General features: G+C 40.2%; 1 protein-coding gene across 1 annotated transcript; it reads left to right on the forward strand.

The window, feature by feature from the left end:
* Positions 1–9,977: 9,977 nt before the first annotated feature.
* On the forward strand, positions 9,978–97,626 carry LOC142177031 (uncharacterized). Its single transcript, XM_075245490.1, has 8 exons — positions 9,978–10,154; positions 93,333–94,157; positions 94,782–95,126; positions 95,221–95,313; positions 95,879–96,254; positions 96,359–96,500; positions 96,975–97,038; positions 97,300–97,626. The coding sequence occupies exons 1-8, from the start codon at positions 9,978–9,980 to the stop codon at positions 97,624–97,626; spliced, it is 2,349 nt and encodes a 782-aa protein (XP_075101591.1).
* The last annotated feature ends 46,553 nt before the right edge of the window (positions 97,627–144,179 follow it).

Consider the following 144,179-nt stretch of genomic DNA (forward strand, 5'->3'; position numbering starts at 1 on the left):
TTGTATCATGTAGAGGAGAAGTTAAGAGTATTACTGTTGGACAGGTGAAGATTCTACCGCAGTGGGTTTGAATCTCCTTTAAGAGAACGAGATATCCGCGCCTCAGCTTGAGGAATATTTATTTATTTTTCTTCATCTTATTTTCAACTGTAATTACTTATAAATTCACTAACAATTGTAAGGAGAATCAAGTTTTTATGCAGTTAAAAAATAGCGGAGATCAAGGTAGAAGTTCACTCTTTTTATGAGATGGAAAAGTAAAAGCTTTTCTACTTGCATAACTCGAGCGGAGGAAAAGTAAAAAAATATTTACCTTGTAGTTTCTTGACTATGTGATTATATTATTTATGATTATGAATTCTTATAATTCTAGAAATAGTGGGGGTAAAAGTAATAAAAAAGTCTTGCATGAAAATTTTGAATATTCATGCATGAGCTAAAATTGATTAAATCAAAAGAGTATGATAAGTGCATCTATCATAAGTCTTGAAATAATTCACATGTTATTATTTGCCTCTATGTTGATGATTTATTAATTTTTGGCGCTAACATAAATGTCATTGGAGAACCGTGATCCTCCCCCGACCTGAGATGTAGCAGGAGCAAGTGGAATCAACTCCGCCTAAGCTAGAGTGCCAAACATACTCAAAAACTGGGCGAGAGTCTTCTGAAGTTCAGGAGTAGTAACAGGCATCTCAGGTGCCTACCCTCCAACAAGAGCTACTGATGGCTCCTCTATAGCAGCTTGGGCAGGTGCTCTGGCTACACCACGTGTCCATCCTCAGCCTCTATCCCGGCCCCGGGCTCTCGTGGCTCTAGCAGGGGCGAGAGTGTCTGATCATCAGATTCAGCTGTGTATGTCCTCACCATCTGTGAGAGAATAGAAAGACAAAGATTTAGAATTTCAAAATCAACAAATTCGCACAATAATGAATCAAAGAAGTGAAATTTTTCTAACAATTCCATACCCTCCCAAAGATAAGTACATACATTTTCGTACCAATCCGCGAGACTCTACTAAATCTGCTTGTGACTCATAACACCTATGAATCTAGAGTTTTGATACCTACTTGTCACGACCCCAATTTTCTTCCATAGGATATCGTGATGGCACCTAGTCTCTAAGACTAGGCAAGCCTAACAAACATGCGGAAATAACAAGTGAACTCTCAAATACTCAATAATTTAGTAAAGAAAACTCCACAACTCGCATATATAATTTTCCTAAAACCTAGTGATATCGAGTCACAAGATCTATAACGGTGTCATAATCATCCATATACAACTATATTTAATAAAATAAGGAAGATATAGAAATATATAGAGGGTCACTCCGAGGCCTGCGGATGCTGGCAGGTGTACCATGAAGTCTCCAAGTACGAATTCAACTCACCGGTGCCTGGACTAGTAGGAGGTACCTGGATTTTTATAAAAGATGTGTGGAAGCGTAGCATGAGTACACCACAACGGTACCTAGTAAGTACCAAGCCTAAACTCGATAGAGTAGTGACGAGGTCAGGTCAAGGCCCTACTGGAATAAATACGAGACAAAATGAGTAATTTAACGGTGCAATAATAGTAATAATGGAAATGAAACAAGTAAAGAATATACCAAAATTTACTACACAGAACTAAGGTAAATAATGCATCACGGAAGGAAATAAGGAATGTTATGCCAACGAAATAAAACAACCAAACACAAGTGAAGTAATAGAGAAATACCAACAAGAGTCACTATCAAGGTATCGCCTCGTAATCTCAAATCACAAGAATAATTCACAATCTTTTTTTATATCACCGCGGGAGCCTTATATTTAGTTTTGAAAATCCAACGTTTTAGCCCACCTTATCACACCGCGTGGCTTCAAGTAGTTCTCATACTAGCAATACGGGTATCAAGCCCACCTTATCATAATCTGTTTGGATACTGATGTTGCTGTGTATGGCGGAAGCTAGCATTGAAGATGTACCTACGTTCTGGTCATAGCTGCCTCTTGTCCTTGATAGCTTTAGAATTTTTAATATGTTCATGTATATTTCAAACAGATGATGTATTTATTTCATACCAGCTTTGTAAACTTTAAATCTTAGAAGCTTATGAATTGTACTATCAGTCATTGGGAAATGTATAAAGGTTAAGTTATTTTATCATTTACTTATTTCAATAAATCTCATTAAATTGAATAATTGTTAATTGGCTTACCTAACGGGTTGGGTTAGGTGCCATCATGACTAGTTAGATTTTGGATAATGTTAAGATGGTATCAGAGCTCTAGGTTTATAGGTTCTACGAGTCATGAGTAAGTGTCTAGTAGAGTCTTGCGGATCGGTATGGTGACGTCCATACCTATCTTTGAGAGGCTACAGGGCATTTAGGATAACCTTCCTATCTTTCTTTCCTTATCGTGCGCCATTGATTCATCTTGAAGCGTATCTCTTTGAATTTCTTCCACTCACACATATGCGTATGTGAGCACTTGGTATCGGCTGTGCATCGACGACTTGTGATTCTATGGATAAGGTACGAGATGTGTTTCTGGTGTTTGGTGATGGGCCAGTCTGGAGGACTTGAGGCCAAATTTAGACCGTAGCTTAGGCTCGGCAGTTCCAGTTATGTGAATATATGCTTTTGGACCTATATATCTGGTAGTGTCCCTATGTGTGTGATTTGTGGCTCGATGAGTGGTTGGATGGCTATATGATGAGTATCATGTGACTGCGGGATGTGTTCAGATGGTCTGAATGTGACGAGGGGAGTTTTCCTGAGATGTAAAAGGACTATTGGGGTGCTTGATTTCTATATTGATGTAATGTACAGACTCGAGTTATGAGTGTGTTGAAGGATCTTTCATGATGTTTGATTGTGGAATGAATCAGATTCTCATGTCTTGTTGATGAGTTTAGAATCAGGAAGATTAAGTGATTGCATAGTAGTTGTGGCTGTAAAAGGGTATAGGGAGATGTCAGTTTGAGGCAAAGCAGGTGGGTTATCATATGCGGGGTAATTTACAGATATGTGATCCTTATGATGTTGTGTGGATGCTTTATTTTCTACCAGTGGGTATAAGTGTTGCGATTTGAGTTTAGATTGGTTGAGAAAGTTGACTTGTCCGCCATAAGGATGAATGCGAGATTAGTAGATGATTTGAGGTATTGTGTGGTTTGTGTTACATAAATTTATGAAGGATTTAGTTGAATCTCACTGCGGTAATATGGCAGTAATGAGGTATTATTATTGTAAGTTATCAGATCTTTTATTCCATGGCTTTGAGCCAAGTGGGGGAGTCTGCTATCGACGAGTTGATTGCACGGTTATGTGTTGTATCGGTTTCGGTTTGAGGCATACTTGTGAATCGGTTATGACTTGTAGATGTTGGTTTTGAGGATGACTTAAGCAAGAAAATTTCTAGATGCATGATGTATTATACTTTATGGGTATATGGGAATCATGGAATAATTTAGATGTTATTCGTCAAGGATGTAGTGCGCATGGAGTAGGAATTTGCGCGGTTGCTTAGAGGTAGGGATTACTTCTTTGGGTGTCGTCGTACTAATGGGGCACATGTCGTTCAGCCCGTTTGGGCGGTGCAATTGAGATTTGAGTAGAGTGGATGACTCTCGAGAAGGTTCTAATGGATCCGTGATTTATACATAGCAATTGAGAATTTTCAGGATTTGTATATGGCTAAAATCTGGGATTTACATTGGGTGGTATCGAGACTCGCAGTATTTCTATATCATTATGGATAATACATTTCAGTATCAGAAAGGTGAAGGAAACGACTTTAGATTCACAGAAGGTCTCTTTAGAGTGGGTGTCTTGGTTGTGGTGCTTTTGGGGTGCTTAAGAGAGAATACAACGACTCATGGGCCTTGAGTGACTGTGAGGACTGAGTGACTATGAGGATTAAGTTATTGGGAGGACTGAGCGCATTGATACTCCAAGAGTATACACATGGTTTTATTACCGCATTGCATTACAATTGGCGTGCATACTTGACATATAGGCATAGAGATGCATTTCCTCTTACTGTACGGTATAGTGACACTCATGATATTCACATGCGAATTGACATGTATGCATATAGATGTACTTTCCTTATGCCATTTGATAATGAGACTTCTTAACTGTTGTTGAAAGTTTTTGGGAAAAATTACGATTTTCAAACTTACTCATATTTTGGTGATTTCGGTAAAAGATTTGGGTTTTACTGTTATACTTGAAAAGCATGACTATTTTCCTTAACTGTGAATGAGATGAGCATCATATCTCTGAGCTATTTGTTGTACCATTGTTATTATATTGTTATGAACTATTGTTGGTTATTGGAGTTAGACTCTGTCCCTTGTCCCAGCCCGTCACTACTTTCAACCTAAGGTTAGGTTTGTTACTTATTGAGTATATGGGGTCGGTTGTACTCATACTACACTTTTGCAACTTACGTGCAGATTTTGGATTCTGATGTTGCTGTGTATGGCGGGAGCTGGTATTGAAGATGTACATGCGTTCCAGTCATAACAGCCTCTTGTCCTTAGTAGCTTTAGAATTTTTAATCTGTTCATGTTTATTTCAAACAGATGATGTATTTATGTCATACCAGCTTTGTAAACTCTAAATCTTAGAAGCTCATGATTTGTACTACCAGTCCTTGGAAAATGTATAAATGTTCAGTTATTTTATCATTTACTTGTCTCAATAAATCTCATTAAATTAAATAGTTGTTTATGGCTTACCTAGCGGGTTGGGTTAGGTGCAATCACGACTAGTTGGATTTTGGGTCGTGACAAGTTGGTATCAGAGCTCTAGGTCCATAGGTTCTATAAGTCACGAACGAGTCTAGTAGAGTTTTGCGGATCGGTATGATGACATCAGAGCTCTAGGTCCATAGGTTCATTTAGGATACATTTCCCATCTTACTTTCCTTATCGTGTGGCATTGATTCAGCTTGAAGCGTATCTCTTTGAATTTTTTCCATTCACACGTATGCGTATGTGAGCACTTGGTATCAGATGTACATAGACGGTTTGTAATTCTATGGATGAAGTACTATATGTGTTCCCGTTATTTGCTGATGGGCCAGTCTGGAGGACTTGAGTCCAGGTTTAGATCGCACCATAGGCTCGGTAGTTCCAGTTGTGTGAGTATATGCTTTTGGACCTATATATCCGGTAGTGTCCCTATGAGTGTGATTTGTGGCTTGATGAGTGGTTGGATGGCTATATGATGAGTATCATGTGACTGCGGGATGTGTTCAGATGGTCTGAATGTGACGAGGGGAGTTTTCCTGAGATGTAAAAGGACTATTGGGTGCTTGATTTCTATATTGATGTGACGTACAGTCTCGAGTTATGAGTGTGTTGAAGGATCTTTCATGATGTTTAATTGTGGAATGAATTAGATTCTCATGTCTTGTTGATGAGTTCAGAATCAGGAAGATTAAGTGATTGCGTAGTAGTTGTGATTGTAAAAGGGTATAGGGAGATGTCAGTTTAAGGCAAAGTAGGTGGGTTATCATCTGCGGGGTAATTTATGGATGTGTGATCCTTATGATGTTGTGTGGATGCTTTATTTTTTACCAGTGGGTATAGGTGTTGCGATTTGAGTTTAGATTTGTTGAGAAAGTTGACTTGTCCGCCAGAAGGATGACTGCGAGCTTAGTAGATGATTTGAGGTATTGTGTGGTTTGTGTTACATGAATTTATGAAAGATTTAGTTGAATCTCACTGCAGTATTATGGCAGTAATGAGGTATGGTTATTATAAGTTATCAGATGTTTTATTCCATGGCTTTGAGCCAAGTGTGGGAGTCTGCTATCGACGAGTTGATTACACGGTTATGTGTTATATTGGTTTCGGTCTGAGGCATATTTGTTGATCGATTATGACTTGTAGATGTTGGTTTTGAGGATGACTTAGGCAAGTAAATTTCTGGATGCATGATGTATTACACTTTATGGGTATATGGGAATCATGAAATGATTGAGATGTTATTCGTCAAGGATATAGTGCGCATGGAGTAGGAATTTGTGCGGTTGCTTAGAGGTGTGGATTACTTCTTTGGGTGTCATAATACTAATGAGGCACATGAATTTTGGCCCGTTTGGGCAGTGCAATTGAGATTTGAGTAGAGTGGATGACTCTCGAGAAGGTTTTAATGGATTCAGGAGTTATATGTATCAATTAGGAATTTTCAGGATTTAATATGGCTAAAATCTAGGATTTACATTGGGTGGTGTCGAGACTCGCGATATTTCTATATCATTATGGATGATATATTTCAGTATCAGGAAGGTGAAGGAAACGACTTTAGATTTACAGAAGGTCTCTTCAGAGTGGGTGTCTTAGTTGTGGTACTTTTGGGATGCTTAAGAGGGAATTCAACGACTTATGGGTCTTGACTGACTGTGAGGATTGAGTGATTGGGAAGACTGAGTGCATTGATACTCCGAGAGTATGCACATGGTTTTATCACCGCATTTCATTACAGTTGGCATGCATACTTGACATACATGCATAGAGATACATTTCCTCTTGCTGTACGGTATAGTGACACTCATGACATTCACATGCGCATTGACATGTAGGCATAGAGATGTACTTTCCTCATGCCATTTAATAATGAGACTTCTTAAATATTGTTGAAAGTTTATGGAAAAAATCACGGTTTTCAAACTTACTCATATTTTAGTTATTTCGGTAAAAGATTTTGGTTTTACTGTTATACATGAAAAGTATGACTATTTTTCGTAACTGTGAACAAGTTGAGCATCATATCTCTGAGTTATTTGTTGTACCATTGCTATTATATTGTTATGAACTGTTGATGGTTATTGGAGTTGGACTCTGACCCTTGTCCCAACTCATCACTACTTTCAACCTAAGGTTAGGTTTGTTACTTATTAAGTACATGGGGTCGGTTGTACTCATACTACACTTCTGTATCTTACGTGTAGATTTTGAATGCTGATGTTGCTGTGTATGACGGGAGCTGGCATTGAAGATGTACCTGCGTTCCGGTCATAACTGCCTCTTGTCCTTGGTAGGTTTAGAATTTTTAATCTGTTCATGTATATTTCAAACATATGATATATTTATTTCATAGCAGCTTTGTAAACTCTAAATCTTAGAAGCTTGTGATTTGTACTACCAGTCCTTGGGAAATGTATAAATGTTCAGTTATTTTATTATTTACTTGTCTCATTAAATTGGATAGTTGTTAATTGGCTTACCTAGCGGGTTGGGTTAGGTGCCATCACGACTAGTTGGATTTTGTTTCGCGACAATCACATAAATCACATTTTGTTAAAAATTAATTTAAGTCGGGTATAAGTCAATAAAGCGACCGTGCTAGAACCACGGGACTCGGGGAATTCCTTACACATTCTTCCCAGTCAACAGAATTCCTTACCTGGACTTTATTTTTGCAAACCAATAAAATAGAGTCAAACCTTCCTTTAACTAGTGATTCAAATAAAAGGTGACTTGGAACACCCAAAAATTAATTCCAAATGGCAACTCTGTAAATAAAGTAATCCCTATTCAAATTTGTCACTTTAATTGGAAAAATTCTTTAACCCACAATCCATAACATATATATCTTTTTTTTTTTGGATAGAAAAGGGGTGTGACAGCTCTGGCGACTCTGCTGGGGACCTAATAAGAATTCGAGCTTGTACATGTTGACTTTTGTTTGGCTTTATTAATTTTAAATATATTGTTATTTATTTAGGACTAATGTGCTACTTGTCTGCTTTTTACCGCTTTTATATTGTTGAACTGTACATATAAATTATCTTCTCATGCACCCCTCTAATTGGGCATTTCTTGATTAATTAAAATTGGGCATTTCTTGACATAGCCCGCTTTCTTCGAGATAGCCGAGGTGCTTGCCAACCGGTGAAGGATTTTAGTCACACATATTTTAGGCGGGGAGCACCACCAGCTAAGCCGAAAAGTAATGCTACCGGTACATTGACCCTCCTTGGTTTGAGTTGTCCGCTCTAGTAAGCTAGTCTAGATACCTTCTCCATCAGGATTTAAATCTAGAAAAATATAACCTCATGCTGAATATCCCTAGTAGGTTTGCTTTATTTGCATCACATGCATTTGACTTAGCAGGGCTCGGCACAGGGGTCGGGTTCTTTTTTTTAGGACAGGTACCTTGTTGAGACCATTATATTCATGTTATGTGCTACCTCTTACATTATTTGGGAGACTTTCATGTTGACTGACTTTAGGGTGGATAGGTTGATTGAGCAGAGAGAAATAAAGAAACTGCTCCCGATTTTTGTACAAATGTTCATTTTTTTAAAAAAGAAAAGAATCCGATGTGGTCTAGTGCGTATGTTTTTAAGGATTAATTTTCATAAAAATCAAAAAGAGAAAAATAGTCGGTTTTATCGAACTACTCGGTTCTCACTACCCGATGAGATACGTAGGCAACCTCTATCGGTTTCGGCCCCCATTTTAAAAAGAATAAAAAGCATAAAAAGATTACGTGTGTGCATAAACAATTTTGGAAAAAATATAGTTATTTTTGTTCACCTTTTACCGTTTGTCCTCGTATTTAGCCCTTTTTGTCGAGACAGCCTTAAAATCTTCCTCAGAATTGCTAGAGGGCTTTTTAAAAAAAAAAGGTACTTCGTCCATTTTTGTTAATTTTTTTCATTTCGCCCTTCTGTCCGGCTATCTTTGCCAAGACAAATGTAAACCTTCCTCGGAAGTGCCGAAAGGCTGTTTTGTAAAAAATAGTCATTTCGTCCATTTTTTGTTTACCTTGTATCATTTTGTCCCTATATTCGGCCATTCTTGCTAGACAACCTTTAAACCATCTATGGAAGTACCGAATGACTGTTTTTGCAAAATAGCCATCTCATCTAGTTTTGTCCACTTTACATTGTGTCTGGCCGTATTTGCCGTGACAACATTTAAACCTCTCTCGGGAGTACCGAGGGACCGTTTTCATAAAAATAGCCATTTTATCCATTTTGTCTATATTTTATCATTTTGTCCCAATGTTCGGATATTTTGTCGGGATTGTCCCAAAACTTTCTTTGGACGTGCCAAATGGCCGTTTTCATAAGAATGACCTTGTAGTCTAGTTTTGTCTCTTGTACGAACTACACGCACTTGATTCTTGACCCTATGAAGCATACCTATGCAACCCTCCGGTGCCCCATTCAAATTGGACAATAGGTCAATTCTTACCATTTGGGTCACGATTGACTGATCTTTCAAATTTGTATTATACTCCAACCAGGGTGTCTGCTCTATTTCAGTAAGCACTCACATACTTAGGGTCGGTTATTTAAGTCCCACATTGCCATTTCTAACTTTCATTAGTCAAATCCTAGGGTATCAGATATTTTTTGTATTATCCAAGTATTGCATAGGTCCTAACTTCACATTCTGCCACTTAGGTTCGATATGGACAAAATGAGAAGAAGGTCTGACAAAAAGCCAAAATATGATGAGCCCCCACAGATTTGGCTTGTGCATAAAACAGCCGGTTGTTGAGGCAATGGTGAAAAAATATGGCTGTTTGTGAGCAGCAAAAGATAAATGACCATCTGGGTCACTTTGTGAACATTATAGAGATCAACCCAATGAGGGACTTACTCGAGGCGTTGGTACATTTCTGGGATCCTAATAACAATGTATTCTGTTTTAATAGTTTCGAAATGACTCCTACTTTGGAGGAGTTAGCTGGATACACAAGGTTAGGCGATGAACTTCGGAAGAAGAGACCCTTGGCCCCAAGGGATGTCACTGGCAGTAAGTTCCTTGAGCGGATGACAATCAACAAAAATAAAATAGCAAGTGTGGAAAGGGGGCATGTTCAATTGGATTTCTTGTACGATAAGTATGGATGTCTAGGTGGATTCTCAAAGCATGTAAAAGAGCTCGATAACAAAATTGGATAAAAAGCTTGGTAAAGCCATAGACGGAGAGCATTCTTAGTAGCATTTCTAGGGATAATGGTTTTCTCGGGGCATGAAAGAAATATTGATATTCGATTATCTGGCATAGTCACCACTTTATTGCGCAGAAAGGACGCCATTATCATTCCTATGATATTGTCAGATATTTACAGTGCCTTGACCCAGTGTCAGGAAGGAGAAAATTTCTTTGAGGGCTGTAACATCATACTGCAAGTATGGTTTTTAGATCACCTTCTCCGTCATCCCATACGGGTAAACATTAACATCCATTGGATCAACAATAAGCTTGAAGATAAGTTTAATGATTTGTCAAAAGATAGTATCTTCCCCAACATCATTGAAGCATGCAGAGGGCATCTTCATAAGTTGACTGATTCTGAAATTACATCAAAATACCATTGGTTCTGTAAGGCCCCGTAAAACTTTTACCTAAAACTAGGGGTTTCGTGCATCAGGGCTATAAAGAAGGTTAAGATTATTACAGAATGGTTGAGAACTTCCCAGAGTCGTCAGAAGTCTTATTCGGATATACGTCATAGGGATTTGAAGTTCCAAGAAGATGATTGGGTATTCTTGAAGGTTTCCCCCATGAAGGGGTTAATGCGGTTTGGTAAGAAGGGAAAATTGAGTCCAAGGTATGTTGGGCCGTACAGAATTATTCAGAGGATCGGTCAGGTGGCTTACAGGCTAGAACTACCTCCAGAGATGTCTTTAGTGCACCCGGTGTTCCACGTATCTATATTGAAGAAGGTGGTTGGAGATCCATCGCTTATTGTTCCAGTTGAGACTATCGAGGTTAATGAAGAATTGACTTATGAAGAAATTCCAGTTACCATTCTTGATAGTCAAGTTCGAAAGTTAAAGAATAAAGAGATTGCCTCCGTGAAAGTGTTATGGCAAAACCAACAAGTCGAAGAGGCCACGTGGGAGGCCGAGGAAGAAATGAAGAAGAAATACCCTCATTTGTTTGAATAGTCATGTATTTATAAAGTTGTGTTCTATGAAAATGTTAAGAGTTTACCTTCTATGAATTATGTATCATTTGTACAATTGATGTTAAGGGTGTTCCTTTTTGGTGATATACTGCTCGTGAGGCCACGGTTGCCGTTGTTTTTATGTTATGTTACGTCACTAGTTCATGTATATGTTGTTAGGGCTGGTTTCTGGGATTGTCTGACAGGTGGTTAGGCCTAGTTACATGGGAAACTCTGGCAAAAATTTTGGAAATTTGGGGAGTTAGTGAAAAGTTGGAATTGTTGGTGTGTTATAGTAGCTGAGTTATATTGGTTTCTAATGGCGGATTTTTGCCTTCATTCGAAGACGAATGATCTTAAGCGGGGGAGGATGTAAGGCCCCGTAAATGTTTTACCTAAAACTCGGGGTTTCATGGTGCCGAAGTAGGCTTATGTGTTGACGACCGCGGTTTAGACATTTTGGGTTGAATAGTGCATTGGGGAGTTGAAGAAAATTTTTGGAAATACAGGGCGTTTCTGCGGTCCATTCTACGGTCACAGAACTAATTTGCGGACCGCATATCTTCCGCATACCAACGCAGAAATTTGGGCAAAACTTTTGGACCATTATGAGGCCGCATAATCATTTTGCCGGCCGCATAACCCCTCGCAGATCCAGCAAAAACAAATCTCGGAGGAAAGTTTTGCTGCGCATTATGCGACCGCAGAATAGATCTGCGAACCGCAGACCGGTCACAGAGTAAGGCAGGGGTGCCCAGTTCCGGAGGTCCATTATGCGGCCCATTTTGCTGACCACAGATCTGCATCGGGGCTTCATTTTTTCTAATTTTTGAACCCGACCCCATTCTTATAAAACAACCTTGGGGATCATTTTAAAAGGTTAAAACTTATATTTTTAGAGAGAGAGAGTGCCATAGAGTGAGAGGGGAAGTTCCTAAGCTCATCATTCATCAATTCTTGCTCAAAGTTGAAGAATTTACAATAAGAATTCACTAGGTATTCATCTTAGAGGTAAGGTTCTACTCCATAGCCCTCAATTTTGTGATTTTAACTGAAAATAGGTAATACGCCAAGCAATTCTTGGGTGTAGGAGTTGTTTATTTTTAATGCATGTATCATCAAGGGTAGTGAGAAGATTGTTGAGCTCATATGGGTAAGCTTTGGGTAGTGGGATGAAAGAATCCACCATATGAGGACCTTGAAACATTAATGCACACCTAGTGTTTGATAAAATGCTCAAGTGAGCTGGAACTATGAACTCCTTCATAATGTATGTTCAATTTTTCTATATCTATAAATAGATCGAAATGGATAAGATTTCTGCAACATTGTATTAATTTAAAAAGCTCGAGGTAAGGTATGTTGGCTAAACTTCTCTCTTAGAATTGAATTCCCACGATGTTCTTGTAAGTCCCGAGTTGTCCATTATGAATTGACTTTTCTGAATACATTTGGTGTCGGAAGATGTATATATATGAATATGTTCAAAATATGTTCCGAAATATTCTTATCATATTGTGTTATTCTACTGGAGCGTGTTCGAAGTATGAGTATGTAGTAAAATGTTGTGACTCCAAGTCAAGCCCAAATGAAAGTGATCACATCAAATTATGTAAGAAATCACATGTGCCTAAGACCTAAATTGCTTAAATGTGTGTTTAAAGTCTTGAATAGAAATGTTTGGTTTTGACAATCCGCGTTAATGTTTGAAAGTGGAATAATGAGCATGAATTATGAAGTACGGCCAACGTGCCAGGAATGATATTGTGTTATGGCCAATGGTTCCAATAAAACGGCTGACATGTAAAATAATATGAATTGAGTGGTAAATCCTTTTAATAATAAATGCCTTGGAGTATCGTTTAGCCACCGAGGAAGGGTAGGTCGGAATAACCTAACCCCGAAACTACACGTGCCGGTGTAGGAGTGATTGAGGGGTAAATCCCCGTGTTAATGTGATGAGACTATTTTCCCTTATATGGGATGAGATTACTGTGTTGAGATGTTTCCCCTTAAATGGGATGAGATTATTTCTAGCGAGATGTGATGTGATGTCGACCGACATGGCATTGTGGTGAGACGGCTTAGCCGATCGGGCTGAGATCGGATGCCATGCCGCCCACATGGTGGTATTGTGAGTGTATGTCTCGGGGTGAGACGACTTAGCCGATTGGGCTGAGATCGGACTCCGTGCTAAAATACGGTGGTGTATTGGTGCTAAAGATCTCCCATATTAAATTACTAAAACTTACTTGAAATTTACCTTTCCCCTAACTTGACACCTTGATACTGTTTGAGTCTCTTATTGATTTCATGTTTTATTCTCCATTTATTGTTACTCGTTTTATTGAGAGGGTGTGTAGTTTTACATACTAGTACTATTCCATATGTACTAACATCCTTTTTGCCGAGGGTGCTGCATCTTTAATGGATGCAGGTGGTTCCATAGTAGGTAGTATTGATCAGTGATAGCAGCACACCCTCTCCTCAGCTGACTTGGTGAGCGCCATATCATTTCGGGGTCCTGTATCCCTTATCCTTTGTACATAGCATTTTGAGTTATAGCCGGGGTCTGATTGCCGGCATTGTCATAACACTCTTTTATTTATGTTAGAGGCTCCGTAGACATAGTGTGGGTTGTATCTGTTCTTGAGAAGGTTAAACTAATAATGTTGTAATCGTATCATCTGTTCCACTTTAACTATGATTGTACACGCACTATTTTGGAGATTTGTTAATGAGGTAACTAATGGAAATGAACGGGTGTCATTCACATGAACTCTTACTGTCTAATTAATGAAATATGTTCTTCTATTTATTCATGGGTGAGTTGGGTAGAAGGTATTGTAAAAGCTTTCTTGACCGGAGTATCTCGGTTGAGCGTCGGTCGCGCTCCCCGAGGTCAGGGCATGACAAACTTGGTATCAGAGCCTAAGGTTTTAAAGTGTCCTAGGATGTCTCGGAGCCGTGTCTAGTAGATGCCTTCTTATCGGTGTGCTGTCGACTACATCTACAATTTGGAGGCTACTTGGGCCTTTAGGAACAATACCCATCTTTGATGTTCTAGATCATGCGATACAGCTAATTGTAAGATTGTTCCTCCTTTAACTCGTGCATTGCTCTAATTTTCAATATATGGCACCTAGGAAGAAAGCAAGAACTGGCCAAGGAGCCAATGCCACCCCAGGAGTGGCAGTTGATCCTTCACTTGATGATGTGGGTGAACACCGGAGGGGTGAGAACATTCCCCCGAATACTACGCTGCCTTATTCCACTACACCTGATCAGACCGCACCAGTTCCTGCACCTACTGAGGGTGCAACAATCCCTCCAATTGATATTCTAGTTCCACCTCCATCCGCAGCTTTCGATCCCGGTATATCTGATGGGGATATTAGGGGAGCCATATAGATGTTGCCTCAGATAGTGTCTTCCCAGGCCCAGAGATCAAATATTGCACCCACTTCTTCTAGTCAGCCATGGGATTTTGCTAGTTCCAGGGTGAACAGATTTCTCCAGTTGGACCCTCCAGTGTTCACAGGTACTGATCCTGAGGAGGACCCCCAGGATTTATTGACGAGATGCACAAGACCATCCGAGTTATGCATGCTACTGAGATGGAGGGAGTAGAGTTGGCCTCCTACCACCTGAAAGGAGTGGCCTATTCTTGGTTTGAAATGTGGGAGGACTCCCGTGAGGAGGGGAGCCCTCCGGCGAGGTGGAGTGAGTTTGCCGATGCTTTCATTGATCATTTCTTGCCTGCCGAGACTAAGGTAGCCCGTGCCACGGAGTTTGAGGGCCTGAAACAAGGTAGCATGAGTGTGTGAGAGTATCATATGAGATTCGCGCACCTGTCCAAATATTCCATTTACATGTTTTCCTTTATGGAGGCTAGAGTGCACCGGTTTATGCACGACCTTAGCCCCTTAGTTTTTAATGAGGCCTCTACAACTGCCTTGAATTCTGATATGAACTATAGTTAGATGGTGGCATTTTCTCAAGCAACAGAGACCCGTAAATGGAAGAATAGAATGGAGCGTGAGAGCAGCAGCAAAGCCCGGTCTGCGGGCAACTTTGGTGGTTCTTCTGGTGCTGGTGGTGGTGGTGGTAGGTCAGCATTCAGGGGAGGGTCATCCGGGCCATCCCAGTCTTTTGCTCAATCTTCAGTCTTTGCACCGCCATCGGGGCCTAGTCAGTAGCAAGGGAGCCATTTTAGGCCCGGCCAGGGCAACAGGGGATCCTACCAGCAAGGTCGATCTGGTGGGTGATTTTAGTAGCAGCGGAGGCCCCCATGCTCTAGGTGCGGGAAGATGCATTTTAGTGCCTGCTACATGGACCAGCCCATATGCTACGGGTGTGGAATGAGGGGTCTTATTCATAGCGATTTTTGTTCGTCTCACCAGAGCATGGGCAGGGGTACAACACAGTCAGCCAGTTCTGCAGCTACTACATCTATAACACTTCCTCCAGCTTGAGGCACCCCAGCAACTGCAGGGCGTGGTGCAGCTAGGGGTGGCGCACAGAGTTCGGGAGGACCCAACTGTTCTCCAGATGTTGTCACAGGTATATTGACTGTCCAATCTCATGATGTGTATGCTCTTATTGATCCCGATTCTACTTTGTCCTAAGTGAACCTTTCATAAATCTTTGGATTGAGTGCTAAAATTCTTAAGTGAGCCAGGAAAACGGAGAGTAGAGGAGGAAGAGTTTGGAATCCACAATGACCTACATGATAGAGAAAGAGTCCTTGATGAGTAAAGTCAACTTTTGATGCTCAAATGTCACTTTAGAGATAGAGAAAGAGTCCTTGATCATGATCCTCTCTTAGCACCCGAGCTTTTCGTAACACTCTTGTGAAATAATTGGCTAAAAACGTATGTTTGGGGGAGAAACGAGGAACTTGAAAAAGGTATCAAGGCACAAAAAGAGAATAAATAATGAGAAGAAAAGAGCAAGAAAAGAAAAGAGCAAAAAAAGGAGAATACAAAACAGTGAATAAGTGGAAGAGTTGAAGGAATTCAAAGAGAGGTAATAATCCCAAGCATGAAGAAATCAAAGAGGGAGAAAATGAATGTAATGATCAAGAAAGAGTGATGTTAAGTCTCTCTGGTTCCCCAAGAATAAGAAAGTGCCTCAAAGAATTAGCAAAGTGTGAGCCGAGAATAAAAAAAATGGAGTCCTTAAGGAAATGTGTAACCACTCAACCATATTGTATCCAACCCTAATACAAAAGCCTTCATTACTTCCCGAAAGAAGTCCTATTTGATCTCGATCCGAGTGAGCTTGCATTAGTGGCAATCTACATGAGGGGCAAGCCTATGGTATTTGAAGCCGTACTTGCGACATTCTCTTGAGAGAGATGAGTGAACCTTTCATAAATCTTTGGATTGAGTGCTAAAATTCTTAAGTGAGCCAAGCAAACGGAGAGTAGAGGAGGAAGAGTTTGAAATCCACAATGACCTACATGATAGAGAAAGAATCCTTGATGAGTAAAGTCAACTTTTGATGCTCAAATGTCACTTTAGAACTATATGTGCATAAATGTTTAACTTGTCACCTTGTTGATAATACATAAGTAGCGTGGGTAATTGTTGGTCCCGAATGATGTGTGGATGGCTCACCTTTGGCTCGCTGAAATGACCCTTAACTTTTGGAGGTGAGAACTAAATTGTTTGCTTGAGGACAAGCAAAGACTTAAGTTTGGGAGAGTTGATAAATGGGAATTTTGACTACTTATTAGCGCCTTTTAACTTTTGTTTTAGTCTAAAAGCATTGAATTTTGTGCCTGAAACAAATGAAATTGTGCAAAATTGCAGGAATGCTGGAAGTTGGGCTCCCGAGATGAAATCCGACTAAAAAGGAGCAGTCTAAGAACAAGGTAATAAAGGGCACAAAAGCACAAAATGTGCGGTCCGCAGAAGAAATTACGGACCGCAGAATTCCATCTGCGGTCACAAGCATAGAAGGAAAAATCTGCAGACAATTGTTCAAATTGCGGACCGCACATGAATTGTGTGGCCGCAAAAGCTAGGCTAGGAGTCAAGATTAGAGAGTATGAAAATTACCAAGTCCAGAACCTCTGCGGACCGCAACCCTAACATTGCGGACCACAGAAGATTATCTTGCGGCCGCAGTTCTAAATCTGCGGACCGCAGAAAAGTTGTTTTGCGACCGCATTTCAGAATTGTGCGAACGCAGAACTCCAGCTCCTATCAAATAGAAATCTACGGACCGCACATGGAATTGTGCGGCCGAAGAACCTCCCGAGGGGTATGTTTGTCCGAGATTTTCAGCCTTGTATAAATAGAGGAGTTTCACAAAATTAGGTCATGTTTAAGCATATGCAATTACTGTAGCCATTTTTCTTTGCCATTTTTGGAAGTTTACTTTGCTTTGGTGTATTTTACAATAGATTTAATCATTTTAAGCTTTCATTATGAGTTTAATTAGCCTTTCTTCTCTATTTTTTTCAAACCCAAGTATGAGTAGCTAGATTTTCACTAGGGTTGTGACCCAACCCTAGAGTGTAAACCTTACGAGTATCTAATTTAGTGCTTGTTTATCATTAGGTATTTATTATTTATCTTAGTTAATGCTTTAATTGTGGAATTAATGGTTGAAAACATTAGTTCATGTCTATTTGACTTTGTCTCTTCTAGAGAAAGAGAGACTTAGTCTAGGACAACTTATCTAACAAGGAATTGGGTCAATTGAGAGATTGATTAACCCAATTAAAGAGTTCAACCTAGAGATAGTAATAACCCGACTTGAGCTTTTATCAACTGTTTTGTGTGATACCCATTTGGTCTTGAGAAAGCCAAATTGGGCAAAATCACTCTCTGACAGAGAGGTATTGAGTGGGTAACATGGAGTTGAGAGCTATAATACACCCTAATCAACAGAACAAGCATTAAAGTCTTTATCCCATTAGGCAAACACCTAGGTAATGTCCACAACCCTAGGCTTTTTATCAATCTGGAAAATCTCAAAAATAATTATCTCTAGTCTTCTTTCTTTATTTTGTAATCAATAGAGTAAAATTAGAAATAGAAAATCAATCTTTTTGTGGAAGTGCAATTTAGATAATTCAATCGCACACATTGAAATATATACCCCTAACTCCCATCTTAGCTCCCTGTGGATTCGACTCTGACTCTTAGTTGGATTTTATTATTGCAAACGATTGTTACATATCTCTATTGAGATATGCATTTGGACGCGATCACTCCCTATGATGCTATGGGATTTGGGATAGAACCGAAACAGCTCCATGAGTCGTTCTCTGTATCTACTCCAGTTGGTGAGTCAATTGTGGTTGCGCGGGTTTATATGGATTCTGTTGTCACGGTGCGTGGTCGGGACACCATGGCCGATCTCGGGATGGTTTATTTTGATGTAATTATGGGAATGGATTAGTGTCACGACCCAAACTAACCTCTGTCGTGATGGCGCCTATTGTGGAGCTAGGCAAGCCGACTCATTTCCAAAACAAACCAATATTTTCATTTCAAAGATAATTTCAAGGTCATTTAACGTAAAATATCTATTTAAAGAGTTCAAATTAAAGAAAAATAGAAGTCCGGAAAAGAAAAGCCCGGCATCGGGGTGTCACTAGTCATAAGCATATACTACAATCTGTCTAACAATATCAAGGCTAACTCAGCCCGGAAAATAGCTAAATACAACTAGAGGAAGATAAGAGGGAGAAGAGTAGGGGCTGCGATCGCCAAACAACTACCTTGCTATCTCCAAGAAGATTTGCAACCATAACACTCAATAACCGCTACCGTGTCCAGCTACACCTGAATCGGCACACAAGGTGCAGGGAGTAACGTGAGTAAGCCAACTCAGTAAGTAACAACAATAAATAAAGACTGAGCAGGAGTGACGAGCAATAAAGCATATAACGTTCATATCAGGAAATCTCAGTAAAATACCACATGGTTTTAAAAAAAAAATCAGGATTTGAATCAAATTATCTAGTTTAAACCCAGTTCCAATAAAAATATTTAAAGACATTTTTCCTACAGTTTTTCAAACAAAGGCTCAATGCAAAGGTGAGCAAAAATGATAAAATCATAAACAGCCCCTCGGGAAAAACATCACTCATATACAGCCCTTCGGGCAAACCTCACAGTAACTCGTGCCACTCGAGCATACCTCACAATCACTCTTGCCACTCAGGAATACCTCACAATCTCTCATGCCTCCCAGTCACTCAGCACTCGGCACTCGACACTCACACTCAGTAGGTACCTGCGCTCACTAGGGGTGTGTACAGACTCCGGAGGGGCTCCTTCAGCCCAAGCGCTATAATCTGCACGGACAAGTCACGTGCCAAAATAATAAAGTATGTTGCAGGCGGGCAGCCCCGATCCACACTCATCCTCACAAATCAGGCCCTTGGCCTCACTCAATCATAAATATGCTGCAGGCGGTCAGACCCGATCCACACTTATCCTCACAAATCAGTCCCTCGGCCTCACTCAGTCATAAACCTCTCAAGCCTCTCGGGCATTTCAATAAAATAGGGCATTCGGCCCAAAACATTTATATGCATCAAAATAGAGTCATAAAACTGAGTTATGCGGTAAACAAGTATAAACATGACTGAGTATAGATTTTCAATCGAAAACAATGAGAGGATGGTAAGAAACAGCCCCTAAGGGTCCAAACAGCTTTGGCGCAAGGCCCAAACATGGCATTCAGCCCAATTTACAGAAATTCTTTCTAAAACATAAAAGTATCATATGGTTTCAACAAAGTATGCAACTTTACAGTTGCTACGGGACGGACCAAGTAACAAATCCCCAATAGTGCATGCCCACACGCCCGTCACCTAGCATGTGTGTCACCTCAAAATAGTAGAATGATACGAAATCCGGGGTTTCATACCCTCAGGACTAGATTTACAATCATTACTTACCTCAAAACGTGAAACTCTTTACTCTGCTATGCCTTTGCCTAGCAAATCGGCCTCCGAATGCCTCGAATCTAGTCACAAATAATTCATTGATAATTCAATATTATGGAGTAGAAATGATCACAAGGGACTTACCTCAAGTTTTCCTTGAAAATATATCAAAAAGCGCCTATCCTCAAGCTCCAATTTGTCAAAAATGGCAAATGGGACGAAGTCCTTGTTTTTATAATTCTGCCCAGACAACCTCGATTCTGCCTCGATCTTGGCCTTCGATCATGTCTTCGATCCGTCCTTCGACCGTGACCCTCGACCCTGGGCTCGATCATGGCTTCGATCGTGGCCCTCGACTCTGGGCTCGATCATGGCTTCGATCGTGGCCCTCGACTCTGGGCTCGATCATGGCCCTCAACTCTGGGCTCGATCATGGCTTCGATCGTGGCCCTCGACTTTGGGCTCGATCTGGGCTCGATTTCTGGGCTCGAATCAGGTAGAAGATATTTCTAACAGAAGGAAATTGCAGCAGCTGTTGTAGTTCAATTTTTGATCCGTTAACCATCCGAAACTCACCCGAGACCCTCGGGACCTCAACCAAATATATCAAAAAGTCCTAAAATATCATACGAACTTAGTCGAATCCTCAAATCACCTCAAACAACGCTAAAACCATGAATTACGCCCCAATTCAAGCCTAATGAACTTTGGAATTTCTAATTTCTACAAACAACTTTGGAACCTATCAAATCACGTCCGATTGACCTCAAATTTTGCACACAAGTCCTAAATGACATAACAGAGGTATTCTAATTTTCAGAATCGGATTCCGACCCCGATATCAAAAAGTCAACCCCCCGGTCAAACTTCTCAAAAATAAAACTTTCGGTATTTCAAGCCTAATTCCTCTACGGACTTCTAAATAATATTCCGGGCACGCTCCTAAGCCCAAAATCACCATACGGAGCTATTGGAATCATCAAAATTCAAATCCGAGGTCGTTTATACATAGGTCCACATCTGGTCCATTTTTCTAACTTAAAATTTTCAATTATGAGACTAAGTATCTCATTTCACTCCGAGTTCCTTCCGGACTCGAACCAACTTACCCGATATAACATAATATAGCTGAATAACACAAAAAGAAGTAGGAATGGGGGAAAACACGGTTATAACTCTCGAAACAACTGGCCGGGTCGTTACATCCTCCCCCTCTTAAACATTCGTTCGTCCTCGACCGGGTCTAGAAACATACATGGAGTCTCGAATAGGCATGGATATCTGCTCCGCATCTCCCGCTCGGTGTCCCAGGTGGCATCCTCCACAGGCTGACCTCTCCATTGCACCTTCACTGAAGCTATATCCTTTGACCTCAACCTTCGAACCTACCGATCTAAAATAGCCACCGGCTCCACATTATAAGTCATATCACCCTCCAACTGAACTGTGCTGAAATCCAAAACATGGGACAGATCTCCAATATACTTCCGGAGCATGGAAACATGAAACACTGGATACACACTCGACAAGCTGGGTGGCAAGGCAAGCTTATAAGCCACCTCTCCTATCCTCTGAAGCACCTCAAAAGGCCCAATGAACCGAGGGCTCAACTTGCCCCTCTTCCCAAACCTCATAACACCCTTCACGGGTGATACCTTTCAGCAAAACCTTCTCCCCAACCATAAAAGACACATCATGGACCTTCCTATCCGCGTAGCTCTTCTGCCTAGACTGCGCCGTGCGAAGCCGCTCCTGAATCAATTTCACCTTATCTAATACGTCCTGGACCAAGTCTGTACCTAAGAGCCTAGCCTCACCTGGCTCAAACCATCCAACCGGAGATCTACACTTCCTCCCATACAAAGCCTCATACAGAGCCATCTGAATACTCGACTGATAACTATTGTAATATGCAAATGCCGTGAGTGGCAGAAACGGGTCCCATGAACTCCCAAAGTCAATGACACAAGCACGCAACATGTCCTCCAATATCTGAATAGTGTGCTCGGACTGCCCGTCCGTCTGAGGGTGAAAAGTTGTGCTTAACTCAACCTAAGTACCCAACTCTCGCTGCACGGCCCTTCAAAACTGCGATGTGAACTGAGTACCCCTATTTGAAATGATGGAAACTGGGACACCATGCAGGCGAACGATCTCTCAGATGTAAATTTCAGCCAACCGCTCTGAAGGATAAGTAGTACCAACTGGAATGAAGTGCGTGGACTTGGTCAACCGATCCACAATAACCCAAATAGCTTCGAACTTCCTCGAAGTCCATGGGAGCCCAACTACAAAGTCCATAGTGATCCGCTCCCACTTCCACTCTGGGATCTCTAACCTCTGAAGCAAGCCACCCGGTCTATGATGCTCATACTTAACCCGTTGACAGCTTAGACACCGAGCCACAAACCCAACTATATCCTTCTTCATCCGCCTCCACCAATAGTGCTGCCTCAAATCCTAGTACATCTTTGCGGCACCTGGATGGATGGAATACCGCGAGCCGTGGGCCTCCTCAAGAATCAGCTTTCGAAGCCCATCTACATTAGGCACACATATCTGGCCCTGCATTCTCAGCACCCCGTCATCACCAATAGTCACATCCCTAGCATCACCTCTCCCAACCCTGTCCTGAAGAACGAGCAAGTGAGGGTCATCATACTAACGCTCCCTGATACGGTCATAAAGAGAAGACCTGGAGACCATACAAGCCAATACCCGACTAGGCTCCGAAATATCCAATATGACAAGCTGGCCTGCTAAGGTATGAATATCTAAAGCCAAAGGTCTCTCTGCTGCTGGAAGATATGCTAAACTCCCCAAACTCTCTGCCCGGCGACCCAAAGCATCGACCACCACATTGGCCTTCCCCGGATGGTACAAAATAGTGATATCATAGTCCTTAAGAAGCTCCAACCATCTTCGCTGACGCATATTAAGATCCTTATATTTTAACAGATACTGCAGACTCCTGTGATCAGTATAGATCTCATAATGAACCCCATACAAATAATGACGCCAAATCTTCAAGGCGTGTACAATGGCTGCTAACTCAAGAGATAGTTCTTCTCATGGGTCTTCAACTGGCGCGAGGCATAGGCTATCACCCTACCCTCCTGCATCAACACACAACCAATGCCTATCCTCGAGGCATCACAATACACGGTGTAAGAACCTGAAGCTGATGGCAGAACTAACACTGGAGCTGTGGTCAAAGCAGCCTTGAGCTTCTGAAAGCTCTCCTCACATTTATCCGACCACCTGAATAGAGCCCCCCTTTGGGTCAATTTGGTCAAGGGCGACGGTAGTAACCCGCCAAACCAAGAAAGCACCTAATCTCCATGGCTGAGGATGGTCTGGGCTAACTCTGCACCGCCTCTATCTTCTTCGGATCCACCTGAATACCCTCACTGGACACCACGTGCCCCAAGAATGCTACTGAACTGAGCCAAAACTCGCATTTGGAGAACTTTGCATAAAGCTTCTCCTCCCTCAATCTCTGTAATACAATCTTCAAATGTTGAGCGTGCTCCTCCTGGCTACGAGAGTACATCAAGATGTCATCAATGAATACAACAATGAATGAGTCCAAATAGGGCTGAAATACACTGTTCATCAAATGCATGAACGCTGCAGGGGCATTGGTCATCCCAAAAGACATCACCAAGAACTCATAATGGCCATATTGGGTTCTGAAAGCTATTTTAAGAATATCTGAATCCCGAATCTTCAATTGGTGATAACCGGACCTCAAATCAATCTTGGAGAACACCCTCACTCCCTGAAGCTGGTTGAATAAATCATCAATGCGAGGCAAAGGATACTTATTCTTGACTGTGACCTTGTTCAACTGCCTGTAATCAATACATATTCTTATGGAACTATCCTTCTTCTTCACAAATAGAACCGGTGTACCCCAAGGTGACACACTAGGCCGAATAAACCCCTTATCAAGGAGTTCCTGAAGTTGTTCTTTCAATTCCTTCAACTCCTCCGGTGCCATACGATACGGTGGAATAGAAATGGGCTGAGTGTCCGGCACCAAATCAATACCAAAGTCAATATCCCTGTCAGGCGGCATGCCCGGTAGGTCTGCAGGAAACACATCCGGAAAATCACGTACCACCGAAACAGAATAAATGACAGGAGTCTGTGCACTAACATCCCTCACAAAATCCAAATAAGATAGGCAACCCTTCTCAACCATGCGCTGAGCCTTCAAATATGAAATCACTCTACTTGGTACATAATCTACAGAACCGCTCCACTCAACCCTTAGAATTCCCGGCATAGCCAACGTCACCGTCTTAGCGTGACAATCTAGAATAGCATGACATGGAGATAACCAATCCATACCCAATATCACATCAAAGTCAACCATACTGAGCAACAATAGATCTACTCGGGTCTCCAGACCCCCAATAATCACCACACATGACCGATATACGTGGTCCACAATAATAGTATCACCCATAGGAGTAGATATATGTATAGATGAAACTAAGGACACACGGGGCATATCCATAAAATGGGCGAAATACGAGGAAACATATGAATACATGAAACCATGGTCAAATAATACTGAGGCATCTCTGTGGCAAACTGAGACAATACCTGTAATCACAGCATCTGAAGCAATAGCATCTGGTCTGGCAGGGAGAGCATAGAAATGGGCCTGACCACCCCCTGATCTGTCTCCCCCTCTAGGGCGACCCCTAGCTGACTGACCTCCACCCCGAGCTGACTGGGCGGGTGGTGAGGTAGTTGGTGCTGTAGTCGGAGGCTGACTCCTCTGCTGAGATAGACCTCCATGATGACGAGGACACTGCCTCCACATATGCCCAAGCTCCCCACACTCAAAATAACTCCCTGGTGCTGGCGGTGGAAACTGAAGGGAACCCCTAGTACCGGGATGACTGGTAGAAGAACCTGACATGGAAGAGCCCTGAACAGGTGGAGCACGAGACGAACTCTGAACTGGAAGGGCACTAAGTGATGAGTAGCCCTGATGAGAACTGTGAGAACCATGGCTAGATGATGCACCCCGATAAAATGGCCGAGCTGACTGAGCCTGTCTGAAATGACGACCTCTACCGTGCTGGAACTGACCCCCAAAAGGAGCACCGCTGAATCCACCCTAACCATGAGGACTCTTGGCCTCCCGCTCTACCCTCTCCTGACCGCGAACCATCTCAATCTGCCGAGCAATGTCGACAACCTCATCAAAGGTAGCACCCGAAACCCTCTCCCTGGTCATGAGCAACTGTAGCTGATAAGTGAGGCCATCAATAAACCTCGTGATCCTCTCTCTATCCGTGGGAACCAACCAGATAGCATGATGGGCCAACTCAGCGAACTGCATCTCATACTGCGTCACAGACATATCACCCTGGCGGAGCCGCTCAATTGTCTACGCAGCTTCTCTCTGCGGGATCGAGGCACGAACTTCTCTAAAAAGACCACGGAGAACTGCTGCCAAGTAAGGGGTGCTATGCCAACTGGCCTACGCCTCTCGTAAGTCTCCCACCATCTGATTGCGGCCCTAGAAAACTGAATGGTAGTGAATGAGACCCCACAAGTCTTCAAAATACCACCAGTACGGAGTATCCTCCGACACCTTTCCAAAAAGTCTTGAGCATCCTCTCTCTCTGTGCCACTGAAAGGCGGTGGATGAAGTTTCCCAAACCTCTCCAACCTTCACTGATCATCCTCAGGCATAGCAAGAACTACATAATCCTGAGCAACAGCAACCGGCTGGGCTGGTGGTAGCTCTGGTGTCTGAAGTCCCTGAATAACCTGCTCGGGTGTGCGAGCGGCGGGAGTCTGGGTGCCTCCCCTGTCCTGAGAAGTGGTTGTGGCCGTCAAAATAGAGATCGCCTGAGCAAGGCTAGTACACACTGTCAGAATCTAAGCTAGGGCCTCCTGAAGGCCTAGAATCACAATAGGCACAGGTGGTGCCTGAGCTGGTGCATCAACAACCGGAACTTGGTCCTGATATGGGACAACCGGTGGATCTGTAGGTACTCCCCCAACTTTTGTACGGGCTGCACTTCTGCCCCTACCACGGCCTCTACCGTGGCCTCGGCCTATCGCGGCCCTGGCTGGTGGTACTGGTAGCTGGCCCTCCTAACCGGTAGCACGAGTCCTCACCATTTGTGAGAGAATGAAATAACAGATGTTTAGTTACTAGAATCAACAGATTCGCACGACAAGAATTCAAGAATGTGGAGTTTCCTAAAGGTTCTGTAGCCTCCTGAAGATAAGTATAGATGTCTCCGTACCGATCCGCAAGACTCTACTAAACCCACTCATGACTCGTGAGACCTATGTAACCTAGGCTCTGATACCAATCTGTCACGACCCAAAATAACCTTTGTCGTGATGGAGCCTATTGTAGAGCTAGGCAAGCCGACTTATTTCCAAAACAAACCGATATTTTCATTTCAAAGATAATTTCAAGGTTATTTAACAAAAAACCTCCATTTAAAGAGTTCAAATTAAAAAAAAATAGAAGTGCGGAAAAGAAAAGCCCGACATCGGAGTGTCACTAGTCATGAGCATGTACTACAATCTGTCTAACAATATCAAGGCTAACTCAGACCGAAAAATAGCTAAATACAACTAGAGGAAGATAAGAGGGAGAAGAGCAGGGGCTGCAATCGCCAAACAGCTACCTTGCTATCTCCAAGAAAATCTGCAACCAGAACACTCAATAACCACTATCGTGTCCAGCTACACCTGAATCTGCACACAAGATGCAGGGAGTAACGTGAGTACGCCAACTTAGTAAGTAACAACAATAAATAAAGACTGAGCAGGAGTGACGAGCAATAAAGCATATAACGTTCATATCAGGAAATCTTAGTAAAATACCACATGCATTTTAAAAAAAATCAGGATTTGAATCAAATTATCTAGTTTAAACCCAGTTCCAGTAAAAATTATTTAAAGACATTTTTCCAATAGTTTTTCAAAGAAAGGCTCAATGCAAAGGTGAGAAAAAATGATGAAATCATAAGCAGCCCCTCAGGCAAAACATCACTCATATACAGCCCCTCGGGCAAACCTCACAGTCACTCGTGCTACTCGGGAATACCTCACAATCACTCTTGCCACTCGGGCATACCTCACAATCGCTCATGCCTCCCAGTCACTCAGCACTCGGCACTCGCACTCAATAGGTACATGCGCTCACTAGGGGTGTGTACAGACTCCGGAGGGGATCCTTCAGCCCAAGCGCTATAATCTGCATGGACAACTCACCAAAATAATAAAGTATGCTGCAAACGGGCATCCCCGATCCATACTCATCCTTACAAATCCGGCCTTCGGCCTCACTCAATCATAAATATGCTGCAGGCGGGCAGCCCCGATCCACACTCATCCTCACAAATCAGGCCCTCGACCTCACTCAGTCATAAACCTCTCAAGCCTCTCGGGCATTTCAATAAAATAGGGCACTCTGCCCAAAACATTTATATGCATCAAAATAGAGTCATAAAACTGAGTTATGCGGTAAACAAATATAAACATGACTGAGTATAGATTTTCAATTGAAAATAATGAGAGGATGGTAAGAAACAGCCCCTAAAGGTCATTCAGCCCAATTTACAGAAATTCTTTCTAAAACATATAAGTATCATATGGTTTCAACAAAGTATGCAACTTTATAGTTGCTACGAGACGGACCAAGTCACAAATCCCCAACAGTGCACGCCCATACGCCCATCACCTAGCATGTGTGTCACTTAAAAATAGTAGAATCATACGAAATCCAGGGTTTCATACCCTCAGGACTAGATTTACAATCGTTACTTACCTCAAAACGTGAAACTTTTTACTCTGCTATGCCTTTGCCTCGCAAATTGGCCTCCGAATATCTCAAATCTAGTCACAAATAATTCATTGATAATTCAATATTATTGAGTAGAAATGATCACAAGGGACTTACCTCAAGTTTTCCTTGAAAATATATCAAAAATCGCCTCTCCTCAAGCTCCAATGTATCAAAAAAGGGCAAATGGGACGAAGTCCTTATTTTTATAATTCTGCCCAGACAACCTCGGTTCTACCTCGATCTTGGCCTTCGATCATGTTTTCGACCTGTCCTTCGATCGTGACCCTCGACCCTGGGCTCGATCATGGCTTCGATCGTGGCCATCGACTCTGGGTTCGATCATGGATTCGATCGTGGCCTTCGACTCTGGGCTCGATCATGGCTTCGATCGTGGCCCTCGACTCTAGGCTTGATCATGGCTTCGATCGTGCCCCTCGAATCTGGGCTCGATCATGGCTTCGATCGTGGCCCTCGACCCTGGGCTTGATCTGGGATCGATTTCTAGGCTCGAATCAGGCAGAAGAAATTTCCAACAGAAGGAAATTGCAGCAGCTGTTGTAGTTCAAGTTTTGATCCGTTAACCATCCGAAACTCATCCGAGGCCCTCGGGACATCAACCAAATATACCAATAAGTCCTAAAACATCATACGAACTTAGTCGAATCCTCAAATCACCTCAAACAATGCTGAAACCATGAATTACGCCCCAATTCAATCCTAATGAACTTTGAAATTTCTAATTTCTACAAACAACTCCGGAACCTATCAAATCATGTATGATTGACCTCAAATTTTGCACACAAGTCCTAAATGACATAACAGAGGTATTCCAATTTTCAGAATCGGATTCCGACCCCGATATCAAAAAGTCAACCCCCCGGTCAAACTTCTCAAAAATAAAACTTTCGGCATTTCAAGCCTAATTCCTCTACGGACTTCCAAATAATATTCCGGACATGCTCCTAAGCCCAAAATCACCATACGGAGCTATTGGAATCATCAAATTTCAAATCCGAGGTCATTTACACATAGGTCCATATCCGATCCACTTTTCTAACTTAAAATTTTTAATTATGAGACTAAGTATCTCATTTCACTCCGAGTTCCTTCCGGACTCGAACCAACTAACCCGATATAACATAATATAGCTGAATAACATAAAAAGAAGTAGGAATGGGGAAAAAAGGGTTATAACTCTCGAAACGACTGGCCAGGTCATTACAATTGGCTTTATTCATGTTTTGCAAAACTTAATTGTTGAACCAGAACCATTAGGTTTGAATTTCCAAACGAGTCATTGATTGAATGGAAGGGGGATGATGTGGTGCCGAAGGGTAGGTTTATTTCTTACCTTAAGGCCATGAAGATGATTAATAATAGGTGTATCTACCATTGGTCTGGGTTACGAACACCGATGCTGAGGTCCCTACACTTGAGTCTGTGCCGGTTGTGAATGAATTTCCTGAGATCTTTCCGGATGAGCTCCCTAGGATCCCACCAAACAGGGAGATGGATTTTGGGATTGATGTGATGCCAAGCACACAACCTCTATCTACTCCACCCTACAGAATATCACCGAAATAACTGAAGGAGTTAAAGTAATAATTGAAGGATTTGTTAGAGAAGAGTTTCATCCGGCCGAATGTGTCACATTGGGGCACACCTGTTCTATTTGTAAGAAAGATGGATGGGTCGCTAAGAATGTACATTGACTATCGGCAGCTCAACATAGTTATAATAAAAAATAAGTACCCACTACCAAGGATAGATGACTTGTTTGATCAATTGCAGGGTGCTAAGTACTTCTCCAAGATCGATGTATGATCCAGGTATCACCAGTTGAAGATTAGGGAGCATGATATTCTGAAAACAACTTCCAGGACCCGGTATGGGAACTTTGAGTTCCTGGTAATGTCTTTTGGGCTAACAAATGCCCCCGCAACTTTCATGGATCTTATGAACCGTATTTTCAAGACTTTTCTTGACTTATTCGTGATAGTGTTTATTGACGATATCCGTGTATATTCGCAAAGTCGAGAGGACCATGCCGGTCATCTCAGGGCAGTTCTATAGACCCTATATCAACACAAGTTGTATGCGAAGTTTTTGAAATGTGAATTTTGGCTTGAATCTGTCACGTTCTTGGTTCATGTCATCTCTAGAGAAGGAATAGAGGTGGATCCTTAGAAGATTGCAGTTGTGAAGAATTGGCCTAGACCTACTACCGCAACAGAGATTCGTAGTTTCTTAGGCCTAGCAGGGTATTACAGGAAGTATGTAGAGGGGTTCTCTACTCTTGCCTCTCCGTTGACTAAAATGACACAGAAGACGATTAAGTTCCAATGGTCAGATTCTTATGAAAGAAGCTTCCAGGAGTTGAAATCAAGATTGACTATGGCACCTGTGTTGACCCTACCAGGGGGTATGGATAGGTTTGTGGTATATTGTGATGCTTTAAGAATTGGACTTGGGTGTGTATTAATGCAACATGGCAAGGTGATAGCGTATGCTTCTAGGCAAATCAAGAATAATGAAAAGAACTATCCAACATATGGCTTAGAGCTTGCAGCAGTGGTCTTTGCGTTGAAAATTTGGCATCATTATTTGTATGGGGTCCATGTGGATATACTCACGGACCATAAGAGCCTTTAATATATTTTCTAACAGAAGGAATTGAATCTGAGGCATAGAAAATGGCTTGAGTTACTCAATGATTATGAAATCGATATCCTATATCATCCGGGGAAGGCTAATGTTGTGGCGGATGCTCTTAGCCGTAAATCTATGGGTAGTTTGGCTCACTTGGAGGCATATCAAATGCCGTTGGACAAGGAGGTTCATCGAGTGGCTAGTTTGGGAGTTCGTCTTGCGGACTCTAGTGAAGAAGGGGTGATTATGCAAAATAGGGCTGAATCGTCGCTTGTGATGGAAGTCAAGGAGAAGCAATACAACGATCCATTGTTGGTACAATTGAAGGAGGGGATTCATAAAAATAAGACCATGGCCTTTTCCCTTGGCATGGATGATGGCACACTAAGGTACCAAGGGTGATTATGTGTCCTAAATGTGGATGGTCTCCGGGAAAGAATCATGATCGAGGCTCACAGTTCTTGGTATTCCTTGCACCCGAGCTCTACAAAGATGTACCATGATCTTAAGTAAGTCTATTGGTGGAATGATATGAAGAGGAATGTAGCGGAATTTGTGGTAAGATGTCCAAATTGTCAGCAAGTGAAGGTCGAACACCAAAGGGTCGATGGGTTGGCACAGAACAAAGAAATTCCAATGTGGAAATGGGAGATGATCAATATGGACTTTGTGGTAGGACTACTTCGCACTCCTTGCAAGTTCGACTCGATTTGGGTGATTGTGGACCGACTCACGAAATCAGCTCACTTCTTACCTGTTAAGGCTACCGACACAGCGGAAAAGTATACTTAATTATATATCAAGGAAATCGTTGGGCTGCATGGCACTCCAGTTTCCATCATTTTAGATCGGGGGGCACAGTTCACAGCTAACTTTGGAAAACATTTTAGCAAGGGTTGGGTACTCACGTAAAACTTAGTACAACTTTCCATCTACAGACAGACTGGCAAGTAGAGCGGACTACTCAAACGCTCGAGGATATGTTGTGCGCTTGTGTTCTCGACTTCAAGGGTAGCTGGGATGATCATTTACCGCTCATAGAGTTTGACTATAACAACAGTTATCATGCTAGCATTCAAATGGCACCATTCGAGGCTTTATATGGTAGGAGATGTAGCTCTCCCATTGGGTGGTTCGAGATTGGGGAAGCTGAGTTGATAGGGCTAGACCTCGTGCATCCGACTATAGAGAAGGTTAAGATTATTAAAGAATGGTTGAGAACTGCCCAGAGTCATCAAAAGTCCTATTCAGATATACATCGTAGGGATTTGGATTTCCAAGAGGATGATTGGGTATTCTTGAAGGTTTCCCCCATGAAGGGGGTAATGCGGTTTGGTAAGAAGGGGAAATTGAATCCAAGGTATGTTGGGCCGTACACAATTATTCAAAGGATCGGTCAGGTGGCTTACAGGCTAGAACTACCTCCATAGATATCTTTAGTGCACCCGGTTCCCCACGTATCCATGTTGAAGTAGGTGGTTGCAGATCCGTCGCTTATTGTTGCGGTTGAGACTATCGAGGTTAATGAAGAATTGACTTACGAAGAAATTCCTGTTGCCATTCTTGATTAGACAAGTTTGAAAGTTGAGGAATAAAGAGATTGCCTCTGTGAAAGTGTTATGGCGAAACCAAGTCGAAGAGCCACCTGGGAGGCCGAGGAAGAAATGAAGAAGAAATACCCTCATTTGTTTGAATAGTCATGTATTTATAAAGTTGTATTCTATGAAAATGTTAAGAGTTTACCTTCTATGAATTATGTATTATTTGTACACTTGATGTTAAGGGTGTTCCTTTTTGGTGATATACTGCTCGTGAGGCGATAATTGCCGTTGTTTTTATGTTATACTACGTCACTGGTTCATGTATATGTTGTTAGGGTTGGTTTCTGGGATTCTCTGACAGGTGGATAGGCCCAGTTATAGGGGAAACTCTGGCAAAAGTTTAAGAAATTTGGGGAGTTAGTGAAATGTTGGAACTGTTGGTGTGTTATAGCAACTAAGTTAAATTGGTTTCTAATGGCGGATTTTTGCCTTCATTCAAGGACGAATGATCTTAATCGGGGAAGGATGTAAGGCCCCATAAAATGTTTACCTAAAGCCCAGGGTTTCGTGGAGCCAAAGTAGGCTTATGTGTTGACGACGATGGTTCGGACCTTTTGGGTTGAACAGTGTGTTAGGGAGTTGAAGAAAATATTTGGAAATACAGGGTGTTTTTGCGATCCATTCTGCGGTCGCATAACTGATTTGTGGACCGCATATCTGCCACAGGCCGAGGCAGAAATTTGGGCAAACTTTCAGACCATTATGCGGCAGCATAATCATTTTGCGGGCCGCATAACCCCTCGCAGATCCAGCACAAAAACATTCCTGGAGGAAAGTTCAGCGGCGCATTATGCAACCGCAGATCGGTCGCATAGTGAGGCGGGGGTGCCCAGTTCCGGAGGGCCATTATGCAGCCCATTTTGCGGACCATAGAAGCGTTATCTGTATCGGGGCTTCATGTTTTCTAATTTTTGAACCCGACCCCATTCTTATAAAACAAACTTGGGGATCTTTTTATAAAGTTAAAACTTATATTTCTAGAGAGAGGAAGTGCCATAGAGTGAGAGGGGAAGTTCCTAAGCTCATCATTCATCAATTCTTGCTCAAAGTTGAAGCATTTACAAGAATAATTCACTAGGTCTTCATCTTAGAGGTAAGGTTCTACTCCACAACCCTCAATTTCGTGATTTTAAATGAAAATAGGTAATAGCCCAATCAATTCTTGGGTGTGCGAGTTATTTATTTTATATGCATGTACCATCAAGGGTTGTGGGAAGAATTTGGAGCTCATTTGGGTATGCTTTGGGTAGTGGGATGAAATAATCCACCATAGGAGGACCTTGAAACCTTAATGCACACCTAGTATTTGATAAAATGTTCAAGTGAGATGGAACTATGAACTCCTTTCTAATTTGTTTTTAATTTTGCTATATCTCTAAATAGATCGAAGAGACTAAGATTTTCGGAACATTGTAGTAATTTAAAAAGCTCGAGGCAAGGTATGTTGGCTAAATTTCTACCTTAGAATTGAATTCCCACGATGTTCTTGTAAGTCCCGAGTTGTCCTTTATGAATTGACTTTTTTGAATACGTTTGGTGTCGGAAGATGTATATATATGAATATGTTTAAAATGTATTCCAGAATATTATTATCATATTGTGTTATTCTTCGGGAGCGTGTTCGAAGTATGAGTATGCAGTAAAATGTTGTGACTTCAAGTCAAGCCCAAATTAAAGTGATCACATCAAATTCTGTAAGAAATCACATGTGCCTAAGTCCCTAAATTGATCAAATGTGTGCCTGAGTCTTCTTTTAGTTGGCAGTCCCTCTTGATCATTCCTTTGTTGTCATCAAATCTGTAAGAGTCTTTTGGTTTTTTAAGTCTTGTTGTTTTGCCTTTTATTTTTAAAAGTCTATTTGAGTCGAGTCCGGTCTTGTTTAAATATTTGTCTTTTTAAGTTGTATCTTTATGTAATTTTTGCTTTTGAGTCTTGTGTCAAAAAGAAAAAAAAGAGAAGAAAAAAATTCAAAAATCAATGAAAATGATTTTATTTTAGAAAAATTCGAAAATGAACCAAAATGATATTATTTTTTGTAAATAAAAACAAAACAAAACAAATGGTCATGTCCCTGTACTACGTAATAATCTGATTCATGCAGCGATATGATACGTAGGGAACCCCTAAAAGGTTCGATCGAAATATCTTCAAAGACTCTAAAATAAGGGATCAAAATGAGGTGAGTGAAAAGAAAATCCAAAAAAAGAGGAAAAAATAAGAGCGTCAATAAGCAGCAACCTTATAAGCCAGAATTAAATATAAAGCCTTCCAAAAGCATGTTAGAAGTGGTGATAATGTTAGGAGCATGGTTTATTACGTGTGATTCATATCTGTAAAATGCTTAACCCTAACACATTTATTGTCTCTTAATCAATAAGCTTAAGGTAGTTGGTTTGTGGTGAAACTAGCAACATATCACTACTTCCCCAGATCTAAAGGAAAGGTACATATGGCTAACAATGTTGAAATCGAGTTGGTCAGTGATGACCCCCAGGGTCGGTCAGTTGAAAAAGAGTCGGAGCAAGTAAGAAGATTGAAATAGCAGCTATCTCATGTGTATCAGGCTTGGGTCTCCGGTCAGCCTCCCCCTCAGGGTCCCTTAGAGGGAACTTTCACCGTACCTCTGGCTACTCAACCACCACTCCCCGCAATAAGCGATCATATTTTACCTCCGGGGTATGTGCTAAACTAAAGCTTCCCTGCTGCCCTTGGTACCTCTAACGTGTGACCTCTAGCCGCACCGGTTAAGAACACCCCTCTCGTCTTGTCTGGCGCGCCAGTGTATAAAACTCTACCACCAAATCCTGTGATGAGGCCAAACATCGAGCAACCATCTCATGCTTATGATGGCCAATACTATTATCTAGATATGGCTTTCAAGGTCTCGGCTACACACAATCCGACTCCACACTACGAGTCATTGTAGAAAATGAAAAGGCTGTCAAGACTGGAGAGCCAGATGAGATGGCCAGAAAAATGAAAAGTCTTGAGCAGAATATAAAGAACGTACAAGGACTAGGTGGTCACAAAAATGTCTTATTCAATGATTTGTACATGTTTCCTCACATCCATTTACCCCCAGGGTTCAAGACACTAAAATTTGAGAAATATGATAGACACGACGACCCTATCGCCCACTTGAAAAGGTATTGCAACCATGTGAGGGGTGTAGGAGGAAAAGAAGAGTTGCTGATGGTTTATTTTGGGGAGTCTAGTAGGAGTAGCTTCTGAATGGTTCATTGACCAAGATATTTCTCACTGACATGTTTGGGACGACATGGCCCAAGCCTTCGTTAAACAATTTCAGTACAATATTGATATTGCGCCAGATCGCAGTTCCCTGTCCAATATGAAGAAAAGCTGATTGAAAGCTTTAGGGAGTATGCCATTAAATGGAGAGAGAAAGCGGGTAGAGTTAAACCACCCATGGATAATCACGAGTTCATCATTGTTTTTTAGAGACTCAAGAGCATGATCACTTTCAAAACATGATGTCCGCAACGGGTAGACCTTTTGCAGAAGCAATCAAGATAGGGGAAATGGTCGAAAATGGCCTCAAGACTGGCCGAATTATAAGTCAAGCAGCTCTCAAAGCCACCACCCAAGCAATCGGTCGGCATGCCTTGCAAATCGAAAGAAGAAAGATGAGGAGGCCATGATGGCATCAGGGTCAAAAAGAGGTCAAAGGGGAGCATCTCAACAATATGGGCAGTCTCATCAGGTTTCCTATGGCTCCCCACAGCACTACCACCCATCCCCGGATCCTCGATACTCAGTTGCTCCACAGTATGCAACATTCAATGCTCAGTCTTATGCCAAACCATCCAATCTCCAATAGATGTGGGCCCCAGCTTTAATAGACCTTCTTCCGCGACAAAATAAATCTTAATCACCCTACAACCCTCATTCAAAACAAGAGTATGAAAGGGAACATAAGCAGAGGGATAATTTCATGCCAATCGTAGAATCCTACACAAGTATGTTTGAAAGGTTGAAACATTGTGGTATGATTGAGCTGACTCAAGGGTATGTTCCTAATCTATATGCAAAAGGTTTTAACCCTGTTGTACGGTGCATGTACCATTCTAATGTTTAGGGAAATAGCACTGAGGATTGTCAGACTTTGTAAAAGGGAATAGAAATGATGATTCAAGAAGGGATTATCATGGTCCAAGATAATGAGACCCTAAACGTTATGACAAAACACACAATGTTTGGATGATTTACAATGATAAAGAATATGGGGATAGTTTGTTGAAATGATCAAGGACATGACCACTGAATGCAAGGCGATCAAAATTGTTAAAGGTCCTATTTGATGTTGATGTGCAAATTCGTAGCTAAGATATCGAGCTTGGTAATTGGAAAGCCAATCCCCTCTTTGCCTGGAAGGAGTCTTGGTAACTTATTTTATCATAATTTCTATCATCTGTATTATTCCGAGGTTGTGATCCAGATGTTGTTCGTTTGTCCTATAATAATCTCTATCCTTTAATCAATGAAATGCAACTTTTAACTTTGTGTCATTTTAATCCATGGTGTTTAGTTCTTCTTGCATATATAGTTCTTTTCATGCGAACTTTAGTGACATGACATGCATGCGGAGTTTTCGGCTAGATTTCAGAAAGCTTGCTCAATCTTGAATCGAATCGAGGAAAAACACTTAGAGGATAAGTAAGAGGTTGAAAACATTGATGATAAGCCTGTTTCAAGATCACATGGAACCAAAACAGTCATATTCGTAGAGGTTAAAGATGTTTATCTCAAACTTATCATGAATACCGGCTTAAGGATAATTGGGCTAATTGAATTTTTATTGAAAATGGGCCAAAAATCGGACCAAACCAGTAGTCCATATGCTTTCGACTAGCCCAGATCAAGACCCTAACCAGACGAGCCGAAACGACATCATTTTGGTTAAGTGACTGAGATTTTAATCTCAGCCACCCATCTTGACTTGATCTAACCGTCATAATTTTATCTTCATTCTAGTTATTTAAGACCTAAAGAGGCCGAATTTTGCCCACATTTTCCCCTATTCTTTCTTTCCCCTCTCTCTCAACTCTCTCTTTGCTCTCTTCTCTCTCCGCCACCCCATGGTGGCTCCGCCATCCGGAAGTCGCCACCACCAGCTGGCCACCTCCAGTCACCCCCAAAATTTTACCATACATTCTCCACAACCTCCTCTTTCCATATCTCCAAACCAAATCCTTAAAACCCGCCCTCAAAATCCACGAATAGTAGATCAAAGAAACATACTCATCATTTGTTTTTTAAAATTCGTGAGATTTAAACTATATTTTCCACCCAACACCTATATAAATAGACATAGCTCGACGAGGACTATTGTTTAACGTTGGTATCAAGCCAAAAATCTGATAACCATTTTTCGGTAAAGCTGCTGCTACTCCCACTGCCGGCAACCACTACCAGGCCCACTGACCCCCCATGTTTTAGCCTACTCGACCCAAAGACCTATGTTTCCTTCTAGTATGATGCCGAAACTAATTTGTTTACGCATCTCCTAAAAGGAAACTTGTGTTTCAGGGTCGGACAGCCACCACTTGACATCCTCGGCATCATCTCGTTGATCGATTTGACGTCAAATGTCCCCGAGCTTGGTATAAACTCAAATCCTAATCCTTTCCTCCGAGTTTTTAATTTTCTGTTTCCCTGTCGTTTGTTTGTAGTTTTGATTATAATTCTATTTAGTGATCATTTCAGTTAACTCTCTATCTAATTTCTATTTTTTTTTTATTTTTTAACTTAACTGGTTATGTTAGTTTGTATCACTGTTGACATATTTTCGCTTTGCTTTATGTCTTTACGTTTTGATTCTAAGTTGGTGTTTCTGATATTCGTTTTGGTTTAAGCGTATTAGTTTTAAGTATTTCATGGATTAATACATGTTTCTTGTTTGGTTTCAATCTTGAAGTTCTGGTTCTCCTTATTGGTTAATAGTTCGATAAATCAGTTATGTTTTAGTCATTTGTTTTTGAGTAAGTGGTTAGTACTGCTTTTGTAAAAGATGAAGAGTAGTTATGTTAATAATGAGATTAGGGTACACATTAGTTTATTTTCACTATTTGAAGCATGCCAACAGTACAATTAGTTTCTTTGTGTCTAAACTTGGTGAAAAAGGGACTGTCTTTTCTCCTATTTGGACAGTCCTTTGGGCAGGTTTTGGTAAATAAATATCAGTCCTTTTGGACAGATATTTAGTGAACAAAAAGCTGTCCAAAAAAGTACTTTTCACTTCCTACTTAAGGGCTACTCTTTCTTCACTTTACACACACTCTGACACCCTTAGAGGTCATCCTTTGCACTCTAAAAAGACACATGTATTTGAGAAAAATCAGCAGCTGAATACTTCTAGTAAGCGGAAATTTCGGAGCTTTATGAGTATTCTTTGAGTGTAAATTCTTTCACAAAAATAAAACGACCTTTTGGGTAATTTGTGGAGTTATTAGCTTCTAGTTTAAAGTGTCTTTGCTGGGTATTTTCTGCATCATTTCGTGGGTTATAAGCTACTGATTTGTTGTTGATAGTGCTGAGGTTGTTGGTCACTTTAAACCAAAGTTCTTCACTGTTGGTTAACTTCTGCTTCTAGGTACTCTTCAAGTTCTCTTTCTTAATGCAATTTTATTCAGTTGGAGTAAAATTATGAATGTGTTAATTATATTTTAAAACTGCCTCATCATATTTGTCTGACGTTTTGTTCATAAGTGGGTGAATAGACTGCTTAACTTCACGAATCATGACCCAATTATCCCTCCGTAGGATGTCATGATGGAACCTAGTTTCTACGACTAGGTAAGCCTAACAATAATGAAAACTGAACAGATATGAATTAACAAATTACGGAAAATAACTGAACAATAGAACAACTAGCAGGAATCTCTATCTATCGGCATGAGCAGACGCATCTGGATCTGCACAAAATGATGTACAAAAGCATAATATGGGTATACCACAATGATATCCAGCAAGTATCAAGCCTAAATTCAGTGGAGTAGTGACAAGGCCAAGTCAAGACACCTATTACAATATGAAATAGATAGTATAAAATGTACAGATATAAAATGGGAAGTAAGAAAGCAACTGATACGGAAGAAGATGATAGCATGATCTAATATCGGAAAAATCAACAGTAGAAATAGCATGAATGAAGCAACTGAAGTGATACAAAGATCATGTACGGACTACAACTACTAGAATGATCACGAATGGAACAAGAAGAAATATTCCTTCCACGACACTTTGCAATGTGAAATAATAGCAAGAAACACAACGAGGTACTGGCTCGTGTATAATGAAATCAAATCGAGGTATCGCCTCGTGTATAATGAAATCAAACCGAGGTACCGCCTCGTATAATCAAGAATAACAACCGAGGTACCGCCTCACATTCACATTTCTCAATTTCAATCACAATCCTTCCTTATGCCGTCGCGTGAGCCTTACATTTGAAAATAGATTTTGAAAATAGTTTTTCCGAAATAGCTACATGCACTTTAGCCCACCTTATGACGCCGCATGGCTTCACGTAGTTTCCCTACAAGCAATCGTGCACATAAATCCCACCTTATACCGCCACATGCACCTTAACCCAGCATTATACCGCCGCATGCGCATCAATATCACATCACAATAAAAACTCGCACCACAATATCATATCACAAATTGCCAACAACAACAATATCAATGTATCCACAACAATAGCCCATGGTTCCAACAAAACGTATACGAGAATATCAATAACAATAATGGATGGAAATTGCTCAATAGGTTAGATATTTCAATAATAACCAACATTGCCTCAATGTATTAACAACTTCCACAACCTTAATAGCAAATAACTCAAGAATGAGAAAATAACGTGTAACCATGATATTAGATAAGACTAACTCACAATAAAGGAAATAATCTTCAACAATGAGTATCAAATAACGGAAGTCAACAAATAAAGGGGAAACATGATCAATTAATTCAACGATGATAATTTAACAATGAAGAGATAACATGTGACACTAAAGGGGACAACAAGTTCAACTAAAGCATGGGAGCAATTTAGCAAGTAGGATGTAGAACAATTACTAAACAAGTCAACTAAGGCAATTTAGGGTAGTATAACACAATTAAGGATGATTTAACTATGAGAATTTAGAATATAATATGGCATTTCAATTAAAGCTGGGAAATAGTCTAAGTAGTCTAAACCGATCAAATACTACATACAACCCGTATACCTACTCGTCACCTTTCGTATGTGGATTTCACTTAGCACAATTGAATCAAACTATACCAATCCTAAGGGGTAGTTCCCCCACACAAAGTTAGACAAGACACCTACCTCAATTAGGCCAATTCAATACTCAAAAATAACTTTTCCCTTACAATCTGCTTCCACACGGCTAAATATCTAAACAAAATCAACTCAATAACCACGAACATTGCTAGGGAATTCACATGCAATAGATAAAGTTAAGATATTTTATACTTTTCCCAAAACGTCAACAAAAGTCAACTCGGGGCTTGCCCGGTCAAAATCCGGGTCCAATGGTAGATTTTGTCTATCCATGACCTCGCAAGTTCATATATGTGATTAGTTTCAAAATCCGAGTCCAGATCTGCTCTCAAAACTCAATTTTCTTATTTTTCAAAAACATGACAACGTTTCATAAATTTCTACTTTGATTCTCATGATTTTGATGTTAAAATATAAGATATGTTGATGGAATATGATTAGAACTAGATTAGAATCCCTTAGTCTAGGTTTGTAGGTGAAACTCCCGTCTCCAAATCGCCTCCTACCGAGTCTAGGGTTCAAAAATGAGAGAATGAACTCAAAAATCCCGTCCCTTAGCTATTTGATTAGTCACAAATGTCTTAAATGTGACCTAGGGTTCGCAATTGCGAACTCCGCAAATGCGAAGAATCTCTCGTAAATGCGAAGACCCTCCCATCTCTGTTATCATCACAATTGCGATGAAAAGTTCGCAATTGCGAACCCTGGACCTTCGCAATTGCGACCAAAGAGATCGCAAATGCGAACTAGCTCATTCTCAACACATTTTGCAAATGCGAACCCTAGGTTCGCAAATGCGAACCCAGCAGGTTTGGCTAAACTTTGCATATGCGAACTCAGACCTCGCAATTGCGAGATCTGAGGCTTGTGTAGAAACCAACTTCTTAAAAATTCCAAAAACACACCGCTAAGCGTCCGAAACTCACCCGAGCCCTCGGGGCTCCAAACCAATCATCCACATAAGTCTAAATACATCATACAAACTCGCTCGCGCGATCAAAACAAAAAAAAAAAATCTAAAACTATGAATTGAACTCTAAAAAGCATGATTTTCAAAGAGAATTTTAAGAACTTCTACAATTACAACTAAGCGTCTGATTCCTATCAATTCAACTCCGAATGACGCCAAATTTTGTAGAAAAGTTCTAAATGCCATAACTGACCTATTTCACGTCCCGAAAATCAAATTCTGAGCTCAATAGCTAAAAGTCAACCTGCGGTCAAACTTTTAAACTTAAAATTGCCAAATTTCGGAAAATCAACACAAATCAACCTATGAACTTCCAAAATCAATTTTGGGCATACGACCAAGTCCGAAATCACGATACAAAGCTATTGGAATCATAAAAACACAGTTCCGAAGTCGTTTTCACAAAAGTTAAAGTTTGGTCAATATTTTCAAATTTAAACTTCTAAGTCTAGAATAAAGAGTCCATATAAACCCGAAAGCCTCCCAGAATGAAACTAATCAACCCCGCAAGTCATAAAGACATAAACACAAAAGTTTGAAGTAATAAAAGGGGTAACATTATCCCCCTATTAAAAGGGGTAACTAATCAACCCCAAACGTTCGTCCTCGAACGTGCATAAGGACATACCTGAAGTGGTGAATAGATGAGGATAACGACTCTGCATGTCGTGCTCGGTATCCCGGTCGCCTATTCGACTGGGTGATCCTTCTATTGAACCTTCACTGAAGAGATATCCTTTGACCTCAAAATGTCCAAACCTGCCGCTCCAAGATGGCCACCGACTCCTTAACAGAATACAAATCCTTGTCCAACTGGAGTGAGCTAAAGTCTAACACATGAGACTGATCACCATGATACTTCCAGAGCATAGAAACATGGAATATGGGATGAACTGCAGCTAGACTAGGTGGTAGTGCAAGCTTGTAGGTTGCCTCTCTAATCCTATCAAGAATCTTAAAAGGTCTGATATACCTAAGGCTCAACTTTCCCTTCTTCCCGAACCTCATAACACCCTTCATGATTGAAACCCGGAGCAAGGCCCGCTCCCCAACCATGAATGCAATGTCGCGAACCCTCCAATCCGCATAACACTTCTGCCTTGATTGGGCTATGCGAAAGCGATCTTGAATCAATTTGACCTTTTCCAAAGTATCCTGAACCAAGTCTGTACCCAATAGCCTAGCCTCGTCCGGCACAAACCAACCTACTGAAGACCGACACCACATCCCATACAAAGCCTCATACAGAGCCATCTGGATGCTCGACTGGTAGCTGTTGTTTTAGGCAAACTCCGCAAGTGGCAAGAACTTATCCCAAGAACCCCCATACTCCATCACACACACATGAAGCATATCCTCAAATATCTGAATAGTGTTCTTGGACTGTCCATCCGTCTGAGGGTGAAATGTTGTACTCAACTCCACCTGTGTGCCTAGCTCAAACTGTATAACCTGCTAGAACTGCGATGTAAACTACGTACCCCGATTAAAGTTGATGGATACCAGCACACCATGAAGTCTAACGATCTCACGAATATATACGTAAGCTAGCTGCATTGAAGAATAAGTAGTCACCATCGGAATGAAATGAGCCGACTTGGTCATCTTATCCATAATATCCCGCTCGACTTTGACCTTTTCCAAAGCCGACTGCATCGAACTTTCTCTGATTTCGTGGGAGCCCAACAACAAAATCCATAATATCCCGCTCTCATTTCCACTTTGGACTCTCTAGCCTCTGAAGCAATCCACCTGGCCGCTGATGCTCATACTACCTGCTGAAAATTTGGGCACCGAGCTACATAATCTACTAAGTCTTTCTTCATGCTCCTCCACCAATAGTGTTGTCTCAAGTCCTGATACATCTTAGCGACACCCAGATGAATGGGGTACCACGAACTGTGAGTCTTCTGAAGAATCAACTCATGCAACCCATCTATATTGGGCACACATAGCTTGCATTGCATCCGTAACATACCGTCATCCCCGATAGTGACCTCCTTGGCATCGCCATGCTAAACCATGTCATTGAGGACAAGCAAATGGGGGTCGTAGAGAAGACCGAGAAACCACACAGGCAAGAACTCGACTAGGCTCCAAAACATCCAATCTAACAAATTGGTTGGCTAAGGCCTGAACCTCTAATGCTAATGGCCTCTCTGCTACCGGTAGATATGCTAAACTGCCCAAGCTCTCTGCCTTTCGACTCAAGGCATTGACCACCACATTGTCCTTTTGGGGATGATATAGAATGGTGATATCATAGTCCTTAAGTAACTCTAACCACCTTCGCTGCCTCAAGTCAAGATCCTTCTGTTTGAACAGAAGTTGTAGACTCCGGTTGTCGGTAAATACCTCAAAAGGAACACCATACAAATAATACAATGGATGCCAACTCCAAATCATGGACTGGATAATTCTTCTCATGTGTCTTCAACTGTCGAGATGCGTAGGCAATCACCCTACCGTCTTTCATCAACACCACGTCAAGGCCAATACATGACGCATCATACTACACAGCATAAGACCCCGAGCCCGTAGGCAACACCAATACTAGGGTTGTGGTCAAAGCAGTCTTGAGCTTTTGAAATCTCACCTCACACTCCTCGGTCCATCTGAAAGGAGCACCCTTCTTGGTCAATCTGGTCATAGATGTAGCAATAGGCGAGAATCCCTCCACAAAATGACGATAATACACGACCAAACCAAGGAAACTACTGATCTCAGTAGCTGAAGACGGTCTAGGCCAACTCTGCTCCGCCTCAATCTTCTTTGAATCTACCTTGATCCCTTACTCGATACCACATAACGCAAAAACGCTACCGAATCGAGCTAGAATTCACACTTTGAAAACTTTGTATATAACTTCTTATCTCTCAAGATCTGGAGAACAATCCTCAAGTGCTGCTCATGATAATCCCGACTGCGGGGGTATACCAAGATGTCGTTAATAAACACAATGAAGAATGAATCAAGATAAGGCAGGAATACAATATTCATCAGGTGCATAAATGCTACTGGGGCATTGGTCAGCCCAAATGACATCACAAGAAACTCGTAGTGACCATACCGAGTCCTAAAGGCAGTCTTCGAAATATCCGGATCCCGAATCTTCAGCTGATGATAACCTGATCCCAAATCGTTCTTGGAGAACACTATGGCACCCTGTAGTTGATCAAATAGGTCATAACTGCGTGGAAATGGATACATGTTCTTCACTGTAACCTTGTTCATCTGACGATAATCAATACACATGCGCATAGATCCATCCTTCTTCTTCACAAACAAGACCGGAGCACCCCACAATGACACACTAGGCCGAATGAATCCATCATCAAGTAATTCCTCTAACTGCTCCTTTAACTCTTTCAGCTCAGCTGGGGCCATACGATATGGTGGAATAGAAATGGGCTGATTTCCCTACAACAAGTTAATACCGAAATCGATATCTCTGTCAGGCGGCATGCCCGGACGATCTGCTGGAAATACATCTAGAAAGTCTCTCACTACCGGAACTGACTCAACGGTAGGAGTATCAGCACTGACATCCCGCACAAAGGATAGATAAGAGTTAAACCCCTTCTCAACCATCTGCTGAGCCTTTAGAATTTATATAACCTTGCTATGAACATAATCTAATGCACCCCTCCACTCTAGCCGTGGTAAACCTGGCATAGTTAGCGTCACGGTCTTGCGTGGTAATCGAGAATAGCATGATAGGGTGACAACCAGTCCATGCCCAAGATAACATCAAAGTCTACCATACTAAGTAACAACATATCAACTCTGAGCTCGAAACCACCAATAACAACTAGACACAACCAATACACACGATCCACAATAATAGAATCTCCGACAAGTGTTGACATACAAATAGGAGAACTCAAGGAATCATGGGATATACCCAAATATAGAGCAAAGTAAGATGATACATATGAATAAGTGGATCCTAGATCAAATAACACTGATGCATCTCTATGACAGACCAGAACAATACCTGTAATGACTAAAACTGAAGAACCTACCTCTGTCCTAGCAGGGAGAGCATAATATCTGGCCTGGCCTCACCCTCTAAGGAGAACTCTACCTGCCCGACCTCTACCTCTAGCTTGCTGAGTGGGTAGAGCGGCAACGGGGGCATCAATCATGGCCTGAGAAGTTTGCAGACCTAACTGAAATCTTGAAGCCTGAGTAGTTTAAGAAGGTGAACCCCTACTGAGTCTGAGGCAGTCTCTTACCATGTGGAAGGTATCACCACACTCAAAAAAGCTCTCGGTAGACATGGCGACTGGGACTGGATCGGTCCTGGTCGGCTGGACTGACCGTTGAAGGCACCCCGTGCAAGAGGTGCACTAGAAAGTGGCTGAGCAAAGTGTGCAACCTGGAACCTCGATACAACCGGAGCACCACTAGAAGATGGAAGTGCTGAGTGTATTGGACGGCTCACATAGCCCCTACTATGACGAGCTGAAGCTGTGGCGTGACCACCACTAAATCCCCCTATGCCACGAGACCTCTTGGCCTCCCTATCATCTTTATCATGGCCTTGCATACCCTCCAGTCTCTGTGCAATCTCAACCACCTGCTGATATGGAGTGTCTAACTCCAACTCCCGAGCCATGCTGTATCTAATACTCTGGTTGAGCCCCTCGATAAATCGACAAACTCGCTCCCTGACTATGGCAACCAAGGCTGGTGCATGCCTCGACAAATCACAAAATTGGATAGCATACGACACTGACATAGTACCCTGGTGCAGTCGCTCAAACTTCGTGCGCCAAGCATCCCAAAGGGTCTGAGGAACAAACACTCTCAAGAAAAACTCTAAAAATCGATCCCATGTAAGGGAAGTTTCCTCGGCCGGGATACCCACCTCGTACACCTGCCACCATTGATACGCCGCTTCCTTTAGCTGGAACGTTGTAAAAGCAACCCGACTCATCTCCACACTCCTCAAGAAAACCATATGCATTCTCTAAAGCCAAACTACTGAAAGTAGGAGGGTTGTACTTCTTAAACCTCTCGAGCCTAAGCTGCTCCTCCTCAGATGTTGATGCCCTAACCATTGGCTGAATTGGAGCAACATATGATAAGTGGGGATTTTGACTACTTATTAGTACCTTTTAGCTTTTGTTTTGGTCTAAAATTATTGAATTGTGTTCCCAAAACTAATGAAATGTGCTAAATTGTAGGAATATTGGAAGATGGACTCCCGAGATGAAATACAACTCAAAAGGAGTAATCTAAACTCAAGGCAATAAAAGACATAGAAGCTCATAAAGTGCAGGCCGCAGAATTTCATCTGCGGCCGCAGATGATAAAGGAAAGTCCAGCAAACTTTTGTGCAAAATGCGGACCGCACATGAATTTTGCTGCCGTAAAAGCTGGGCTAGGAACAAAGTTCAGAAAATGTGCAATTTCCCAAGTTCCAAGTCCCTCAAAAGTGCGGACCGCACAAGAATTGTGCGGCCGCATAAGGAGTGCCTTGCAGCCGCAGAAGTAAAAGTGCAGACCGCAGAACTAAGTTGCGACAGCAGTAACAAAATCTACGGACCGTAGAAAGAATGCCTCGCAGCCGCAGATCAGAATTATGCGACCGCGGACCTCCAGTTCCTGACAAGTTGAAGAAATCTGCGGCCGCACATGGAATTGTGCGGCCACAAAACCTCTCGAGGGGCATTTTTGTCCGAAATTGTCAGCTTTGTATAAATAGAAGAGTTTCATGAAATTAGGTCAACTTTTGACATCATCAGTTATAGTAACCGTTTTTCTTTGCTTCTTTTAGTAGTTATTCATATTTTGGGATATTTTAATGTAGATTTTATCATTTTAATTTTACAATATGAGCTTAATTAGCATTTCTTCTTTTATTTATTCAATTTCAAGCATGAGTAGCTAGATTTTTACTAGGGTTGTGACCCAACCCTAGTGTGTAAACCTTATGGGTGTTTAACTTAATGCTTGTTTATGGTTAGGTGTTTATTATTTAGCCTTGTTCATACTTTAATTTGTGGAATTAATGGTTGCAAACACTAGTTCATGCCTATTTGACTTAGTCTCTACTTGAGAAAGAGAGACTTAGTCTAGGAAAACTCGGCTAACAAGAAATTGGGTCAATCGAGAGATTGATAATCCCAATTAAAGGGTTTAACCTAGAGATAGTAATAACCCGACTTGAGCTTTTATCAACCGTTTTGTGCAATACCCATTTGGACTTGAGAAAGCCAAATTGGGCAAAATCACTCTCTGACCGAGAGGTATTGAGTGAGTAATTGAATGTTGATAGCTATAATACACCCCGACCAATAAAACAAGCTTTAAAGTTTATATCCCATTAGGCAAACACCTAGGTGAAGGTCATAGCCCTATGTTTTTTACAAAACTTGAAAAATAACAAAAATAATTTCTTAGTTTTACTTCTTAACTTTGCAATCTTAGTTTAAATTAGACATAGAATCAACCCCAATTTGTGGAAGTGTAAATTGAGGTAGTTCAAACTCACGTACTACAATATATACGCCTAACTCTCATTCATAACTCCATGTGGAAATCGACCCCGACTCTTGTTGTGTACTACTATTGCAATCGACCGTTTCATAACCTTGAATTGAGGTGTGAAATTGGATGAGATCAATAGGTTGTACCGATATAACCTATGGCACCTGATCAACCTGGACCCGGTGCTTTGGGGTACGGGCCACGGAAATGTGTGCTCTTCCCCCAGCCTGATATGTGGTTAGTGCAAGTAGGATCAACCCCGCCTGAGCTAAGGTTCTGAACATGCTCATGAACTGTGTGAAGTTCTCCTGATGTGAGGGGACGACAATAGGTGACTCGGGTGTCTGACCCCTAACTGGAGCTACTGGTGGCTCCTCTATCGCAGCTCGGGTAGGTGCTCTGGCTGCATCACGTGCTCGTCCTTGGCCTCGGCCTCTGTCGCGGCCTCGGCCTCTCGTGGCTCTAGCAGGGACGTGGGTGTCTGATCGTTGGATCCTACGGTGCGTTTCCTCTCCATCTGTGAGAGAATAGAAAGTCAAAGATTTAGTTTTCAAAATCAAACCAATTCGCATAATAAGGAGTCATAGAAGTGAAGTTTTCCTAACAATTCCATAGCCTCCAGAAGATAAGTACAAACGTCTCTGTACCGATCCACAAGACTCTACTAAACCTGCCTGTGACTCACAACACCTAAGAACCTAGAGCTCTGATACCAACTTTTCACGACCCCAATTTTCCCTCCGTAGGATGTCGTGATGGCACATAGTCTCTACGACTAGGTAAAAGTAACAATAATGAAAACTGAACAGATATGAATTAACAAATTGCGAAAAATAACTGAACAATAGATGGAAACCTTCTGAAAACCGAGTCTCACACTACACACCCCAAAACCAGTGGAACCGAGTCATAAACTCTACAAGGTATAACAAGAGTAACTACTACATCATCGTCTGAAAGTAAGTACAACAATAAATGGGGATAAAGGAAGGTGACTCCGAGGCCTACGGACGCCAAGCAGGCATACCTTGAAGTCTTCGATAAAATAGCTAGCAGGAATCTCTATCTACCGACACGAGCAAACATACCTAGATATGCACAAAAAGATGAGCAGAAACATACTATGAGTACACCATAATGGTACCCAACATGTATCAAGCCTAAACTCAATGGAGTAGTGACGAGGCTAGGTCAAGACACCTACTAGGATATGAAATAAACAGTATAAAATGATTTACAAATAAAAAATAGGAAGTAAAAAAGCAACTAATATGGAACAAGATGATAGCATGATCTAATACCGGAAAAATCAACAGTAGAAATAGCATGAAAGAAGCAACTTAAGTGATACAAAGATCATGTACGGACTACAACTACTAGAATGATAACGAATGGAGCAACAAGAAATATTCCTTCCAAGATACTTTGCAACGTGAAATAATAAAAAGAAACACAATGAGGTACCGCCCAGTGTATAACGAAATCAAACCGAGGTACCGTCTCGTATAATCAAGAATAACAAACGACGTACCGCCTCGCATTCACATTTCTCAATTTTAACCACAATGCTTCCTTATGCCGCCACGTGAGCCTTACATTTGAAAATAGATTTTGAAAACAGTTTTTCTGAAATAGCTACACGTACTTTAGCCCACCTTATGATGTCTCGTGGCTTCACGTAGTTCCCCTACAACCAATCACGCACATAAGTCCCACCTTATTAAGCCGCGTGGCTTCACGTAGATCCCCTACAACCAATCACGCACATAAGTCGCACCTTATACCGCCGCATGCGCATCAATATCACATCACAATAACAACTCGTACCACAAGTGCCCACATATCACAACTTGCCAATAACAACAATATCAATATTTTCACAACAATAGTCCATGGCTCCAACACAACGTATACAAGAATATCAACAACAATAATGGATGGAAAATGCTCAATAGGATAGATGTTTCAACAATAACCAACATCGCCTCAACGTATTAACAACTTTCACAACCTCAACAACAAATAACTCAACAATGAGAAGACAACATGTAACCATGATATTAGATAAGACTAACTCACAATAATGGAAATAATCTTCAACAATGAGTATCAAATTACAGAAGTCAACAAATAAAGGGGCAACAAGATCAATTAATTCAACAATGATAATTAACAATGAAGAGACAACATGTGACAATAAAGGGGACAACAATTTAAACTAAAGCATGGGAGCAATTTAGCAAGTAGGATGTAGAACAATTACTAAATAAGTCACTAAGGAATTTTAGGGTAGTCTAACACAATTAAGGATGATTTAACTATGAGAATTTAGAATATAATATGGCATTTCAACTAACGCATGGAAATAGTCTAAGTAGCCTAAACTGGTCAAATACTACGTACAACACGCGTAGCCACTTGTCACCTTGCGTACATGGATTTCACTTAGCACAATTGAATCAAACAATATTAATCCTAAGGGATAGTTTTCCCATACGAAGTTAGGCAAGACATTTACATCAATTAGGCCAATTCAATACTCGGAAATACCTTTTCCCTTACAATCCTCCTCCACACGGCTCAAATCTAACAAAAATAAAATCAATAACATCAAACAATGCTAGAGAATTCAATTGCAATAGATAAAGTTAAGATTTTTTACACTTTTCCCAAAAAATCAACAAAAGTTAACCCAGGGCTTGTCCAGTCAAAACCCGGGTCCAATGGTAGATTTCGTCTACCCATGACCCCACGAGTTCATATATGTGATTAGTTTCAATATCCGAGTCCAAATCTACTCTCAAAACTCAATTTACTTATTTTCAAAAACTTGACAAAGTTTCATAAATTTCTACTTTGATTCACTTGATTTTGATGTTAAAATCTAAGATATGTTGATGGAATATGGTTAGAACTAGATTAGAATCACTTACCCAAGGTTTGTAGGTGAAAATCCCCTCTAACCGAGTTTAGGGTTCAAAAATGAGAGAATGAACTCAATAATTCCGTCCCTCAGCTATTTGATCAGTCGCAGATGTCGCAAATGTGACATGGGGTTCGCAATTGCGAACCTCGAAAATGCGAAGACCCTCCCAACTCTTCTATAATCGCAATTGCGATGAAAAGTTCACAATTGCGAACCATGGACCTTCGCAATTGCGACCAAAGTGATCACAAATGCGAACTAGCTCATTCATAGCACACTTCGCAAATGCAAACATAGGGTTCGCAAATGCAAACGCAACAGGCTTAGCTAAACTTCGCAAATGCAAACTCAGACCATGCAATTACGAGATCTGAGGCTTGTGCAGAAATCATCAACTTAAAAATTCCATCAACACTCCGCTAAGGGTCTGAAACTCACCCAAGCCCTCGGGGCTCCAAACCTGTCACAACCCAAAACCAACCTGTCTTGATGGCGCATAACATGGTACTAGACAAGCCGACTACGTAGACATTTACAATACTCAAAAACTTTGAAAGATATGGAAGCAATTAAAATTAAGGAAAAACCTTTTAAAATCAGAGTAAGAAATCATAATTCCATACAAAATCTCCCCCAAAACCGGGGCGTCACCGAGTATATGATCATCTACATAAAAACATAGTCTAATACACCGTCTAGGAAATAATAACTGAAACATAAAATGGAAGATAAGGAGGTAGAGTCAAGGTCTACAAACGCCAAGCAGCTACCTCGATAGTCACCAAAAATGCGAACTCCACAACTCAGTAATCGCCGCGACCGGAAGCACCTAGATCTGTGCACGAGGTACAGTGTGTAGCATGAGTACAACAACCTCAATAAGTAACAAATCTAACCTTTGGACTGAAAGGTAGTGACGAACTCAGCAGGTACAATTCAATATAGAAACAACAATACAGAAATGTAGGCATGCTTTCAAGTTCAACATGCTTTCAAGTTCAACAGTTAAACTCAATTAAAGTAAAATAGATCAAATTCTGAATGATACGAGGAGTATGACCTCTCTACATCTACATGCCAATGCACATGTTGTATGTGATGCACCACTTTGAAAGCCTCGTGTACTCACACTCTCAGAATAATCAGTCACTCAGTACTGTATATGGCCAATCCAGCCCAGGGAAGATCCATCCCATATATATATATATATATACACACACACACATCAACTGACAGTCAGTCACTTAGTACTGCATAAGGCCAATCCAGCCCAGGGGAAGATCCATCCCCAAATATAAATAATTAGGACAAGATCCATGTCCAGGGAAGATTCATCCCTCAATATAATCAACTGTGCTCACTGTGGGTGTGTACAGACTCTGGAGGGGCTCCTTCAGCCCAAGCGCTATAATAAGCCAGATCCAGGCATAAATCAATAAATATGCTGCGGCGTGCAGCCCGATCCGTTAACTGTCACTCTCAATCAAGCCATCGGCCTCACTCAGTCATCAATCTCTCTAGTCTCTCTCTCTCGGGCTCACAATGTCATGAAACTAGCCCAAAAATGATGATATGATATAGCAGTAAATAGCAACGGAGACTAAAATATGATATGTAATGAATAAATATGACCGAGTACGAAATGTCAATGTAATCAATAAGTCGACAGTAAGAATCGACCACTATGGGTCCCAAAAGTTCCAACATATAGCCTAAACATGATTTCTAGCATGATTGGCATTCAATTACTTATCACATGATGAAAATACAGATATCAACAAGATAAATCCACTATACAGTTCCATGGAATCGACTAGGTCACAGTTCTTACGATGCACGCCCACACACCCGGCACTTGGCATATGCGTCACCTCAACACGAATCATATAAAATATAGTTCGGGGTTTCGAACCCTCAGGGCCAAGTTTAGAAGTGTTACTTACCTCAATTCGAGCAAATCTCTACTCCAACACACCTTTGCCTCACGAAACGGCCTCCGAGTGACTCGAATATAGCCATAAACAATTTGATACACGGGCTAAAGGAATCAATTCCAGAAGAAAATTACTAAGTTATTAATCAAAAGTCAAAAATCGACTCAAAAGTCGCCCCCCCCAGGCCCACGCCTTGAAATTTTATAAAGGTCACAAAACTCGAAAGCTTATTCATCCACGAGTCCAACTATACCAAAATTACTAAAATCCGACATCAAATCGTCACCCAAATCCCCAAATTCAACTCTCCAAATCCCTAACTCAAACTCCCATATTCCACCTTAAATACACACAAACTAGGTGAGAAATTTAATGGGGAAACAAGATTATTGATAAAAAATGAGCACAAGGGACTTACCTCAAGAAACCCCTTGAAAATCCTCTCAAGAATCTCCCAAACCCGAGCTTGAAATATTTAAAATGAAGCAAAATTGCGAACCCTTGAATTTACCTGTTCTGTCCAACCCTTTCGCATATGTGGAAACTTAACCGCATATGCGGTGTCGCAGAAACGACATTCCACCCGCTTCTGTGGTGAACCACTGGAGTTGGGCCTCCGCTTCCGCGATCCTCGCCCTCGTATTTGCGCAATCGCAGGTGTGGATTTCCCATCGCACCTGCGCACCCTTCACTTCTGTGCCCATCACGCCGCACCTGCAGCCATGCAGTTACGGAAAACTCCTCGCACCTACAACCACAGTCCTCCCCAATCTTGGCTGCACCTGAGCTCCTCAGCTCGCATCTGTGATCAAAGCTCTGCAGGTGCGATTACACCAGCAGACTCCCTGCTTCAGCCATGCAACACGTCCGATTTCTGATCCGTTAACCATTCAAAATCAACCCGAGGCCCCCGGTACCTCAACCAAATATACCAAAAAGTCCTAAAACACGATACGAACTTAGTAAATCCCTCAAATCACCTCAAACAACATCAAAATCGCGAATCGCACCCCAATTCAAGCCTATTGAAACTAAGGAAATTTCAACTTCTACAAACGATGCCGAAACCAATCAAATCACGTTCGATTGACCCAAAATTTTGCACACAAGTCACATTTTCCATTACGGACCTACTCCAACTTTCGGAATCAGAAGCTAACCCCTATATCATAATGTCCACTCCCGATCAAACTTTCAAAAAATCCAATTTTTGCCATTTCAAGCCTAATTTCCACTACGGACCTCCAAACCACAATCCAGACACGCTCCAATGTCCAAAATCACCTAACGGAGCTAACGGAACCATCATAACTCTAATTCGGATTCGTCTACTCCTAAGTCTACATACGGTCAACCTTTTTAACTTAAGTTTTCATCCTTGAGACTAAGTGTCTCAGTTCATTCCGAAACCTTACGGGACCCAAACCGACTACCCTATCAAGTCACATAACAACTATAAAGTATACAATGAGCAGTAATTGGGGGAACAGAGTTACAACTCTCAAAATGACCGGCCGGGTCATTATATCTTCCCCCTCTTAAACAAACATTCATCCTCGAACGGGTCTAGAAACGTACCTGGAGTCTCAAATAGGTGTGGATATCTGCTCCGCATCTCCCGCTCGGTCTCCCAAGTAGCCTCCTCGAAAGGCTGACCTCTCCACTACACCTTTACTGAAGCTATGTCCTTTGACCTCAACTTTCAAACCTACCGATCCAAAATGACCACCGGCTCCACATCATAAGTCAAATCACAATCCAACTGGACCGTGCTAAAATCTAAAACATGAGACGGATCGCCGACATACTTTCGGAGCATAGAAACATGAAATACTGGATGCACACTCGACAAACTATATGGCAAGGCAAGCTTGTAAGCCACGTCTCCAATCCTTTGGAGTACCTCAAAAGGCCCAATATATCGAGGGCTCAACTAGTTCTACTTCCCGAACCTCATAACACCCTTCACGGGTGAAACCTTAAGCAGTACCTTCTCCCCAACCATGTAAGAAACATCACGAATCTTCCTATCGGCATAACTCTTCTATCTGGATTGTGTCGTGCGAAGCCGATCCTGGATCAATTTAACCTTGTCCAAAGCATCTTGTACCAAGTTAGTACCCAATAACCTAGCCTCACTCGGCTCAAACTAACCCACCGGAGATCTATAATGTCTCCCATACAATGCCTCATATGGATCCATCTGAATGCTCGACTGGTAACTATTGTTGTAGGCAAACTCCGCGAGTGGTAGAAGCTGATCCCTTGAACCCCCAAAATCAATGACACAAGCGCGTAGCATGTCCTCTAATATCTGAATAGTGCGCTCGGACTGTCCGTCCGTCTGAGGGTGAAATGATATACTTAACTCAACCTGGCTGCCCAACTCTCGCTGCACCCCCCCCCCCCCCCAAAAAAAAACTGTGATAAAAACTGCGTGCCCCAATCTGAAATGATGGACATTGGCACACCGTGAAGGCGAACGATCTCGCGGATGTAAATCTCAGCCAACCGCTCTGAAGAAAAAGTAGTCCCAATTGGAATGAAGTGCACGGACTTGGTAGGCCAATCCATAATCACCCAAATAGCATCGAGAGCCCAACTATAAAATCCATGGTGATCCGCTCCCATTTCCATTCTGGAATCTCTAACCTCTGAAGTAATCCGCCCGGTCTTTGATGCTCATACTTTACCTGCTGACAGTTAACACACCAAGCTACAAATCCCACTATATCATTCTTCATTCTCCTCCACTAATAATGCTGCCTCAAATCCTGGTACATCTTCATGGCACCCGGATGAATGGAATACCGCGAACTGTGGGCCTCCTCAAGAATGAACTCGCGTAGCCTATCAATATTAGGCACACAAATCCGACCCTGCATCCTCAACACTCCATCATCCCCAATAGTAACATCTCTGGCATCACCGTGTTGAACTGTGTCCTTAAGGACAATCAAATGGGGATCATCATATTGGCGCTCTCTGATGCAAGCATACAAGGAAGACCAAGAAACCACACAAGCTAGAACTCGACTGGGCTATGAGACATCTAATCTCACGAACTGGTTGGCCAAGGCCTGAACATCAACTGCAAGCGATCTCTCACCAACAGGAATGAATGCAAGGCTACCCATACTAACTGCCTTCCTACTCAAGGCATCGGCCACCATATTGGCCTTCCCGAGATAATACAAAATAGTGATATCATAGTCTTTTAGCAGCTCCAACCATCTCAACTGCCTCAAAGTTAGATCATTTTTTTGAACAAGTGCTGGAGACTTCCATGATCTGTAAATACCTCACAAGACACACCATAGAGATAATGCCTCCAAATATTCAATGGATGAACGATGGATGCTATCTCCACACAATACATTGTATAAGAACCAGAAGCTGAAGGTAGAACTAGAACTGGAGCTGTGATTAAAGCAGTCTTGAGCCTCAGAAAGCTCTCCTCACACTCATCCGACCACCTGAAAGTAGCACCCTTTTGGGTCAATTTGTCAAAGGCGATGCAATAGACGAGAAACCCTCCATGAAGCAACGATAATAACCGTCCAAGACGAGAAATCGCTAAATCTCTATAGTTGAGGATGGTCTGGGCCAACTCATTTTTGGATCCACCAGAATCCCCTCACTAGACACCACGTCCCAAGAACGCCACTGAACTATGCCAAAACTCATATTTGGAGAACTTGGCATAAAGCTTCTCCTCCCTCAACCGCTGCAACACTATCCTCAAATGTTGGGCATGCTCCTCCTGGCTACCAGAGTACACCAGGATATCATCAATGAACACTATGACAAACGAGTCAAGGTAAGGCTGAAATACACTATTCATTAGATGCATGAATGTTGCTGGGGCGTTGGTCAGCCCAAAAGATATCACAAGAAACTCATAATGGATATAATGGGTCTTGAATGCTGTCTATAGAATATTCGAGTCCTGAATCTTCAACTGGTGATACCCAGACCTCAAATCAATCTTGGAGAATACCCTCGCTCCCTAAAGCTGGTCAAATAGATCATCAATACGCAGCAAATGATACTTGTTCTTGAATGTTACTTTATTCAGCTGCCTATAGTCGATGCACATCCGCATAGTACCATCCTTCTTCTTCACAAATAGGACTGGTGCACCCCAAGGCGACACATTAGACCTAATAAACCCCTTATCAAGGAGTTCCTGAAGCTGCTCTTTTAATTCCTTCAACTCAACTAGTGCCATACGATACAGAGGAATTAGAATATGCTGAGTGCCCGGCTCCAATTCAATACCAAAGTCAATATCCCTGTCGGGGGCATGCCCGGTAGGTTTGCAGGAAACACATCTGGAAACTCTTGCATCACCGGAACAGAATCGATAGGGGGAGTATCAGCACCAACACCCCTCACAAAGGCCAATTAAGATAAATAACCCTTCCCAACCATCCGATGGGCCTTCAAATATGAAATCACTCTACTAGGAACATAGCTTAGAGAACCTCTCCACCCAATCCTTGGCAACACCGGCATCGCCAACGTTACGGTCTTAGCGTGACAATAAAGAACAACATTATATGGAGACAACTAATCCATACCCAAGATCACGTCGAAATCAACAATACTAAGCAATAAGAGATCAACTCTAGTCTCCAATCCCCCAATAGTCACTACACACGATCGATATACATAGTCCACAACAATGGTGTCACCCACTGGCATAGATACATAAACAGATAAAACTAAGGACTCACGGGGCATATCTAGATAATGAGCAAAATACGATGATACATACGAATAAGTGGAACCAGGGTCAAATAATACAGAGGCATTCATGTGGCATACTGAGACAATAACTGTCATCATTACATCTAAAGCAACAACATCTTGTCTGGTAGGAATAGCATAGAATCAGGCATGACCGCCACCTGATCGGCCTCCCCCTCTTGGGCGACCCCTAGTTGACTGAGCCCCACCCCGATCGGGCTGGGCGGGTGGTGAAGTAATTGGTGCTCAAGTCATAGTCTGACTCCTCTACTGAGCTGGACCTCCCGAAAGGCGGGGACAATGTCTCTTTATGTGACCCAAATGTCCACACTAAAAGCAACCTCTCCCAACTAATGGCAGTGAGTACTTAGGCGGACCCCGAGAGCCCGAATAACTATCAGAAGGACCAGGTGCAAATGAACCGTCTAGGCATGCCTATAAGGACATCCCCTACTGTGGTAAAACCAACCCCAAGAAGGGACACCACAGAAACCACCCGAGCTATGAGGTCTCTTGGCCTCCCTCTCTCCGCGCTCATGACTGCAGACCATCTCTATCTGCCGAGCAATATCGACCACCTCGTTGTAAGTAGCACCAGATACCCTCTCCCGAGTCATAAGCAATTGTATCTGATACGTGAGGCCATCAATAAACTTCCTAATCCTCTCCCTATTAGTGGGAACTAACCAAGCTGTGTGGCGAGCCAACTCCGAAAACCTCTTCTTGTATTGGGTCACAGATATGCCATCCTGACGAAGCTGCTCAAACTGTTTGCGCAGCTCCTCCCTGCGAGACTGTGGCACGAACTTCTCCAAGAAGAGAATAGAGAACTCATGCCATGTAAGTGGTGCTGCACTGACTGGCCTGTGCCTTTCATAAACATCCCACCATCTGAAAAGCAGCCCTAGTAAACTGAAAAATGGTGAATGAGACCCCACTGGTCTCTAGAATACATGCCATGCGAAGAATCTGCTGGCACCTATCCAAAAAGCCCTGGGCATCCTCAGATTCAGCCCCACTGAATGATGGAGGTTGGAGCCTCCCAAACCTCTCAAGTCTCCTCTGCTCATCACCAGTCATAACGGGACCCACTTGAGCCAGAGCAACTACAACTGGCTAGGATGGTAGTACCACCGGTGTCTGAATTCCCTGCATCACCTGCTCTGGAGTACGGGCAGCGGGGGTATGATTACCTCCCCCGGCCTGAGAAGTGGCTAGTGCGGCCTGAGCCAAAACCACCTGGGCAAGGCCAGTGCAAACAGTCAATATTTGGGCCAGAGCCTCCTGAAGGCCTTGAATCACAATGGGCACAACTGGTGCCTGAGCTGGCCCCACTGGCTCAACTATATATGGAACCTGCTCCTAAGATGGAGCAACTGGTGGATCTGCTGGTGCTGCTCTAGCTGTTGTACGAGCTGCACCTCTGCCCCTACCACGACCCCTACCATGACCTCGGCCTCTCATGGCCCTAGCTGGTGGTACTGGTGGCTGGTTGTTCTGTCCGGTAGCATGTGTCCTCACCATCCGTGAGAGAATAGAACAACAGAAATTTAGTGACCGAAATCAACAAATTCGCACGACAAGAATACAAGAATGTGAAGTTTTCTAAGCGTTCGGTAGACTCTCAAAGATAAGTACAGACGTCTCCGTACCGATCCACAAGACTCTACTAAAATGGCTAATGACTCATGAGACCTATGTAACCTAGGCTCTGATACCAATTTGTCATGATCCAAAACCAACCTGTCGTGATGGCGGCTAACATGGTACTAGACAAGCCGACTACACAGACATTTACAACACTCGAAAACTTTGAAAGATATGGAAGCAGTTAAAATTAAGGAAAAACCTTTTCAAAATAGAGTAAGAAATCATAATTCTATACAAAATCTCTCCCAAAACCGGGCCATCATCGAGTACATGAGCATCTACATAAAAACACAGTCTAATACACCGTATAGGAAATAACAACTAAAATATAAAATGGAAGACAAGGAGGGAGATTCAAGGTCTGCGAACACCAAACAGCTACCTCGATAGTATCCAAAAATCGAACTCCACAACTCAAAAACCACCATGACCGGAAGCACTTGGATCTGCACACGAGGTGCAGGGTGTAGTGTGAGTACAACTAACTCATTAAGTAACAAATCTAACATTTGGACTGAAAGGTAGTGACGAACTCAGCAGGTACAGTTCAATATCGAAGTACAATATAGAAATATAGGCATGCTTTCAAGTTCAATAGTTAAACTCAATTCAAGTAAAATAGATCAAATTCTGAATGATATGAGGAGTATGGCCTCTCTACATACATGCCAATGCAAATGCTGTATGTGATGCACCACTCTGAAAGCCTCATGTAATGACTCGGCCAGTTGTTTTGAGTATCACTACCCCATTCCCCCATTTACTGCTAATTCTGTGTTCAGTGATAATTTCGTGACTTGCTGGAGAGGTTTTAAATGAAATGGAACACTTAGTTCTAAGAATTAAGGCCTAAGTTGAAATATTTGACCGGATGGCAAATTATGTGTAAACGACCCCGGAATAGAATTTTGATAATTCCAACAGCTCCGTACGGAAATTTTGGACTTAGGAGTGTGTCCGAAAAATCATTAGGATGTCTGTAGGTAAATTAGGTTTGAAATGGCTAAAATAGAAATTTAAGTTTGGAAATTTGACCGGGGAGTTGACTTTTTGATATTGGGATCGAAATTTGATTCTGGAAATTGGAATAGTTCCGTTATGTCATTTATGACTTGTGTGTCAAATTTGAAGTCATTCCGGATTCATTTAGTATGTTTCGGCACGAGTTTTGTAAATTGAAAAGTTTGAATCTCATAAGTCCGATTCGAGGTGTGAATTGTAATTTCGATATTGCTTTGCGTGATTTCAAACCACGAGTGAGTCCGTATTATGTTACAGGGCTTGTTGGTATATTTGAACGGGATCCCGAGTGGCTCGAATGAGTTCCGTAGTGAGTTTTGAGCGAGTCCGGGTATTTCGGCACTCTGATGATGTTATGGAACAGTTGAAATGCGGAGGGCACATTTTAGAGTGCAGAAGTGCAGCTGCAAACTCCCAAAGTGCTGGGACAGTAGGAATTGTGCGGACCGCACTTGAAGATGTGCGGACCACAGTTGAAATTGTGCGGCCCGCAGAATTCTTCCAGTGGCCGCAGAAAGGTGATTTCGCAGATTCGCTAGTCCAACTTCGGAAGCTTATATCGTTTAATCTACAAGAAAGTTGGAGATGATTCAAAAATGAAAGTTGTAGCTCTTTGAATCTAGTTTCTATAAAGGTATAGCATTAAATATTTGGACATTTGTATAGAACGTTTTGGGCATTTTACTGAAGCCTGGTAATGCAGTCACTCTGAAGTACGGCCGCACAATTTGGATTGCCGCCGCAGAACTTGGAAATATGCGGACAGCACTTGAAAATGTGCGGACTGCACATTGGGAGATCAGACGTGGTACTATATAACCGAGGGTTAGGGTATTATTACACATTTGGATGTTGGGAGCTCTGTTTGTGACGAGTTTTCGTGGGTTTTTTAAGAAATTCATCGGGGTAAGTGATTCTAACTCAGATTTGGTTAATATATATGAATATATCATTGTTTTCATCATTCAATTAGTATTTGGAGATGGAAATTTGGGAAAATTGTAGATATTTCATAAAATGAATTTTTGGTATTTGAGTGTCGATTTAAAGTCGGATTTGAGTGAAACTAATATAGTTGGACTCGTAATAGAATGGGTTGTGAGATTTTGTGAGTTTCGTCGAATTTCGAGATGTGGGCCCCACAGGCGATTTTTGAGTTAAATTTCAAATTTGGTTTGAAAATTATTATTTTCATATGGAATGAATTCCAATAATTTGTTTTGACTGAATCGAGGAAATTGTGACTTGATACGAGACTTTCGGAGGAAAATTCGCGAGGCAAAGGCATAGCGGAGTAAAGAATTACATAGTTTGAGGTAAGTAACACTTCTATACTTGGCTCTGAGGGTATAATTTCCTGAATTACATATTGTATGAATTGTTTGGAGATGATGCACATGTTAGGTGACGGGCGTGTGGGCGTGCATCATGGAAATTGTGACTTAAATTGATTCTGTGGAGTTGCATAATTAAATAAATGTCATTATCCTCATATCCTCCACGTGTTAGAGAAATTGAGCTGAGACTCATGTTAAAGATCATGTTTAGGCTATACGCCGATATATGGTAGGACCCACATGGGTCATATTATTGTTGAATTAATTGTTTAAATTTATAATTTTATACTCAGTCACATCTATCACTTGCATATCATATCCCACTCTCTGTTGTCATTCATTGATACTTTATATCATCATGTCGGGTTGATTTTTCATGTCATTGAGAGTCTGAGAGACTAGAGATTCTGAGTGATAGTTATGTTTATTTATTTATGCCTAGATCTGGCTATTATAGCGCTTGGGCTGAAGGAGCCCCTCCGGAGTCTGCACCCCCACAGTGAGCGTAGCATGGATTTTGCCCGAAGCATTTATATTGAGGGATGGATTTCTCCTGAGCATGTATCTTGTCCGAAGCATTTATATTAAGGGATGGATTTTCCCTGGACATGGATCTTGTCCGAATTATTAATATTTGGATGGATTTTCTCTTGACATAGATCTTGTCTGAATCATTGATATTCGAGGATGGATCTTCCTCTGGGCTGGATTGGCCTTATACAATACTGAGTGACTGATTGTCAGTTGATAGATATACATATATGTTTGGGATGGATCTTCCCTGGGCTTGATTGGCCATATATAGTACTGAGTGATTGTGAGTAAACAGAGTTTTTACTAAGGTGCGTCACATACAGTATGTACATTGGCATGTAGATATAGAGATGTCATATTCCTCGTATTGTTCAAAATTGATCTGTTTTATTTGTACTGAAAGTAACTGTTGAACTTGAAAGCATGCCTACATTTCTGTATTGTTATTAATTATACTGTACTATACCTGTGGAGCTCGTTACTACTTTCAGCCCAAAGGTTAGTCTTGTTACTTATTGAGTTGGTTGTACTCATACTATACTCTGCACTTTGTGTGCAGATCCAGGTGCTTTCGGACACGGTGACCGTTAGATCTCAGAGTACTATCAGTTGGAGACTATCAAGGTAGCTGCCTGGAGTCTGCTGACCTTGACTCTCTTTCATTCAGTCATTGTACTGTTCTATACTTTCAGACAGTGTTTTGTCAGTCAGACTTTTTATTCATATTAGATTCCCATGTACTCAGTGACACCGAGTTTTGGGAGTGTTTATATCTGTATTTGTGAGTTTTCTTCCGCTGAATTTAAATAGTATGTTTTCAAACATCAAAGATATGGTAGTTTATTGAGATTGTCGGCTTGCCTAGTATTGAGATAGGCGCCATCACGACCGTTGTGATTTTGGGTCATGACAAGTTAGTATCAGAGCCTAGGTTACATAGGTCTCACGAGTCATGAGCAGGTTTAGTAGAGTCTTGCGGATCGGTACGAAGACGTCTGTACTAATCTGCGAGAGGTTGTCAAACCCTTATAAAAAAAACAATTTCACCTTCTTGCATTATGTTGTGCGAATTTGTTGATTCCGGAAACTAAATTTTGTTATTCTATTCTCTCACAGATGGTGAGAACATGTAATATCGGATCAGACAGTCATCCACTAGTGCCACCAGTTAAGGCCGCAAGAGGCCGGGGCCGAGGTAGAAGTCGGGGTATAGCTTGTGCAGTAGTTGGAGAAGCACTTGTAGCACCACCAGTTGCTCCAACTCAGGAGCAGATTCCAGATATAGCTGAGCCGACGGGACCAGCTCAGGCACCAGTTGTGCCCATTGTGATTCCAGGCCTTTACGAGGCACTGGCCCAGATATTAACAGTTTGCACTGGCCTTACTCAGGTGGTTTCGGCTCAGGCCGCACTTGCCACTTCTCAGGCCGGGGGAGGTACTCATACTCCTGTTGCCCATACTCCAGATCAGGTAGTGCAGGGACTTCAAATACCGGGGGCACTACCAGCCCAGCTGGCTGCAGCTGCTCAGGCCCCGGTAGTCCTCGTTATGACAGATGATGAGCAAAGGAGACTTGAGAGATTTGGGAGGCTTCGACCTCCATCATTTAGCGGTGTTGTGTCAGAGGATGCTCAGGGTTTTCTGGATATGTGCCAGCAGATGCTTCAGTTTTCTTGGGCTGCCTTCAAATGGTGGGAGGCTTATGAGAGGCGCAGACCGGTCAGTGCAACACTACTTACATGGCAGGAGTTATCCATTCTCTTTTTGGAGAAGTTTGTGCCGTAGTCTCACTATCACCACCCAAAATTCTACTAGTCGTGATGGCATCTAACCCAACCCGGGTCATCTAGTTCACCGTGGTGCATCATCCAGCCATGGTTCATACAGTTCTCATCAGGGTCAGTCATCTCTCAGTGCACTACCAGCCCAGAGTATGCCCTGTGCTCCTTCAGTTCAGGGATCATATGTGCCAGGTTTTACTGGTAGTTATACTGATTCTCGAGGTCCACCTCAGAACTTACCAACCTTTTCAAAGAGGGGTTTCTTTGAGTGTAGAGACTCGGGACACATAAAGAGATATTGTCCCCGCCTTACCCGAGGTCCAGTTCAGCAGAGGAGTCATGTTACGACTTTTGCACTAGTTGCTCCACCACCTGCCCAGCCAGTTCGGGGTGGGGCTCAGTCAGCTAGGGGTCGCCCAAGAGGGGGAGGCTAATCAGGTGGCGGTCAGGCCCGATTCTATGCCTTTCCCTCCAGGCCAGATGTCGTTGCTTCAGATGTAGTGATCACAAGTATTGTCTTAGTGTGCCATAAGGAAGCTTTTATATTATGTGACCTTGGTTCCACATATTGGTATGCCCCATGAGTCCTTAGTTTCACCTGTTCGTATATCTACGCCGGTGGGTGATACTATTATTGTGGACTGTGTGTATCGGTCGTGTGTGGTAACTATTGGGGGACTAGAGACTAGAGTTGATCTCTTATTGCTTAGTATGGTTGATTTCAATGTAATCTTGGGTATGAATTGGTTGTCTCCATGTCATGTTATTCTGGACTGTCACACAAAAACCGTAACGTTGGCGATGCCAGGGTTGTCGTAGGTCGAATGGAGAGGTTCTCTAGATTATGTTCCCAGCAGGGCAATTTTTTATTTGAAGGCCCAACGTATGGTTAGGAAGGGTTGTTTGTCATATTTGGCCTTTGTGAGAGATGTTGATCCAGATACTCATCCTATTGATTCAGTACCGGTAGTGCGAGACTTTTCGGATGTATTTCCTGCAGACCTGTCGGGTATGCCACCCGACAGGGATATTGATTTCGGTATTGACTTGGTGCCGGGCACTCAGCCCATTTTTATTCCTCTGAATCGTTTGGAACCAGCTGAGTTGAAAGAACTAAAAGGGCAACTTCAGGAACTCCTTGATAAGGGGTTTATTAGGCCTAGTGTATCACCTTGGGGTTAGTGTGTCACCTTGGGGTGCACCGGTTCTGTTTGTGAAAATAAAAGATGGTACTATGCGGATGTGCATCGATTATAGGCAATTGAACAAAGTTATAATCAAGAATAATTATCCTTTCCCGCGTATTGATGATTTATTTGACCAGCTTCCAAGAGCGAGGGTGTTCTCCAAAATTGATTTGAGATCTGGGTATCACCAATTAAAAATTCGGGATGCGAATATTCTAAAAATGGCATTCAGGACTCGTTATGGCCACTATGAATTTTGTGTGATGTCTTTTGGGCTGATCAATTCCCCAGCAGCATTTTTGCACTTGATGAATAGTGTATTCCAACAATATCTTGATTCATTTGTGGTAGTATTTATTGATGATATTCTGGTGTACTCATGTAGTCAAGAGGAATATGCACAACACTTGGGTATTGTATTATAGAGGCCGAGAGAGGAGAGAATGTATGCCAAATTCTCTAAGTGTGAATTCTGGCTTAGTTCGGTGCCATTCTTGGGACATATAGTCTCTAGTGAAGGAATTAAGGTAGATCCAAAGAAAATAGAGGCAGTTCAGAGTTGGCCCAGGCCATCTTCAGCTACTGAGATTCAGAGATTTCTCGGCCTGGCCGGTTATTATCGTCGCTTTGTGTAGGGTTTCTCGTCTATTGCATCGCCTTTGACTAAATTGACCCAGAAAGGTTCTCCGTTTAGGCGGTCGGATAAGTGTGACGAGAGCTTTCAGAAGCTCAAGACAGCTCTGACTACAACCCCAGTATTGGTGTTGCCTACAGGTTCAGGGTCTTATACTGTGTATTGTGATGCGTCCCGTATTGGTCTCCGCGCAGTGCTAATTCAAGATGGTAGGGTGATTGCCTATGCATCCAGACAATTAATGGTACATGAGAAGAATTATCCGGTCCACGACCTTGAGTTAGCAGCTATTGTTCATGCCTTGAATATTTGGCAGCATTATTTGTATGGTGTCTATTGTGAGGTCTATACCGATCACCGGAGTCTACAGAATCTGTTTAAATAGAAGGATCTTAATTTGGGGCAGCGAAGATAGTTGGACTTGCTTAATGATTAAGATATCACCATTCTTTATCATCCCGGAAAGGCCAATGTGGTAGTCGATGCCTTTAGTCGTAAAGTGAGAGTTTGGGAAGCTTAGCATACTTACCGGTAGCAGAGACGCCTTTAGCCTTGGATGTTCAGGCCTTGGCCAACCAGTTTGTCAGATTGGATATTTCTGAGCCGAGCGAGTTTTGGCTTGTTGTCAAGCTCCGAACCTGGGGAGAGACTGGCACTCGGTGCCTCACCTATCCTTGTGTACCAACTTGCGACTAAGGGACTCTGAACATATAATGTCATACTTTGGCCATGGGCCACATTGCAAGACAATTGCGAATACTGACTAAATATCAATAAAAACCTGGGCCGACAAAGCCGTCATAACTACTACAACTGATAATCCAACAAAATATACATAAAAGGCCTACATGCCCAACATACTACATTACCTGACAGGATATGTCTACAAGCCTCTACTGATGGATATACTGTAATCGTAACAAGACTCCGACCTACTCATAACATATATATATATATATATATATATAACTTTCCATCTGATCAGAGGTTGCCCAATAGGGGCCTGCACATCGATTATAGCTCGATGGTAATGAAAATACTGTAATACTGTATATATAGGCTTGCTGCTCTCTTGACTGGAATAAGACAATATTCAATTCAATATGAAGTCCTGATAAGAGAGAATACTATAACTTATGAGACTAGGAAATGTACGTAAATTCAGGAATATGAATTTCTCTTTATGCCTCGTTATCAAACTCATGTGGTTACGAGATCATGCCAAAATGAAGGAAAGTTTAGCCTTAACATACCTGAGTCGATTATCTTGAGAAATACTACACCATACTCCCTTAAAATTGTAATATCTCACATTAATTTAAATTGTTGAATGTCTTGGGCGTTGCTCATATGACTCTCGGTTGTAACATACAACATCATATTGTGGTGCTTTCATACTTTTAAATTTTTTTGCCAACTCTTGCAACTAAGAAGGGCTTAAAAGTTAACTTGGTTGAGAGCTTTTTTACAAGAACAACTGAAGGATGACTTGAAATTCTGTGTAATTGTTTCTAACTAGATTGCACTTTGCATGAAGCTTATTTGTCACTTAAATATATTCTACCTTAAAAAAACAAGACTTTTAACAAGAGCAAGTAACTACCAATATAAATTGCTCCATCTGGGTACAAATTACGGAGACCTTGAGGCAAAGTTACAGATGACTAAGAAATTTAGTCCATGTGTTATCTAATTTGGTTGCCTAAAATGAAGAGTCACCAAATATCTTTAAGCTGCTGCCACGTTATTGGCTATTAAACTTATCCAAAACTTGATTAAGATTATCCACAAATTCTAGTTAATTATCCACTAATCTTCTAATTAACTTATTAATCTCCCACTAACTAATAATTAATTAATTACCCACAGACTTAAGAATTATCCTAAATTACTTTAAATATTACTCATTTTTAGCATACCTTATAAATCTCACTATCATGGCCATGTGGTACCTTGTATGGTACTAGTCCATAAATACCAGGTAGTTTAGCTCGGGCCATATTTTATCCCAAAATATCAAACTTCGACGAAATTTATTTTCTTCGATTTGCTTACCCTCTCACCTTCACCAATTTACTCATCACTTGTTTAAAATAGCATAATGCTTATAATCACGAAATAATTTCATTCCCGAACTTGCGTCGATTAACTTACGACGAAACTTTATCGTACGAAAATGCGGGATGTAACATCATTCCCCCCTTTGGAACATTCGTGCTCGAATGTTGACTGATATACTTATCATTTTCATAACTTATGTCCTTTGAATACTTTAGTACTTTCCTTGCCATCTAAGCAACTGTTCTGTGAATAATTCTAAGGGCCAGGGCATTCCCCCCCTTTAAGCTTCTTTCTCACACCACGACTTGCAGTCAGAATCCTTCTAATCTCGAAACTGTTGCTACCTTCTGTCATATATCCGTTTATCGATCCGTATGACTTTACTGCCATAAATCTTACTTTGATTTATCATTATTGAGGGTTGCTACCAAACTCTAGGTTACTTTCGTTGCTTATCCTATATGAAATAAGCTAAGTCCTTTAATTCTCCCTCATTACTGTTCATCTTAATAATGACGACCTAATCTCATCTCATACTTTGTGACCTTTGTCCATCCATTGTTGATTCATCTTAATACCGATAACTTGGCCTCTTATGTAACACTACCGCTAGGGCTCACGTCTCATTGGGGAACATTTGAAGTGACTTTCCTAATCCACTTAGGGGTGATACTGTACTTCAATGACCGTATTATATAGCATCCCAATGTGATTCCCTTACGTGGGTATTTTAATCTCGTACAATCCATGAAATCCTCTTCACATCATTACTCACTCGAAGGCCTAAACGTCATCTTTTATCTATCGCAATCATACCCTTATTTCACTACCAGGGCATCATTCCATCTCTTCTAAATGCTACTAGTCATAGACTCCTTTGAGCTTATTCAGGCACCCATCAACTCTCTCTCATTTTCGTGGGCTTAATCCCAAGGGCTTATCCATTCTCGTCACCTTCTCACTCGCCCTTTATTATCCTTACTCCTATCTTCCTACAATCGTGTTGCTCTATCATACTTTAGCTTGCGACCCATACATATCCATTTATACTACTCGCAGCCTTCCTTCAACTTCCTTGCACCATAGATTTCCGTGTGTTATTCTGGAACATCAAGTGAGACATCACATCGTCCCTAACTCTTATTTTACTTTCTTAACTAGAAATCTCGATACCTAGAAATAATAGGCTATAAGATATGCCACTGACGATGCCGCTATCATTCCTAGATATTGAACCCCCGCGGTTCTAGCCTTCTATCCGAAGTATGGACTATTCCCAACCTTCTGCATCTAAGTATCTCGTATGTTGTTCACTTTTACCTTACTTACCTTAAAATCTCTCATCACATCTTCTATCTCTTTCATGACCTTCTTTTCACATAGGTATAATTCATATTCACAACTTAAATACTTGCACCTCTGGTGTATACACAATCCGGTGAGAGTTTCATACCGACTTCTTATAAGGTTGGTACTTCTTCTAACTGGCTTCCTTATAGATCCATTATAGAATATGGTTGTTGCATTATCTCTCTTGCACCCCTAATATTAAGAGTGATTCTTCCACGTTCTCAAGCGCAATTTCTACAATTTTCTAGGTCCAATAATTAGACTCCTGATTTGCTTCGTTGTTGTAACTCTTTAGTTTCATCTTCCTTCTGATCAACCTTTATGTAGGCTTAAGCTATCTTCCGATCTGCGGATCATGGCAGTAGTTATTACTTTAGCCCTTCATGGATGCTTATGGAATATCCATGATACAATCTTATAACAATTCAATCTTTTGTCTATGACATGGGCTCAATTCTTTCTTTCAACCTATACCGGATTCTTCTACGGCTGTATGATTGTCAACATATATGCCGCATGGATAATACTCCAAAATCTTAGTACATTCATTATGTAAATATCTCTAGATCATTGATCAAATAATTCCTTTCATTCCTTCTTAACTTTCTTTAAATGCACGCAATTGCTTTTCCTGGTTGTTCTGCCTCCTTGTTGCATGCATACTTCGCTTATTTTAGTGCCCACACATATTGGAATTCCATACAACCCATATGATCTTGAATATCACCTTTTAATTTATATATATATATATATATATATATATATATATATATATATATATATATATATATATATATTTGTTTTCTTCTTCCCGTTCATTAGCCACGATAGATGCCACTTGCTGATGGAGTGCATACAATATTGTTGTTAGACTGTTGTTACATGACCATTTCCTCTTTAGGTGACTGTGCTTGATTAAAGCTTCCTTCCTTATTTCCTCTGCTAGTCTTTCATTGTAGTACTTAGGGAGGACTCTCTGATTCTTGCAAGAATGCGAGCTTATTACATCGTATACTCGACGGAATATTTGATGTTCGTACTCACATATAAAATTCCTTAGTTACTTACCTCCATACTTATATGCTTGTACGGTTGCTCCCGAACTGAAGTTTTGACTGTCTTCCCTTAACACTCATACGGCATCTTTAACTACCCCAACTCCTATCCGAATATTTCTCAAGGTCACGATGTCATATCTGCGAGACTGAATTCCCCATGTTAGGGTTCACTCCGTTTATCTTGCGCGATCTATTGATTTGTCTGTATCCTCTTGTCTAGCCATAACTAGGCTCTTCCTGAATCAATTACTAACTACTCATTGGCTCATTCTCATATCAATATTCTGCGTAATCTTTCATGGGTCATTTCCTTTATCTTAACTTATGTCCCGCACTGGCTCTTTATCTATCAATAACATCTCAGGCAGGAACCCTTACCTCATCTCCTTGACGTCGTGTTTGCATAATGTTATGGAATTGTAGTGCATCTGCAAGACTTGAATAAGTGCAATCTTATCCCTTTCTCATTCTTATCACATTCTTCCTTTACCATTTCCATAGTTACTAGAACCACTTAATTCTAACCTAATGCCACATCACACCATATTCCCCCCTTTAGGGGAACACTAAGATTTAGTGCTATGACGATCTACGTATAGATGTTTTACCCTCTCATCTTTGGCATCTTTTCACATCATCGATGATCCTTACTCGCCTCGCGGTAATCCTTCAGTACCAAGGATAACGAAACTCCTTACTCGTGAGGGTGACACTTAGTGTAACTGGCACATACAGTCCCTTAAGCTTAACTTTACTTACCTTGCTTACTTTAGGAAAGCGTTTTCCTAAATGACCATTCTCTGAATTTCTCATGAATCTTCTTCTGTTGTCCACTCTATTATCACCGGAATGAAATTTGAAATTCTCATGATGCTGACTATTATCCGATCACTCAGTCCCTAATTCATGTTTAGTTTATCTTGTTCACCAGCCCATACTGATTTCTATTGTTCTGGAGTCTAACTTTTCCTTCCGGTAGTCGCGTTGGAGTTACGAACTTATTTCTTGAAATGAGGATATGACTTTATGGCCTATACTCTTTTGTTGTCTTAAGGCCTGTCACCTCTTGTCTTTTCCTTCAATTGACTATAGACTCTGTAATACTGTCATCTTTATCCACCGTTGTCATCCATGTATCATATCTTACTCATAATGCTTCATTAACTCGTTTCTTATTTTCCGCTAATATTTATGTCTATCACTTTATTTCGAAAACTCGAACAAGACATTCTTTTGCTTTTGGCTCCCCTTGCTCTATCCAGTGGCTCTTGGGGTTGCTTAATGTTCTCGCTCTACTAGGGACGCGAGCCACACTAAGGTAATATTTATCCCTTCCAGGCTTTCCGTACCTATCGTGTTTCGCATTATTCACATCTAATTGTAATATTCTAGAGTGCACCATCTGGGTGCCTCACAAGGAGATCTATTAGCACCTTTGTAATATCCTTCAGAAATGCCAACTAACACAAACAATCCATTTATCATTTTGGGTTACTCTAAACCCTGTCGTATCTTAATATCCTGTCCTTTTCTAAAACTACACATGTTAGCCCCCAATAAGGTATAACTAAGATGGGTGTGGCCAATTCTACATACGTCCGTTACTGTTAAAGGTAAGTCACAATGCTTATACTTTTCTGTCGGAGTTGAAAATACCGGTAATCTTCATTAACTGGGTACCTCGTACCATTCTCATCTTGCTCCTTTTACTTGTTGAAGCTTGTATCTATCTTCTAAACCTCTCATTGCCTTTCACCATAGATGTGGATATATATTCTTGCCTTAAGGCTCCTTATCAAGAAGCTTATACATAAGGTACACACATGTTCTGCTGAAGACCTCACATTTATCCATCATAGGAATGATGCAAACTAGAGTTTTTCTAACTCAACTCTTCCACAACTATATCTCTACCAACCATCATTTTGGATATAGGTATCGTCGTATTATGAATAAGATATAGTTTAGAAAATTGAGTTCTTACAACGGAGCTCTACCACGCAATCTAGAATAAGAAGAAAGAGTGACAATCCTAAATGCCATGTAGCCTCCTGCTTATAAGTGTGGTGCACGACACACCCATAAACAAGACTCTACTAGACACGGCTTGTAGACTCCCTAGGACAGAACTGCTCTGATACCACTTTTGTCATGCCCCGAACCTGGGGGCGAGACCGGCACTCGGTGCCTCACTTATCCTCACGTACCAACTTGCGATTAAGGGACTCTGAACATATAATGTCATACTTTGGACATGGGCCACATTGCAAGACAATTGCGAATACTAACTAAATATCAATAAAAAAACTAGGCCGACAAGGCCGTCATAACTACGACAGCTGACAATCCAAAAAAATGTATATAAAAGGCCTACAAGCCCAACATACTGCATTAACTGACAGGATATGTCAACAAGCCTCTACTGATGGATATACTGTGAGCAGAACAGCTTCCCGACCTACTCATAACATATATACATTTATACACAACATGTACATAAAGCTCTAGACCCGGCAACTCCGGAAGGCATGGAGCTTACCGATCAAGCTGAACTCAGGCAACACTTAATGAGGAGGTATACCCGTCTGTCTGTCTGAACCTGCACGCATGAAATGCAGCGCCCCCAGAAAAGAGACGTCAGTACGAAATAATGTACCGAGTATGTAAGGCATTATACTGAAAGCTGAGACTGAAATGATAATATAATAACTGAAAGCAACTGGAAGTCAATGATAATCTAAAGATATGCTTACCTGTTGATACTGACTCAACTCTCTCAATATAGTAAGTAAAACAGTTGCCCGGCCTTATAAGGCTCGGTATATATATAACTGCTCTGCCATAGTAGGCTCGCTCATAGGCGCTCGGCCATACTAGACTCTGTATCTCGGCCAACTGGGCTCGCTCATAAGCGCTAGGCCACAATAGGCTCGGTATATAACTTACCATCAGATCATAGGTTGCCCAATAGGGGCCTGCCCATCGATTATAGCTCGATGGTAATGCAAATACTATAATACTGCATATATAGGCTCTCTGCTCTCTTGACTAGAATAAAACAAAACTCAATTGAATATGAAGTCCCGATAAGGGAGAATATTATAACTTATAAGACTAAAAAATGTACGTAAATTCAGGAATATGAATTTCTCTTTATGCCTCGTTATCAAATTCATGTTGTTACGAGATCATGCCAAAATGAAGGAAAGATTTAGCCTTAACATACCTGAGTCTATTCTCTTGAGAAATATTACACCTTACTCTCTTAAAATTGCAAAATCTCACGTTAATTTACATTGTTGAAGGTCTTGGGCGTTGCTCATATGACTCTCGGTTGTAACATACAACATCATATTGTGGTGCTTTCATACTTTTAAATTTTTTTGCCAACTCTTGCAACTAAGAAGGGCTTAAAAGTTAACTTGGTTGAGAGCTTTTTTTACAAGAACAACTGAAGGATGACTTGAAATTCTGTCTAATTGTTTCTAACTAGATTGTACTTTGCGTGAAGCTTATTTGTCACTTAAATATATTCTACTTTAAAAAAAAAACAAGACTTTTAACAAGAGCAAGTAACTACCAATATAAATTGCTCCATCTGGGTATAAATTACGGAGACCTTGAGGCAAAGTTACGAATGACTAAGAAATTTAGTACATGTGTTATCTAATTTGGTTGCCTAAAATGAAGAGTCGCCAAATATCTTTAAGTTACTGCCACATTATTGGCTATTAAACTTATCCACAAATTCTAGTTAATTATCCACTAATTTCCTGATTAACTTGTTAATCTTTCACTAATCAATAATTAAAAATGTACCAACAAACTTAAGAATTATCCCAAATTACTTAAAATATTGCTCATTTTTAGCATACCTTATACACCTCACTATCATGGCCATATGGTACCTTGTATGGTACTAGTCCATAAATACCGGGTATTTTAGCTCGCGCCATATTTTATCCCAAAATGTCAAACTTCGATGAAATTTATTTTCTTTGATTTGCTTACCCCCTCACCTTCACCAATTTACTCATAACTTGTTTAAAATAGCATAATGCTTATAATCACGAAATAATTTCATTCCCGAACGTGCGTCGATTAACTTACGACGAAACTTTATCGTACGAAAATGAGGGATGTAACACTTGTGTACTTTCTTGGTCTTCCTTATATGACCGCATCAGAGAGCATCAGTATGATGACCCTCATTTGCTTGTCCTAAAGGACACAATTCAGCATGGCGATACCAAAGATGTTACTATCGGAGATGATGGGGGTGTTGAGGATGCAAGGTCGAATTTGTGCACCCAATGTAGATGGACTGCGTGAGTTGATTCTTGAGGAAGCCCATAGTTCGCGGTATTCCATTCATTCGGGTGCTGCTAAGATGTACTAGGACTTGAGGCAGCACTATTGGTGGTGAAAAATGAAGAAAAATATAGTTGGGTTTGTAGCTCGGTGTTTAAATTGTCAACAGGTGAAGTACGAGCATCAACGACCGGGTTGATTACCTCAAAGACTTGAAAATTCGGAGTCGAAATGGGAGCGTATCACCATGGAATTCGTAGTGGGACTCCCACGGACTTTGAGCAAGTTTGATGCTATTTGGGTGATTGTGGATCGGTTGACTAAGTACGTGTATTTTATTCCAGTCGGTACTACTTATTCTTCGAAGCAGTTAGCTGAGATTTATATCCGCGAGATTCTTCTCCTTCACGGTGTGCTAGTGTCCATTATTTCAGATAGGGACACACAGTTTACATCACAGTTTCACAGAGTAGTGCAACGGGAGTTAGGCACACAGGTACAGCTGAGTACAGCATTTCACCTTCAGACGGATGGACAGTCCGAGCACATTGATCAGATTTTGGAAGAAATGTTATGCGCTTGTGTTATAGATTTTGGGGGTTCTTGGGATCATTTTCTGCAGCTAATGGAGTTTGCCTATAATAACAGTTATCAATCGAGCATTCAGATGGCTCCGTATGGGGCTTTATATGCGAGAAGGTGTCGGTCTCCGGTGGGTTGGTTTGAGACGGGTGAGGCTAGGCTATTGGGTACTGACTTAGTTCAGGATGCTTTGGAAAAAGTTAAATTGATCCAGGATCCAATCCATATGGCGCAATCTAGACAGAACAGTTCTACGGACCGAAAGGTCCGTGATGTTGCTTACATGGTAGGAGAGAAGGTACTACATAGGATTTCTCCTATGATGGGTGTTGTGAGATTCAGGAAGAAGGGCAAGTTGAGTCCTAGGTATATTGGACCTTTTGAAATACTTAAGAAGATTGGAGAGGTAGCTTATGAACTTACATTTCCACCTAGTTTATCGGTTGTTCATCCAGTGTTTCATGTATCTATGCTCCGAAAGTATGTCGGAGATCCGTCTCATGTTTTGGATTTCAGTACGGTTCAGTTGGATGGTAATCTGACTTATGATATGGAGCCGGTGGCTATCCTAGATCGGCAGGTTCAAAAGTTGAGATCAAAGAACATAGCTTCAGTGAAAGTGCAGTGGAGAGGCCATCCAGTTGAAGAAGCTACTTGGGAGACTGAGCGGGAGATGCAGAGCAAATATTCACACCTATTTGAGACTCCAGGTATAATTCTAAATCATTCAAGGACGAACGTTTGTTTAAGAGGGGGAGAATGTAACGACCCGACCGGTCGTTTTGAGTATCACTACCCCATTCCCCCATTTACTGCTATTTTTATGTTTAGTTATAATTTCGTGACTTGTCGGAGAGGTTTTAAATGAAATGGAACACTTAGTTCCAAGAATTAAGGCTTAAGCTGAAATATTTGACTGGATGGCGAATTATGTGTAAACGATCCTGGAATAGAATTTTGATGATTCCAACAGCTCCGTATGGTAATTTTGGACTAGGAGCGTGTCCGAAAAATTATTTGGAAGTCCGTAGGTAAATTAGGCTTGACATGGCTAAAATAAAAATTTAAAGTTTGGAAGTTTGACCGGGGAGTTGACTTTTTGATATCGTGATCAGAATCCGATTCTAGAAATTAAAATAACTCTGTTATGTCATTTATGACTAGTGTGCCACATTTGAAGTTATTCCGGATTTATTTAGTATGTTTCGGCACGAGTTTTGTAAATTGAAAAGTTTAAAACTCATAAGTCCGAATCGAGGTTTGAATTGTAATTTTGATATTGCTTTGCATGATTTGAAACCCTGAGTGAGTCCGTATTATGTTACAGGGCTTGTTGATATATTTGAACGGGATCCCGAGTGGCTCGAATGAGTTCCGGGGTGAGTTTTGAGCGAGTCCTGGCATTTCGGCACTCTGACGATGTTATGGAACAGTTGAAGTGCAGAGGGCACATTTTAGAGTGCAGAAGTGCAGTCGCAAACTCCCAAAGTGCTGGGGCAGTAGGAATTGTACGGACCGCACTTGAAGATGTGCGGACCGCAGTTGAAATTGTGCGGTCCGCGGAATTCTTCTCGCGGCCACAGAAAGGTGATTTCGCAGGTTCGCGGGTCCAATTTTGGAAGCTTATATCCTTTAATCTACAAGGAAGTTGGAGATGATTTAAAAACGAAAGTTGTAGCTATTTGAATCTAGTTTCTAGAAAGGATTAGCATTAAACATTTGGACATTTGTACAGAAATATTTGGGCATTTTACTGAAGCCTGGTAGTGTAGTCACTGTGAAGTGCGGCCACACAATTTGGATTGCGGCCGCAGAACTTGGAAATGTGCGGACAACACTTGAAAATGTGCGGACCGCACATTAGGAGATCACACGTGGTACTATATAACCGAGGGTTAGGGTATTATTTCACATTTGGACGTTAGGAGCTCGGTTTGTGATGATGTTTCGTGAGGTTTTCAAGAAATTCATCGGGGTAAGTGATTCTAACTCAGATTTGGTTAATATATATGAATATATCATTGTTTTTATCATTCAATTAGTATTTCGAGATGGAAATTTGGGAAAAACGGTAGAAATTACATAAAATGAATTTTTAGGATTTGAATGTCGATTCGATGTCAGATTTGAGTGAAACTAGTCTTGTTGGACTCGTAATTGAATGGGTTGTGAGAATTTGTGAGTTTTGTCGGATTTCGAGATGTGGGCCCCACGAGCGATTTTTGAGTTAAATTTTAGATTTTGTTGGAAAATTAGTATTTTCATGTGGAATGAATTCCAATAATATGTTTTGACAGAATCAAGCTAATTGTGATTAGATACGAGACATTCAGAGGCAAATTCGTGAGGCAAAGGCATAGCAGAGTAAAGAATTACACGGTTTGAGGTAAGTAACACTTCTAAACTTGGTTCTGAGGGTATAATTCCCTAAATTACATGTTGTATCAATTGTTTGGAGATGACGCACATGCTAGGTGACAGGCGTGTGGGCGTGCATCATAGAAATTGTGACTTAGATTGATTCCGTGGAGTTGCATAATTAAATAAATCTCATTATCCTCATATCCTCCACGTGTTATAGAAATTGAGCCGAGACTCATGTTAAAGATTATGTTTAGGATACACGGCAATATATTTTGGGACCCACAAGGGTCGTATTGCTGTTGAATTAATTGTTTAAATTTACAATTTTTATTCAGTCACATCTATCACTTGCATATCATATCTCAGTCTCTATTGTCATTCATTGATACTTCATATCATCATGTCGGTTTGATTTTTCATGTCAATGAGAGCCCGAGAGACTAGAGATTCTGAGTGATGTTTATTTATTTATGCTTGGATCTGGCTAGTATAGCGCTTGGGCTAAAGGAGCCCCTCCGGAGTCTGCACCAAACAGTGAGCGTAGTTGATATCCCCACATATATCTGGGATGGATCTTCCATGGGCATGGATCTTGCCATAGATATATATTGAGGGATGGATCTTCCCTGGGCATGGATCTTGCCCGAAGTATTTATATTGAGTGATGGATTTTCCGTGGACATGGATCTTGTCCGAATCATTGATATTCGGGGATGGATCTGCCCCTGGGCTGGATTGGCCTTATACAGTATTGAGTGACTGATTGTTAGTTGATGGATATACATATATGTTTGGGATGGATCTTCCCTGGGCTGGATTGGCCATTTACAGTACTGAGTGATTGAGTATTTTAGATTGTGAGTACACAGAGTTTTCACTAAGGTGTATCACATACAGCATGTACATTGACATGTAGATACTGAGATGTCATATTTCTCGTATTGTTCAGAATTGATCTGTTTTATTTGTACTGAAAGCAACTGTTGGACTTGAAAGAATGCCTACATTTCTATATTGTTATTAATTATACTGGACTGTACCGGCGGAGCTCATCACTACTTTCAGCCCAGAGGTTAGTCTTGTTACTTATTGAGTTGGCTGTACTCATACTACACTCTGCACCTCGTGTGCAGATCCAGGTGCTTTCGGACACGGCGGCCGTTAGATCTCAGAGTGCTATCAGTTGGAGACTATCAAGATAGCTGCCTGGAGTCCGCTGACCTTGACTCTCTTTCTTTTAGTTATTGTATTGTTCTATACTTTCAGACAATGTTTTTTTAGTCAGACTTTGTATTCATATTAGATGTTCGTGTACTCAGTGACACCGGGATTTGGGAGTGTTTATATGTGTATTTGTGAGTTTTCTTCCGCTGAATTTAAATAGTATGTTTTCAAACTTCAAAGATATGGTAGTTTATTGAGATTGTCGGCTTGCCTAGTATTGAGATAGGCGCCATCACGACAATTGTGATTTTGGGTCGTGACACCTCGTGTACTCACACTCTTAGAATCATCAGTCACTCAGTACTGTATATGGCCAATCCAACCTAGGGAAGATCCCATCCTATATATATATATACACACCAACTGACTGTCAGTCACTCATTACTGCATAAGGCCAATCCAGCCCAGGGGAATATCCATCCCCAAATATAAATGATTCGTACAAGATCCATGTCCAGGTAAGGTCCATCACTCAATATAATCAATTGCACTCATTGGGGGTGTGTATAGACTCCGGAGGGACTCCTTCAACCCAAGCGCTAAAATATGCCAGATCCAGGCATAAATCAATAAACATGCTGCGACGTGCAGCCTAATCCCATAAATATCACTCTCAATCAGGCCCTCGACCTCACTCAATCATCAATCTCTATAGTCTCTCTCTCTCTCTCGGACTCACAATGTCGTTAAACTAGCCCAAAAATGATGATATGATATAGCAATAAATAGCAATGGAGACTCAGATATGATATGCAATGAATAAATATGACTGAGTACAAAATTTTAATGTAATCAATATGCAGACAGCAAGAATCGACCACTTTGGGTCCCAACAGTACCAACATATGGCCTAAACATGATTTCTAACATGATTGGCAGCTCAATTACTTATCGCATGATGAAAACACAGATATCAATAAGATAAATCCACTATACGATTCTATGGAATCGACTAGGTCACAGTTCTTACGGTGCACCCCCATACACTCGTCACTTGGCATGTGCGTCACCTCAACACCAATCATATAACACATAATTCGGGGTTTCGAACTCAAGGCCGAGTTTAGAAGTGTTACTTGCCTCAATCCAAGCAAATATCTACTCCAACACACCTTTGCCTCGCGAAACGGCCTCTAAATGCCTCGAATCTAGCCATAAACAATTCGATATAATCAACATGGGCTAAATGAATCAATTCCAAATGAAAAATACTAAGTTATTAATCAAAAGTCAAAAATCGGCTCAAAAGCCGGCCCCCGGGCCCACGTCTTGAAAATTGATAAAAGTCACAAAACCCGAAAGCCATTCATCCACGAGTCCAACCATACCAAAATTACCAAAATCCGACACCAAAACGTCACCCAAATTCCCAAATTCAACTCTCCAAATTCCTAACCTCAAACTCCTAAATTTTACCTTAAATACACACAAACTAGGTGGGAAATTCAATGGAGAAACAAGATTATTAATCAAAAATGAGCACAAGGGACTTACCTCAAGAAACCTCTTGAAAATCCTCTCAAGAATCGCCCAAACCCGAGCTTAAAATGTTTAAAATGAAGCAAAATCGCGAACCCTTGAATTTAAGTGTTTTGTCCAGCCCTTTCGCTTCTGCGGAAACTTAACCGCATTTGCAGCGTCGCAAAAGCGACATTCCACCCGCTTCTGCGGTGAACCACTCGAGCTGGGCCTCCGCTTCTGCGATCCTCGCCCTCGCATCTGCGCACCCTTCGCTTCTACGACCTTCATGCCGCACCTGCGGCCACGTAGGTGCGGAAAACTCCTCGCACATGTGACCACAGTCCTCCCCAATCTTGGTCACACCTGCGCTCCTCAGCTCGCACCTGCGATCAAAGCTCTGCAGGTGCGATTACACCAGCAGACTCCCTACTTCACACATGCACCAAGTCCCATTTCCGATCCGGTAACCATTCGAAATCAACCCGAGGCTCCCAGGACCTCAACCAAACATACCAACAAGTCCTAAAACATGATACGAACTTAGTCGAGCCCTCAAATCACCTCAAACAACATAAAAACACGAATCGCACTACAATTCAAGTCTATTGAAACTAAGGAAATTTCAACTTCTACAAACGTCGTCGAAACCTATCAAATCATGTCCGATTGACCCCATATTTTGCACACAAGTCACATTTGACATTACAGACCTACTCCAACTTTCGGAATCGGAATCCGATCTCGATATCAAAAAGTCCACTCCCCGTCAAACTTTCCAAAAATTCAATTTTTGCCACTTCAAGCCTAATTTCCACTACGGGCCTCCAAACTACAATCCGGACACGCTCCTAAGTCCAAAATTACCTAACAGAGCTAACGGAACCATCGAAACACCATTCCGGCGTCGTCTACACCTAAGTGCACATCCGGTCAACCTTTTCAACTTAAGTTTTCATCCTTGAGACTAAGTGTCTCAGTTCATTCCGAAACCTCATCGGACCCGAACTGACTACCCCGGCTAGTCACATAACAGTTATAAAGTACAAAATGAGCAGTAATTGGGGGAACGGGGCAAAAACTCTCAAAATGACCGATCGGGTCGTTACAAAACCAAACATCCACACAAGTCTAAATGCATCATACAAACTCGCTCGCGCAATCAAAACACAAAAATAATATCTAAAACTACGAATTGAACTCTAAAACGCATGATTTTCAAAGAGAATTTCAATAACTTCTAAAATTACAAGTACGCGTCCGATTCCTATCAATTCAACTCTAAATGATGCCAAATTTTGCAAACAAGTTCTAAATGCCATAATGGACCTATTCCAAGTCCCAAAATTAAATTTCCAGCTCTATAGCTAAAAGTCAACCTACGGTCAAATTTTTCAACTTAAAATTGTCAAATTTCGGAAAATCAACATAAATCAACCTACGGACTTCCAAAATTAATTACGGGATTATTTTCATAAATGTCAAGGGTCCAAATCAACCCGAAAGTCTCCCGAAACAAAATTAATCAACCCCGCAAGTCATAAAGACATAAACACACAAGTGTAAATAATAAAAAAGGGTAACGGGGCACAATTATACAAAACGACCGATCGGATCGTTACAAATTAGTATTTCATTGTCATACTGAGTGCCATTAAGTTTCAGTTTCTTCTAAAGTTTAAAGCTACTTTGATTGTATTATTGCTAAAGGGTAAGGGAAGAAATATGCTGATTAGAATTATGTCGTAAATGGATGTATGAATGCTTTAAGCCTTACGGTGATATGATGTTGTTGAAACCTTTTCATTCTGAGTTCGTGTATCGCTGTTTTGGTATACAAAGTTGAACAAAAAAATAATAATTTTGTATACTCCACATCGCTGCTTAGGCTAAGCTAGAATTTTCTTGTTATCTCTAAGTTAGTATTGAACTACATTCATCCAAATGGGTTGAATTCCTTAAAAGAAAGTTTTTGGTTTTCATTTCCAATATCTAAAATTGTAATAGAAGATTTTCTTTAAGCCACTAAGGCTAAGCTTCATCGAGTTATATTTATTTTCCTTCCTCCATGTATTATTTTTAGTTGGTTTCTTTAGTTGGGTGTTCTCTCACTTTTGTCATCATTTTTTTATAATTACGTACCTTAAATATTTTATTGTATTAGTTTAATTGTTTTATTTTGTGTAATGACCCAACCGTTCATTTTAACTTTTAGAACCCTATTCCCTAAAATAAAACTTTTCGTATCTGATTTTAATGATTTATGACTTGCGGGGATGGTTGGTTCGGGATTTGGAAGTGTTTGGGTTGAAATCGGAACACTTGGTTCCTTAAGTTGGCTTTAAGAGGCCAAGTTTGACTTCGGTCAATATTTTTGAGAAAATGACCTCTGAATAGAATTTTGATGATTCCAACAGCTCGGTATAGTGATTTTGGACTTAGGAGCGTGTTCGAAATTTTATTTGGAAGTCCATAGTTAAATTAGGCTTGAAATGAAGTTTGGAAGTTTAACCGGGGAGTTGACTTTTTGATATTGGGGTCGGAATCCAATTCCGAAAATTTACAAAGCTCTGTAATGTCATTTATTACTTGTATTCAAAATTTGAGGTCAATCGGACTTGAATTGATAGGTTTCGATACATAATGTAGAAGTTAAAAATCTTAAGTTTCATTAAGCTTTAATTGAGGGATGATTCGTAGTTTTAGCGTTGTTTGTTGTGATTTCAGGGTTCGACTAAGTTCGTATAATATTTTGGGACTTGTTGATATAATTGGTCGAGGTCCCGAGGGGCTCGGGTGAGTTTCAGACGACTAACGGATCACTTTTGGCCTTGGAACACTTCTAATAACTGCTGGTATTTTCTTCTGATTTCCTTATCCGGGATCGCGTAAGTTGGTGTGCGATCGCGTAGAGTAATTTAGGTAGAGGTGGATTTGTTCTGCGCGATCGCGTGAATGGGGCTGCGATCGCGTAGGGTTAATTTGGGCTGCTGGGAATTTTTTCACTGCGATCGCGTGGACACGTCCGCGATCGCGTAGGATTGGCTAGTGTGTTTATCGCGATTGTGTGTCATTGTTTGCGATCGCGTAGGGAAAATTTGAGAGAAAGATGGGCCACGTGTTGTGCTACGCGATCGCGTGAAGAGGGATGCGATCGCGTAGAGTCGGAACCTGGTGCATCGCGATCGCGTGATACTTGATGCGATCGCGTAGGGTTAATGTTTTGGCAGAAAAACTTTTGTGCTACGCGATCGCGTGAGGAAGTTCGCGATCACCTAGAAGAAATCACTGGGCAGAGAGTTTAAGTTCTGAAATGGGACTTCGTCCCATTTTCCATTTTTAACGATTTGGAGCTCGGATTTAGGTGATTTTTGGGAGATTTTCATAGAAAATAATGGGGGTAAGTATTCTTAACTCAATATTGGTTAAATTACCCAAATCCATCACTATATTTATCATTTAATTGGTGAATTGAGTTGGAAAAGTTTGAAAACCCTCTTGGATAGATTTGAGGATTTGAGGGCCGAATTATTATCGAAATTTAGTGATTTTTATATGGGTAGACTCGTGGTTGAGCGGGCGTTCATATTTTATAACTTTTGCCGGATTCCGAGAAGTGGGCCCCACGGACAAATTTTTAATTAATTTCGTAATTTTATTGAAAATGTAATATTTTCTTATAGAATTGATTCCAATAATATTTAGTGATTGTATCGAATTATTTTGGCTATATTCGAGCAAGACAGAGTTGGATAATCGTGAAAAAGGCCTTCTAGTGGATTAAATAATTGTCGCTAATTGTGGGGGCTACGTACGCACGAGGTGACGAGAGTCCGTTCGTAGCTACTATTAATGCTAAAGTCCGGGTAGTTTAGGACTCGAAGCATGAATTACTTGTGTAAATTGTATTCTTTGTTTAATTAATATTATTTGGTATATATATATATTGTGAATTGTTAGATAAAAATATTAAAGATATATATTGTGAATTGTTAGATAAAAATATTAAAGGATGGAAATATCATATACTTGATTTTCTGTTTAAAATAATTAATTGTTAAGAGAAATTGTTCTTCCTCCTGAATTTATCTTATAATAAATATACTCTCATTCCGGAGGTACATAAGAAAATGTCCTCCTTTCTTGTGGAGTGGGCCGAACGCCTCGGCAGGATAGATGCATCTATGGATTGTGTCGCACGTCCCTCGGCAGTGTACCCGACACTCTGGATCGGGCCATATGTCCTCAACAGAAATCGTGCTTAATAATAATAACCACACGATACCTTAATAGCTTATTTCAGCTTACGAAGCTAATTGATAAATTGGAGAATCCTTGAAATTCAATGAATTATTATGCCTGCTTGTTAAGGAATTAATTGTTATTCCTTTAAATAAGAATAATTGATAAATTGGAAATTATTTGAATTGAAGGAATTTAATTAATATATTGAGAATTGTTGCATTTGAAGGAATTTGTTTATTTTCGCTGGTTAAATAAATTATTGTAAATTCTATGAATCATGCTGATTTAGATATTCTAGTTGTATTTCAATTATTATTATTGACCCATAGTGAGTGTCAAAGTCGGCCTGATATTTACTGGGTACACGTTGCTTACGTACTCATACTACACTTGCTGCACTTTTTGTGCAGGACCTAAGGCAAGTACTAGTGGGGGACCTATCGTCTTACTCTCACGTTATCCAGGGGCATAGTGGGTCCAGCAGAGAACCCCATTGTTGAGGAACAGGATGAGGTGCCTGTGGCAGAGCCAGCTCTGCTGGATTTCACATCGGCACCAGGATATCAAGATGTCATGGATCATATGCTACGGTTCATGGACAATATGACTCAGGCCGGTTTATTTCTGGCATACCCAGCCACATCTTAGGCAGGCGGGGGAGCACAGACCCCTACCACGCGGGCTCATGGACAGGTAGCTGTTGTATATCAAACCCAGGGTGCACTACCCGTGGGTGGAACCTAGCCAGTGGCAGCAGCTACACCTGAGCCCAAGCCAGCTGTAGCCGCCGATCCTCAGAAACTATTGGACAGATGGACTAGACTACATCCTCCAGTCTTTGGGGGTGAGCCACATGAGGATCCACAGGACTTCATTGATCATTGCAGGGATAGACTGGACAACATGAGGATATTGGAATCTCATGGGGTTGACTTTGCTACTTTTCAGCTAGAGGGTAGGGCCCGTAGATGGTGGCAGTCTTATGTTTTTGGCAGACCATCAGATTCTCCTCCCATGACTTGGGACAGCTTCATCTGTATGTTCCTGGACATGTATATTCCACCCTCCCAGAGGGAAATGTTATGGTTTCAGTTTGAGTAGCTCCAGCAGGGTCAGATATCAGTGACCGATTATGAGGCGAGGTTCTCTGAATTATCTCGCCATGCACTTATGATACTCCCTACTGAGGCGGAGAGAGTGTGGAGGTTTGTTGCGGGTTTACATACTGGCATTCAGGCCACTATGGCTCGAGAGGTTGAGATGGGTACTTCTTATGAGCTAGTTGTGGTTATAGCCCCAGGATTGAGGGTGTACGTTAGCAGAGCCGAGAGCAGATTACGAGAGATAATGGTTCAGGTGCTCTCGAGAGTTCAGAGGTGCTCCGTCTGGGGGCAGAGGTCAGTTCATGAGAGGGCAGTCCAGTTAGCCCCCATATCCAGCACCACCACCTCCTCGAGGTGCACAAGTGCGTCCTTATCTCAGTGTTATACCAGAGAGTTCTTACCGCCCACCAGCTATTCAGGGTCCTCCCAGTGGGTATTCAGTTTCCCAGGGCCAGACACTTAGTCAGCAGCCCATCGCACCGAAGAGTTGTTACGAGTGCGGGGATCCCAGTCACATGCAGAGGTTTTGCCTCAGTATTATTTGATCGAGGATCCACGTATTCATATGTGTCATCTCTATTTGCTCCATTCCTGGATGTTTCCCGTGAGTCCTTGAGTACTCCTGTTTATGTGTCCACTCCTGTAGGCGATTCTGTTATTGTGAACCGGATCTACCGGTCTTGTATTATTACATTATGTGGTTATGAAACTAGAGCAGATCTCTTATTGCTCGAAATGACCGATTTTGAAATTATTCTAGGTATGGACTGGTTATCTCCATATCATGCTATTCTAGATTGTCATGCCAAAACTGTTACCTTATCTATTCCATCTTTGCCTAGGCTGGAGTGGAAGGGTTCGTCGGTTAGTTCATTTAATCAGGTTATTTATTTTATAAAGGCTCAACACATGGTTGAGAAGGGTTGTTTAGCTTATCTAGCATATGTTCGGGATACCACCGCAGAGACTCTGGCTATTGATTCGGTGCCTGTAATTTGGGAGTTCTCCGATGTATTTTCTTCAGACCTTCCAGGTATGCCACCTGATCGTGATAATGATTTTTGTATTGACTTGGCTCCAGATACTCAACCTATATCTATTCCACCGTATCGCATGGCTTCAAAAGAATTGAAACAGTTGAAAGAACAGCTTAAGGAGTTACTAGCCAAAGGGTTCGTCAGACCGAGTGTATCGCCTTGGGGTGCACCGGTATTATTTGTGAAGAAGAAGGATGGCACAATGCGAATGTGTATTGATTATCACCAATTGAACAAAGTTACTATTAAGAACAAGTACCCGTTGTCACGTATCGATGACTTATTTGACCAGTTGCAGGGTGCTAGGGTGTTCTCTAATATCGACTTGAGGTCAAGGTATCATCAGTTGAAGATTCGAGATTCAGATGTTTCGAAACTGCTTTTCGTACTAGATATGGTAATTATGAGTTTTTGGTAATGTCTTTCGGTTTAACTAATGCCCTGACAGCGTTAATGGATTTGTTGAATAGGGTATTCAGGCCATATATTGATTCATTTGTCATTGTCTTCATTGATGACATTTTGATTTACTCGTGTAGTAAGGAGGAGCACGAGCAGCATATGAGAGTAGTGCTTCAGACATTGCGGGAACAAAAACTATATGCTAAGTTCTCTAAATGTGAGTTCTGGCTAGAGTCTGTAGCATTTTTGGGGAATATTGTATCGGGTGATGGTATTAAGGTTGATCCCAAAAAGATTGAGGCAGTTCAGAATTGGCATCGTCCCACTTCGGCGACTGCGATCAGGGGTTTTCTGGGTTTAGCAGGTTATTATCGTCGATTCGTGGAGGGTTTTTCATCTATTGCAGTGCCTTTGACCAAATTAACCCGGAAGGGTGCTCCATTCCGATGGTTTGATGATTGTGAGGTGAGCTTTCAAAAGCTCAAGACAACATTGACCACAGTACCAATGTTAGTGTTGCCTTCTGGTTCGGGGATGTATACAGTATATTGTGACGCTTAACGCGTTGGCTTGGGTTGTGTATTGATGCGTATTACATATGCTTCACGTCAGCTGAAGGCCCACGAGAAGAATTATCCAATACATGATTTGGAGTTAGCTGCGATTGTTCACGCTCTTAAGCTTTGGAGGCATTATCTTTATGGGGTGTCCTATGAAGTTTATACTGATCACCACAATTTACAGCATTTGTTCAAGTAGAGGGACCTAAATTTGAGGCAGCACAGATGGCTGGAATTACTGAAAGATTATGATATTACTATCCTATATCATCCGGATAAAGCAAATATAGTTGCAGATACCTTGAGTAGAAAGGCGGAGAGTATGGGTAGTTTGGCTTTCATTTTAGCAGAAGAGAGGCCATTAGCTTTGGATATCCAGTCCTTGGCCAACAGACTTGTGCGGCTGGATATTTCAGAGCACAGCCGAGTTCTTGCATGTGTTGTAGCTCAGTCTTCACTATTTGAACAGATCAAGGCTCGTCAGTATAATGATCCACACTTGATGGTCCTTCGAGAAACAATATTACGGGGTGGTGCCAAGGAAGTTACTATTGGCGCGGATGGTGTTCTGTGACTCCAGGATCGTCTATGTGTTCCTAATGTGGATGGACTGAGGAAAAAGATCCTAGAGGAAGCACACAGTTCCCGGTATTCTATTCATCCAGGTGCTACGAATATGTATCGTGATTTGAGGCAGCATTACTGGTGGAGACGAATGAAAAAGGACATAGTTGAGTATGTAGCTAGGTGTCTAAATTTCCAGCAAGTTAATTATGAGCACCAGAGGCCAGGCGGCCTACTTCAACAGATGACTATATCAGAATGGAAATGGGAACGCATTACTATGGACTTTGTAGTTGGGTTGTCGCGGACCTTGCGGAAGTTTGATGCAGTTTGGGTCATTGTTGATAGGTTGACCAAGTCGACATATTTTATTCCTGTTGTGACTACGTATACTTCAGAGAGGTTAGCCTAGATTTATATTCAGGAGATAGTTCGGTTGCACGGTGTGCCAATTTCTATCATATCAGATAGAGGCCCTCAGTTTACTTCACAATTCTGTAGAGCAGTATAGAGTGAGTTGGGGACCCGTGTAGAGCTCAGCACAACCTTTCATCCGCAGACCAACGGGCAGTCAGAGCGGACAATTCAGATTTTGGAGGATATGCTCAGGGCATGTGTGATTGACTTTGGAGGTCAGTGGGATCGTTTCCTGCCTTTGGCCGAGTTTGCTTATAATAATAGTTACCAATCCAGCATCGAGATGGCTCCATTTGAGGCTTTATATGGTCGTCGATGCCGTTCACTTATCGGATGGTTTGAGCCCGGTGAGGCTAAGTTATATGGTACTGATTTGGTAAAGGATGCCTTGGAAAAGGTAGATTTGATTCATGAGTGACTTTGTACAGCACAGTCCAGACAGATGAGTTACGCGGATCAGAAAGCGCGTGATTTATCATTTATGGTAGGTGAAAAAGTTCTCTTGAAGGTTTCGCCGATGAAGGGAATTATGAGATTCGGAAAGAAGGGCAAGTTGAGCCCAAGGTTTATAGGCCCATTTGAGGTGTTGAGACGAGTTGGGGAAGTTGCTTATGAGCTTGCATTGCCTCCCAGTCTCTCGGGAGTTCATCCGGTTTTCCATGTATCTATGATCCAGAAGTATCATGCTGACCTGTCACATGTGTTGGACTTTAGCAAAGTTCAGCTAAATAATAGTTTGGGCTATGAGAAGAACCAGTTGCCATTGTTGATAAAAAGGTTCGCTAGTTGAGGTCCAAGAGGATTTCTACAGTAAAAGTCCAGTGGAGGGGACAACCAGTCAAGGAAACGACTTGGGAGTCTGAGGAAGACATGCGGAACAGATATCCACACTTATTCAGCACTCCAGGTACAATTCTAAACTCGTTCGAGGACGAACGTTTGTTTAAGAGGTGGAGAATGTAATGACCCAACCAGTCATTTTAACTTTTAGAACCCCATTCCCAAAAACACAACTTCTTGTATGTGCTTTTAATGATTTATGACTTGCGGGGATGGTTGGTTCGGGATTTGGAAGTGTTTGGGTTGAAATCAGAACACTTGGTTCCTTAAGTTGGCTTTAAGAGGCCAAGTTTGACTTCGGTCAACATTTTTGAGAAAACGACCTCTGAATAGAATTTTGATGATTCCAACAGCTCGGTATAGTGATTTTGGACTTAGGAGCGTGTTCGAAATTTTATTTGGAAGTCCATAGTTAAATTAGGCTTGAAATGAAGTTTGGAAGTTTAACCGGGGAGTTGACTTTTTGATATTGGGGTCGGAATCCAATTCCGAAAATTTACAAAGCTCTGTAATGTCATTTATTACTTGTATTCAAAATTTGAGGTCAATCGGACTTGAATTGATAGGTTTCGATACATAATGTAGAAGTTGAAAATCTTAAGTTTCATTAAGCTTTAATTGGGGGATGATTCATAGTTTTAGCATTGTTTGTTGTGATTTCAGGGTTCGACTAAGTTCTTATAATGTTTTGGGACTTGTTGGTATAATTGGTCGAGGTCCCGAGGGGCTCGGGTGAGTTTCGGATGACTAACGGATCACTTTTGGCCTTGGAACACTTCTAATAACTGCTGGTATTTTCTTCTGATTTCCTTATCCGGGATCGCGTAAGTTGGTCTGCGATCGCGTAGAGTAATTTAGGCAGAGGTGGATTTGTTCTACGCGATCACGTGAATGGGGCTGCGATCGCATAGGGTTAATTTGGGCAGTTCAGAATTTGTTCACTGTGATCGCGTGGACACATCTGCGATCGCGTAGGATTGGCGAGTGTGTGTATCGCGATCACGTGTCATTGTTTGCGATCGTTTAGGGGAAATTTGAGAGTAAGTGGGCCACGCGTTGTGCTACGCGATCGCGTGAAAAGGGATACGATCGCGTAGAGTCGGAACCTGGTGCATCGCGATCGCGTGAAACTTAATGCGATCGCGTAGGGTTAATGTTTGGGCAGAAAAAAATTTGTGCTACGCGATCGCGTGAGGAAGTTTGCGATCGCGTAGAAGAAATCACTGGACAGAGAGCTTAAGTTCTGAAAATGGGAATCCATTTTTAATGATTTGGAGCTCGGATTTAGGCGATTTTTGGGAGATTTTCAGAGAAAACAACGGGGTAAATGTTCTTAACTCAATATTGGTTAAATTACCCAAATCCATTACTATTTTTATCATTTAATTGGTGAATTGAGTTGGAAAAGTTTGAAAACCCTCTTGGATAGATTTGAGTATTTGAGGGCCGAATTGTTATCGGAATTTAGTGATTTTGGTATGGGTAGACTCGTGGTTGACCGGGCGTTCATATTTCGTAACTTTCGACGGATTTCGAAACGTGGTCCCCACAGACGATGTTTTAATTAATTTCGGAATTTTTATTGAAAATGTAGTATTTTCTTATAGAATTGATTCCAATAATTTTTTGTGATTGTATCAAATTATTTTGGCTAGATTCGAGCTAGACAGAGTTGGATAATCATGGAAAAGGCCTTCTAGTGGATTAAATTGGAGCACGACGAGGTAAGTCTCTTGTCTAATCTTGTGAGGGGAAAATTTTCTCATAGGTTATTAAAATTTAAATAATTATTGCTAATTGTGGGGGCTACGTACGCACGAAGTAATGAGAGTCCGTGCGTAGCTACTATTAATGCTAAAGTCCGGGTAGTTTAGGACTCGAAGCATGGATTACTTGTATAAATTGTATTCTTTGTTTAATTAATATTATTTGATATATATATATATATATTGTGAATTATTAGATAAAAATATTAAAGGATGGAAATCTCATATACTTGATTTTCTATTTAAGTTAATTAATTGTTAAGAGAAATTGTTCTTCATCCTGAATTTATCTTATAATAAATATACTCTCATTTCGGAGGTACATAAGAAAATGTCTTCCTTTCTTGTGGAGCGGGCCGAATGCCTCGGCAGGATATATGCATCTATGGATCGTGCCGCACGTCCCTCGGCAGAGTACCCGACACTCTGGATCGGGCCGTACGTCCTCGGCAGAAATCGTGTTTAATAATAATAATCACACGATGCCTTAAGAGCTTATTTCAGCTTGTGAATCTAATTGATAAATTGGAGAATCCTTGGAATTTAATGAATTATTATGCCTGCTTGTTAAGGAATTAATTGTTATTCCTGTAAATGAGATTAATTGATAAAATTGGAAATTATTTGAATTGAAGGAATTTAATTAATATATTGAAAATTATTGCATTTGAAGGAATTTGATTATTTCTACTGGTTAAATAAATTATTGTAAATTCTGTGAATCATGCTGATGTAGATATTCTAGTTGTATTTCAATTATTATTATTGACCCATAGTGAGTGTCAAAGTCGGTCATCTCGTCTCTATCACTTCGAGGTCAGGCTTGATACTTAGTGGGTACACGTTGCTTACGTACTCATACTACATTTGCTGCACTTTTTGTGCAGGACCTGAGGCAAGTACTAGTGGGGGACCTATCGTCTTACACTCACGTTATCTAGGGGCATAGTGGTGAGCTGCCTTTCTGAGCCGTTTTGCAGCTACTAGTATCTCTCCTTGTACTTTTCATTCTGTCTATTTTTATTTTAGACAGTATTATAAGTTTTGTATAATCTACTAGATGCTCATACACTTGTGACACCAGGTCTTGGCACACACATTGATAGAATTTGATATTTATATTTTTTTTGGATTTAAATTTTATCGATATATGTTGAATTTATAGGTTGGCTTGCCTATCTATAGTGTTGGGCACCATCACGACCTATAGGTGGAACTGGGTCGTGACATTTTGAATTGGATTCATTGTTTAATATCAGAAGCATGACTCATTCTTGCTTGGTTCTTTATGATTATAATTTAAGTTGGCTTGTTTTTTTTTAAAGTTGGCCCAATGCCCATAAATAAGATATTTGTCCGTTTTTAATTATGAAATTTCACCTTCTATAACAAAGCTTTACACCTTATTTATTATAAATAAATACCCTTTTAAAATATTATTTTCTATAGCTTCCTTTTAGTTTTTATAGCAAAATATGTATTTATGGTCACTTTCTACAGTTAAGCCATTAAATACGCTGTCTAATATTTTTCTCTCTTCTTTCGGTTTATTCTCTCCCAAAATCACCTCATAGTATCAAAGTTCTCTCTCCACGATCTCTCTCACAATGCCATTTTCTTCCCCATTTTTGAACCACTATTCTTCTTTTATTAGCTCCATTTTCTCTCTCAATTTTCAATATTTTTTGCTCCAAAAAGTTGTGGTAAGTGTTAAAGTTGTTAGCTTTTCGCTGGTTATAGCTTCTTCTTTTTCTCTTTACTAATTTTTTTTTAAATATTCACCATTGTTATGATTTCACAAGAAAACTTGAAATTTCTTCTCCAATGGATGATTCAACAACTCAGAAGAGGGTTACCCGAGGTTTATCCAAAGAACTCAATTTCGATGGGCCATCTTTCGATTTGCAAATCACTCAAGCAGAACATGTATTTGCAGGTTCAGCAGCAACAACTGAAGCCGAAAGGAGAAAAACAATATACAATGACCCTACGAAACAAGGCCAATTTGAGAAATCTTCGAAAGAATCAACACTTCCTTATGCAGAAAAGAGAATAAAACTTATTGAAGGGAAAAGAGGTCGATACAGAAACTAGCTCAGAAACACCGAACGACAAGGTAATTATAGATGTATTTATATGTATTTGAGTCCGCATACATTGATTATTAGTTTGTACAATGATTTTCTCTTCTTGTATGTAGATGTATTTATATGTATTTAATATTGCCTACACTGATTTTTACTTATTACAGTGATTTTTGAATGTTGTAATTAGATGTATTTTAGTTCATTCAACAACTTTTTTAAATACACTAGTTATTCTATATTTAGTTATGTATTCAACCTAACTGTTTTCATCTATATTTTCAAGCCAACTGTATTCTGCTTTATTTAAAATAACAGTCATTGACATAACTCACATTTTTGTGACAATTATCAATACATTATGTTTGTATTTCATGAATGAGTAATGTATTCCAAATAACTATATTCATCTATATTTTTAACCATTAATTTTATCTTTTTAATTTTTTTTTTATGCAGGAAATAAAACTCTTTGTTAAACACACGCCTATTTTATCACTGTATATCAGTTCCTACACTAACACAGATATAATCTTCGGCCTCAAAGAAAAGCTTACTCAAGATCAGTACAAAATATTTGGTACTACTTGTTTTGGAAGTTTTCTAGATATGAAGCACTGTGAGGTTCAACATCAATTGTCCAGGTGCTTCATGGTTCTGCAGCTAGAAGAAAGTCATGATGATTCATTTTCAATATATGTGAATGGTACGACAGTATGCTTTTCAATCAGGGAGTTTGCGGTAGTTACTGGTCTCAATTGTGTTAGTGACGCTGAAAATTTTCAGTTTAACACAAAGATGCCTAATAGGATTATGGATACATACTTTGGTGGTGCAAAGAATGTCAAGAAGAAATATTTGTTGAAATGCTTTGATGAAAAAAATTGGGGTTTTGACAACGATGGAGATGCCATTAAAATAGATGTGTTGTATTTCATACATACATTCATATTATCCACCGAGAAGAACTGCACAACCATCCCAAGACTACATTTTCACTTGGTTGAGAGCGGGAGATATTCTGATTATCCAAGGGGTAAGGAGGCATTCCAGGCCCTTATTAGATCAATTAGTAAGAATATGGATTCTCAGAAGAAGTATTACAAGATAGCTGGGATGTCTCTCGCTATGCAAGTATGGTTTAACGAGTGTTGTTCAAAGGTTGACCCCAAAATTGCACTCCGAGTTGATAACCGGATTCCCAGAATACTCAATTGGAAATCCATTGTCAACCAGCCAACTTATGCTTACATGATGAACGACATGTTCAATGACAAGGGAAACGTGATAATTTATTATTATTTATTTGACTGGTATTTTATTCAACATATATTTCTGTTATTAAAAACAATGTTAAAATTAAAAATGAAATACAGTTGAATACATCATACATCAATGTCTATGTTTTCACAATTAACTAGAATACAGTAGAATACATAATATTGTGTTAATAATAAAAATTAAATACAGTTGAATACATCATACACCAATGTCCCTGTTTTAAAATTAACTGGAATACAATAGAATACATAATATAGTGTTAATATTAAAAATTAAATATAGTTGAATGCATTATACATCAATGTCCATGTTTTCAAAATTAACTGGAATACAGTAGAATACATAATATAGTGTTAATATTAAAAATTAAATATAGTTGAATGCATCATACATCAATGTCCATGTTTTCAAATTTAACTGGAATAGAGTAGAATACATAATACAGTTTACAGCACACATTTAATACATTGTTGGAAATTTTTTATACAATACAACTGAATACATGTATATAGATAATTGCCCATATACATAAAGCATATTACATTAGTAATCATACAACACGTGTGATTTACATTGGGTGTATTTCTATTTTCACCTGAAATACAACAACACTCAACCAACCACTAGAGAGCTGATGGCGTTGATGTAGACAAAAGTCCTCTTCATACAGACAACAATGAAGATGATTCTGATCACTTTAGTCCTACACCGTCTCTTCAGCCAAAGAAGAAACATGATGCAAGCGTTGGTCCATCTTCATCACCACCTCACAAAAAGTGCAAACAAAAGCTAATTGATCCCTCAACTGTAGAGTGTCCAATACAACATGTGTCCGCAATACCTCAAGCCATGATTCCCCCTACTGCTAATATTGAAATCAAGGAAACTGTATTGAGTGTTAAGAAGACAGCTGATTCTAAATCTGATGATTTGTCTGCTTTGAGGCAGGATCTAAATTCATTCAAGGATTATGTAAGTATTGTTAAAACATATTCAACTTTACTGTTTATGTATTAACTTTCATATATGTTTCTAACCCATCTCTAATTGTTTGTATAATTATTAGGTAATGGGCGAGTTCACTTCTCTACGATCATTGATCAATGAAAATTTCAAAAAGATTTCTGAACATGTTAAAGCCAACCAGAATACAGAAAGGGTATACCAAAGAAAGAAATATACTGGGAGACATGATGGTGGTATTCAAATGTCAACTGAGGCCAACTTGCATGATAATCCCAAAGGCCAAACACATCATGATATAGCTGTTGGGGATAATTCAGAGTTTAATATTTTCTAACCTCTGTAGTATATATGTAGTATAGCGATACATGTGTAATCAGTGTATTTATATGTTGCTATAACTATATTGATGATTTTCTAAATATATATTGTAAATAGGATTTTACTATTATTTAGTTTAATCATGTATACAACAACATACATGTTGCAGAATACACTTATACACATGTGAATATAGTGTTATATCTGTAAACATGATTTTCTAAATACATATTATAAATCAGCTTTTACTATTCTTCAGTTTAATCATGTGTACATGTGAATACAATGTTATATTAGTAAATACATTTATAGAATACATGTGGATACATTGGCAGAATATAAGTGTGTACACCTACTCTGAATTTGTCAAAAAATATTTTTATTCTAATGTGATAAATATAATTCTTTCAAATATGTGATATATTAATGTATTCTACTAGGTGTATGTTAAGGCTATGGAAAAGAAGCTAAACACCAACATTCATGCCAATGGACATCCACATGTTATTTTAACTGGAGACACATTAAATGCATCTACAGAGGATACTCCTGTCTGTGGTGAAATAAGAAAGGAGTGGCCTACTGCATCGGAGGTGTCGTGTGTCATACCACCAAAAACTGGCGAGGATGTATCCGGAGAAATACATGTATCACTTGAGTTGGCGGATGAGGACCTTCCAAGTAAAATTCCAGAAATTAGAATTGTGATACATCCAGCAGCAAATCTTATTGATTCAACGCCTTTACCTTCTCATAGGACTCGGCGTCCAAGTCGATGGAATTCTTCGCCTTACGTGGCAAACTTCGACTCGGCCGGTTAGTAATTTTTTATACAAAAACTATGTTTTATAAAGCTATGCTATATATCCCCATGTTAACTATAATTACATATCGCTATTAATGACTCCGATGAACTACAGGTACTTCAGTAAATTTGACTCTAATATTTGATAAAAAATATCCCTTTGAAGATGATTTAATATCAGGGCTACATCATACTTTAGTCATTCAAGAATTCCAGAAATGGGTTCGTGATGGTCTGCTTGCTAAACACGATCAAAAGTAAGTTTCTTTTTTCAATCTATAATGTATGGTTTTACCCTTTATAAAGTGAATATAATGTTTTCTCCAAATACTTGTAGAAAGGATAAGGAAGGCCATTATAAGAAACACAAGTCAACACTGCCTATACCGTTGGATTTTGAAGTTCATGAAGTCAATTCGAAAAATTGGTTTTACCTATCTAACGGTCAATTATGGAATAACGATGTAAGATATAACCCTTATACATTCAGTTTATTTACATCTTTTATTGATGGTGTGTCAATATTTGTGTTTTACTGTTTTATTCGGCTTATTCAAATTTTGGATTCATTATATTCACGATTTTTCTCACAGTGTATTCAGATGTATTATATATTAACAGTAGTTAAGTTAAAATACTACATTCACTGTATACAAGTGTTTTCACTGCTTTCATTGTATTCACTGTATTTCAGTGTATTCAGTGTATTTAACTGTATGCACTATATTCAGTGTCTTCACTTTATCTCAAACTTCACTGTGTTTCAATGTTTTATCCAGCAATTTGTATTCATCAGTATGTATTCAATGAATTGCAATATATATTCATAGGTTTTTTTTAATTAATATTAGTTATGTATTCATATGTATTTTTAATTAATAGTAGTTAAGTTATTCCCAAAGTATTGCAGTATGTTTGTAATCAATCTATTCATTGTATTGAGTTATATATATTCAGTTTCTTCAATTTACAATACCTGTATTTCACCATTAAGAAGTTTGTTTTCCTTGTTTTTAATTCAATGTATTGACACTATGTATTCAATTTTATATATAGCATATTGATATCATATTTTACTACCTGAGAAAGAAGGGCAAGTACAACCAAAGCAGCACATTCACAAACACCACTGTTGATTGTATATTCAAGATAAGAATTGCTGAAATCTTCGACAAGTATAATGATACAGATAATGATGGAAGTGTAGCCAAGGAAATATATATTGTATGTGAATACATAAGGGGCTACAGATTGCTAGCTAATGTACCATGGCATACAGTCGACAATGTCTTGATACCAGTCAACTTGAAGGACAAACTTCATTGGATATTGGCAGTTGTCTCATTTAAGGAGAGATGTATCAATGTATATGACTCTTACTGATCAGCAGGTCATGATTATTATGTGATTTCTAAGATAGATAAGCTTGCTAAGCTTGTACCTCTGTACCAATCAATAAGTGATTTTTACAAAGATAAGCAAGGCATAGATTGGTCTCGTAAACCAGCATACAATGACAAGGCACAAACTGATCCCTCTGATATTATTTTTATTTCGAATGTATCACGACCCAAATATCACACCTGTCGTAATGGCACCTATCCCGATATTAGGCAAGCCGACAACATCAATAACCCACAACTTTTTTTAAATATTGAAAACATAATAATTAATTTAAGGGGAAAACTCCCACCAATACTGAATGTAAATTTACTCCCAAAACCCGTTGTCACTGAGTACATGAGCATCTATACGTTACAAGTCTAGAAAATACGGTCTATAATAGTATGAGACCAAATACAGTAAACAAGGAGATAGTGAAGGAGAGACAAGGTCTGCGAAATATGGTAGCTACCTCGAAATCTCCGAAAAACCAACTGTGTGAAAGAATCAACGCCCGCGGTGTCCGGGATCACCTGGATCTGCACACAAAGTGCAGGGTATAGTATGAGTACAACCAACTCAGTAAGTAACAATAATAAATAAAGAACTGAAAGTAGTGAAGAGCTTCTCAGCTAAGTCTAAATACAGTACTTTCCAATATCAAAGAGTAGGCATGCTCTCAATTTCAACATTTAAAATTTCATATCAAATTTCACTGAAACATAAAATAATGTTTTTCCAAAATTTCCAAAATAGTGATATATAACATCTGAAATGTAGCAAATAATAAAATCAATGAATCCTCTCAGAGTAACAGTCACTCAGTCCTCCCATTCACTCCAACCTCACAGTCACTCTTTCCTCAAAGTCACGCATTCCTCACAATCACTTGGCACTCGCACTCGCACTCAGTAGGTACTTGCGCTCACTGGGGTGTGTACAGACTCAGGAGGGGCTCCTTCAGCCCAAGCGTTATATCAAGACAATCCTGGCATATAACAATGAAACATGATGCGGCGTGCAGCCCGATCCCATAAATATCCTCACAATTAGGCCCTCGACCTCACTTAGTCATCAACCTCTCTAGTCTCTCAGGCTCAAGATGTCATGAAAACCAGCTCAAAAATGATAATATGATGCATCAATAAATAGCAACAGAGACTGAGATATGATATGAAATAAATGAATATGACTATGTGTGAAATTACAATTTGAACATATAATTCAACCACATAAATGACCCCAGTGGGTACCAATAATAACAGCATATGTCTAAGCATGATTTTTAATACGTGTCTCAGCTCAATGTTTCTCTAACACGTAGAGAATGTACTGATATCAAAAGAGTATTCAACTACACAGTTCCATCGAATTTGACCAAGTCACAATTCCTATGGTGCACGTCCACACGCCCGTCACATAGCATGTGCGTCACCTCAAAACCAATCACATAACACATAATCTGGGGTTTCATACTGTTACGACCCAAAATCCTAACCTGTCGTGATGGTGCCTATCTCGATACTAGGCAAGCCGATAACCTCAATAAGACACAATCTCTTTTAAGTTTGAAAATATAATATTTAAACACAATCCACAAGTCTCGCAAATACCGATACACACACTCCCAAAACCTGGTGTCATTGAGTAATGAGCATCTATACATTACAAGTATGGAAAACGTGGTCTATAATAATCTGAGACCAAATACAGTAAACAAAAGGATAGGGAAAGAGAGACAAGGTCTGCGAAACATGGCAGCTACCTCTGAATCTCCAGAAAATCGACTGTTTGAAAGAATTAACGCCCACTGTATCCGGGATTACCTGGATCTGCAAACGAGGTGCAAGGTGTAATATGAGTACAACCAACTCAGTAAGTAACAATAATAAATAAAGAACTGAAAGTAGTGACGAGCTTCTCAGCTAAGTCTAAATACAGTACTTTCCAATATAAAAGAGAAGGCATGCTCTCAATTTCAACATTTAAAATTTCACAGAAATTTCAAATCAAATTTCACTGAAACATAAAATAATATTTTTCCGAAATTTACAAAATAGTGATATATCACATCTGAAATGTAGCAAATAATAAAATCAATGCATCCTCTCAGAGTAACAGTCACTCAGTCCTCCCATTCACTCCAACCTCACAGTCACTCTTTCCTCAAAGTCACGCATTCCTCACAATCACTCGGCACTCGCACTCGCACTCAGTAGGTACTTGCACTCACTAGGGATGTGTACAGACTCCGGAGGGGCTCCTTCAGCCCAAGCGCTATATCAAGCCAATAATGGCATATAACAATGAAACATGATGCGGCGTGCAACCTGATCCCATAAATATCCTCACAATTAGGCCCTTGACCTCACTCAGTCATCAACCTCTCCAGTCTCTCGGGCTCAAGATGTCATGCAAATCAGCCCAAAATGATAATATGATGTATCAATAAATAGCAACAGAGACTGAGATATGATATGAAATGAATGAACATGACTGAGTGTGAAATTACAATTTGAACATATATTTCAACCACAGAAATGACCCCGGTGGGTACAATAATAACAGCATATGTCTAAGCATGATTTTTAATATGAGTCTCAGCTCAATTTTCTCTAACACTTAGAGAATGTAGTGGTATCAACATATTATTCAACTACACAATTCCATGGAATTTGACCAAGTCACCATTCCTATGGTGCACGCCCACACGCCCGTCACCTAGCATATGCGTCACCTCAAAACCAATCACATAATAAATATTCCGGGGTTTCATACCCTCAAGATAAAATTTAGAACTGTTACTTACATCAAACAGTGTAATTCTCTACTCTACTATGCCTTTGCCTCGTGAATTGGCCTCCAAACGCCTCGAATCTAGCCACAAATAATTCGATTCAGTCAATAAAATTTATTAGAATTAATTACATAAGAAAATATTGATTTTCAATCAAAATTCGAAATTTAGCTCAAAATTTGCACGTGGGGCCCATGTCTCGGAAACCGATAAAAGTTATAAAATCCGGAAGCCCATTCAACCACGAGTCTAACCATACAATTTTACCAAAAGTCAACCTCAACTCGACCTCCAAATCTTCAAATTGTTTTTTCAAATCCCTGATTTACACCTCAAAAACATGTAATCTAGTCGGATTATTCGATGATAATTCAATATTATGGAGTAGAAATGATCACAAGTGACTTACCTCAAGATTTCCCATGAAAACCTCGCTCGAAATCGCCCAGCCCCAGCTTGAAATGCCCAAAAATGGCAAAAGCTCGGAACCCCTCTGTTTTTGTATTGCCCAGGGGTTTTCGCTTCTGCGGGATTTTGTGCGCATCTGCGGACACGCTTCTGCGAGGAGTTGTCCGCTTCTGTGAAGTTGCCTCACCAAGCGCACTTGCGCTTCTGCAATCAAATGCCCGCAGGTGCGGGGCCGCTTCTGCGACTACCTGCCGCTTCTGCAATCGAAGCCCCAGCCACGCCTGGACGCATATGTGATGGAAGGATCGCTTCTGCGAGCTCGCACCTACGATGGAAATTCCGCAGGTGCGATTACATCAGATGGCAGAAAACTTCAGATTTTCTTCTAAGTCCGAATTCGATCCGTTAACCATCTGAAACTCACCCGAGGCCCACGGGACCTCAAACCAAATATACCAACAAGTCCTAAAACACCATACGAACTTAGTTCAACTCTCAAATCACCTCAAACAATGCTAAAACCATGAATTATACCCCAATTCAAGCCTAGTGAATTTTGAAATTTCAAGTTTCCACAAATGATGTCGGAACCTATCAAATCAAGTCCGATTGGCCTCAAATTTTGCACACAAGTCATAAATGACATAATGGAGGTACTCCAATTTTCAGAATCGGATTCCAACCCCGATATCAAAAAGTCAACCCCCCCCCCGGTCAAACTTCCCAAAAATTCGACTTTCGCCATTTAAAGCCTAATTCCACTACGGACCTCCAAATAATTTTTCGGACACGCTCCTAAGTCCAAAATTACCATACGGAGCTATTGAAATCATCAAAATTCAAATCCGAGGTCGTTTACACATAAGTCATTATTTGGTCAACATTTCCAGCTTAAGTTTTCAATTTTGAGACTAAATATCTCATTTCACTCCGAAATCCTTCCAAACCCAAGCCAACTAACACGGTAATTCATAAAACAACTATAAAGTATAACTTGAGCAGTAAATAGGGAAACAGGGTTATAATTCTCAAAATGATCGGCCGAATCGTTACATTCTCCCCCTCTTGATCAAACGTTCGTCCTCGAACGGGTCTAGAATCATACCTGGAGTCTCAAATAGGTCTGGATATTTGCTCCGCATCTCCTACTCAATCTCCCAAGTAGCTTCTCCGACTAGCTGGCCTCTCCACTGTACCTTCACTGATGCTATGTTCTTTGACCTCAGCTTTCGAAATTGCCGATCTAAAATAGCCACCGACTCCACATCATAAGTCAAATTACCGTCCAATTGCACTGTACTGAAATCCAGAATATGAGACGGATCCCCGACATACTTTCGGATCATGGACACATGGAACACTGGATGAATAACTGATAGACTCGGTGGCAAAGCAAGTTCATAAGCCACCTCTCCAATCTTCTTAAGTATCTCAAAATGCCCAATATATCGAGGGCTCAACTTGCCCTTCTTCCCGAACCTCAACACACCTTTCATGGGTGAAATCTTGAGCAGAACCTTTTCCCCAACCATGTAAGCAACATCACGGACCTTCCTGTCAGCATAACTCTTCTATCTAGACTGCGCCATGCGAAGCCGCTCCTGAATCAATTTAACCTTCTCCAAAGCATCCTGAACTAAGTCAGGACCCAAAAGCCATGCCTCACCAGGCTCAAACCAACCCACCGGAGACCGACACCATCTCCCATATAAAGCCTCATACGGAGCCACCTGAATGCTCGATTGGTAGCTGTTATTGTAAGCAAACTCTGCTAGTGGAAGAAATTGATCCCAAGAACCTCCAAAATTAATGACACAAACGCGTAGCATATACACTAATATCTGAATAGTGTGCTCGGACTGTCCGTCCGTCTGAGGGTGAAATGCTGTACTCAACTGAACATGTGTGCCCAATTCTCGTTGCACTGCTCTCCAAATCTATGATGTAAACTGTGTGCCTCGATCTGAAATGATGGACACTAGCATACTGTGTAGGCGAATAATCTCGCGGATATAAATTTTAGCCAACCATTCTGAAGACTAAGTAGTGCCAACTGGAATAAAATGCGTGGAATTGGTCTACCGATCTACGATCACCCAAACAGCATCAAACTTCCTCAAAGTCCATGGGAGCCCAACTATGAAGTCCATGGTAATACACTCCCACTTCCACTCCGGAATTTCAAGTCTCTGAAGTAATCCGCCCAGTCTCTAATGTTCGTACTTCACCTACTGACAATTTAAACACTGAGCTACAAACCCAACTATATCTTTCTTCATTTTCCTCCACCAATAGTGTTGTCGCAAGTCCTGATACATCTTCGTGGCAACTGGATGAATGGAGTACCGCGAACTGTGAGCTTTCTGGAGAATCAACTCACACAAACAATCTACATTAGGCACACATAGCCTACCCTGCATCCGTAATACACCATCATCCCCAGTCGTGACTTCCTTAGCATCACCGTGTTGAACCGTGTCCTTAAGGACAAACAGATAGGGATCATCATACTGGCGCTCTCTGATACGATCATAAAGAGAAGACCTAGAAACCACACAAGCCAAAACTCGATTCGGCTCGGAAACATCCAATCTAACAACCTGGTTGGCCAAGGCCTGAACATCCAAGTCTAAAGGCCTCTCTGCTACCGGTAAGTATGCTAAGCTACCCAAACTCTTCGCCTTACGACTCAAGGCATCGGCCACCACATTGGCCTTTCCGGGATGATAAAGAATGGTTATATCATAATCCTTAAGCAACTCCAACCACCTTCGCTTCCGCAAATTAAGATCCTTCTATTTAAACAGATGTTGTAGACTCTGGTGATCAATGTAAATCTCACAATGGACCCCGTACAAATAATGCCGCAAAATTTTCAAGGCATGAACAATAGCTGCTAACTCAAGGTAGTGGACCGGATAATTCTTCTCATATACCTTTAATTGTCTGGACGTATAGATAATCACCCTACGGTCTTGCATAAGCATTGCACCGAGACCAATACGCAACGCATCACAATACACAGTATAAGACCCTAAACCTGTAGGCAACACCAATACTGAAGCTTTAGTCAAAGCTATCTTAAGCTTCTGAAATCTTTCTTCACATTCATCCGACCACCTGGACGGAGCACCTTTCTGGGTTAATTTAGTCATAGGCGATGCCATAGACGAGAATCCCTCCACGAAGAGACGATAATAACCTGCCAAGTCGAGAAAAATCTAAATCTCAGTAACTGAAGATGGTTTGTGCCAACTCTGTATTGCCTCTATTTTCTTCGGATCCACCTTAATCCCTTCATTGGACACTATGTGTCCCAAGAATGCCACTAAACTAAGCCATAACTCACACTTAGAGAATTTGGCATACAATTTCTCCTCTCTAAGCCTCTGTAATACAATAACCAAGTGTTGTACATGCTCCTCCTGGCTACGTGAGTACACCAGGATATCATCAATAAATACCACGACAAATGAGTCAAGATACGTCTGGAATACGCTCACAAGAAATTCATAGTGACCATAACGAGTTCTAAATGCTTTTTTTAGAATATCCGAATCCCAAATTTTCAACTGGTGATACCCCAATCTCAAATCAATTTTGGAGAATACCCTCGCTCCCTGATGTTGGTTAAATAAATCATCAATACGCGACAAAGGATACTTATTCTTGATTGTAAATTTATTCAACTGCCTATAATCGATATACATTTGCATAGTACCATCTTTCTTTTTTTTACAAATAGAATTGATGCACCCCAAGGCGACACACTAGGCCTAATAAACCCCTTATCAAGAAGCTCTTGAAGTTGCCCTTTCAATTCTTTTAACTCAGCTAGTGCCATACGATACAGAGGAATAGAAATGGGCTGAGTGCCCGACACCAAGTCAATACCAAAATCAATATCCATGTCGGGCGGCATACCCGGCAGGTCTGCAGGAAATACATCCGAAAAGTCTCTCACTATCGGTACTAAATCAATAGTAGGAATATCTACATGAATATCTCTTACAAAAGCCAAATATGACAAACACCCCTTACCAACCATACGTTGGGCTTTCAAATAGGAAATTACCCTGCTGGGAACATGATCTATAGAACCTCTCCATTTGATCTTCATCAACCTCGGTATCGCCAACGTTACAGTTTTTACGTGACAGTCTAGAATAGAATGACATGGAGACAACCAATCCATATCCAAGATTACATCGAAATCAACCATACTGAGTAATAAGAGATCAACTCTAGTCTCCAGTCCCTCAATGGTTACCACACAAGACCGATATACACGGTCCACAATAATAGTATCGCCTACCGGCATAGATACACGAACATGTTAAACTAAGGACTCACGGGACATATCCAGATAATGAGTAAAGTATGATGACACATACGAATAAGTAGAGCCAGAGTCAAATAATATAGAAGCTTCCCTGTGGCACACAGAGACAATACATGTGATCACTGCATCTAAGGCAATGGCATCTGGTCGGGCAGGAAAAACATAAAATAGGGCCTGACCGCCACCTGATCGGCCTCCCCCTCTTGGGCAACCCCTAGCTGACTGACCACCACCCCGCGCGGCTGGGCGGGTGGTGAAGTAACTGGTGCTGAAGTCGTAGTCTGACTCCTTTGCTGCGCTGGACCTCCCGAGCGACGAGGACACTGTCTCCACATATGCCCAAATTCCCCGCACTCAAAGAAGCTCCCTAGTACTGGTGGTGGTGCTGACTGAATTGGGCCCCGAGAACCAGAATAACTGTTAGAAGCACCCGATGTAAATGAACCCTAAACTGAAGGAGCAAGGAACAAACTCTGGGATGGCACGGCACTGAGAGATGACTAACCCTGATGAGAACTATATGAACCCAGGCTGGATGATGCACCACGGTGAACTGGATGACCCGTCTGAGTGGGTCTGTAAGGACGACCCCTACCGCGGTAAAACTGACCCCCGGAAGGAACACCGCTGCAATCACCTAGACCACGAGGCCTTTTAGCCTCCCTCTCTCCACGCTCTTGGCTACAGACCATCTCTATCTGCCGAGCAATGTCAATTACCTCATCAAAAGTAGCACCAGATACCCTCTCCCGAGTCATAAGTAACTGCATCTGGTGTGTGAGACCATCAATGAACCTCCTAATCCTCTCCCTATCAGTGGGAACCAAACAAACTGTGTGACGAGCCAACTCAAAAAATCTCATCTCGTACTGCGTGACTGACATACCATCCTGATGTAATTTCTCAAACTGTCTACACAGCTCCTCTCTGCGAGACTGTGGCACAAACTTCTCCAAAAAGAGAATCGAGAATTCCTTCCATATAAGAGGTACAACACCGACCAACCTGCGCCTCTCATAAGTCTCCCACAATCTGAAGGCAGCTCCAGAAAACTGAAAAGTAGTGAATGAGACCCTACTGGTCTCCAAAATATCCGTTGTTCGAAGCATCCGCTGGAACTTATACAGAAATCCCTGAGCATCCTCTGACTCAGCACCGCAAAATGATGGAGGTCGAAGCCTTCAAAATCTCTCAAGTCTCCTCTGCTCATCATCTTCCATAACAGGGACTACCGGGGCTTGAACAACTACAGTCGGCTGGGTTGGTAGTGCCCCCGGAATCTGAAGTCCATGTACCACCTGATCTGGAGTACGGGCAACAGGGGTATGAGTACCTCCCCCGGCTTGAGAAGTGGCAGGTGCGGCCTGAGCCGAAACCACCTGAGCAAGGCCAGTGCAAACTGTCAATATCTGGGCCAAAGTCTCCGAAGGCCTAGAATCTCAATAGGCACAGCTGGTGCCTGAGTTGGTCCTGTCGGCTCAGCTATATCTGGAATCTGCTCCTGAGCTATAGTAACTGGTGGTGCTACAGGTCCTGCTCCAACTGCTATACGAGCTACACCTAGACCACTACATCGGCCTCGGCCTCTCACGGCTCTAACTGCTGGCACTGGTGACTGCCCGTCTGATCCGGTAGTACGTGTTCTCACCATCTGTGAGAGAATAGAATAACAGCAATTTAGTTTCCGGAATCAACAAATTCTCATGAAAGAGTACAAGAAATTGAAATTTTCCTAAGGGTTCGGCAGCCTCTCGAAGATAAGTACAGACATCTCCGTACCGATCCACAAGACTCTACTAAACCTGTTCATGACCCGTGAGACCTATGTAACCTAGGCTTTGATACCAACTTGTCACGACCCAAAATCCTAACCTGTCGTGATAGCGCCTATCTCGATACTAGGCAAGCCGATAACCTCAATAAACCACAATCTCTTTTAAGTTTGAAAATATAATATTTAAACACAATCTACAAGTCTCGCAAATACCGATACACACACTCCCAAAACCTGGTGTCACTGAGTACATGAGCATCTATACATTACAAGTCAAGAAAACGTGGTCTATAATAATCTGAGACCAAATACAGTAAACAAAAGGAGAGGGAAAGAAAGACAAGGTCTGCGAAACATGGCAGCTACCTCTGAATCTCTGAAAAATCGATTGTTTGAAAGAATGAACACCCACTGTATCTGGGATCACCTGGATCTGCACACGAAGTGCAGGGTGTAGTATGAGTAGTGACGAGCTTCTCAGCTAAGTCCAAATACAGTACTTTCCAATATAAAAGAGTAGGCATGCTCTCAAGTTCAACATTTAAAATTTCATAAAAATTTCATATCAAATTTCACTGAAACATAAAATAATTTTTTCCAAAATTTCCAAAATAGTGATATATGACAGCTGAAATGCAGCAAATAATGAAATCAATGCATCCTCTCATAGTAATAGTCACTCAGTCCTCACATTCACTCCAACCTCACAGTCATTTTTTCCTCACAACCACTCATGCCACTTATGCGAACGAAGCCCTAGCCACGCCTGGACGCATCTGCGATGGAAGCCTTGCTTCGGTGAGCTCGCACCTGTGATGGAAATTTCGCAGGTGTGATTACATCAGATAGCAGAAACCTTCAGATTTTCTTCTAAGTCCGAATTCGATCCGTTAACCATCCAAAACTCACCCGAGGCCCCCGGGACCTCAACCAAATATACCAACAAGTCCTAAAACACCATACGAACTTAGTCCAACTCTCAAATCACCTCAAACAACGCTAAAACAACGAATCATATCCCAATTCAAGCCTACTAAACTTTGAAACTTCAAGTTTCCACAAACGACGTCGGAACCTATCAAATCAAGTCCGATTGACCTCAAATTTTGCACACAAGTCATAAATGACATAAAATAGGTATTCCAATTTTCAGAATTGGATTCCGACCCCGATATCAAAAAGTTAACCCCCTGGTCAAACTTCCCAAAAAATTAACTTTCGCTATTTCAAGTCTAATTCCACTACGGACCTCCAAAATCACCATACGAAGCTATTGAAATCATCAAAATTCAAATTCGAGGTTGTTTACATATAAATCAATATCTGGTCAACTTTTTCAACTTAGGTTTTTAATTATGAGACTAAGTGTCTCATTTCACTAGGAAATCCTTCCGGACCCGAACTAACTAACACGATAAGTCATAAAACAATTTCAAAGCATAACTTGAGCTATAAATAGGGAAACGGGATTATAATACTCAAAACTACCGGTCGGGTCATTACACATACCTTCAGGACCAAATTTAGAATTGTTACTTACCTCAAACCGTATAATTCTTTATTCCGTTATGCTTTTTCCATGATATTTGGTCTCCGAAAGCCTCATATCTAGCCACAATTAATTCGATTCAGTCAATACTAATTATTGTAATTAATTCCATAAGAAAATATAATTTTTTCCAATAAAAATCCAAAATTAACTATAAAATTGCATGTTGGGTCCACATCTCGAAACCCGACAAAAGTTACAAAATATGAATACCCATCCAACCACGAGTCCAACCATACAAATTTCACCAAATTCTGACATTAACTCGGCCCTCAAATCTTCAATTAAAGTCTTTGAAGATTTCTTCCATTTTCAACCCAATCTTTACCCATTTGAACTCAACAATCTTTTCATAAACCTTATTGATACTTATAAATAATACTCTTACACCCAAGAATCATACTCTTAATCACCCATCTTTACCCCAAAAATCAAAATTGAAAAATTGGGGGAAGAAATTCTTACCTCTTTGAAGCCCTAGCAAGATCCTTGTGAAATCTTCAAACCTTGAACAAGAATTGATGGACAAATGGCTTGGTCTTCACTTTCTCTCTCTAAGATGCTCTCACCTCTCTCTAAAATATCAGATGAAACCCTTCAAAATGACCCCTAATAGTGTTTTATAAGAATGGGGTCGGGTTTATAAAACTAGAAAAATGAAGTCCCCGGAACAGGATATGCGGTCGCATATTGCGACCGCAGAATGGATATGTGATCTGCATATCGGCCGCACAATTTGTGCCCAAAAACTGAAGTTGTCTGCATGGGTTTGCAGTCACTATGCGGCCTGCAGACCTGTTCTGCGGTCGCATAATGAACCGCCGAACATTTCTGCGGTCGTATAGTCGACCGGAGAATGGCATCCAAAACTGCCCCTTTCCTGCCTCACTCTGCGGCCATGAATGTCTTTTTAGTCTTTAAGATGCTAATGAAGGAATACATAAGTATACTGAATTCACCATATTCAGTGTCTTCACTTTATCTCAAGCTTCACTATGTTTCATTGTTTTATCTAGCAATATGTATTCACCAGTATGTATTCATATATTTTTTTAATTAATATTAGTTATGTATTCAGATGTATTTTTAATTAATAGCAGTTAAGTTCTGCAGTAAATTTGTATGAAAAGTCAAGTATTCACTGTATGCACTGTATTCACTGTAATTATTGTTTTCTCTGTTTTCAATGTATTCCCTGTATTTCACTGTATTCAATGTATTTCAATGAATTCACTATATACAGTGTCTTAACTTTATCTCAAGCTTCACTGCGTTTCACTGTTTTATCCAGCAATATGTATTCAACAGTATGTATTATATGTATTGTAGTATGTCTTCATATATTTTTTTAATTAATATTAGTTATGTATTCAGATATAATTTTAATTTATAACAGTTAAGTTATTCCCTGCTATGTTCAGCATAATTCAATGGTTTTTAATCCCTGCAATAATCCTGCAATAATCCCACGTAATTGTATTATGTTATCTGAAATGTTTTTTGGAAATTGAATTACATATGTATTCAATTTTTATTTTATTGAATATACACTCATTTATTTTAAGTATACATGTCCTGCTATACCTCATACTTGAATATAAATTATTTTGTAAAGATACCACGAAAAATAATAGCGTTCAATTTAGTATATTCCATTTGGATGGTAAGATAACTTCCTCTGATATATGTGCTGGTATATTCCATTCACTTCGGTCAGGCAGTGGATACACAGGCACCGTATGTTATTACAACAGACTTTGGTTTGTAATAGTCCGAGCAATAATCTTCCGGCATTAGAAACTTGCTTTTCAAGACAGCCCAAGCATGTGGTCATGGTAATTCGTCAACTTGGAACCGCCCACAACTGTAATTTTTCTCTAGGAGGCAAACGGTGTAATGCCTTCCTTCATCATTCACCATGTTCAAGTGTTTAGTCGATGGTACAAGCTACATTAAACGAAGAAATATAAGTTTTGGTCATTTGTAAAAGTCATGTATCTGTCAAAGATCAAACGTATTAAATGCAATATACATATATACAATTCTGAAACATTTAAAATACACTGCATGTCAACAATATTTATCTGACAGAATATTAAATTAAATACATTTATTTGTGAAATACAATGATATACAATATACATGTATACAATGAAAAAATATTTAAAATACACTGAATACAAACACTATTTTATCTGACAAAATATTAAAGGTGAATACATTTATTTGTGAAATACAGTAAAATACAGTCAATACAAAAACGCAGGCAGTATGTTAATAATAGAAATTGTATCAGGCATAAATACATGATGCAAGTACTTATAGAAAAACAAACCTTACAGCCATACATGTAGACAGTGCCTCATTCAATGTAAGGATCTCCTGGTATTTCTTTTTCCAAGCGTTGTGTAAGTGTGTGAAACTTCTTTCCGATTGCTGCATGACTCTTTTTGAATTTCTTATATACGTTGTTCCATAGATGCCATATACAAGTAAAATGGGGTACCATAGGATACACTCTCAATACAGATTTGATGATGCTCTCATTCCAATCTGAAATGATGCACATGTTTTTCTGCTCATCATAAGCTACCTTGAATTGCTCAAACAACCACAACTAAGATGCATCGTTCTCTGAATCAACAACACCATATGCTAGTGTCACGACCCCAAATTCATTAGTCGTGATGGAACCTAATTCAACCCGCTAGGTAAGCGAACTAGTAACTATCCAATTCCAATGATATTAATAAGGCAAATAAATGATAGTAATTTACTAAATTTTTATACATTTCCCAAGGACTGGTAGTACAAATCATGAGCTTTTAAAAGTAGAGTTTACAAAGCTGAAATGAAAATAAATACACAGTCTGTTTGAAAGGTATGTAAACAGAGTTTTATAGATCTAAGGCTACCACAAACAAGAGGCAGCTACACCCGGGATGCAGGTACATCTTCAATCCAGCTCCCATCGAACACAACAATATCAGCAGCCAACAATCTGCACACAAGGTGCAGAAGTATAGTATGAGTATAACCGACCATATGTACTCAATATGTAACAAACCTAACCTTAGGTTGAAAGTAGTGACGAGCTTGTACCAAGGTCAGGTCCCAACTTCAATAACAAACAATAGTTCATAACAACTTAAACAAGTAATACCAGAAGTAACTCAACAATCAAATGCTCAACAAAAATATGATTTCTGAAAATAGTTCTGCCTTACAAGTACATCAATAAAAACCCAAATCGTTTATCGGAGTTGTCAAAAATATGAATAAGTTTGAAAATAATAATTTTCCCAAAATTCTTTCAATAATAAATAAGATTTTTCATTTTTCTTTCCAGATAACCAGTGTAAAACAAATGCATCACTATGTCCATCTACCAACATGAGTGAGAAATCATGAATGATGTAATATCGTACAGCATGAGGAAAAATATATCTCTATGCCTGTATGTCATGTGTGCATGTCAATGCAATATATCTCAGAGATGAACTCATATGCATACTCTCAGAGTATCAATTCACTCAGTCCTCCCCATTACTCAGTCCTCACAGTCACCCAGTCCTCACAGTCACTCAATCCTCCCAATCGCTCGGCACTCGGCACTCGCACTCAGTAGGTACCTGCGCTCACTGGGGGTGTGTACAGACTCCGGAGGGGCTCCTTCAGCCCAAGCGCTATAATCTGCACGGACAACTCAAGTGCTGCACGGACAACTCATGTGCTATAGTATCAATATATATATCCGCACGGACAACTCACGTGCTATAATAAGCCTATAAGGCCTGCTGCAGACGGGGCAGCCCCGATCCACATATATATATATATATATATATATATATAAAGCTAACATGGCCTGCTGCGGCGTGTAGGCCAATCCCAAAAATATCCTCACAATCAGGCCCTCGGCCTCCCTCAGTCATCAATCTCTCCAGTCTCTCTCTCTCATGGGCTCACAATGTCATGAAAATAGCCCAAAAATGATGATATGATGTATCAATAAATAACAACAAAGACGAAGATATGATATGTAATGAAATGAATATGACTGAGTATGAATTTTCAATTTAAAACAAATAATTCACAACAATATGACCTCTGTAGGTCCCAATAATACTGGCACATAGCCTCAACATGATTTTTAATATGATTCTCGGCTCAATTTCTTTAACACATTAAACTACATAGAAAATGCTAAGATTATTTGACTACAAAATTTCACGGAAACAATTACGTCATAATTTCTATAGTGCACGCCCACACGCCAGTCACCTAACATGTGTGTCACCTCCAAACAATTCACATAATATGTATATTCAGGATTCATACCCTCAGCTCCAAAATTAGAAGAGTTACTTACCTTGAACAAGACGAATACAATGCCGAGCAAGCTAAACAATGCTCCAAAAACCCCATTTTATGCATATCAACTCCTGAACAGCTCGAATCTAGCCACAATAAATTTGATTCAGTCCACACAATTTATAGGAATTAATTCCATATCAAAATACTAATATTTTCCCACAAAATCCGAAATTACACTTTGAAAATTGCCCGTAGGGCCCACGTGTCAAAACCCGATAAAAGTTACAAAATATGAACGCCCCTTCAACCACGAGTCCAACCATATAAATTTTACTCAAATCCGACATCAACTCGACCCTCAAATCTTCAAATTAAACCAAGAGGCTTTTTCACAATTTTCTAACTTAATTCACCAATTAAATATTAAAAACAACCATGGATTCGGGCAATTTGACCAATATTGAGTTAAGAACACTTACCCCGTTGTTTTTCTTGAAAATCACCCAAAACTCGCCTCTTCCCGAGCTCTAAATCGGTAAAAATAGAAAATGGGACGAAGTCCATTTTCAGAACTTAAACTCTCTGCCCAGTCATTTCTTCTATGCGATCGCGGACCAAGTCCCACGATCGCGAAGCATAACATTTTCACTGCCCAAAATAACCCTATGCGATTGCGTACAAGGTTATGCGATCGCAAAGACCAAAATACACTGCCCCCAAAACTTCTCTACGCGACCGCACCATAACATACGCGAACGCGAAGCACGAGCTTCCCAGACCTACGCGATCGCAGACAGCCCACACATTTGCATAGAACAATGTTCGCGAACCCCAGCTGCCTCACCTCCTCTTCGCGAACGCGGCTTTGCCCACGCATTCGCGATGCGTTCTCTCTTCCCAGCTACGCGATCGCGATTATCCCCACGCGATCGCATAGAATGAAAACTCAGCAGCCCCAATTAACCCTACGCGATCGCGGATCTATCCACGCGATCGCGTAGAAGGAAACCAGATAGTGTACCAGAAAAACTTCAACAAAATTCCAAGTCCAAAATTCGATCTGTTAACCATCCGAAACTCACCCGAGGCCCCCGGGACCTCAGCCAAATATACCAATAAGTCCTAAAACATGATACGAACTTAGTCAAACCCTCAAATCACCTCAAACAACGCCAAAACCATGAATCATACCCCAATTCAAGCCTAATGAACTTTGAAATTTCAAACTTCTACAAATGACGCCGGAACCTATCAAATCAAGTCTGATTGACCTCAAATTTTTCACACAAGTCATAAATGACATAATGGAGGTATTCCAATTTTCAGAATCAGTTACCAGCCCCGATATTAAAAAGTCAACTCCCCGGTCAAACATCCAAACTTAAATTTCTATTTTAGCCATTTCAAGCCTAATTTAGTTGTGGGCTTGCAAATAATTTTCTGGATATGCTCCTATGTCCAAAATTATCATACGGAGCTATTGGGATCATCAGAATTCGAATCCAAGGTCGTTTATACATAGATCAACATCCGGTCAACTTTTCCAACTTAAGCTTACCATTTAAGAGACTAAGTGTCTCATTTCACTCTAAATTCTCTCCGAACCCGAACTAACTAACCCGATACGTCATGCAACATCTATAAAGTACAAATGGAGCAATAAATGGGGGAACGGAGTTGTAATACTCAAAACGACCGGCCTGATCGTTACAGCTAGTGGCAATATATGTTCTGTAAATAAAATTGCATACAGATAAAAAAAATATCATTCAAGATGTACTAAGAAGTCAAAATATCATATTTTATGTTAATCTGTATGTATTTTATTTTATAACAAGTGCTCCACGTCGCATAAGATTGAATAGGAAGGAAATGAAGGCATAAGCCTCAAAGGAATCAAATCGCACGATGAGGAATCAAGAAGGGAAGTTCTCCTATCAGCCCGGTAGCCTCTCGAAGATAAGTAAAGACATCTCTGTACCGATCCGCAAGACTCTACTAGACTCGCTCATGACTCGTGAGACCTAAGTGAACCTAGTGCTCTCATAGCATGTTGTCACGAGCCAAAATCCATTAAAGGTCGTGATGGTGCCGGACATCACTGTTAGGCAAGCCAACAATAAATACTCCATTTGGTTCTCGTTTTAATATTTTTGAAATCATATTCCCTTCAATTAAATGGTGAAAGATGAATTTACAAAATAATTAATAATATTTTTAACAATTCCAATACATAACAACCCATAATCATCCCAAAACCCGGTGTCACAAGTGCATGAGCATTTACTAGGAATATAAAATAAAATACAACAGCTGTCCGAAATACAAATTGGACAGGAAAAATGTAAGTACTCTGAAAGAGACTCTGCCAGCTGCGGATCGTAGTATAGAATACAGCTCACCTAAGTCCCTGCCATAACCGCGCCTCTACGCCCACAAGGCCACTAGACATATATGCACCTGCATAAAAACGTGCAGCAAGTGTAGCATGAGTACGTAAATCAACGCGTACCTAGTAAGTATCCTGCCTAACCCCAAAGAAGTAGTGACGAGGGGTCGACTTCAACACTTACTAAGGGCCAACAATATGATAATATGAAATTCTAATTAAGCATGATATAAATAACACTAAAACTCAGAATAAGAAATAACTGAACAATTCATCACCATATTTAAGAATCCAAATCACTTCCTTCATTTAAAACAAATAATCTTTCAAATAATGAATTTATACCAATTATAAAAAGAAATTCTACCAAGGACGTTTGGCCCGATCCAATATAAATGTAAACTGTGCACTGCCAAGGGTCGAACTGTACGAATCATAGATGCATCTATTACCTCGCTTGCGGATCATACATGCGGCGCGGTCAAATATAAATTATCAATAAATCATAAATATTTCTTGATTCTTTTCAAAATAAAGACAATTCAACTTGAAGCTTTTAAATCCTTAAAATCCTCCACTTAGTTTCATTTGATACAATTAACAAATATAATCAAATAACCGTGTCCACAAAGCATGGTGTAAGCCTAAAACTACCCGGAGACTTACCTCTTACAAGGTTAGAAAGGAGACTTACCTCGCTCTGAAGTTCCTTAATCGACTCCAAAGCCCGCTAACACCTCAAACTGATGCCCATCTCTCAAAACTAGTCAATTAAGATGCAACCCAATCAAAATGTACTCTAATACTCATAATTAATCAATTTATAATAATTTTCAACTCCGCTCGAAAAGTTAATAAAATCACCCCCGGGCCCACGTGCCCGAATTTCAAAACATTTCGAAAACAAAACCGTACCAATATCACCACAAACTCAAATATATAATTTATTCCAAGTTCCACGTCCAATTTCGTGGTCAAAATCCAAAACCATCCATTTCTAGGTTTCCTACCAAAATTCCAATGTTCTACAAATTTTCAAGCTTAAATCCTTATACAAACCATGTATTTAACTTGCAATGGATGGGAATAACTTACCTTGGCATAGATGATGAAAATCCCCCTTCCAAGAGCTCCAAAATTCGCCCATCCAAAAGGAAAATGGAGGAAATAGCCAAATCTCATCTTAAAATGACACTGCCCAGCCCGACTTCTCACTTTTGCGGTCCAACAGCTACTCCTATGGCTCCGCACCTGCGGAAATTCCATCGCAGGTGCGGTTCAAGCTCGGCCCAACAGCCCCCGCATCTGCGCCCCTTACGTGTTTCTGCGCCTTCGCTTTTGCGACTCCACGTGCACAGGTGCGGTCCCGCTTCTGCGGAACTCGACCGCATCTGCGGTCTCAGTCTACCTCAGCCAGAACCGCTTCTGCGGCTCCGCACCTGCGGCCAAAACCTCGTAGGTGCGGTTACACCAGAAGACAGATGTTTCAGTTTTCCTTCCAAGTCCAAATTCGATTCGTTAACCATCCGGAATCCAGCTGAGGCCCTTGGGACCTCAACCAAATATACCAACGCATCCCAAAACACACTACGAACTTAGTCGAGACCTCAAATCACGCCAAACAACATCAAAACTACTAATCACCCTCCAATCCAAACTTAATAAACTTTGAAATTCCAAACTTCTCCAATTGATGCCGAAACCTATCAAATCACGTCCGATTGACCTCAAATTTTGCACGCAAGTCATAATTGACATTACGGACCTACTCCACCTTGCGGAATCAGAATCCGACCCCGATATCAAGAAGTCCACTTCCGGTCAAACTTCTCAAAAACCTTCAAATTTCTAACTTTCGCCAAATGACACTAAAATGACCTACGAACCTCCGAATCCACTTCCGGACGCGCTCTCAATACCAGAATCACCATACGGAGCTATTCCTAATCTCAGAATCCCAAACGAATATCGATAACATTGAAATGCACTTCAACCCAAATTTATGAAATTCTTTCAAAATGCCAACTTCCACGTTCCCGGGTCATCCAAAACCCGATCCGGACACACGTCCAAGTCCAAGATCATCATACGAACCTGTTGGAACCTTCAAATCCCAATTCCGAGGTCGTCTACTCCAAAAATCACACTTTAGTCAATTTGTCCAACTTAAGGCTCCCGAAATTGGAATATTTTTTTTTTTCAAATCAACTCTGAACTTCCCAAAATTAAAGTCTGACCACGTGTACAAGTCATAATACCTAAAGTGAAGCTGCTCAGGGTCTCAAACTGCTAAATGACGCGCTAGAGCTCAAAACGACCGATCGGATCGCTACACTCTCTCCCACTTAAACATATGTTCGTCCGCAAACATGCTAAGAACTGCTCTGGAGTTGTCTGAAATCGCTGTTAACACCTCGCGCACCTGCCCGTTCTACCACAACCCAGTTGAGCACATTTGCTCGAGCAAACTTGAAAATCCTCCCTTTTATCTAGTCAAATAAGCCTTAGAGCCAAATTCCAACATCTGAAATTCTCTACCGGGTCTGTTCCAACATACGAACGCCGTATCTATCACTACATGATATACCAACACATGATTGTATACCCTTACTGAATTCCTACCATGCACCGCATAATTTACATGACCATAATAACATCCCCCGATAATAACAGCCGAAAACCCACGAATCTGATGCTCACAACACATCTCATGACTCATATAAATCCTGTTCCAACTATTGAAATATTGCACGACAGAGAAGATGTGTAGAACTCATAACCACCTACCGAATCACAATTTATGGAGTCTCTCCTCCCGACAAGAACCACTATCTCATTCTGGACTGAATAGCAATATTTACTCTTTAATATGCTTCATATAAATCCGATCGCACTGATCCCAGGTCCAATAATCGCGTCTCACCCAGTACAAGCTGTTCAGGAAATAAGCCACCTCATACACTGCCAAAAGTCTCATAGGATACCACAATGTGCCAACAATCCACAAACTCAAATGTGGTACATAAGGAAAAACGTAGCTAATTAAACAACTGAAAGGTTGTTATGAACCTTCCTCAGGAAATGAGAATCAAAACACGCAATAATAAATATAGGAAACTATACTCAATAACACATTGTTGCGGCGTGAAACTCGATCCACGCATGATACCGTTGCGGCGTGCAACCCGATCCAACCATGATACCCGTGGCGGCGTGCCACCCGATCCAATCAACATATCCGTGGTGGCGTGCCACCCGATCCAGCCATAATAATCTAAGGAAGACACACATCAAGTCGTAATGCTCATACACACGAAATGCCCAAATATCAACTATAAGCACGTCAAGTGCATAATACAAATCCTGGGGAGACGGGTAGCGTCATGCGCTACAATACTCAAGCACCACTAAGGTGCGATATATGACCTGCATCTCGAGAGACATCCTGCTCACATAATACCACAAACCATACGGTATCTCAATACGAGTGCGAATAATCAAACCACCTCACAACCCACTTGGTATAATATACATTACACGGGATAGCTGACGACAGGAATAACATCCAATGCCCGAAGACCCTTCCGAAAACAATGCCATGCTGAGATGAGCACATCCTGCATGATATAGAGCCCGCATTCACATTTAGATCCATCCACGGACCTCAAACCGATTTTGATCATACCATGCTTGGCTAAATAGCCTCTCAAGGACCAACAATAGCCCTTTTCCCATGGCACACGAGAACAACCGTCGTATCCGGAACAAACTTTCAAAACTCACAATCAAATGAACCAAGCGCCATTTCAGGCATAATTTCTCACATTAGCGATAGTACCACAATCTCCATACTTGGTTTTAAATCTTTAATCAATCAAGTGACTACATGTCACACTTATACAATCTTCCGTGGGATACACTCCCACAACCCTCCGCACCATGCAACAAGTCTGCACATACGTACCACCGGTCACACTAATGCTGTAAAGCAAATCAAGAAGTTGCAAGTCAGTACACAAAGCCTCTTACACAGGACACCGATCTCAGGTGACGCTAAGGACAATACTAGCTTATTCTAAACATTTGAATTCTTCCCATCTTATCAGATCTCGTGACATTCTTGTCGACATCAACTGCAACCTTGATCCTCAACTTCCAATTCCTATGCCGCTCACTGCACCTAACATACCAATACTCAAGAGTACAAGAATTTGATCATAACTCTTGAACCACCAATAGGGTACACACTTCATCATATAGAAACTTTTCACTTAACTCATTTCAGGAGAACCATTGCCACACGTGACTGAATTCCCATAACCGCAAAAAATGCAAAACTCGAGTGGTGGTCTAAACCACCATAATTCTTCTGGGGTCCATCTACACATAACATGCCATAATACTCGAATTCCTCCAAATAAAATCAATTACGACGGTCGTTAAACCTCGCACGTACCGTCACAAATCACATGTATAACTCAACACGCTAAAGGAACTGATCATTGCCACCATCATGCCAATTCAACCATAGCTAACCGAATCCGACTTCTTCTAATTTACTCTAGACTTGCCTTAGGAATAATAATAGCCCCATTCAAAACATCATGAACCCAAGTCCGCACTCATCCTGAGTGACCTTATTCCACGAGACCACGTTGCCTCCAAAACCCACGAACCATCTCATACCCTCCTTATACGCATATTCGCATCTTCAACTGGTACACCCATTCTGAAAACCCCTCTAGGAACCCGAAGTTATCTTCTCCAATTCCTCAAATGCCATACCGCAGACCGACGATAACATAGAACATTCCAAGTCCCATTTTCCATAATCCGCTTCCAAAACTCGGTACTTAACCATACCACGGACTCGAAATCCTTAGGCATTGCACCTTAAATTTTGAACCTACTAGGACCACTATTGAGGGTCACCCACTCTGACTTGTCCCCGAATATAATCAAACTCCAAGGCCCTGCTAGCACATGAACACCCTCTCAAAGAAGCAACCGGCTGAATTCCTCTCATTATACATCACATCCACATGAAGCATAAACTCTGGGTCTTCCCAAAACCTGAACATAAATCGATAAGATCAAATATAGTACACATTCCTCAAATTCTTTGCTCAAATTACTGCCGATGTTCTCTTTCCTTAGTCGTAATAACCCACCAATATGCCAATAACTAGAAATCTCAAAAGTAGACAACCATGCAATCCAATCGATAGTGGTGGGGGCTCTCCCACTTAGCTTGAAGCTACCATTGCATGACCTTGGAACCTGCCCAGATTCCTTCTTCCTTACTGATATGACCTTGTGCAATCGACCCGCCAAATTCCTCGAAATCCTCCTGTTAACCATTTTATGAACGCCTTGAATCACTAGCCACATTTACATATTCGACCTCTTACCGGATAGCCAGTAAAATTCTTCATAGAAGTTTCATCAACACCACGCAATAGTTAACCTGCTCACCAGAAATAACACACCTGAGGAAATTCCATGCCGACATCTTCCAACAATGATGCACCGAGTACAATTACCAAGAAACCAATAAACCATCCTGAGCTCGTGCTCATTCGCCAGCTGTACAAGCCCGTTTACTCCCCATTGGCATCAACTAAACGTGCGACAATACATCCCAATCCAAAGTCATATTGTATCCTTCTTCATATCATGCAACTCTTTTCCGTCGTATCCAACCCTTCTCCGTATAGTAGCCAATATTCCAAATTAAGTTCGTAGACTTAGTCACTGTCCACTATGAGTTGCAAATCACTCTAAACTTTTCCCAAGGCGTATAGTCATCCTACCACAGAACCGATATGCTACTCTGCCACTCTCCCACTTTGGTTAAACCCTCTCCTTTAAGCAACTACCCGACTTGTGTTTCTCATACTTGACCTTCTATAAGTTTAACCACCGCAAGACCCCTCCCACATGTTCTTCCTCATCCTTCGCTGCCCAGTTGTTGTCTTAAATAAAAATCCATCTCTGTAGCACCTGAACCAACAAATCGCTACCAACTTTAAACTTTTCCGAAGATCATCTTCCTTGAGCCCTCAACACCCGTACCACCGATTAAGTCCTGAACCACCGCACACTGCGATCTCTAATAGTCACTTCCCCAACACTGTTTCACACCACCCTGCCCGAAGGCAAATTGATGAAGACCATAACACCGGTGAACTTAACACATCAATCCAGGGCGACGACACCACATCACAGATGGAAATTCCACCTTGCTCGAAATACCAATTCTCGTTACTCCGTCAACCCAAACCTGAACATTCATAGTCCGATTACATTTCCTTCGCCGGAAATAAAATACTGGATATCTGAATCATACACTAAGTAAACCTCCTATCTAAGTCATTCACTGCTTCCACGCATAGACAAGAATCCTACCATTACACAAGCATGGTGCAATAGCAATGCACGAATCGTCATAACAATCAATGCCAAACCTCAAAACCTTAAGGTAATACTGATACCGAGCTGCAACGACAGAACGGCCTTCCGCAAGGCGATGACAATAGCCCAATCAAATACGCAAGGAGAAACATCATGCACCACATCTATAGTACCATTAAAATTCCTTGATTCCCAATTTATAACAAGCACTTACGTCGCATAAGACTGAATAGGAAGGGAATGAAGGTATAAGCCTCAAGGAATCAGATCGCACGATGAGGAATCAAGAAGGGAAGTGCTCCTAACAGTCCTGTAGCCTCTCGAAGATAAGTACAGACGTCTCCGTACCGATCTGCAAGACTCTACTAGACTCGCTCATGACTTGTGAGACCTAAGTGAAACTAGTACTCTGATACCATGTTGTAACGACCCAAAATCCATTAAAGGTCGTGATGACGCCGGACACCGCTGTGAGCAAGCCAAAAATAAATACTAACTTGGTTCTCATTTTAATATTTTTGAAATCATATTCCCTTCAATTAAATGGTGAAAGATGAAATTTACAAAATAAATAATAATATTTTTAACAATTCCAATACATAACAACCCATAATCATCCTAGAACTCGGTGTCACAAGTGCATGAGCATTTACTAGGAATATAAAATAAAATACAACAACTGTCTGGAATACAAATTGGACAGGAAAAATGTAAGTACTCTGAAGGAGACTCTGCCGGCTGCGGATCGTAGCATAGAATGCAGCTCACCTAAGTCTCCTCCATAACCGTGCCTCTACGCCCACAAGGCCACAACATATATATGCACCTGCACAAAAACGTACAGCAAGTGTAGCATGAATACGTAAATCAACACATACCCAGTAAGTATCCCGCCTAACCTCGAAGAAGTAGTGACGAGGGGTCGACTTCGACACTTACTAAGGGCCAACAATATGATAATATGAAATTCTAATTAAGCATGATATAAATAACAATAAAACTCAGAATAAGAAATAACTGAATAATTCATCACCATATTTAATAATCCAAATCACTTCATTCATTTAAAACAAATAATCTTTCAAATAATGAATTTATGCCAATTATAAAAAGAATTCCACCGAGGACGATTGGCCCGATCCAACATAAATGTAAATTGTGCACTGCCGAGGGTCGAACGACACGAACCATAGATGCATCTATTACCCCGCTCGCGGATAGAACATGCGACGCGGTCAAACATAAAGATAATTCAACTTGAAGCTTTTAAATCCTTAAAATCCCCTACTTAGTTTCATTTGATACAATTAACAAATATAATCAAATAACGGTGTCCACAAAGCATGGTGTAAACCTAAAACTACACGGACATAAACATGGATAGTAGCTATGTACGGACTCTCGTCACCTCGTTCGTACATAGCCCCCACAAATAAAAACACATATTAAATAAGTTCGCCTATGCGGTAAATTCCATCTTACAAGGTTAGAAATGAGACTTATCACGCTCCGAAGTTCCATAATCGGCTCCAAATCCCTCTAACACCTCAAATTGATGCATGTCGCTCCAAACTAGTCAATTAAGATGCAACCCAATCAAAATGTACTCTAATACTCATAATTAATCAATTTATAACAATTTCCAACTCCGCTTGAAAAGTCGATAAAATCACCCTCGGGCCAACGTGCCCGGATTCCAAATATTTTCGATGATAAACCTTACCCATATCACCACAAACTCAAATATATAATTTATTCTAAGTCCCACATCTAATTTCTTGGTCAAAATCCAAAAATATCCATTTCTAGGTTTCCTACCAAAATTCCATATTTCTACAAATTTTCAAGCTTAAATCCTTATACAAACCATGTATTTAACTTTCAATGGATGGGAATAACTTACCTTGGCATAGATGACGAAAATCCCCCTTCTAAGAGCTCTAAAAATCGCCCATCCAAAAGAGAAATGGAGGAAAATGGCCAGATCTCGTCTTAAAATGACACTGTCCGGCCCGACTTCTCGTTTCTGCGGTCCAACAGCCGCTCTTGCGGCTCCGCACCTGTGGAAATTCCATCGCAGGTGCGGTTCAAGCTCGTCCCAACAGTCCCCCGCATCTGCACCCCTTACACGCTTCTGCGCCTTCGCTTCTATGACTCCACATGCGCAGGTGCGGTCCTGGTTTTGCGGAACTCGACCGCATCTGCGGTCCCAGCCTACCATAGCCAAAACCTCGCAAGTGCGGTTACACCAGAAGACAGATGCTTCAGTTTTCCTTCCAAGTCCAAACTCGATCCATTAACCATCTGGAATCCACCCGAGACCCTCGGGACCTCAACCAAATATACCAACACATCCCAAAACACACTACGAACTTAGTCGAGGCCTCAAATCATTCCAAACAACATCAAAACTACGAATCACCCTCCAATCCAAACTTAATAAACTTTGAAATTCCAAACTTCTCAAATCGATGCCGAAACCTATCAAATCACGTTCGATTGATCTCAAATTTTGTACACAAGTCATAATTGACATTACGGACCTACTCTAACTTCCGAAATTGGAATTCGACCCCGATATAAAGAAGTCCACTTCCGGTCAATCTTCTTAAAAAAATTTCAAATTTTTAACTTTCGCCAAATGACCCTAAAATGACCTACGGACCTCCGAATCCACTTCCGGACGCGCTCCCAATACCAGAATCGCCATACGGAGCTATTCCCAGTCTCAGAATCCCAAACGGATATCGATAATATTGAAATTCACTTCAACCCAAATTTATGAAATTCTTTCAAAATGCCAACTTCTACAATAGACGCTGAAACGTTCCCGGGTCATCCAAAACCCGATCCGGACACACGTCCAAGATCATCATACGAACCTGTTGGAACCTTCAAATCCCAATTCCGAGGTCGTCTACTCCAAAAATCACACTTTAGTCAATTTCTCCAACTTAAGGCTCTAGAAATTGGAATTTTGTTTTTTCCAAATTAACTCCGAACTTCCCAAAATTAAATTCCGACCACGCGTACAAGTCATAATACCTGAAGTGAAGCTGCTCAGGGTATCAAACCGCTGAATGATTCGCTAGAGCTCAAAACAACAGGTCGAGTTGTTACATTTATTGTATGTATCAGCTGGTTCACCTCTCAAAATTTCACTGCCTTTTCTTTAGCGTGCCACGCCAGTATGTAACTAACATCTACACCAAAGTCTGATTTCACATTATCAATTATATCCTTTGGCGTGTATTTTCTCTTATGATTAGTAAACGTGGACCTAATCATACCCCCAATCAACCTACGGGTTGCTTGACGTTGCTCATAGACCTTATCCTTCAACGGACATGTATGCTTATCATTGAATTCCCTAACTTTGAACATTTATGATTTATTAATACTAGAAGCCTTAAATCTCCTTTCACAATCCTCATAAATACATAACAATGTATAGCTGCAAATACATTTGTGTTATACATATGATTGGTTGTATATGGATAAAATATAAACATATCCTATAGCTGATTCGGCTACATACACACAACATTTTTATTTGCCAACAAAGTTTTGAATATATAAACATACAACGAAATACAATGTATGTTTATTGAATGTACTATAAATTTTTTTTGAATACATTGCATAAAAATGTATAAACATAAATTAATATAAATAGTTAAGTGCTCATATAACTGTTTCAGAACATTCAATTACAAAAGCACTATTATAGAAACATATTATGAAGGAAAGCATATATTATAAATACAACATTATACATGCTGTATTTTATAAAATTCTACCATGAATACATTATACAACTAGTAAGAATACATATCCATACAGTTGAATACAACATATTGGTGAAGAGGTTGTAACTAAGTACACTCAAACCTAATAGCATTAGACCTATCAACTCGAAATTAAAACCTTTCAGCAATTGTATATTGCTCCATTACCACCTTCAATGTGGCCTTATCCTTATATACTTGTCCAGCCATGACCTTTGTTTGATTAGTTTTTGAAATAATCAAATCCCTTTCTGGTTCGGAAACCTCAATTGGTTCACCTGTGTTTAAAGACTCAAGTGCAAGTATATCAATTGTATCAAATTTACTCACCCCATATGTTTCGTCTATTTGCATTAGGTCTCCTTGAATTAAACTTCCTCCAACTACAATTTCTTTATCCATTGTAGTTATACACAATGGATACATCCCGAGTTCTCTGATCTCTTTTTTCAACTCTACATACACCCTGTAACCCATGTCGTTGTGTATTTCCATAGGCTTGCAATTTTCTTCCACTTTGTATTTAATTTTAATTGACTTTGACCTCAAATCTATGAAAAGTTGCTTCGAAATTGAAGCAACCAAATCATTGTACGATGCATACTCCTTTATCAGTATCCCATCAATCGAATAATCGACATAGCTTTTCTCAATGTTCCATTTGCCAGAATGACGAAGTAGCATGGTTAAACTTGTCATCTAGAAAATCGAATTTCAAACTATTTCTGTAGAAACTTGTATCAATTCCTAGAAGAACCTCGAACAATATCAGCGAGAAACAAATCCTTGAACTATACCAGGAAAAAAAGGATGGACGAAATCTCTAAATATGGCTATGTTTTTTGGTATTTGTCGCCTGATAAATCTTTTCATTAAATGGATTAATAATTAATTTAGCGTGTTATAATTGTGTTTGTTGAGTTATATTAAGAGTGTATCACGTTAATTGATTCACTTTTTATTTTTAAACAGCTGTGTCGCGCCCCGTTTTCCTCGCGAAAGCCGGCTTTTGATGTGTGACAACTCTTTTAAAGGAAGGTAATTAAAAGAGGAGAGTCGCCACCTAACGATTTTTAAGGTGCGTTGGGGCACCTATTATGCAGATATCTCCATTTTAATTAGTCCGCGTCACCAAAGATCGGGTAAGGTTTTAAGTTACCTCAAAGAGAAGGTGTTAGGCACTCCTCGAGGTCCACAACTGTGGGTCCCGGCCGAACATAAGATTATGTGGATTACGATTAAGCTAGGTGATAAAATAAACAAAGTGAATTCAAAAGTCAAAGAACTTTATTACAACATCAGATCTTAGTGCGAGTACAGGGATACAATTATTTAGATCTAATAACATATAAAGAGGAGGGAGTCCTAAGTTTTTTAGTCTAAAAGATCACCCCGTGAACATAAATAATACTTCATAACTCCCTCAAGATGGGGTGTTACTCATATTATTCAGCGGGCACAGACTATTATCTCCTGCTACCTGATTACTATGTTAAAGTTGTTACCTAAAGCAAAATAATTCAATTATAAGTCGTACCTTATGCGTGCACTACCCGTCCCATACCTATGGTCCAAGAGGGAATTGGACCTCTATTTAAGGTGGTTCTAGACTTAAACTTAGGCTGCTCAAAATGATAAAACTAGGCAACATACAAAATACATTGGACTTCAAATATAGAAAAAAAAGGGGGCTCAAGTTTGCCTCCACACATATGCCAATCAGGAATCTGCAGAATCCTATAGACATGCTTTCTAGGCGATCAAAGTATGCAAGTAATTTCAGATGCAGGATATAGCTTATAGAGAGAATCATGCGGGTATCATAAGTTAATTGTTGAGTGTTTTAAGTTACCAATCCTATATGTGTGATGCTTAAGTGATCTACACAATTGGGTACAACAGAATCTGCTAGGGAAAGAGTCCCAAAATTATTCGTACGACGTGCATGAAGTAGTGTTTGAATGGTCTAGCATTAACCCATTATAACGAGCAGTTATTTCCTATAGGCAGGATCTGCATAGTACTTCAGAGCTTGTTTTATTTATACTTAGTCCTATAAACAAGATTTACAATGATCAATGTGGTACAATAGCAAATGAAGTGGTCAAAATCCTATAGGCATGATTTTTAGTGAATAACTGAAGTGAATTGCAGGAAAATTCATTTGTTCCTATAGGCAGGTTTCTGATGCGGTTGAAGGCAATCATGCAAATTGAAAGAGTGCTCACTTCCTATAGGCATGCTTTCTATAAACACGTAGCAGTAGACATAGCATTTGAACTCATGTTTAATAGTAAACAAGTAAAGTGTGTGTGTGCTCCCCCTAATGCCATGATCTCTACAGTGCTCATGTAATCGAATGATACATATAGCAAAAATATTACCAAGTCCTATAGGCATGTTATCTACCCATTTTGCATGTTAGTATTAGAATCTACCCTATTCCATTTTACTAACACCCCAATCGTCTATACAAAGATTATTATTACAGACCCAAATTAATAATAAAGTAGTAATATTACATGACAATAGACAGGCCTATAGCGGGCCCAAATAGAATAACTAAATGCCCAGCCTTACTGGGCCTTTAAAACTTCGGGCATAGCAGTATTACGCCTTCAACAAAGAACCACCCGATCACAGGTCCATAGGAGAGTTCATACCCCTTTCAATGAGCCATATCACCAAGTGTTGCACCACTTGGAACAACGAATATAGATATACAGTACATGAATGGGAAATAGAGTATTAGGGATAGTTTTGGAGGTTGAGAGAATGACTTGGACCAAGCCCTAGTGGGTCAGAGTTCACAAGGGCGTCAATTGGACCCCGAGCAGTGCTCACAATAGGGAGGTCGACAATAGAACCTAGATAGCATTGGCTTTCAGCCGGCTAAGAATGAGAATTCAGAATAGCATGAATAGCAAATAAGGAGAGTGGATAGTGATAGAGGGACATAAATTAAGTACTACACCAAGTTAAGAATACAGAGCAACTAAGCAGGCCAGTAGGTTTAGCAAGACAGCAAAGCACCACATAGATCATTTCATATTGAAAGAAACTGGGGAAGCAACAGGTTTGCAAGATATACATAGATTATCATTCAACCAATTGAGACCTAAGAGGTTCAGATTAAGCTAAGCATGCATCTTAGGGTCATACTAATCAGTATTTAGACATTATGATAAACACTGGAAGAGGCAAGATATCAAATAAACAAAAATAGACTGGAAAACATATTAGAATGGAAGAAAAATCATAGTTGAGGAAAAATGGAATGTTTATCTTAAAATCCTAAGTGATGTTAGGGATCAGGATAGCAAGGAAAACATGTTTAGAGTAAACCTCAAAGCAGTGTTCCATATAGTTGTGGCTAGTACACAAAGAACAGTCAATCAGACACAAGACTCAGCACTAAATGATTCATTCAAAGTAAATGGAGGTTTCCATAGAGTTGTAGTAGTATCCAAAGCAAGGTATGAAGAAATTCTATAACTAACAACATATAGTCACAACAGTCAGATTCAGATCAAAATAGGCATGCATTGAAACTCAAAACTGAAACATATTCAGATGCTAGAGGTACAGAACGGATTCCACAAGAAAACAAAGAACCAACATAGAAGTGCAGACCATAGTGAAGAACACATACCAGCCTAACACAAACAAAGGACAAAGCAGTAAACTATCTCATGCATTCAACTATCATAGGATGACAAAAGCGTATTGAGCATTATCATAACAGTGCAATATCAGGGATTCACAACTAAATCATACTCATATAGTGCAAACACATATAGGCACGCGGAAGGAAAGAGTGAATGAGTAAGTGAAATAGGAGAATAATGAAAATAATAGCAGTGATTATGTGATTCCCCCCGGTCTCCCCAAGGGGTTTTAGGGGAGGGGTTTATATAGTAGCAGATTTAACACATAAAATAGGGAAACACGGTAAATTAAACACAGAATAAGGAAAATATGGCATGCCAGAATAAATTAGAGTCAATTTAGGACAAATAATACATAAAATTGGAAGTTCAGTAAATTAAACGGAGAATAAGGAAAAACAACATGCAAATAACACTTAAAATAAGGGAATACAATAGACTGAACAGAGAATAAGGAAAATATCGGTCAAACGCGAGAAAGGGAAGAGTATCAGTAGAAAATTAGTAAAGGAAAAAAAAGAAAGTCTCAAACCCTAGTTGGGACTGACGACTTGAATCGAACCAACAATGCAAGAATCGTTCAGTATAACATGTATATAGACGAAAGATCGTCCAGATCTGCACAGAATCAAAGTAAATCGGTCCGTTCTTGAGAAGTAGTTCCTGCCAAAAATAGGGCAAGAACTAAGTAACACCATAAACACGCGTATATTGATAGAGTATTATAAAATAGGTAAGTAGATCATGGATTGATTCCATATTTGAGTCAGAATCAGAGAGGATTAAGGGTTACGGCGGCTAGGGTTTAATCAGAGAAGAAGAGAGATGAGAGAGGCAGAGAGAATATGGGTTGCGTCTCAGGGGAAATGGGGTTAGGGTTTCTGGGTTGGGGTTAATTAAAAGGGGTTGGTTTATTAGGGGCCGTTGATTATGTGAGAACAACAGCCAAGATGAGAGAATGAGGTTGGGCGGGTTGTTTAAACAGGTATGGGTAGTGGGTTGCTGGGTATTTTAAAAGGGGTATTTTAGTTTTGGGCTTAGGGTAATTGGGCTAAGATTTGGGTAGATTGGGCTAAGGTCTGGGTAGTATTGGGTTTGAAAAATAGGTAAGAAATTGGGTTATTAATTAAATACCCCAAAATATATCAAAATAATTTATGAAAAATGCTTAATAAATGAATGCAAATATTATTTATGCACTAAAATGCTTAAAATAATAACTTTGTATTATAAAAATATAAATTTGCTATTTTGACATAAATAATATAGAATAAAGAGCCTTTATGTATGAATATAGGCCATTATTGCAAAATTAGATAAATAGTTTTAAAATGCTAATGTAATGATATGAAATGAAATAAAATATTTGAAACATATACTATATGTGCAAAAATAATAATTTTAGGTATTAAGTCATCACAAAATAATTTAAAGATATAATTACTAAATATTTATATAATTTAAATGCAAAAAAATTAATTTATGCTATTTGGAAAGTGTATATGTATTTTGGAAAATATGAGGGCAAAATTGGGTTTCAACAGCTGCCCCTCTTTACCCGGAAATGATGAAAGAGTTGTCGGGTAAGGAAAATGATGACCGGTTTTGACTGAATTAGATGATTTAAAAAATGGAGGCCGAACCCTGGTTCCTAAGTTGCGTACATATCCCTGGTGTTACGGGAATCAGGCCGTGTGTAGTTCTGGATCCAACGGTGAACTGAACCGAGGGAGTCGTTGTAGGAATGGTCGTATATTTTGAAAGATTCCTTTGGGTAGGATAGTATCGGATGAATTTATGCGAAGTCATATATGCGAATTTGAAACATTATGGATGTATCATTGAGCAAATATCTGAATGGTCGTAGAGTAAAAGGCGGGTAATTTGATGGCGGTTGGTTACGTTTAAAATAATTGCAGGATGTGAACGTTGAACAGAAACCGGAGCGAAGATTGCTCCCGTTAGGAGAACGGTTACTTCCTGGATTACCTGCAAAATTTAAAACACGATGCACGCAAGTATATATGGATTATTGCGAGAATTTAAACATGATGCAAATTCCCTTTGGACCATGAAAGTTGTCTTTGGACAGTGAGGATGATGTCCTTAGACCATGACGTCCTGGGCTGTGAATCATATGATAAGGGATTCGCAGGCCATGAAATGATGTCCTCAGGCCATGAAAATGGTGCCTCTGAACCATGACGCCTTTGAATAATGATGTGCAATACTGAGAGATCCTCAGGCCATGGAATGGAGTACTCCAGCTATGAGGATAATGCCTTTGGACTATGATGCCTTTGGATAAAATGGCAATGTTTCAGCCCATGGAATGCAAAGACATGATGTTTGGTCATATGAGAAGATACGACAAGACAAAGCTTAGTCTTGGGTAATGTGAGGGCAGTGCTTAGCCCTGGGTGAGTAGAGGATAATGCCAGGTTTTAGATGGCGTAATGAAGATAGCATTTCAGTCTTGAGGAAAAGGCAGTGCTTAGCCTTATGCATAAAGGGGAGGCGGGGCTTAGCCTCATGCAAATAGGAGACAATGCTTAGTTTTTTGCAAAGGAAGGTAATGCTTAGCCTCATGCAAGGAAAGGCGGTGCTTAGCCTTATACAATTAGGAAGGCAGGGCTTAGCCTCGTGCAAAATAGGAGACAATGCTTAGTCTCATGCAGATAGGAGACAATGCTTAGTCTCGATGCAAAGGAAGGCAATGCTTAGCCTTATGCAATTAGGGAGGCAGGGCTTAGCCTCATGCAAAATAGGAGACAATGCTTAGTCTCATGCAAATAGGAGACAATGCTTATTCTTGATGCAAAGAAAGGAGACAATGCTTAGTCTTTTGCAAAGGAAGGCAGTGCTTAGCCTCATGCAAGGAAAGGCGGTGCTTAGCCTTATGAAATTAGGGAGGCAGGGCTTAGCCTCATGCAAGGAAAGGCAGGGCTTAGCCTCATGCAAAATAGGAAACAATACTTAGTCTTGATGAAAGGAAAGGCAGTGCTTAGCCTTATGCAATTAGGGAGGCAGGGCTTAGCCTCGTGCAAAATAGGAGACAATGCTTAGTCTCATGCAGATAGGAGACAATGCTTAGTCTCGATGCAAAGGAAGGCAATGCTTAGCCTTATGCAATTAGGGAGGCAGGGCTTAGCCTCATGCAAGGAAAGGTAGTGCTTAGCCTTATGCACTTAGGGAGGTAGTGCTTAGCCTAATGCAAAATAGGAGACAATGCTTAGTCTCGATGTAAGGAAAGGCAGTGCTTAGCCTTATGCAATTAGGGAGGCAGGGCTTAGCCTCATGCAAAATAGGAGACAATGCTTAGTCTCGATGTAAGGAAAGGCAGTGCTTACCCTTATGCAGTTAAGGAGGCAAGGCTTAGCCTCATGCAGGAAAGGCAGTGCTTAGCCTTATGCAATTAGGGAGGCAGGGCTTAGCCTCATGCAAAATAGGAGACAATGCTTAGTCTCGATGCAAGGAAAGGCAGTGCTTAGCCTTATGCAATTAGGGAGGCAAGGCTTAGCCTCATGCAAAATAGGAGACAATGCTTAGTCTCGATGTAAGGAAAGGCAGCGGTTAGCCTTATGTAATTAGGGAGGCGGGGCTTAACCTGATGCAAGGAAAGACAGTGCTTAGCCTTATGCAATTAGGGAGGCAGGGCTTAGCCTCAGGCAAAATAGGAGACAATGCTTAGTCTCGATGCAAGGAAAGGCAGGGCTTAGCCTCAGGCAATTAGGAAGGCAATGATTAGCCTCATGCAAGAATAGGAGACAATGCCCAGCCTCGATGCAAAGAAAGGCAGTGCTTAGCCTTATGCAATTAGGGAGGCAATGCTTAGCCTCATGAAAAGAGAAGACAATGCTTAGTCTCATGCAGGGAAAGGCAGTGCTTAGCCTTATGCAAGGATGGAGGTAGAGCTTAACCTCATGCAAATGATGAGAAGGCAGTGTGAAAGTAGAGTATTTCTTAGCTGGAGGTGTTTGCGCTAGGTAATTTGTCATCATGAAGGTAGTGACTTGATGTATCTGCGGATAATATTGTCTTATCGTGCCTGCATCCAAAGAAAAATTGTGAGTTCTATGGGGAAGGTTGGTTCGTACTTTCGTTTTCTTACTCTATCTTTGCTCCTGCTTTGAGATCCTGTTTGAGTTACCCTGAGTAACATCTAGCTGTCCTAGAAATAAATTTTTCGAAAAAATATGCATGCATTTGATAAATATAGTTATTTGAAATATAGTAGTATGCGATATCAAGTAATTTAGATGAACTGATGACTGTGACATATTTTAGAGACATTGCGACCTCCCTGCTTTAGAATTTTGAGGGGCCCCCTCAAAATTTTGCCCCAGTTTAAATGCAATACTTCTGACAATACTTTGGATATTTCGCATATGACGAAGTTGGCTGGACTTGCTTTAGAATTTTGAGGGTCCTCCTCAGTTTCTGCCTCAGTTTCTGATCATGGCAAAGTGAAGATTTTATTAAGATGTGACCGAGCCCATATGGCTGCCTACGTATCCCCTCTTAAACGGGAATCATGTCAAGCATAGTTCAGTTACATCAAATGAAGAAATGTAAACAATCCTAAACATAGCATCTCTTGACTACGTCTGAGTTGATAGGGACCTTGCCAATTGGGTGAAAATTTCCTTTAGCTTCATCTTGATGCGGGAAAATTTGCTTTAGCACCAACTGCCCCGGTGTGAATTGCCTTGGTATAAACTTTTTGTTAAAAGCTCTTGTCATTCTGTTCTGGTAGAGTTGACCATGACATACTGCATTCATTCTTTTTCCACCAATGAGGGGCAGTTTTTCATAGCTGCTTTGTACCCATTCTGCGTCGCTGAGCTCATCTTCTTGTATGATTCTTAAAGAAGTGATCTCTACTTCAGCAGGAATAACCGTTTCAGTACCATAAACCAATAAGTAGGGAGTTTCCCCAATGGATGTGCGAACCGTGGTACGATACCCGAGTAGAGCAAATGGCAGCTTCTCGTGCCTTTGTTTGTAATTATCTACCATTTTCCTCAGTATCTTCTTGATGTTCTTGTTGGCAGCTTCTATAGCTCCGTTCATTTGCGGCATGTATGACGTGGAGTTCCTATGCTTGATCTTGAAAGTTTCACACATGGCTTTTATCAAATCGCTGTTTAAATTGGCAGCGTTGTCAGTAATGATTGACTGAATCACTATCCTCATGTTGCGTTGTCTCATTACATGTCACAGTCGTAGGTTTATCGGGATAGGTAATAATAATGTTGAAAAGAAAAATGTAAAAATAATAATAAATACTAAAAGCAGTAATGCATTAAAAAAATCTTTAAAACGTCAACAAGTGCATCTTGATGACTCGAGCAATTATTTCAAAACAGAATACTGAAAAATGTCTCAAATGCTCAAAACTATTTTTTAAAAGTAATTCATGCTAATTTGCCAGGCTACCTAGGCCCGGGATGATGCAGCGATCCAGTTCTTGAGAATATACCAGTATGCACGAACCAACCTTTGGGAATGGGAATAATCAAAAGAAAGAAAAAGCAAAAGGTAACCAAGTTAGTAAGGAATACTAAAAGAGTGTTTGCGATATTAAAACATGTTTCACAAAGTCATGTAATAATTCGCGTCCTAATTTGGGGACCTCATTGTGCCCGAGGTAGGCCTAAGCGACACGTAGACTTGGAGAAAATTGATGCCAACATTTGTGTCATTTCATTAATGCAAAAATAAATCAAATCCTTACTAAAACGACTATAATAAGGAGGTTACTAATGGCATTTTTCTTATTACATTCGAAATCTAAAACTAAGCTAAAATGCAGTAAAGAATATCATTTCCTAATCTACTTGGTCCCAGAAGGACCTTCCCCGTGCTTGGCTCTCTTGACTACATCAATTAGATTCCCTAGGTCGCGCATATCCAACAACAGGTAAGCCTTTGCTAGATGCCCCCCTTCGTTGCCATCCGTGTTCTGACAATCTGAAAGCCTCTTTCTCATCTTTTCCTCAAGCTCCATCAACCCTTGCTCCAAATATTCTAATCTTTCTGGTTGATTTAGTGGCTGTTTCCCTCCATTCGTCGATTGCTTCCATATCCACTTTGTGTTGTTCCAAATTCCTAGCTTCAGACTCGAAAATCCTCTTGCGCAGCATCTTATACTTCACTTGTGCTTCAGCAGCGTCATCTATAACCCTATTTTCAGTTTAATTCCTGGCTTGACATCCCCCGCTATATCGTCTACCAACCATGATGGGTAGAAGTACACATGGCCGGCATGATACATGTCTGGCTTGATGGTTTCTTTCTCCACAATGACTTTTTGATTCCACATATGATATGCCTTGAACTTGAACGGAATGATGTTCCCTTTAAAATCTGCTTTGTATTGGACCATGTTGGAAACCCGAGGTATAACCTGTTTTCTTACCGCTTGCCTCATTACCCTTATAGGAGCATAAGGATAGATCCCTCTTAACCCGATCAACACTAGATGAGTAGTTTCTCTTGATCTGATGATGAACTCACTGCTAGGGAACCATTCAAACATCCAATGTACCTTTTCGTCAGTCAGATTGCTGAAGAAACGCACCCAGCTCATAGCACTTCCAGTTTGCGCAAACCTATATGGGATAAATGTCATTCTCTTTGGATGATAGTAAGCTATGTAGTCATTCAATGGTCGTTGCAGAAGCTCTTGGCAACATTCACCTCTCTGGAAATGTTCTAATAACCAAACCTGCAGCAACAAATTACAGCCCTCGGAGTGTCCATATACCCTGCTTGCATCGATCTAAAGCGCGATACATTTCGTCCAAGATCATGGGGATGATAGTATAAGTTTGCCCTTCAATTCCTTCCATTAGAGTCCTAGTGACCATGGCTAAGCGAGTGTGGATCCTCCCCCCTTTCATTGGAAATATCAGCAGCCCCAAGAAATAGACATTGAACACAAAGACTCGGCGGTGTGTCCAACCCAAAGAAGTAATGGAAAGTTTATCACGGTGAAGGCGATATGACTTGCTATGCCCATAACTTTCATAAAGGAAATCAAATGGGATGTAGGACTCCTTTAGACAGAGTAATTCATCATTTTTCTTGAAACCCGTCATTTTCAAAAAATCGCGGGGAGTGCGATTTTCTGGTACTAATAAACCCGGACTATCCCATGGCAGCCTAGCAAAGCCTCCTATTTCCTCTAAGAGAGGGGTCATTTCTATATCACCAAAGCGGAAGACAGCTCTTTTCTCATCCCAAAATATAGTGGCGGCCTTAATCAATACGTTATTTGGCCGAATGTCCAATAAGGAAGGTAAATTTCCGAGGACCCTTTTCACATGATTCTTGTCACTAGGTGAGAGGTTGTTCCACTAATCAAGCAGCAAAGGTGGGATATTTTGAACCATGCCAAACCTGGGAACTTCGTGCCTCATTTTCTACAAAACAAATAGAGTTAGCCCTTTCCCCCTCCAGGTCTGACTATTTACACATTAATAATCAATATATCGGCATGTTTTCTCCAAGTAATGCACATCACGTGATAGTGTCCTTTGAGATTATGGAAATCCCGTCGGATTTTGGACAAGGCTTATCTTAGTGGATTATCACGTGGACAACATTCTAACCCATACTAGGTTTGACATGACGCATGTACATTTGATATTGGAGTGAGGTTTCTAGAAGGGTCTAGACCGGTACCCTCAAGTGGACAACTTGAGAGGGAAAGGCACGAAACCGTCGACTGGACCACTGATCGACTAGTTTACCGCAAATAAGCCTTTCCAATTTAAAGGGTAATTTTGGAAGAGCGCGGACACTCATCAAGTGCTGCTATGGTATTAGTAGGGCACGAGTAGAATATGATGTAGAGAATGCTTTATGCAAAGATAATAACACATTGCCAAGTATTTGCATGATAGATACGTGAAAGCAATAAACGCAGTATTAAGATAAAACATAAAGGACGTAAAAAGAAAGACAAAAGAAGAAGTTAGTTTGTGGAACTTAGGGAATATAATAAAGTAAGCAGGGGAGTAGGGGTGGGAGAGACATAATATAGCTAATAAGTAGCAGTTAGAGCAATTAAGGGTGAATAGGGAAAAAGATGTGCATGTTATAACAAATTTAAGCAAATAAAGGTGGAGAAAGAAAGGGACGTGCATGTTATAACGATTTTAAACAAGTAAAGGTAAACGGGAAATGGATGTGCATGTAATAGCAAATCAAACAAAAAAAGATGGAAAAGGAATGTGTGTTTTATAACAAAGAAAATTAATCCACATAAGCCAAGTTCATTATGGTAAGAGCCTAAGTGTAAATCCCCAGCAGAGTCGCCATGCTGTCGCGCCCCATTTTTCTCGCAAAAGCGGGCTTTCGACGTGTGACAACTCTTTTAAAGAAAGGTAATTAAAAGAGGAGAGTCGCCACCTAATGATTTTTAGGTGCGTTAGGGAACCTATTATGCAGATAACTCTATTTTGACTAGTCTGCGTCACCAAATATCGGGTAAGGGCCCAAGTTACCTCAAAGAGAAGGTGTTAGGCACTCCTCGAGGTCCACAACTGTGGGTCCCGACCGAACTTAAGATTATGTGGATTACGATTAAGCTAGGTGATCAAATAAACAAAGGGAATTCAGAAGTCAAAGAACTTTATTGCAACATCAGATCTTAGTGCGAGTATAGGGATACAACTATTTAGATCTAATAACATATAAAGAGGAGGGGGTCCTAAGTTTTTTAGCCTAAAGGATCACCCCATGCAACATAAATAATACTTCATAACTCCCTCAAGATGGGTTGTTACTCATATTATTCAGCGGGTACAGACTATCATCTCCTGCTACCCGATTACTATATTAAAGTTGTTACCTAAAAGCGTTCTAATTCAATTATAGGCCGTACATTATGCGTGCACTACTCGTCTCATACCTATGGTCCAGGAGGGAATTGGACCTCTATTTAAGGTGGTTCTAGACTTAAACTTAGGCTGCTCAAAATGATAAAACTAGAAGACATACAAAATACATTGGACTTCAAATATGGCAATAAAAGGGGCTCAAGTTTGCCTCCGCACTTAAGCAATAAATACACTCAAACATATATACCAATCAGGAATCTGCAGAATCCTATAGACATGCTTTCTAGGCGATCAAAGTATGCAAGTAATTTCGGATGCAGGATATAGCTTATAGAGAGAATCATGCGGGTATCATAAGTTAATTGTTGAGTGTTTTAAGTTACCAATCCTATATGTGCGATGCCTAAGTGATCTATGCAATTGGGTACAACAGAATCTACTAGGGAAAGAGTCCAAGAATTATTCGTACGACGTGCATAAAGTAGTGTTTGAATGGTCTAGCATTAACCCATTATAACGAGCAGTAATTTCCTATAGGCAGGATCTCTAATGCATAGTACTTTAGAGCTTGTTTTATTTATACTTAGTCCTATAAACAAGATTTCCAATAATCAATGTGGTACAATAGCAAATGAAGTGGTCAAAATCCTATAGGCATGATTTCTAGTGAATAACTAAAGTGAATTGCAGGAAAATTTATTTGTTCCTATAGGCAGGTTTCTGATGCGGTTGAAGGCAGTCATGCAAATTGAAAGAGTGCTCACTTCCTATAGGCATGCTGTCTATAAACACGTAGCAGTAGACATACCATTTGAACTCATGTTTAATAGTAAACAAGTAATGTGTGTGTGTGCTCCCCCTAATGTCATGATCTCTACAGTGCTCATGTAATCGAACGACACATATAGCAAATATATTACCAAGTCCTATAGGCATGCTATCTACCCATTTTGCATGTTAGTATTAGAATCTACCCTATTCCATTTTACTAACACCCCAATCGTCTATACAAAGATTATTATTACAGACCCAAATTAATAATAAAGTAGTAATATTATATGGCAATAGACAGGCCTATAGCAGGCCCAAATAGAATAACTAAATACCCAACCTTACTGGGCCTTCAAAACTTCTGGCATAGCATATTTAGACCTTCAACAATGAACCACATGATCACAGTTCCATAGGGGAGTTCAGACCCCTTTCAATGAGCCATAGCACCAAGTGTTGCACCACTTCGCCACAACCACTCTCTCTCTCTCTCTCTCTCTCTCTCTCTCTCTCTCTCTCTCTCTCTCTCTCTCTCTCTCTCTCTCTCTCTCTCTCTCTCTATATATATATATATATATATATATATATATATATATATATATATATATATATATATATATGGCAAAAGAGGGCTGACATGGCACCTCTCATTGGGCAGTATTCTTATTTTTCTCTTTTCTCCTTTTTTTGCCATTTTCCTTATTTATTTGTTAAGTATCTTTTCTCACCTTTTCAGAAAGGCGTGACCGGACAGTTTTTCAGTTACAACTTTGTCCAGATAAGTTTTGAAATCTAAACGCTCTAATACTTAATTATGAAATTTGAAATGGTTTTCTATTATTAAAACAGTCACCACCACTATTTTCCCAACTATATCTATAATTTGTGCATCTCATCTTCTTGGTACTGCTTCATGTTGGATGCATCAAGAATATATCTCATATGCTGGTTATTTATTTTAGTACTTTTCGTGAGTGTATTTTTGGACTTTTTGACCTCTTTAAAATCTTTTTAATGTGCAGGTTGATGAAGAATTGAATAGAGGGAATGTGACTGTATAATGGGCAAGTAGTCCTTCCTCAAGTCTATGCAACCTTTCTTCATCGATTTTAAAACCGATTCTTCGTTGCACTTTCTTTTCTCATGATAAATGCGTAATTTAGGGAAAAATATACTTATAATACTAAAAAAATTAATTATATATAGGTGATTCTAATTATTCTGTTATTTCGTACTTATTTAATTTGAATAATTAGTGTTTGAAGATTAAACTCATTTGTACAATTCAAGGAACAGGAGCACGGGTAACTCTCCAAGTATAACCATTCATCTTTTCTTTAACATCTATGACTATTCATGTTCTCTTTAATGGTTCCATACTCTTTTTTTTTCAGTAACTATTTATTCGATAATTTATCACCAATTTTGTTATTAGTAGAAGAAAGTGTTTGACATAACACTTTTTTTTTCTTTTTTGGCTATGACTTTCCGCCAATCATCACAGTCTCATTTTTCCAATTTTCTTTCTGTTAAAAAAGTTGAAGGGACTCCAAGGAAAGCGTGCAAGAGACAAATACTTTGTTAGTTCGATGTTGGCTAATTTTTGCATATTAATTGTGTCGTGTTATGCTCTGTGCTACATGGAGTTATATTTTTAGTCCTTTCATTTATCGTTTCGGTGAAATATCAAGGATTGGAGATCGCATTGCATATTGGCTAATTTTGGTCCTGGAGTTTCTATGTCCAATTATGTGATTTTTGTTCTTAAATCTTTCTACTAATGAAAAGATTCGATTTTATTTTAGGGAAAAAAGAAGTGTTTGGCAAAAAATGAGATTTTATTTTGTATCAATCCTTGAGTTTCTATGTCCGATTATGTCATTTTTGCCCTTGGATCTTTCTACTTCTGAAAAGTTTTGATTTTGATTTATAGAAAAAGAATTAAGTGTTTGGAGAACAGTCGATCTTAACATCCAAGGTAGTATCTTTTAATAACCTATTTAAATTTAATTTGTTAATGTTAGGCTTGAGTTAATTGTATCAATTCTTAAGTTAGACGAGATATTTTCTTTTGTACCAATCCGTTACCATGTTACGCTTGAGTTAATTGTATCAATTCCTAGGTTAGAAGAGATTTTCTTTTGCTTGGTCATAACAACAGTACTATTCTCAGTAATCCTTTTTCTTTAATCCATTATTGTGTTATGTTTCAATTATTATATCAATTCTTAAAGTTATTCCAATAGTTTTTTTTTCATTTTCTTTTAAATCGCGCGAAGCGCGAACAAATTTACTAGTATAGATATACAGTACATGACAGGGAAATAGAGTATTAGGGATAGTTTTGAAGGTTGAGAGAATGACTTGGACCAAGCCCTAGTGGGTCAGAGTTCACAAGGGCCTCAATTGGACCCCGAGCAGTTCTCACACTAGGGAGGTAGACAATAGAACCTAGATAGCCTTGGCTTTCAGCCGGCTAAGAATGAGAATTCAGAATAGCATGAGTAGCAAATAAGGAGAGTGGATAGTGATAGAGGGACAGAAATTAAGTACTACACCAAGTTAAGCATACAGAGCAACTAAGCAGGACAGTAGGTTCAGCAAGACAGCAAAGCACCACATAGATAATCTCATATTGAAAGAAACTGGGGAAGCAACAGGTTTGCAAGATATACATAGATTATCATTCAACCAATTGAGACCTAAGAGGTTCGGATTAAGCTAAGCATGCATCTTAGGGTCATACTAATCAGTATTTAGACATTGTGATAAATACTGAAAGAGGCAACATATCAAATAAACAAAAACAGACTGGAAAACATATTAGCATGGAAGTAAGATCATAGTTGAGGCAAAAAGGAATGTTTATCTTAAAATCCTAAGGTATGTTAGGGATCAGGATAGCATGGAAAACATGTTTAGAGTAAACCTCAAAGCCGTGTTCCATATAGTTGTGGCTAGTACACAAAGAACAGTCAATCAGACACAAGACTCAGCACTAAATGATTCATTCAAAGAAAAGGGAGGTTTCCATAGAGTTGTAGTAGTATCCAAAGCAAGGTATGAAGAAATTCTATAACTAACAACATATAGTCACAACAGTCAGATTCAGATCAAAATAGGCATGCATTGAAACTCAAAACTGAAACATATTCAGATGCTAGAGGTACAGAACTGATTCCACAAGAAAATAAAGAACCAACATAGAAGTGCAGACCATAGTGAAGAACACGTACCAGCCTAACACAAACTAAGGACAAAGCAGTGAACTATCTCTTGCATTCAACTATCATAGGATGATAAAAGAGTATTGAGCATTATCATAACAGTGCAATATCAGGGATTCACAACTAAATCATACTCATATAGTGCAAACACATATAGGCACGCAGAAGAAAAGAAAGAAAATTAATATTGCAAGGGTTAAAAGCACTAACCAGTAGCAAAATTATACGAGCAAAAGAATAGTAAAGAGCTTAATAGCAAGAACCCTAGATTTTCGATGCTTCAGAGTTCACAAGAGCCTCGAGAAGGGCTCCGAGCAGTGCTTGCACCGGAGGAGGTCGTTTAATAGCCTTGGCCTTCAGCCGACCCAGAATTCAACAGTTTCACAAAATATTCGAGTGTAACAGAGTGAATGAGTAAGTGAAAGAGGAGAATAATGAGAATAATAGCAGAGATTAGGTGATTCCCCCCGGTCTCCCCAAGGAGTTTTAGGGGAGGGGTTTCTATAGTAGCAGATTTAACGCATAAAATAGGGAAACACGATAAATTAAACACAGAATAAGAAAAATATGGCATGCCAGAATCAATTAGAGTCAATTTAGAGCATATAATACATAGAATAGAATAAGAAAAAATAACATGCAAATAACACTTAAAATAAGGGAATACAATAGATTGAACAGAGAAAAAGGAAAATATCGGTCAAACACGAGAAATTGAAGAGTATTAGTTGAAAATTAGTAAAGGAAAAAAAAAAGTCTCAAACCCTAGTTGGAACTGATGACTTGAACCGAACCAATAATGCAAGAATCGTTCAGTATAACATGTATATAGACGAAAGATCGTCCAGATCTTCACAGAATCAAAGTAAATCGGCCCGTTCTTGAGAAGTAGTTCTTGCCAAAAATAGGGCAAGCACTAAGTAACACCATAAACACGCGTATAATGATAGAGTATCACAAAATAGGTAAGTTGATCATGGATTGATTCCATGTTTGAGTCTGAATCGGAGAGGATTAAGGGTTCTGGCGGCTAGGGTTTAATTAGAGAAGAAAAAAGATGGAGAGAGGCAGAGAGAATATGGGCAGCGTCTCAGGGGAAATGGGGTTAGGGTTTCTGGGTTGGGGTTAATTAAAAGGGGTTGGTTTATTATGGGTCGTTGATCATGTGAGATCAACAGCCAAGATGAGAGAATGTGGTTGGGCAGGTTGTTTAAACAGGTATGGGTAGTGGGTTGCTGGGTATTTTAAAAGGGGTATTTTGGTTTTGGGCTTAGGGTAATTGGGCTAAGGTTTGGGTAGATTGGGCTAAGGTCCGGGTAGTATTGGGTTTGAAAAATAGCTAAGAAATTGGGCTATTAATTAAATACCCCAAAATTTATCAAAATAATTAATGAAAAATTCTTAATAAATGAATACAAATATTATTTATGCACTGAAATACTTAAAATAATAACTTTGTATTATAAAAATATAAATTTCTAATTTTGACATAAATAATATAGAATAAAGAGCCTTTATGTATGAATATAGGCCATTATTAAAAAATTAGATAAATAGTTTAAAAATGCTAATGTAATTATATGAAATGAAATAAAATATTTAAAACATATATTATATGTGCAAAAATAATAATTTTAGGTAACTAAGTCATCACAAAATAATTTAAAGGGATAATTACTAAATATTTATATAATTTAAATGCAAGAAAAGTAATTTAAAGCTTTAAAAAATTATGAAAAATTATAAAAAAATGCTTGTATAGGTTTATAAACTAAATATTGATGCAAATATACTATTTTGAAAGTGTATATGTATTTTGAAAAATATGAGGGAAAAATTGGGTATCAACAAACTGGAGAGACCTATTTTTACGCAGATTTCCGTTACTGTATTCATGAATACAGTTCGCAAATACATATGAATACAGCGAATGATAGCTGGACTGTCCTGTTTTTTGCCGACTTTTGCTAGTGTATTCATGAATACAGTAGCTTGAAAACATTGAATACATTACCATAACAACTGAAAAGGTAGCTATATGAAGTAATTAAATAAATGGTAGCTATAGAAAGTTAATAACCACTAAACAATAGTGGTTTCTAAAACTTTCTCTTTTAATTATAGACAGTGCTGGCACAATCTTTTAAATGCCAAATCCATCAAGTAACTTCAATAAAGAATTAGATTTTGTTTTATAAGTTAAAACAATTTAACCACCTCTTACTTAATCAAGCGCTAGGCAACTATTAGGCGCGTTTTATAT

This window comes from Nicotiana tabacum, chromosome 23, assembly GCF_000715075.1.
Source record: "Nicotiana tabacum cultivar K326 chromosome 23, ASM71507v2, whole genome shotgun sequence".
In the NCBI taxonomy this organism is placed as follows: Eukaryota; Viridiplantae; Streptophyta; class Magnoliopsida; order Solanales; family Solanaceae; genus Nicotiana; species Nicotiana tabacum.

What these genes read in the sequence shown, in the direction of transcription:
- LOC142177031 (XM_075245490.1), top strand. Translation starts at nt 9,978, where the DNA reads ATGGTTTTCTCGGGGCATGAAAGAAATATTGATATTCGATTATCTGGC. An exon ending in TAAATTCATTCAAGGATTAT is followed by an intron (nt 95,127 to 95,220) that starts GTAAGTATTGTT and finishes TATAATTATTAG; the next exon opens with GTAATGGGCGAGTTCACTTC. An exon ending in CCAACCAGAATACAGAAAGG is followed by an intron (nt 95,314 to 95,878) that starts GTATACCAAAGA and finishes GTATTCTACTAG; the next exon opens with GTGTATGTTAAGGCTATGGA.